The sequence below is a fragment of the Astatotilapia calliptera genome, chromosome 7 (genome assembly GCF_900246225.1).
Source record: "Astatotilapia calliptera chromosome 7, fAstCal1.2, whole genome shotgun sequence".
NCBI lineage: Eukaryota > Metazoa > Chordata > Actinopteri > Cichliformes > Cichlidae > Astatotilapia > Astatotilapia calliptera.
In genome coordinates this window covers 28,410,332-28,534,851 of record NC_039308.1, presented here as the reverse complement: position 1 = coordinate 28,534,851, position 124,520 = coordinate 28,410,332, and the positions used below count along the sequence as shown (strand labels likewise).

The 124,520-nt window shown below is 39.5% G+C and overlaps 1 protein-coding gene across 3 annotated transcripts; it reads right to left on the bottom strand.

The window, feature by feature from the left end:
• Nucleotides 1-2,871: 2,871 nt before the first annotated feature.
• On the bottom strand, nucleotides 2,872-63,598 carry epha5 (EPH receptor A5). 3 transcript variants are annotated; one of them, XM_026174210.1, is made up of 20 exons: nucleotides 63,325-63,598; nucleotides 58,436-58,500; nucleotides 49,758-50,478; nucleotides 32,987-33,142; nucleotides 32,532-32,870; nucleotides 24,000-24,124; nucleotides 22,884-22,973; nucleotides 22,637-22,706; nucleotides 22,380-22,482; nucleotides 18,746-18,813; nucleotides 18,021-18,146; nucleotides 17,218-17,403; nucleotides 15,823-15,884; nucleotides 12,349-12,416; nucleotides 12,112-12,253; nucleotides 10,727-10,876; nucleotides 8,206-8,399; nucleotides 7,060-7,224; nucleotides 5,914-5,930; nucleotides 5,464-5,542 (listed from the first exon to the last, which is right to left on the bottom strand). In XM_026174210.1, the coding sequence occupies exons 1-20, from the start codon at nucleotides 63,422-63,424 to the stop codon at nucleotides 5,526-5,528; spliced, it is 2,964 nt and encodes a 987-aa protein (XP_026029995.1). In that variant the 5' UTR covers nucleotides 63,425-63,598; the 3' UTR covers nucleotides 5,464-5,525. The 3 variants fall into 3 exon arrangements, with proteins under 3 accessions (XP_026029994.1, XP_026029997.1, XP_026029995.1); XM_026174209.1 differs by lacking the exon at nucleotides 5,914-5,930 and having other exon boundaries at nucleotides 2,872-5,542; XM_026174212.1 differs by lacking the exons at nucleotides 5,464-5,542; nucleotides 5,914-5,930 and adding an exon at nucleotides 2,872-3,898.
• Between the last annotated feature and the right edge of the window lie 60,922 nt (nucleotides 63,599-124,520).

Sequence of the window (124,520 nt, the reverse complement as noted above, 5' to 3'; positions counted from 1 at the left end):
CTCATGTTTTATTGCAAAAATATAGATTTGATAACACACTACAAAAACATCAACACAAACATAATACATGACAGTCTCAAAAACAAACCAATAGCACATCAGTAGCTGAGTATTTTTACTGTGCTTTCAATAAATCACAATGAATTTGTTACTCAGTCGCTTAAAACTGTATGTGTGAACTGATAAAATAATTACATTTGAGCTGGGGACAATTGATTAATCACATACTTGTTTTGTATGTTAACACTTTGTGAAAGCTGCACATCATTTCTAAGATCAAATACGTGATAATCAAATAAATGTACCTATTTTCCACTTCCTGAGAAGTTAAAAACACAAATGCAAGTAGACAGTGCTGTTGGAAACAGTGTTTGTCCCACTGCAAATATGCATTTGAAGAATTGCTTTTTCTCAAAAATGTTACTCAACAGGCAAATGCCGTGGTCTCGAATTACAATTGTAATTTTATTGACCCACATTAGTCTTTAGGAGACATTTTTCCCCCGTCAGTGTGGTTTTCTGTATGGCACAAAATACAAATCCTATGCACGTCATCAGCTGTTGCTAAGATGAAGCTGCCCACTAAAGAAGTGGAATAAGTTCAAGCTTATTCCAAACATCTTTTAAACCAAAAATAAGTTGTACAAAGTCTTTGACTTTATTTGCACAGTTGCTCCAAAGTATAAGAAATGCTGAAACGACTAATCAAAAATAGTAGTAATATTAATATTAATAGTAGTAATGGAAGAATGCTAGAACTGTGGGCCCTGATACAATTCAACTCACTTTCAAGGACTCCTAAACCTATTTTCAGTATGTTCACGTCTGACAACCCCCCCCCAAAAAACGTAATCAGTTAGTGCAACCTTTTGTTGTTGTTACATTCCCATGCATTTGTGTATGCAAAAATTAATTTTGCAAATAATGTCAGGTCACATATTGCTTTTGGGTCTTTCATAGAATCCAGTCAAACTGGTATCTACTGGTTTATCACTCAGAGCCCCAGAGAGCAGCCATTTGGCTTTTCTACCTTTAAGCGGTGCTGTAATTTTGGAATAAACCCCCCAAAAACTCATGTATGAGTGCAACAACTTCTAATGGACATTTCTGCCTGGACCAGTGTGACTAACTTAGATTACATCTTCTCAAACTCAAACAACAAAGATGTTACATAAGACCGGTTGTCTTATGTAATTTGACGCAACAATTTTGTCTCCTGCATAAACACTGCATGGCTGACGGAGTTTCAGCTGACAGTTACTGAAGAGTAAAACCACATAAATCTTTAGTATTTGCTGGTTTGTTGTGCTTTCTTTTTTTTTCTTGGCTAAATGTGAGCAAAAGATAAAGTCATGCTATTGGAAAAAGTGCTGAGAATAAAGTATTTGAATTGATGATTTGATAATCTGAGCAGAGCATATAATTAGCTTGACTGTATATTTACTATGGTTTGCAATGCCAAGAAATCAATACCTGTTCTCACACTTTTGGAATTAACAGTGTTGATGCTAAAAAGCTGTCAAGACTGGCTGAGGCCTTGACATCAAGGATTAGTGCTCTGTTGACTTCTTGTTAAAAAGCCAATAATTCACCTTTATTCTAAAAGATGCCTGTCAAACCCTGTGTTTACATCATGAAAGTGTATTGTTGTGCCATACACTCGAAAATATGGTGCTCTACATCAATGATGCTCATATAACTTTGATTTGTATTACAAATATGATTAATTCTTGTGCTTAACTGTAAAAAAATTATGCCATGGTGACCAATGGGAGTGTGAAGGGAACACAGTAATTTTAATAATTAAATAGTAAATAATAAGGATACACTTGCTGACAGTAACATGTCAGTCACCTATCGATATTTTAGTCAAACAAAGGGCAACAGAATTCTCATAAAGTGCAAATTAAATTAGTTCCAACAAGCATATTATCTGACATTCTTCTTATTGCCTGTAGACGTTGTTGGCAAACATGTATAGAAAGTTGAACAGCTGGGGCATAGCATTTTGGCAGGGGAGTAAATAACGGTGCTCAAAAGATGAGAGGCACTTATAAGGGTGTCGTATTCACTAATTTTTCATGCCCCAAGCATAAATTTTAGTTTGAAAATTCCAGTAAGCTGAAAGGGTGGTTGTAAAAAGCCAATAACATGACAACTAGGGAGGGTCAAAACACTGCGAAACCCAAACTAAAAGCAGTATTCGTGAGACTGAGGAAGCCTTATGACTCGCTGGGTCGTAAATAAAAACTGCCCAACACAACTGCTTTTGCTGTACAGTACATGCCTTATATTTTGCACCATGTTACTGATGCCTTCCCCTGCTGAATGAAATACCTGCACAGCCACAATAATCTACATAGGCATGGATGCCAGTTTTACTGCCAAATGTTGCCTGCTGTTAAATGCTTGACATCACTAAATGCATACAGTTCCCCAATAATATGCAACATAGCAACATAGTTTATCAATGTACAAGCCATAGACTAAAGAGGCTATGCAGATATTTATCTTGTACCAGACTTTCACTCTGTTAGAACACTATGACTTTCAGAAACACATAATAATATAGAATATTAACCTGTGACCATTCCCCACTTTACAATCTTTTATGGAAGCAGTCAAGAAGTTTGATCTTGACAGCAGGTGGAAAAGCTTAAATGCCATTACCTAAGAGGGTCCTTACCACCATTAAGGACTTATCCCTTTTACTCATCTTGAACTCTGTGGGGGGTCTGAGTGTTTCAAAGTGAAAGCATGTTCTTTGAAAAAGTGAAATGCCCCTTTAAAACCTTTACATTCTTCTTGTGTGCTTTTCTATACCTTTCATACAATCAGGTGATAACACCTCTTGAACCCCCCCCCCCCCCCCCCCAAAAAAAAGAAACCCTACTTCTACAATCTCATTGCATTTCCATCTGTATACCCCAACACTAGCAGTACACTAACTGATACAAATATAAGCATGTTATCTGCAGAGAGCACAGATATAATGTGAGAACGTAGCTTCTCTTTAGGTGAACAATGCAGTGAAAAAAGGTCAAGTTTTAGCAATAAAGCACTGAGTAGCAATCTACGTATAACATACCATACCAAAGAGAAGTAAAGCAAGGGCTTGATCATTGACATCATTGTATATGTTTATACCATACAATACACCAGAAATTCATCAGTCCCTGTTCATAATTCTCATCTACTTCTAGTGTCAACAAAGCTTTTCTTGCTGCTCTCATTTAGGGCCACTGAAAAATATTTCTAGGTCTTGCACCAAAAAAAAATGTAAAATGAAACATAATCACCAACAACATAAGATAAATATTTGCTCTTTTGCATACCCTTCTGGGGACCCTTATCTGGGGACAGTTGTGCTGGTTGCCCCCACTCGATAGCGGCCCAGGTCTATGTAGCAGGAATGCCGATTCAGAATATCTGTCACTATTTACTAATGTGTTCTACTCTGAGATGACTGGTCAATATCCAATTGTCCACATGATAGCAGACAGAAGAACAATGCTCCCTGCTTTAAATATATAATACATTATATACATGAAAGACATGTAGGCAAAGCTGCTCAGTAGTCCAAGAGAGAGTATTATTATAAAACACAAACTGTCCACATAACTTTTGCTCTTTTTTCAAACAAGTAGAAATAAATAAACGATTATCAAGTAGATGAATATTGCCTCCTTATTTTCAGCAGTCCTGTTAGAGTGAGGTTTATTGTGGTGTTGCAGACATGCGTGTGAGAGATTCTCCGCGGCATGGTAAACTGAACAGAGTGCTGATGGGTTTCTGCGGTACCTGAAGTTTGTTGGTTCTAAGTGAAGGCTTGATGAAGATCCGAGTGCACTCTTGAGAGAAGGCTGCATTGAAATCCTTGTAGAAGTTCCCTTAAAATCTGAGGAAAATGTTCCATTAGAATACCAGTAAACAGTCTTGTTGGAATCTTTGTGATCCCTTCCATGAGAATCTGAATGGCAGTTCCATTATTACATGAACAAATGTTCCATCAGGATTGAATGAACCTTTGACGAGTGTCAGTTTGTTCCAGTTGTATTCTACTGGAACCACATTTAAACATGAAGTGGAGTTTAATTTGAAAATGCGCGATCGATGAATGGATGTCAAATTAAAAATGTCCAGTTCCAGTGTGGATCCTACCTTAAGGTTATCTGGAATCTGGATGAAAGATTTACTCATAAGCAAATGCTTCTTTTGAATCTCAGCAAAATCTTCTCCTAGACTTTGAAGTGAAGGTTTTTAAGCGATTTCAGTGTTCCATGTGCTGCTTGCCTGCAATCTGAGTGAATATTTCACTAAAATATGTGTGAATTTTTCAGCTAATAGAACAGTTTACAATTAAAATATGCATTGCTTTGTAGTAACTTCACTGTAAGTGAAAGGTCTTACACATAGAGCAAAGCCAGCTGAATAACATACAATCAGTGGCCTCATTCAGAAGCTGGTTTTAAGGACTAGAATGGTTTTATTGCCACATTGTAGCAGTGCTATACATTCATCCAGAAGAACAGCTGTAGAGAGTATATTTAAGTGTAAATCTTCATGTCTTTATTTGTTTGTTTTCACTTCTCTTTTTTAGGCTCTGTAAGAACCATTCTTAAGATCTAGTATTTTAAAACAGTAAAGGTCAAGTATCTATTCTTGTCTTTCATTGCTTTGGAAGATAATTAAGTAAATGACAGTGAATATGAATATGGATGATTAAAATAGATTTTAGCTTCAGTTTTGCACATGAAGATGTGGTAGAAATGGGTAAAAATCAAAACCACAAGCACATCAGCATGTCAAAGCAAATATTGACATTAATTGAAATAATGATAATGGTTCAATATATGGAAATTAATTCAGTGAAACCTGATGGAACGGTAATCTCGATGGAGAAAGTTGCCAAAGAATCAGCAAGTACTTTTTTTGTTCCACGGGGCTCAGCTCACCTGAGACAGGTTGAAAAGGTTCCCTTCGAGCCCAGTGTATAAACTCACATCTGTGATACAGCCAAAAACTTTATGGTTGCTCTCAGAGTTAGATCTGCTGTCTGTGATTTAGGTATCCAAAACAGTGCCAAGAGGATCCCCAGAGTCATATAATTGAATAATTAAAGTAAAACCATTACTTAAGTTCATATTGAGCTCACCATCATCATCCCTCCAAGTAGCACCACTCAGTCCAGTTCAGTTTGGTTTTAGTGCTGCAATATCCAATATTCCCAATGACACCAACGCAAACTCCACACACAGGAACCAACAACATGTGGATCCTCCAGTTTAGATCGGTAGAACACTGGGTATCCTCGTCCACAGAAAGTGCTAAGCCACTCTAGGTCCAGTACATAGTAGGTCCATATATTGTATTTCTGTGTTTGTGTGCGAGTGTACGAGTGTGCATGTGTCTGTATGTTTGTATTTCACATCATATGTTTACAGTAGAGTTGGTGCTGTTCATATGGACCCTCATCTCCTGAATGCTAGTAATAATTTTTTTCTGGTGTCCAGCCAAGTTCACGCCTACTCTTCGCAAATCCCTGAAAAACAGCACACAGAAAACAGGGCACTATATTTAAGCATTCTGCTAACAAATAAGGCAATGCATGAGAAAGTTGTTAAAAATAAGCCTGCATTTTGGATTACTTACATAAATAAATTCATTTTTAATGAATGTGATAACCAGTCTTTTTTGTAAGTTAGAAATTATTGTGTGTTTGGGCTTTTGGATACACACTGACTAAAGAGATTTTGCTGTTAAACCAATTTCTCAATCGTCCTCGAGTTATATATGACATTTTTACCAATGTTCTGTAGTTATATTATCTTTATATGAACTCTTAGTTCAATGAAGAGAAAAAGCATTTTGAAGTATTTGCACAGACTTGCAATCTTGTAATGCAGTGCTTACCAAATTTATTAGACCCCCTGTAATAAAAATGAGAAAACACAAATATTTTAGAAATCTATCAAAAACATGTTTAAAAAAAAGTTTTAGGCAAATAACAAACTGAACTCACATTTTTTTATCCAAATTTGAACCGGCAAACTTTTCTCTGAGAGGTCAGAAATTAACCAAGTCTAAAATTCAAGTGCTGAAAATAAACTTTCCTGTTCAGGAATGCAAGTAAAGAACTGTAATTTGGCTTTACTATAATATGCTTTACACTAAATTTGAAAATGAATGGAAAACAACAATAATTATAGCTTAGCATTAAAAATATAATTTTGATTAAAGAGCTTCTGCATAGAAACATACAAAAATGTGGGTAATTATGAATACCTTTCATTTAGGGCAGCACTGGAATAAAACTTACATTGGGTGATGGTCTAATAAAGTTGTTAAGCACTGTAGATAACCTTCACACCACTTTGTGTGTTCATTAGAGTGTTCATTACATTAAATGGTCTACGGAAAAAACATCTGTGATGCTGTTTAAACCTGGCATTAACATGTCAGCTAAGGACATGAGTGAATAGACCCAGTATACACTGACAATGCATTCAAATCAGATCGCTCAAACAATATGGGATTTGGACTGGGCTCAGTACTGGACCACAGTGTCTTCTGTGTAAGCACAATCTGTAGGTAATTGTTTATGCACTACTGGCGTACTACTCAAGTGTAAACAGACATATATCACCAAGATGTGTTTCAAGCATGTTTGGCATGTTTGACTGGGTTTTTCCTGAAACATGCCAATGAATAGACCTAATCTTGTTTTCTTCTTATAACTTACAACTATAGCAGAATAGGCACATGAAGTGCTTTGCTGCTTCTCACCAGTAAAGAAACAACTGGATACAAATGACAGATATATTAGATTCAATGACAATTGGTCACTGATGTAACTCAAAGATACATTCTAATCCTGTAGATGAACTGACATACTCTGAAGTGTCCACTTGTAAATACCCAGTGGACAGCGATAAAACCCATGTTAATGCCTTACAAATGATTTATATTAAAACCAGGGGGAATGAAACTAAACCTTAAGGTAGACGTCCTATCACCTATGCATTTATATGTATGTGTGCATGTGCATAAGACTCTTACTCTGATGTCATCTGAGCCACTGTTTCCAGTGAAGAGTAACCTCCTTCCATAAACAGTTCAGTGTAACGTCCCATCTTGATGGAGTCAAGCCACTCTCCTACAGTCTGGCTTCGAGTGCTACAGTTCCCTTCTACGCTGGCATGCTCCACTAACAGGTTGGAAACTCTGGAACGTGGGAAAACAGGTAAAGAGAAAGCAAAATGTTTGAACATGAGTCTTCATGAAGCTATTTATGCACCATTACACAACTGCAAATGTTGTCCACTCAAAAGTCTTTGTCATTTGGCTCACTCTTCATGCTTACAAATAAGGCTCTCTCTTATCAAACAGAAATATTTATGCCAACTAACAACATTCTCCACACTATAACTAGAAGAGGCGTGTGGTGTGAGAAAAGGACAAGCATAGCTTGAGTCATTTTAATCTTGACGCCCGTCATATGTCATTGTATGGCTCTTAGATAAGGTGTTGCTTTATTAAATGCGTTCCGGTGTGTGTTTGTGTGTGTGTGTGTGTGTGTGTACAAAAAGAAAGAGGAAAACAAAAGATCTACCATTATTTCATTATCTCCGCAAAGAAAATAACATAATGAAGTGTCTGCATAAATGTCTGCTTCAGAGCAATTATTGCCATTTCATACCATTATGTACTAATGCACTGCACATACATGGAGAGGAAATACTAACTGAATGTTCAAATGTTACGACAATCAAAGGACACCCCACTGACTACATTTCAGACTAATGCTTCATTCTAAGAAAATTAAGCCACTTTATTTCTCTGCTCTTTATTGCTAGTGTGCAGCAGCCAAAGACTACGTTTTAACTATGCTGCTACACAGGACTTCAGTAAGACTCTATTTACATTTTATCTTGAAAGATGAAGTCTATTAGCTTAGAGTGCTGAGCCTAATTTGCTTAAAAATGAATGTGTAAATGAATACACTTCATTTTTAAGAGCCAAGAAGCAGAAGCATCATCAATAAGTGTTTAGAAATGTTTAACAGAAAGCTAACATCATTTCTTAACAAAGACAATAACACCAGCCATTTAGATGATATCATCTGTATGTGTGTGTGTGCTTGTGGAATAAACTATAACTAATATATATTTTAAATGGTGTGCAAAGTACAGTGTTACATCCTACCTGTGTGAGGAGTTGACAAGCTTTTTTAACGAGCTGGGGTTCCGGATGAATTTGTCTAGCAGGCAAACAATCTCATCAAACTTGGGACGGTTGCTGCGTTCTCGCTGCCAGCAGTCCATCATAAGATGGTACAGGGCCTCAGGACAGTCCATAGGACCTGGCAACCTATAGCTTTCCTCCACTGCTTTTATTACCTTCAGATAGAGAGATGAAGAAAGACAGGCAGGTTAGCTTTACAAAAGCAAACAAACAAAAAACAAACCTGTGTATAATGTACAAACAGTTATACTGTAAGAGCAAAAGATAAATTTCAATCATCTATGCGAGTAGCATAGCTAAAGGTTGCTTTAACTTCATGATTATTGTCTGATTGTAGAGTTTAGGAAGCAGTTTCTTCCTCCTCCCCTATCATCATCAGGGGAACAGATGTTGGGGTGACGGATGAATCCCTAGGACTACACATAAACAGCTAACTCGACTTGTACAGGAACACAGATATTGTCTTTAAGAAGGGTCCAGAGTTGCCTGTATCTTCTTAGGAGGCTCAGGTCCTGCAATGCCAAATGCCCATGCTGTCTATGTTTTGTTACTCTAAGGTTGGACATATGACTATATGGCAGTGTGTTGGGGCAGCAGGGTGAAAACAGCTGATGTCAGGTGTCTGAAAGGAGGTTGCTAAAGAAACTGCTCAGCATTATGTACAATCCATCCCACTATACATTCCTCTCTGATTGCTCACCACAGCACACACAGGAAAAGGCTCATTGCCCCAAGGTGCAGGCCTGAGCACTACAGCAGATCCTTTCTACCTGTGGCTATTAGATTATCCAACTCCCATCTGTTTTGATAGTTCAAACACTGAAAATACCCCAAAAAGAGCAAAAAAAGCGAAAAAGAACAACTACACATTAACAACATTAACACTCTATAATACTATAATTTTATACCTTCTCATCTGTTCTTTACAAGATGGAAGGATTAGTATTACTACCATAGTATCACTTGTAATTTATTCTCTGTTATCACTTACTGCGTTTGCTGATGGCATTAATATAATTAACACTGTTCCACTTTGTGCCTATGCGCACTCCTGTACTGCTGCTGATACTTTTATTTGTGTTTATATGTCAAACTTTTGTCTTTGTGTCTTTATTTTTAGTAACTGAGATTTAGTTTGCTGTTTTTATGCTCTCAGTTTCTGTTCTTATTGCACTGAGCATGTAAAAGACACAATAATTTCAAAACACCATAATCAGGTTTGTTCAAAAGATTCTGGTATGCTGTCCCCGAGGAAATAAGACTCCAAAGCGACTATAAAATGAAAATCTATAACATGGATATATATTGAAGTATGCAGAGGGTACATCCTGTTTGGTGTATCCTGCAATATTTTTTTAAAGGCAGAACCATGACACACTTCAGCAAGGCAAGATTACTTTCAAATTGAGTTCTCCTGAGCAAGATCCTGAATTCTGATACTTGCTCTCTACCCGACCTTATACTCAAATATCCATGAAGTTAGCAACCCAACACCAATGGCCTGTGTGAATCCAGCAAAATAACACAACATTAACACAACTTTGTTTATTTCACATGCCTCATAACCCCGTTAATCATTTCTGCAAGTAACAGGATGCAGTACTGAATCACAGAAATGTTTTGGTGGGGGAAATTGAATTGGATGAATAATAAATAAACCTTAGCTCCCTCCGTTAGACCCTGCAGTGGAAAGCAGGCTGCAGTTTTCAGCCTAGTTCTGCCAGTGCAAGACACTACAGGGAATTGATTTGTTGAGTTTATGACAGCCTTTACTTGTGTCAAATTCACACAGAAGACAGATGTGATGGCACTCCAATACGCTTGCATGTATTAAAGCGCATGCATATGTACTCTTGCACTCTAGCATAAGAGAGAAGCACAGCAGCAAATCACTGCGTGCTGAGGGGGTAGAAAAACTGACTGGCAGGGAGGAAAGATCAGAGGAAGGGAATGAGAGACGAAGTGGGGGAAGAAAGAGAGGGCGGACAAGACGCAAAAAAGTGCATTTTGTAGAGACAAAAAAAGGGACAAGAGAAAGAAGTGAGAAGGAAGAGGAGACAGTGGGCAACAGAAGGTGATAGCTGAGAGAAAGAGAGTGTGAGAGCCTGCACTTTCTTGTGCAGATCAGAGAAAATCCAGCATAACGCTTTCAATTAAACATCAAACGTCTTCTCCTCTCCTCTCCTTCTCATCCTCCTCTCCTTCCCCTCTCTAGATTCGAGACAGACAGCCTAACAACCAAAAGGAGGGTGGAGTCTGAAGTAGGAGTTGGAGAGGTCACTGGAGGGCTGTGCGTGCATATGTTGCCTGTGTGAGTGGGTGGGTGGGAAATTGATGCATGTGTGTGGTGATGAATCAAGTACTGCAAGCTCACGCATCACCATCTGATACGACTGCAGTTGTAAAATCCAGCAAATACTACATGCGTTACTCACAAGATTAAAGAAAACTAACTTTTCCTTAAAATGTCTTTAAAACTTACGTCTTGATTGGACATCTCCCAGTAGGGCCTCTCTCCGTATGACATCACTTCCCACATGACAATCCCATAACTCCACACATCGCTAGCCGAGGTGAACTTCCTGTATGCAATTGCTTCTGGAGCCGTCCAGCGAATGGGAATCTTTCCGCCCTGTAATAAAATGCAGTGTTTACCAGATGATCCAAACACATTGAAGCATTTAACGGAACCTGGGGCTTGGAAAATAGAACCTCAAATTTTCGTGTGTTGTGCTGCTTTATTATGAAGAAATCTGATATGTTCACATAAATAAATAGACTCGAGCTACGCTTGTCCAGAGCTACAGCAGTAAATACAGCTGCCGTCATTCAACATTTTCATCTTTTGTGTCATGAGGATGGAAACCAAGAACAGACCTTAATTGAGACACTTCTTCCGCATGTGGTCCAATCCAAATTTCCCCTAATGGATACCAATTTAGGAACACATTCATGATACCAAGTTTCACTTTCTTATACAAATTCCCTATCCTAACTGTCGGGGGCCCTGTGATTCCTCTATTTTTTACTCATCTTCATTATCATGCTTTCATTGCAAAGATAAAAAAAAAAGTTCACAGAAAGACTGCTGAGTTCCACAGGAAAGTGTGTTTTCAGCTGATGAGTAGTGAAATTAGCTTGATGCAGTATTGATGAACACAGCAGCAGGATATCTCAAGCTCTGATTATTTGAAGGGTGTGAATTATGTTATTCTCACTGCTCTGTCAGGGAAGGAGACCCAGACAGTGATAGAGAGAGAGAGCAAGAAGAGATGTAGCCTGGCAGTGAGAGGTGAGTGACAGGATATTTGGCACTAAGGCAGCAAGACTCAGTGCTAATTGAGTGTTGCAGAGACTGAGCTGAGTACTAATTGGACCTCCTCCAGCAGGAAGCAGGCCATCTCTGGCTGACAGAACGCCACTCAGCCTGGGATATACAGCTCAATTTAAGGCCTGCTGCTGTTGTCTGTGTGTGTGTGTGTGTCAGTGTGTGTTAGTTAAAGTGTCTAGGTGTGTATTTAGTGGGAAGACTATTCTGTGTGTCAGTTTTTCACTTAATCCAAAGTTTGATAAGGCAGAGTCATGCTCTGACACAACCCATATTAAATGTAAATAACTTTAAAGACAACAGTGTGCTGCCCTCTTCCCTAACACCCACACCGAGGCAGTCAGGTGATTAATTTATTAGTTGATCAAAAGAAAGTTAAGTGAATGCTACTCGCTTGCATGCACCTTTTAAATATCTTTGCTCTGATATAATATTACAGTCTTATGTAATTTAAATTGAACAGACTTTGGGCAGTTAGCCTGACAAACAACTTTAAGATATGTAATAACCACTGGCTTCAGAAATTTGTGCAGCTTTACCCGCGTGGTATATGCAGCCTCCGGATCATCTTCCAGGACTCGGGATAGACCAAAATCAGACACTTTACACACAAGGTTACTGTTGACCAGGATGTTACGAGCCGCTAGATCACGGTGGACATAGCCCATGTCAGACAGGTATCTACATTTGTCAACACAAAGGGAAGAAGGGTTAAACACAAACACTGCACGTTAATGAGTTCGAAAACACAGTGTGTTTGTTGGTTTTCTTTATACCTCATGCCAGATGCAATCCCACGCAGCATACCAACCAGCTGGATTACAGTAAACTGGCCATCATTTTTCTATGTAGAAAGAAGGGACAAAGGTGGAAAGACAATCTTAATATTTTGCTTTGGTATCTTTATCTAAACAATTGAATATAGTGTAAATAAATCGAGTCTATAATGTATCACATACGATGTACCACATATGTATTAACAAAAAATAACACGAATAGAAATGAAGACATAAACAGATAAACCTTAAAAAATGGGGCCTATAGAGAGTTTATAGAGCTGGCCTTATAAAAGCTGCCAGACAGGACAGGATAGTGTAACTCTATATATGTCTGTGAAGGTTCTCAGTCATCCAGGTCATCGCAGTCTAAGGAGCTTGGAAAGAAAAGCGTCTGGAAGTTGCTTGAAGACGTTTCACCTCTCATCCGAGAAGCTTCTTCAGTTCTAGGGTCAAATGGTGGGGAGTCCCAGATTTAAACCCAGTGGGAGTATCCCCCCAAGAGGGACAACTCTATATATGCACCACATAATAATAATAATAAAACATGTGAACATTTCTGACTTTATTTTGATAGGGACAGTGGGAAGAATGGCAGAAGTAAGCACAGGGGGGGATGACATTTAGCAAATGCTACCCAGGCAGCATCTGCACAAATTATTTACCCATGTTGTATCGAACTTTAGCACTTAACTACTGGTCAACCCTGTATATGTTCTGTTGATTTTAAACCGTGTAAACCTGCAGACCTGGGCCAATTACAAGATAATATAAAGAAAGATGGGAAAAGGCTCCTTTTCAACTTCTCCCCCTGGATTTTGTCAATGGCTGTTATGGTGCCACTGCAGCAAATGTTGGGATTACTTTTTCTGTTTTTCTCTAACACCTACCAACCAACAGCACAGGTTGTGGATCGTGAAGCAGGAAGAAAGATTAAAAGCTGAAATATATTCTCCAGTATTGGTTTGGTTGTAGCCACATAATCACTGATCAATACAGATCTGATTAGCCTATTGTGTCAGCAAGGCAAGTCAGCTTATCTAACCCTAATGCTCTAGTTTTATGTGATAATTATAGAGAATATCCATAAGCACTTTACTCTGAAAATACACTTAATTTACATTTATATATTTCTAGTATTTAGCTCTGGAGCTCACCATTTTCCCTCTATAAGTGTCAGTGATGGTCATCCAATCAACTATGCACTTCAAGTCAGACCTCCTGCTCTATGAAATGACCTAAAGCATTAATATTTCCATGAATCCTGCCCAGAGTTCAGTGTCACCCGGCTGCCTTGAATCACATCATGTTTTATGAAATGACTGTCTCCTGTACAGACGCGTGTCTCCCCAAGTAATTCATCTTTCCCCTTCCTCCCTGCAATGCCCGACTTAACCTTTCTGGTACTCTCCCAATCTGTATAGAAGAATGATGCTAAATCGGTTGTTCAAGATTTGAGAAAAATGAAGCATGCTTTTTGCCAAAGAAATAATTAATTCAAGCAACAGCATTGGATGACAATATTAGCTTAATTACTAAGTGGTAAGGTATTACCACTTAGTAATTAAGCTAATATTGAAAACTGCATACACAGTGATGGCTTTTTCCCTGGTATGGAAGACTCTTTCACTAGATTTCCTCTTAGCTTTTTCCCCTCTCATTGGTAGGCTCTCATTGTTAGTTTAAGCTTTTGCTCCTTCCAATCCAAATGTAAACTATCAACATTCCCCTCATCCACTCTTCACATTTTGACAGCAGACATGCAGCTCACAGTTTCAACAAATAGTTTTTTCTATCCACTCGCAGCAGAACATCCCACTTACATGTGAAATGAGATGTTAAGCCAAAGATGTGAGTTAGCAGCCTCACAGTACATTGTCCATAGCTGTGACAGCTAATCCAGGACCCAGTCCAGCCTCTGGTTTTCAAATAGCTGTGTCATTTATACTGGCCTCAGTACACCAGCCATCCATGTAATTACTTCTAAGGGTTTTCTGTGCTGCACCGTCTGCTGGTGGCCCATCTTCCCTGCTTCCACTTTGCCATTCAGGTTTATTCCCCATGACACACAGGACAGTCATATCAGCAGTTTTCACTCACCACAGCTCTGTAACACACACTTATCTGTATTTTTTGTCTCACAGCATCCCCCTTTTCCATGCAGCCAAAATGAGATCATTCCCTTCAGATGAGATTTCTGATTGTTCCTGTCTGCAATGCCTTTCAAGCAAGTAAACCGACACCTCAAACCAGAAGCATTTTACTTTCCCCTTTCCTCCGTTGTTGTTGTTTTTTTGTTTTTAAAAAAACATTTTAACTCTCTTCAGTGCTGAATCCTGATTGAATCTTATGTATTTCATCTCTTCATTAGCAAGACTCTTGAAGAAATTTATAGTTTTTCTCATGCAGGAATTAGACTTGTCTGCTACCTGAGCGTTGTGCCACTGTAGGCAGTGAACAGACTGTTAAGTGGTCTGAAGAGGGAATATTTATTTCAGCCTGCCTCTTCATTAAATTCCACATTCTATTCGCGATGAAGGCAGTACTTTCATTTACGCAGGAAAGGCATTATTCCAACTCTGAAGGCTTAGTGACTTTATATATTCTGGTGAGGTGATCTGTGTCATAGTAAAGGTGAGAAAGCATTTCAATATTTAAATGTGCCTTAAATCTGCCCCATGCAGATGAACTCAGATTCTCTGATTATTCCCTACTATTTTGTGTTTCTCATCATGTTATCTTCCTTCCTTGACCTTATCAATGCAGCTGGCCTCTCCAATTGTCTAACCAGGGTCTCCTAACTGTCTCTCATTCTGATTTTAAAACCAGCTGACCGTGCTTTTGAGGTTGTTGCACCCAAACTGTGAAACAGACTTCCTCAGTCAGTCAGGTCAGGCGACTCTTATTTGTTTAAAATGACTACTGAAAACTGTGTATAGGTTAGCGTTCCTTTAATTTTACCCTTTAATTTTTTTCCATAATTTGCGACTTTTTGCATGTATGTTGAAATGAAATCCTGACCGTATGCCTGTGTCTGCATGTTTGAACATGTATACTTATCTTCAATTTGTGGCTTTTATTTGAACTGTGAAGCGCTTTTTAACTCTATGTTTTGAAAAGTGCTATACAAAATACATTACTATTAGTAGGAAATATTACTTTCATCGCCTGAACACATCTGTATCTGTTTTCTGCTTAAAAGCTGTTATAAAACCTGCTTTAACTGCCATCTTTCTGTTATGAACCACTGTTGTCTCAATGTGTGCACCACTGTCTGTTTCCAGCATCCTTCAGTCCATTGAGATGTTACAGACAACACTAAAACTGAGATGATATAATTTCTTGTTAATGAAGCTACGAATTCTGCTTAAAAAACTTTTTGGAGATTTTTGGAGAATCAGAGTGGGTTTGTATTTTATCCAGGGTCGTTTTTTAAGTATTTCTTCCCTCAGACCCTTCTCCTGTATAGTTTACCTTGAGAAAAGTGTCCAATGAGCCATTCTCCATGTATTCTGTGATGATCATCACCGGCTTGCCTGAGAAGAAGAAAAAACAAAATCAACAATAAAATACTTCACGTTAATAAGCAAATATTTTGAAATCATAGTTTTGACATAAGATTTTGTTTTTACCATTTATCTAGATAGCAACACAAAATAAAATATCCTCTAATGATCTAATTCCAAAGTTTATATTATATACAAACAAAACAAAAAAATAGAATAAGGACATATCATGTGTGCCAATTTTTGCTTGAAATATGGCTTACTTCTCAGTTAAAATAATCAATTCTTTATCTGACTTTGTGCATGCAATTTTCCAAAATTTTAACTGAGATGTAAACATTTGTACGCATGAGAACAACCCTTAACAGCAACTTATACGGTGGCCCTGAGAGGCCAAACGGACTGCAGAAAACACCAGCAATAAGAAAAACACTGCAAAAGCACACAAAACACAATGGAAATAGAAAAAATGAAAACGGAAACTGGAAAAAAGAAAACACAAATAGAAAAAAACAAAAACAGAAATAGGAAAAAACTGATTTCCAAAAGCGCAAGGGAAGTGTTTCTGGGGAGACAATAATCTGATGGACCAGGTGCAGGAACCAAAATATGCTAAGAATTGTGCTGGGAGACACTTAAAAGAAGTGGAGGATCTATCGGTTTTGTGAGGAAAGAAAAGATGAGAGGTAAGTGTGTTAGCCTAACTATTAGCCTAAAAATCCATCATTAGTATTATATGAATCATGAGATTAAAACACACACTCTGTCTCCCCAGAAACACTTCCCTTGTGCTTTTGGAAATCTGTTTTCTCCTATTTCCATTTTCGTTTTTCCTTTTCTGTTTTTTTCCCCTATCTCCATTGTGTTTTGTGTGCTTTTGCATCATTTTTCTTATTGCTGGTGTTTTCTTAAGTTGCCTGTTTGGCTTCTCGGGGCCACCATAAACTTAGCAGCTAGATCAACACTCAGTTATGCAAAAAAGAAGAAGAAAGAAATATGTTAATCTTCATGAAGGTAAAACAGATTATAGGGTTGAAATTGAATTGTCAGCTTTCCAGTTGCTTTCAAAAGTTAATATATTAGATACTGTTGAACTTGACAAGCAGACTATGACATTAACTAAGTGTAAGTCAGAAAAAAAGTTGAAAAGGAAAACCTGTTAAACTACAGGACTGATTAAGTACAGCATGCAAGTTTAAAATGACATAGCAAGGCTTAAGATTCCTATATATCTACACCAAACAACTGCTGTGAGTTTTACTTACATTGTGACATCCAATATGTGCTAGATCCTACAGGATGCAGTTTCACACAAAACACAGTGTATTAAACTTAAATAGTGATACACATGCTGATAACTCACTCTTAGTAACCACACCCTCCAGACGGATGATGTTTGGGTGGTTAAACTGGCCCATGATTGACGCCTCCCAAAGAAAGTCACGTCTTTGCTGCTCTGTGTAGCCTGCTTTCAAGGTCTTAATGGCAACCTGGATCTCTCGTTTCCCGGGCAGCCTCAGCGGTCCACTGCACACTTCACCAAATTCCCCTGAGGGAAAAAAAGGTAGACATTAAGAGTGGCATCAACATTTCAGTTAAACCTGACCTGTAAAAACTATTATGAAATGGCAAATCAACCTTGAAGATACAGATAGATTTTCTTTAAGTAAAGCTGAAATTTTGTGCCTGACACACTGTGTTCGTACAGCTTATATTCTTTACTTTAAGGGGCCAATCTTGAAATTGGCTAAAGCGCTTGAAGCTAATAAATGTGGTCAGTCAAAATTTTTGTCAGTGGAAACATTATTTATGTCTGTGCACAATGTTGCTTTTAAGCACACTCTTAACTTATGCAAGCTTATGCAATTATGAATGTGACAGGTTTATGAAGGTTGTAGAAAATACGATACACTGCAGTAGTGTTAATGAGAAAATGTTTCAACACTACAGAAGGCAGAATTAGGCTCGAGTCATTATGCTATTAGTCTATGTGTTTTAATAAGGCATTTTGTGACGTTAAGCTGTTTCAGGGCACCGATTAAACAGGTTTACCTTTGTGGTTCTGAATTAAGGATAACACAGACAGGCTTAAACTGATGCTCCAAATATGAAACAGTGGATCTCCAAGGTGTACACACACAGATGCAGACATTATTTTTTACCCACCAGCACCAATGATCCTTTCAATGGAGATGTATGAAACGTCAATCTCCTGGGCAAATTCATGCACTGCCTGGTTGGGATCTTCATAGGTGAGGGGATCGATATAAGTACGCACCCCTGGAAATTTTACTGCAGAAGCACACACAGAGCAACATTATTATTTGAGTACAATAGATTCATACGCCTAAAAAAAAGATACATGTATTAATTAGTGCCATTAATTATTCCCAGAAGACAACCATCTTTTCATCCATCCTGCAAATTTGGCATGCAGATAATAAACGCTAATTTTAAACATTTTATTTCACAGTCCAAATCAATATAACACTATCCCACATGGTATTATTTTCCTGACTACTCTGGAGTTGATATACCAATCACAGTTGGCTTTGATTCCATACCAAAAGATGGATAGAGGGTGTCATGCCAAAAATGTGGACAAATATATTAAGCTGTCACAATCTATAAGTCATCATAGCTCTATGTGTTGTCTGCCAACTGTGTGTTTGCTGGTAGCTATGAGCCTGGTTTGTGGCAGTGCCATTCAGTGAATAGCTACTCTAGCAAAACACTGTCAACTGTACTTATAGTACGCACATGCCAAAGGAGATAGCATGACCAGACATGACCGCTGTGTGAACCCTGTACTGTACATGTACTGTAAACTTTGGATGAACTTAAGCCCACATACATAGACACATACAGAACGAGTCTGGGCTTTAACCTACTGTGGCCATTGTGGAAGTGCATCTTTTCCTCTTCGGGATCTTGCTTTGCTTTGCTATAGCCACAGCGCCTAAGGAAGAAGTGATCCAAAAACATTAGTGTCAGTGTCATGTCAAAGTGCTGTTAAATACACACATGTAAAGTCAGCGACTAAGCAATGTTGTCAAATGATACTTGTCTCAATGACACATACACTGAGGGGGAATAACTAAATCTGATGATATTTCTCAGAATGGGACTTTTATTTTGAAATAGCGCAAGTATTTTAACATTTATCACCGTCTCCAAGGTAGACTGAATGAATTCCGGCATTAATGCAGTTTGAGATGAAGGCAGTAAAAAAGAAATGATCCCTGTGGTTTCCTCTCAAAGTGATATCATTTGGCAACTATTTCCTAGTACAAACTAGTACAAAAACACAGGAAAATATACTTTTTGAATAGTGATCTCACAAAATAGCCCAAGGAAAGAAAAGCAAACCCTGCCACCTCCCCCAAGAATCTAAGTGCAAAATAAGCTTTATATTTTCTCACTGAATCTGCTAACCCATCTTTTAAGGTTTTCAAAAATATTGCTGAAAAGAAAAGATGTCAGCAAAGGAATGCAGTTTCCACAAAATATCAATAACCAAGAAAGCCCTTCTCGACATATCAACTCTGACTTTTGCAACAGGAAAAAGAGATCTGTCACTTTTTAAGAAAGGCCAGACTGAAAACAGAACTTTTGAAGCCGCAAGGCTTATGTTTATGTCTATATCATATTCTTTTCCATTATGTCTGTGTAAACCTGGTGGATTAAACCGACATTCATTTGTATGTTTGTGTGTTTGTGCTTAAAACGCTTCTATAAGTCAATATTTTTACAACTGGCATCAGAGATAATCACAGATAACCCAGATTAAACATGTGTAATGAATTTAAACTTGATCCTATATGCAAACACAAAAACACACCACGCAACGAACAGATACAGAGTAACTAATTAAAATATCTGCAATGTAAATTTACTGTTTTATTTTAGTCATTTGTCAAACAAGTATTTTTGATGGTAGAATTTTTCCTATCTTTTAGTTCTTGAAGACAGATGAAGACACGCACACACACACAGCGGGGCCATGTCCAAGTCTTTCCCATCGGACCTCTCTGTAGGGTAACCAGGCTTGGCTAGAGGGGTTTGTATGGGCAGCTGGAGAGGGTTGACTCTGTGTGTCTGTATTTGTGCGTGTGCGTGTTTTGTGTGTCTGCCTGGAGGGTGTTTAGTTTGCTGGATTTGTTGAGTCAAGGGGTTTGAGCATGCCCTCCAACTTCATGCATGTGTTTGCGTGTGTGCGTACATGTGTGTTAACCCATGCATACACCAGTGCGTATGTGCTAGGCTCCACACATGTGTTCTGTGCACGCGTGTGTAGTCTGGAGAGTCATGTATGAGTGGGTGTGTGGGAGATGCATTGGTGGGAGGGGGTTGTGGTGCTTGTGCCCTAAATCCATCGTTGGAAAATTTGGCATTCTTCCATCTCTCCTCCCCCACACACAAAACCCCGGAATGATCCGCAATCCTCATCTCTGTTCGGCTAAACCAGAAATCAACTCTGTATCGTTCTGATTTGTTTCTGAATTCTTTCCAACATCATAATTTTATGTTCAACATTAAATACAGTTTTTTAAAATTGTGCATTTACCAAACCTAAACTGTTTAAATGATGACCTAATAGTGAAGGAGAGAAGAAAATTTCGTAAATGAAGCAACAATATGCATCTGGGAGAAAAACGAACATGTATTTTCATTCTTAGAAAACCTCAAAATATAGTAGAGAAACTGAAATGTGAGCTTTGACTTAACTACCCCGAAGAAACAGAGGAATACACGAGTTCTAATGATTTTTTACTCTGGCTTTGACTATTTTCTCTACTGTCTATTATCACTCCGTCTGCAGTTTTGTGTCTGCACGTGGGGAACATTCTTTCATAATTAAAAAAATTTGACTTTACTGATAAAGTGAAGGTCATATGCACATGGGGGCATGCGAATGTGACAGACTTGTAGACTGAAAAATGGTAAATGCTTATGAGCAAGGTTGTGCTACCAGATGTGAGGAAAATCCACTTGACTGATATGAATCCAGCCTGTAGTTATAACCTAAAAAGCAACCCTTAATCCTGACCTATCACAAAAGTCTTACTTCAAGCTATGTGTCTAATCCCATAATGCTGCTCAACCACAGAGAAATATCTGGGACAGAAACGAGATTTACTCAGCATAAGGTCAGAAATGGATAAAGTGATGAGGGACCATTACTGAACTAACGTACAATATTGTACATAAAATAAACAGAGAAGAATATGCACTATTATCTGCTTTATTTTTTTTTTTTTTAAATAAGGAGAAAATAAGAAAAAATTGTCTTTGACCTCTTGGACCTCTTTTTTTCTTCTTCCATTGAACATTTCAAATTCTTAAACTGCACTTTCATAGTCCAGTAACAACAAACTTAACTTCAGCATTAAACTTCTCCATCTAGGGGTTAGCGCAGTGGAACATCTGCCTACATTTGACCCAATCCCATAAGCTTCCTGTACCATTCCAACCCTTTGCATGTCCTTCTTCACTAGATCCATCAAATCTCTCTGTGGTCTTCCTTTTCCCCCTGCTTGGGAGCTCCATATTCAGCATCCTTCGCCTAATATCCACTATCCTTCCTCCTCACGTTCAGGCGATCTCAGCCTTGCTTCTCTAACTTTGTCTCCAAACTGCTCAATCTAAGCTGTCCCTTAAAATTAAAATGAAATGAAAGATCATACCTATGCTTCTTCATGAAAGAAGCAAAAATGTGAATGAAACATACAATCCAACTGGCATCTGGAGAAAATGTCCTAGAAAATGTCCAAGCCTCATCTTCTGAACCCAACTCAGGGCTCAAACACATGAAAACATGCATAATGTATGTAAACATACTTATTTATTCCTGATATCACAATTAATTACTGACATGTGACTTTCCCGTCTAATCAACAACAGCTGGTAATAAGTTAACACCATGCCAGATAATTTTAGGCTCGAGTGTCAAAAATATCACACTTTCATGCTGATAAACAGTTTGATTGCCTTCTCACATTTTATTCAACAATGTTTGAGCCACTCCAAAAAAGTTTTACTAATGCCACTGACAGGAGCCAACACCGTCAAAAACAACAGCACTTGCCACCAGAAAAGTTCAGGATATCCTCAACAACTCAACACAATATCCCTGTCATCAGACAACAGCGAGCTTCGCTGACTCATCAACTGCTGTCGGACTCCTATCCCTAAATTTTACAGCCACCTCAAGTCCAGAGCTGTTTGTCCTACAGTGACCACCGTAATTAGGATTATGCAGGTAAATTGGGAAGAAAACAGAACTCCGTTGACTGCAATCTACTGACATCTACTGGTTAGATTTTACAGACCGTAACTTTAATTCAATATTTCCAGTAACAGGAACATTATTAAAAGTAACACAGTAGCACTCTCATGCTAATATTTTGTATTTGTTTTTATTGCCATGTGCATGTGCGTGTATATTGGTGATATACACGCACATGCACATGGATATACTTTTATATCATATTTTCTTTTGCAGGTATATAGGTTATGCCTTACCGCCCACTGAGCAGGAATCCAGCAACCACTGCCAGCAGGACCAGAGCCAGTGTGATGGCCACCGCTACTATCGAAGCTTGAGCACGCTCACTAGTAGCAGTTACTGCCAAAGACAAGACATGGGATTACACACAGTACACAAACACAAAACCACACCTGGCATCTGTTGTTGATACAGCCCCAGAACACAGGTGGGAGTTGTGTACAAGTTAAACTTCATTGTATTGTCATTCGCTCCTTCTCTTTGGTGTACTCACAGTAAGGGCTGGTCTGGAATTCAAAGCGCCGGCTAAATGCACCATAGCCTGCTGAGGTCCTGGCTCGTACCTGTAATGCATCATATCATTCATGCACCATACTTCAATTTAATTCATTTGGATTTGCTTGATCTTAGGCAATACTGACAAACTATTTTGTCATTGCTACATATTTAAATATTTTTTCCTTCCCTTTTGTCATCCAGTTCCATTATCATTCTCTTAATTTGTGAAACCCATTTCTGACCTGGAAGATGTAAGCTGAAGAGGGCTTCAGGCCTTCCACCACCATTTCAGTATCCTTGGATTTTATTATTGTGTAACTGGAGTCCTGTTCCTTTAGTTGAAGAAAGAGAATGTTAGCTTAATTTATTCATGTGTTCTACTAACATTTTTGTACTTTTGATTGTCAAAAATGTGTTGCCCCAATAATTGTATTGCCAAATTGTATGCATATAGCTTATTGCTGCTTTCTCTCCGCAGCTACCTGTGGTATATGCGAGCATGAGTGTGTCTAAATGCCTGTGTGTAGGGATCACTTTTCCAACTGTAACCACATCAGGTTTTAACTCAGCTAAATGCTGCCTCCATTAGCCAGATGCCATTAGCTCACCACTGACCACAAACCCTACCCTGCTCTCCAATGTACCTTTATTGTGACCTTAGAAAAGAAGACATCAGAGGATTACAGGCAGAAAAGAGGAAGGGCACAGGAACAATGATCTGCACAGAAGCATCAAATTGCTGTCCCTACTTAAGTCCAACTTAACAAAAAAGGGGGGAAAAAAAGCTATTATGCTGTTACAAAGACTTTTGAAGTCAAAGTTTTCTCACTGGACCCGGCTTAAAACACAATTTCAGTAAGATACACACATCTGTAGCTGTAACAAATTAGGTGTGTTATACAGGGCAAAGGGGAAGTGCTGCTAGAGGTTGTTCAAGCATGGTCAGTTTCTTATATATATATATATATATATATATATATATATATATATATACTCTTAAAAAAGGCCATATACAACCAGTGTCACTAGCTATGTACTTTGAAAATGACATTTATCAACAGAAATGTTTATATGATGTGTGTGTGTCTGTGGACTAAAGTCAATATGATATCTATTGTACAACTAAAAGCAAAAGCTTGAACAAGAATAGCCCTACAAATGAGTTTTCTGTTGTATAGTACATTTAATTTCATAGTACATATTGTTCAAAACTGTATACATTAAAACACTAAACTGGAAAACCAGTGCTTTTAAAACTGAAACCTCTACTGTACGAGAGGTTCAGGGAGGTACTAGGAAAACACAGCTGGCCCAAGGGCAGTAGACAAAGGTACACAGCTTTGTGAAAAGATTTTTACCTTTTCAAAATACTTGATCTCATACTCTAGGATGATGCCGTTGGGACGATCAGGCTCTGCCCAAGAAAGGGCAATGCTGCTCTTCCCTGTATGACCTTTCCTCACCACACTCACAGGGGACGGTGCTGCAGAAACAAAGATTCAAAGAAAATAGTACGGTTTGAAGTATCAACATAAATAGCACAATCCAGCAGTTAAATATGATGCAACCCATTGCACTTCTCACTGCATTTCACATTATTAAAACTAAATAACACAGGCATAAAACTCTAATAAACCGTGGCACAAAGGCACGTGGCAAAGTGTGCCAATGTTGTAAAATCTGCTGGATCCCATCAGCATTCACAAGACATCATTCTTTTGAGGACACCTCATCCATTGATGTTTACATGCACATAACTAATTGTCATGCATGCTGTGATTGCTGTAAATCATGAAAAATTTAACTGTAGATTAAAAAACCTAAAGAGGGTTTTAAATTTGGCGACAATAGGAAGAGGTTTTTCATGTAACAACTTACACAGTAACGGATATCTATCTTTGCTGTTTGGTGATTTCTTTCAAAGACATAATTTGCCATGTTTTTTCTTATGAGTTTCATGTTTGGAATTTAGGCTCCTCTCTGAGGTTGTTTGCTTTTGTCTGTCAAGCTCCAGCTCAAAATATGTTATTTTTGGTTACCAAGCAGCTCTGCCTCAGAAGCATGTTTGCAATTTGGCAACAAGGTGCACCTGTGTCTAATTAAACCATCCCTTTATGTCTTGCTGCTGGCTGAGCATGTGCTGCCAGAGAAGCATATGAATTCAACTGTTTAAGTCTTCACATTTGAGTGTCTAGTGTACCAAATTTGGCACACATTAAAGGTTACGAAATACACTGTAAAACTCTTCTAATGTAGAATCAACACAAACAACAAAATAACGACATAAATGTGTCACTTTTATGCACAAGATATTTGTGTATTTCGTTCTTTTCTTTGTATTTCTTTAAAGCTTATATTTTCATTTATGTCTTTTTTCTGTCATTTATCCTTTCAGTTTTGAAGTGAGCTTTGTTCTGCAAGTTTACATCAATTGCAAAGCCATCCTGGTGTAACCTGATCTATTGGTTCATCTCTCAGAGGGACAATTGGAGAGTCTCTGACACATAAAGAGCTTTTAACTAGGCAAAATGCTCCCTCAGGCAACATCCCTATAGCCTGTGTGTGTGTGAATGTTGATGCGCGTGGATGTGCATGTGAATGTGTGGCTACTGCAAATGCTAAACACCGTTTAGGTTTCAATGGCCTCAGCAGAAGTCCACAGAGAATAAATCATCGCTACAAACACAGTAACTGTATCTTGAGTGGATGGTTGCACAGAAGTGTTATCTGGAATATCTTAAAAGCCTGAAACCAGAGACCGAAACTCACACACATACACACACTCAATGCTTAAATGGTATAAAGCCTGGATTCAATGATGAGAGAGAGGGTTTATTTTCCCAGCAGCTTTATGGGTAACAATACACCAAAATCTAAGTTTACACCCTCCAAAAATGGATGCAGTTTTCCATTCTATATTTAATCAAATGTTTTGAAAAGGATTTGTAAAGAGGGTACAGCCTTTTACCAAAGCTAGTGATTTTTAGGGTTATATAAATCATTCTTAGATTTGAAGTAGGGATTTTGTCTCAAAATTGTCATCAAAAATGTTGTCAAACATTATTTTTCACAAAGAAACAATAAGGACACTAATTATAGAGGTTACGTTCCTTTAATGCCTTTAAAATCTTTATTTATCATCATAATCCATCCATCCTTCCATTTTCTTCCACTTATCTGTGGCAGGGTCGTGGTGGAAGCAGCCTCAGCAGAGAAGCCCAGACCTCCCTCTCTTTAGCCACCTCCTCCAGCTTGTCTGGGGGAACACCAAGACGTTCCCAGGCCAGCTGAGAGATATAATCTCTCCAGCATTTCCTGGGTCTGCCCCGGGGCCTACTCCCAGCGGGACATGCCTGGAACACCATACCCAGGAGGCATCTAGGAGACATCCTTGTCAGAAACCCGTTCCTCCCAATCACGCCACTCCAGGTCTCACTGTCATTGCCCACATGAGCTTTGAAGTCTCCCAATAAGGCGACAGAGTCCACAGGGGGAGTACCCTCAAGTACCCCACCGAGGGACTCCAAGATGGCTGGGTACTCTGTATTGTCCTTTGGCACATAAGTGGCTCATCCGGGTGGTGAGCCTACAAGAGGGTGGACCCATGTCTCTTTTTCGGGTTGTGCCTCGCCGCGCCCCATGGACTAAGGCCCAGGCACCAGGCACTCACCGTTGGGCACCCTTAATGGACCTGGCTCCAGGGCTCCAGGGCAGGCCTCGGTAACCCTATCCCAGCCAGGGTGAACTGTTTCCTAGATCTTTCAATCATAGGGATTTTTGAATGACTCTTTTTCTGGTCCCTCACCCAGGACTAATTTCCCATGGGAGAGCCTACCAGGGGATGAAAGCCCCTTGTCAACATAGCCCCTGAGATTACTGGGACACACAAATGCCTCCACCACGACAAGGTTGCAAACTCGTAATTCTTAAAAAATAATTTTTCTGTCAATTTAGACAAACTAAAACTGTTGACTTTTTCTAGACTATAATCCAAACTATAGCCATTCCTATTTTAGTTAGTTGGAAGTATGTGCAAGCTACTTTACATGCTTTCACTGAGCTGTTGCTTTACTTAATGCAAAGTCGGTTTACATTTGAAGCACACATAAAAACAGGAAATGTTGGTCTGCGGCAAACACAGCGATTAAACACTTTTTGGCTCACTTGGTTCTGTCTCTTCCTTATCACCAAATACAGATATATACAATATCTGTATATACCAAAATAGCACTCACACTCAAACAAGTGCTTTAAAACCCAGATTTTCAATCGAGACAGAAGGAGAGGTAATAGAAGAGAGAGACGGGGAGGAGGAGGGAATGCAAGAGGCAAAAAAAAGTGAAAAATGAAAGACGAGGAGGAGACATGTTGAAAGAGTGTAGACGGGACCCAGCAACACTTTTATTTTAACAACAGGGGTAAACAGTGTAATGACACTTCTAGCTTTAAACACTTCCACTGCGTGTTATAACTGCTAATGAGCACGTACAGTATGCCAATGAAAACGCAAATGAAGATGAACTCCTGGTGTTTATGCCTGGTGGCTGGTAATGCTCTATTTGCTATCCGTCTGATACTTTTTTTTTCTACAAAGAGTGAGTTTAGAAAAGGTAAAACCCATTCACTGGAGGAATACAGCTATCCAATGTAACAAATAAAAGCAACATTATCACAGTGCTAAACATAAATCTCCCAGACCACTATCTGTCTGCACATCACCAAAATCAATACCGGCTTTCAACGATCTCGTTTTTATCTTATAACTACCCTCTCGGAATGACTGATAGATAGATTGAGACAGAATGAATTGGAGATAGGGGACAGAGATGTCTTCACTAGGGTTGCAAAGTACAAAAACTGCTATCATCTATTTTGCGAGGAACTTTAAAACTTTAATCTGCCTTTTCTTTTGATGCAATACATTCGATTAGTGGCTTTGCACCAATCCAGCATCTTGCCACAATCCACTTCCCTATCAGCACATCAATATTGACAAAAAAATATAATAGCTGGAATATTTAAATTGTGGCTTGGAGATTTAATGCTGTGACCATAAACTGCTCCAATTTGGTGTATTTACAGAATTTGCATTTGTACCATTCCCATCACTCTCCCTTTATTTTATAACATTTATTTATTGTTGCTGGATTAATTAGGATATAAATGGGTTTTTTTTTAAATTAGAGGAAGTAAATGAAAATTAATGCACAAACAACTGAGCTATTGGTGCCTTTCTATATTTTGACAATACACACCACACTTATAAGATTCAGTTTCCTAAGTTATATGTTAGAAGGCTTTTTGTTCCTTTTAAACCACTAAATCCTTGAGTTAACCTTCACGACCTTGGTGGATGTTAGCCAATTTGAATGGATTGTTAAAATAAACACACTCTACAACCCTACAAATCTTTTATCTAAATTCATTTAGTACTTTTTGAGCTATCATGTATACAGACAGAAAGAATGCAATGCTACCAACAATATAACCTCTTTGCTAAGATAGTGTTGGGATTGTTGGGAGCCACAATGTTGGGTGAAGTAATACTATGTTATACCTGTCAAACAGTGTGATCTATGGCATTAATCATAGTTTCAACTAAAGAAATAGAAACAAATGATGTGTTTTTGCAACAAAGTGTTCGGAACAAAGTGATTAAAGATACAATTTAAAGTTATGTGTAGAGAAAACGCACTGGCTCATACCTTGAGTTGGGTGTCTTTTGATAATTGAATGACTCATAGGTCAGTGTAAGTGGCTTACAAACAAAAACGATATTCATATGAAAATAGTCATGCACAAGGACTGAATGGGAAGTCTGTCTCCCTGTTAGAAACATCTAAAGAAATGAAAGGTGGTTCAAGACTTTTGCACAGTATTGCACGCTCCACATCAAAGTAAAATAAATAGCTGCAGTGGCAGGCAGCACATTTTTACCACACGCAAGCTAATGTATCATGGTACATTTGATTAATAGCCAATAGCAGAAAAAACGTATTTGGGAGCATTTACTGTGCAAGTGGCACTCAATGTGCCTACAGCAGGAACAAATAACCTGAAATAAGATATTTTAAAACAGACAGAGCTATCCTAATAAAACAAAGCTGTAAAACTTGTGCTTATTAAATAAAAAAAGAAACTATTTAGATTTCAAAGCTTCCTTTTTGAGTGTGTAGAAAGAGCAATATGCTAATTGTTTCCACTCAAACATTCATCAATGTCTGAGCAAATACAGAGCTTAAAATGTAACATATGGGAAACAATCACTGGGTTGCAGGGAAACTTGTATGAGCATTTTGGTGGCTTACTTTTCTTTTCAAAATTAATTTCTACCTCATAAAGGCAGGTGCTAGCAAGCCACCTTATCAAATTTATATACCAGTGTGTCAAGGAACATCAAAGCAGTGAAAAATATGTGGGCTTCCATGCTCCAACAGTGCTCTTTGTATTTTTGAATGTATACAAGCAGTTAATGTCCAGACTCTCACTATTGTCTCTTTACTTCCGTCCTCTGCTTATCTTTCCTGCTGTTACAGCTTTTTGCTGTAACCTTTTCTTTCCTTATCACAAGCATCCTATCATTTTCCCTCCACATTTTGCCCCCTCTGCCCTGTTGTTCTCTCGTTCTCTGTCATACATTTCTCCCGTTTTTCACCTCTCCTGATCTCCTCTTCCCAACAACCAACACTTTATTATTCAGCAGGGTTTCGCAGGGACACTGTGAAATCACCTATTTCACGGATAACTTATCGTGTGTGACACTTTTCACACATCAAACAGCAGATCCTCTGACTCTATCTCTCTCCCTGCCTAAGCCTTAGCAGTAGTTTTGTCTCAGTACCTTGTTTTTACTGTCAGAGAGCAGAAGCACACTCTAGACCAGTCACATACGAGCACAACAAAAATGCAGGTGGTTAAACTGCTGATTGAGGTTTTCACTTAGTAATTACATCTGTCACTAAAGAGCAGATGGATCAGAACATTTTAAATCAGTCATTACAATTACTGCCTCAGGATTATTGTGAAAATGATTGTTCCAAATAATGTTAGTCACTTGATACACAGCCTTCCAGTAGTTGAAGTGCTCACTTTGTTGGTTTTGTGAGTCGCATTACACAAACAGCGGTTGGTGCACACTGCTACAAAGAGCTAGGAGCTGTATTCAAAAAACATCCTTGGGCTAAAAGGATCTCTTATTCCTAGGGGTGGACTTACTTCTAACTTTAGTACTCTTAAGTTCATTTGTTGTGAAATGATTCACAAATAATTTTGGTTTTAAAAGCAGATGCAACATCTAGAAGATGTTAGAAAGTTTTCACTCCTAAGTCAATATAATCTACATAAAATCAGCCAAAGCAGCTGCAGGCAACATTCACTGCTGTTATTATTTTACACAAGTACAATGACATAGCACAATTACACAAGTGGCTGTGTCATTATCATGACATTGAAAAACGTTGTAAATGAATCCAAAATGCAATATTTAAAGCACAGTTTCACAGTGTTTAGCATCATACACTGTATTACATAAACAAAGATGGCTTTCTAAGTGGATTCTTACCTAAAACTAAAATTCTTTCACTAACACAGACCTGTTACTTGTCAATCAAAAGACAAAAGTTCTCTCTTTATTTTTTTTAATATTTTTGCTTCCAAGCAGAGTTCTTCCTTTCTTGTAATGTTTATTGTAGTGTAGTAGTTCCCTAGGCTTTCTGAAGGTCTTTGGACACTCATCAGAAATGGTCTTATTCTTAAGGATAGAAAACAGGGGGAAAAGGCTGCGGTATGCCAAATTACACAAGAATTGGACTGAAATGCAGTGGCAACAGGTCTGATTGTATGAAATCTTTGGTTCACGTCTTTGTCTAAGATGTAAGGAGGTCAGGGGGGAAATATAAAAGTGAATGGGGTTGAATTTCAGCCAGGACATTAAAAAGAAAAACTGCCTTGCCTTTTGCCTAATATATTGTATTTCTATGTATGTTTACACATGCTTCAATAATTTGTTGCACCGTTTTTCTTTTTTTCCCTAGAAAAATATTAAATGAAGATTGGGTTATAACCTTTGCACAGTTAATGGTATACGTGAGTCTTGGTGACATCTATAGCATTAGGGCCATCTCTCTTTACTAGCCTACTAGTTTCCTCATTTTTTTATTTTTCCCAGCACCTTTAAATACTACTTCAAATGGAAAACCCTACACATGCTGGGAAAGCACAAGTTCACGCTTGAGCCACCTTTCAGAATAGGATGTTGCTATGTTGGCTAATGAATCTAGATAATAATTAGCTGAATAATAACACTGGAAAGAGGTGTTATATCTACTATTTTCTACTTTCTACTATTTTTTTTTACACAGAGTAAGGCATTTAGAGTGCATTTCAGATGGCACGGCCAGGTTGTACATTCATGCTTGTTTATATTTGTACTAATTAGAACTGTTAACCACCAAGCTGCTCTCAGTATGCTCACACGATTCTGTTTTCAAGGTAATGTTAAAAAAACACCCTCACTTACAGTAGCATGTACCAGATACAAGCCAAAGTACAGCAGACTTTATTGGTCTGTGACTCTGTCAGCCATGTGTAATCTAACGTAATCCCTAATCTCCACTTGGTCCAGTGACTGCCTAACTTTAATCCAGCTACAACTGAAATAAACTGCATTTGAGTTGTGTAGTCTGGTGTAATCCACTCAGTGTGCTGACAGCCACAGTGACAACACATTTAGAGGACTGCCAGTAGTCTTGACTGTTAGACAGCCATCTGCCTCGCTCTTTTTCCTGTCCTCCTAAACACAAACTGTACCTTCCTGATTACTTGTACAGCTCCTCCCATTGATACTACTAATAATAACTGCTATTCTTTGGCTGCCAGTAAACCATCTGTTTGGATGGAACAAACACATTCTTTCGACATAGCTTTTTTTCCCCCTCTTGCCTTTTCTCCTGACAGAAGCCTTGGGGAAGAGAGTAGTAATTTTGCATTTTTCTCATTGCATTATGCTTTGCGCTACCCATTTCATTACAAGCAAATAAAACTAAAACTAACAAAAGCACATAACTCTTAACCCATAAAAAATAGGTTCCCAGTGGAGTGTGAATCCTAATCTTCATTTAAAAGGAAGCTAACAAAGCATCCAGTATTTACAGCTATGTGAAGTAGCTGGACTCTTTCATTATCCAATATGTGTTTGGCCACTTTAGTGGTTTTCATTTGGTGCTTAAACTGACTTCATGGTTACAAAGATCTGCTAAGCTGCTCTGGCATCACATATAATGCATACTCCCAAAAATGATGAATGCTGAACATCACACCAGCCTAGGTTTTGTTTTTTTGTTCACACTTGAGCAAACATAGCCCTCACCAACCTAAAATTCAAATGTAAACTTGTATGGCATCAGCATGATCCATCACTGTTGATAGACATGCAGAATAACACCTGCTGCCACGCACGACAGCCCACACACATAACAGAGCTTTCATTATGCCACAGATTCCTGTGAATCTCATTGATGCGCCTAATTGAGGGGACCAAGCTGCTTTTTCGATGACATAGCTGGATGCAAAAACAAAAAAAAAAAGGCTGTCCACTGTGTCATGTTCTCTCCTTCGCTGCAGGGATAATGCATAAGTGAAAATTAATACAGCAACAGATTTGTTGGACAAATACTGTGATAATTTGATCATCTGGTGTCTTTGTTATCAAACCCAGATTGTCATGCGATGAATCTAGCATGCCAGTTGGTCTGTGGCATTTTAAATAAGCGTGGAGAAGAAGCAGTTATGACAAAACATTTGACTTTTGCTGGAGAATTCAGGATAAGTTCAAATGGAGGAGTGGACAGGTATGGTGAATGTGATGATGAGTCAAATCTGGCGGAACATACCTGCCTGATTGGTTGTCACATTAAGTGACACATACTGCTTTGCATGGCCTTTGGCTAGGTCTGACACTCCGTTGACGGCTTCCAATAAGAAGCTGTAGTTGGTGTGTGATTGCAGGTCAGCCACCATCACTGAGGTGTTCGACAGGCCAGTGCGGCGTGGCAGAAAACGTACATTGGGACCGCACTCTTCCAAGCCCCTTCCGTCTGGCAGGACCTGTCTACAGATGACGTTATATCGCACATCCTTCCTGCCACCTGTATCCATAGGAATGGACCACTCCAAGAAGACGCTGGTCTCGTTGACATTAGAAATAGCATTACGAGGAGCAGATGGAGGGCCTGAGGGAGATGAAAAGGGCTTAGAAGAAGATACAGCTAGAAATACAAAGAAGCATTTGGATAAACAAAAGCCTTGAAAGTGAGCATGAGCAAATATAAAGGGGTTATATCCTCACGTGTGCACGCCATATTAGAAGGGTCAGAGTCTAGCTTAAAGTATCCGTCTTCACAGCTGCAAGCAGTGGCTCCCATCTGTCTGGCCACACTGTGAGGTGGACATTTACTACAGGCCAAAGACTCCAGCAGCGAGCGGTAAAACCCCACTTTGCAGACTGAAAGACAGGGAGGAGAGAGGATGTTTGGGGGTGGATAGGGAGATGATAAAAGTGGACATATAAATAGAAAGGAGAAAAGGGGTCACAGAGAGAGGTACAAATACAAAAAAAAGTGGGGGAGAAAAAGACATGGTTATTTCTTTTGAAAAAAAAGGAGGTCAGCATCACACTGGTAGGAAATTTTCCCTGGGTGGTTGCGGTTGTTTTGAGGTTCCTCATCAGAGATATACAGCAGTTTCATAGTTGAAATTAAAAGAAGCATTTGGCACACTTATATTGTTTCTTTTGAAGTCTGATTTCTTCTTATACAGTGGGGCAAAAAAGTATTTAGTCAGCCACCGATTGTGCAAGTTCCCCCACTTAAAACGATGACAGAGGTCAGTAATTTGCACCAGAGGTACACTTCAACTGTGAGAGACAGAATGTGAAAAAAAAAATCCATGAATCCACATGGTAGGATTTGTAAAGAATTTATTGGTAAATCAGGGTGGAAAATAAGTATTTGGTCAATAACAAAAATACAACTCAATACTTTGTAACATAACCTTTGTTGGAGGTCAAACGTTTACTATAGGTCTTTACCAGGTTTGCACACACAGTAGCTGGTATTTTGGCCCATTCCTCCATGCAGATCTTCTCGAGAGCAGTGATGTTTTGGGGCTGTCGCCGAGCAACATGGACTTTCAACTCCCGCCACAGATTTTCAATGGGGTTGAGGTCTGGAGACTGGCTAGGTCACTCCAGGACTTTCAAATGCTTCTTACGGAGCCACTCCTTTGTTGCCCGGGCGGTGTGCTTTGGATCATTGTCATGTTGGAAGACCCAGCCTCGTTTCATCTTCAAAGTTCTCACTGATGGAAGGAGGTTTTGGCTCAAAATCTCACGATACATGGCCCCATTCATTCTGTCCTTAACACGGATCAGTCGTCCTGTCCCCTTGGCAGAAAAACAGCCCCATAGCATGATGTTTCCACCCCCATGCTTCACAGTAGGTATGGTGTTCTTGGGATGCAACTCAGTATTCTTCGTCCTCCAAACACGACGAGTTGAGTTTATACCAAAAAGTTCTACTTTGGTTTCATCTGACCACATGACATTCTCCCAATCCTCTGCTGTATCATCCATGTGCTCTCTGGCAAACTTCAGACGGTCATGGACATGCACTGGCTTCAGCAGCGGAACACGTCTGGCACTGCGGGATTTGATTCCCTGCCGTTGTAGTGTGTTACTGATGGTGACCTTTGTTACTTTGGTCCCAGCTCTCTGCAGGTCATTCACCAGGTCCCCCCGTGTGGTTCTGGGATCTTTGCTCACCGTTCTCATGATCATTTTGACCCCACGGGATGAGATCTTGCGTGGAGCCCCAGATCGAGGGAGATTATCAGTGGTCTTGTATGTCTTCCATTTTCTGATGATTGCTCCCACAGTTGATTTTTTCACACCAAGCTGCTTGCCTATTGTAGATTCACTCTTCCCAGTCTGGTGCAGGTCTACAATACTTTTCCTGGTGTCCTTCGAAAGCTCTTTGGTCTTGGCCATGGCGGAGTTTGGAGTCTGACTGTTTGAGGCTGTGGACAGGTGTCTTTTATACAGATGATGAGTTCAAACAGGGGCCATTCATACAGGTAACGAGTGGGGGACAGAAAAGCTTCTTACAGAAGACGTTACAGGTCTGTGAGGGCAAGAGACTTTCCTTGTTTGAGGTGACCAAATACTTATTTTCCACCCTAATTTACGAATAAATTCTTTGCAAATCCTACCATGTGGATTCATGGATTTTTTTTTCACATTCTGTCTCTCACAGTTGAAGTGTACCTCTGGTGCAAATTACTGACCTCTGTCATCATTTTAAGTGGGGGAACTTGCACAATCGGTGGCTGACTAAATACTTTTTTGCCCCACTGTATCTCTCCGGGGCTTATTTCTTTTAGTCAACCTGTATAACCTTGCTTTTCATGTTTCACTGTTTAATCAAAAAGTTTTCCTCATTGAAGGATTTCCCTTCTTGTATTATCTTCAGTTCAATGATTTATAACCAGCACCTGATTAAGTTTGGACTTGCATCTGCTTCCCAATATCGGTGCCATATGTGCAGCATTTACAAACAAATACGACAAGGCAAACAGGCAAAATTTACTTTCCTCCCACACAAACACACACACAGACAGATCTCAGGCTGATCTAAGTGGGGCAGGTAGACGGGATGCTGATGCACTGTGAATGTTAAATGGTACTCATACATCAACAGTCTCACAAACCAGCTTAACGAGTTGGCTGTTGTCATCCAGATAAGTTCTGATAAGTGGAGTTCTATAAGTTATTGCAAAGTCAGTGGCATATTTCTATATCACTAAGCAGGACAAGGGGGAGAATTGAGGAAAAAAAGACTTGTCCTCTAAATTTAGGAGCTGGTGTTTCCCCAGTTATTGTGAAGCCCACTCAGATCACAGCTATTATTAAGAACTACATAATTAAACCTCAGGTAGGAGGACAGGAGGACAAAAACTAGGAAACGGAAACAATACGTGATGGTTAAAAACAGAGATAAGGTGAGAAAAGGAAATGATAGGAGGAGAAAAGCCAAGCTTACAAGGATGAGACAAGGAGAAAGAAGAGAAGAAAGGACGAGACAAAGGAAGACTGGTGGGATGGTTTGTGTGTATGTCTGTGTGTGTGTGTGTGTGTGTGTGTGTGTGTGTGTGTGTGTGTGTGTGTTTCAGTCGTTAGGCAGCAGTGGCTCTGATTCACCTTGACGGAACCTTGGTCTGTTGTCATGGAACATTAGGCCTGAAAAATTCTCCCTCTGCCCTGGATCACTCTAAGTCTCACCTTTGCTTTGCGCACACACACACACACACACACACACACACACACACACACACACACACACACACACACACACACACACACACACACGCACACGCACACATACACACACACACACGGAAACAGGCCTTTTATAAAATCTGTTTGGCATTTCGAATGCCTCACATACTGTAATTATAAGTTGGGGCTCAAGATAATGTTTTTGACACATTTATGAAGCTGGCGAAGCTTCAGGACAGGATTACATCTGGTGACATTCTCTATGCTTAACTGCCTTTGTATGGCTTGTTTCATTCAGGTGTTTAAGAAAGTTATTCCATGAGCTACATTTTTGTGTATTTTTGTTTCATGAAGCATTTTAATGTTTCAGCTTCTGTACTGATGGTTACTCCCTTACTTAATGTGCTTTGTTAGGCCAATGATGTACTACCCTCAACATGGGTGTGCGAGCCAGGGCAGTAGGACACACCTAATCTTTTTGTGAGCCTGTTACCACACACACACCTACACACTTGTGGTTGCATATAGATTTATTGCCATTGTCTGGTCTCTAGCTCTCCTTGGTTTCATCCTCCAAACCCCCATGGTCAAATCAATAAAAATGGGATGGCAGCTCATTTCACATACATAGACAAGCATATTTGTGCCCAAACAGTGAAGTAGAGTGTTGGAGAGTAGAGTCAAAGCAGAAAATAAATAAATGAAAAAAAAGAAAAGAAAAACTTCTTTAATAATTTCTGATACTACATTCAGGTATAATGCCAAGATGATGGATTATCTTTATTTATTTTTCATCTCTTTTTGATTTGGTAAGCTCTCATCATCAGGCGTGCGTGTCTGTAACTTTGTGTGCGTGTATGTGGCGCTCCCCAAAGATCACCTGTCAGTCAAACAGTATGGTGTGGGCACAGTGTGGTACTATGATGGCTCCCTACTTGGATTTCCTGTTCAACTCGTTTTGACATTCTGGATGGTTTTTTCTTTCTTTCTTCTTAATTTGTCTGTTGGCCACCGTTGTGGCCAGCTGTCACTCAAGAGAATACACACATATATGATCTCTAATTGTTGGGAAATAGTTAAACCACTCTACCATAATGAAAATCAAATAAATCATTGTTACTTTGACATTTACTGCTTATGCAAAATAAATCTATTTGTTAGCTGAAAAATAGATATATTTTTCCTATTCCACGTTTGATAGACTGATAGACTTTTGCTCCCAGTGTGGCGTCAAAGGCGAGATGATGCGCTCTGATTAAATTAAATTAATGTATGGAAATGTCTTTCCCCTGGAAGTTGTAAATGATTATGAAAATGATATAAACATTTGCAATTAAAATGTGCAAACTGGCATGAAAAAAAATCCATTGGATGCCACTTTAATAAAAGTCAATTCTAGTTGACTAATCACTACTTGTTAAGGTATTTATTATCATTAATTCTACTTCATTTCCATTTCCATTTAGGATAAATAGATTACCCATGCTCTACATGCAAATGAACAAAGAACATGCAGAGAAATTAAGTCTATAGATGCGTTTTTTGAATTGTATGAGTACAGCTGACAACATATATCATGACTACATATCAATATCACTCTCTTCACTTAATTATGTGTTAAAGGATTTGAATGCAAAGGTTTGTGAAGGTCAGAGAAGCAAACTGGAGGTTGGAAATAGGATTAAGTGCTTAAAAAGCCACAGAGAGTAAATTTAAGAACACAGTCTAGAATCTGAGAGCAAGAAACAGCTGAGGGGCAGCCTTAAGATCCACAGTACAACTGTCTAGATAGGACTGCATAACATGCAAGCGGTCTACATTAACTTTACATGGCAGCTTGATTACTAAAGGTTTATTAAAAAATAAGTGCTATTTTTAAGTGATTTTTTTTTCACTTCATTTATTTTACATTGCATTTACTGTCTGTTTTTGACCAACTCACCTTTTGTATTTCCACAACAATAGCGAGGGACATGCAGGCAGCTGGATTCGGATGAGGTGCTTTAATTCTTTAACCATCTTAAATGCGCAAATAACCGAAAACACATATGTATACACACTAACAGACACACTTCCTGCAGTGAGATTAGTTATGGTCATGCCTGGCTGACTGAAATAGCTCATTCCTCATTGTGAATGCAACCTGAATAGACGGCGTTGGTGGTATTAATGTACGTGTGTACGAGTATGTGTTGCCCTTGGGCAAGCTGTCTTTCTGATGCCACGCAGCTCTTAATGCACAGAACAAAGGGTAATAGGTAATTAATATGCAATACACACTAATGTGCATTTGTGTGTGTTTGACTGTAAGGTTAATACGTAATTAATATGCATCATACACTGGCATCCCAGGCAATTAAGGATCCAGCGGTATCCGTTGATGCTTCTTAACGAACGTCCTCTTTAATTGGAAACATTTCACTGTAAACATGTTGATTTATATGACTGTCTGTCGTTTGGTGGGATTAGAGCGAGTAAGCGATTAAGGCAGAGAGAAGGAGACGTACTGAGATAAGGACTAAAATGAAAGAGAATTTAAAGTTAAGGACCACATACTGTGTCTGAACACTGGATTTAAATTCATTTATATGGGCTTAGAAAACTGTATGGATGCAAATATATTAAAAAAAAGATCTCTTATGTATAATTACATAGTATGTTAATGGATTATTACTGATCATACCAATGCATCAGATTGCTGGAGAACACTGCATACCGGACTATACAGTAAATTGTATATGTAGCTGTTGTAGTTGTTTTTACTGCAGTTATGTTGCACCACTGAACCACCAAACAGCCATAAAAAGATGAAATGAGGATGGAAACACAAATGGCTCACACCATTCTGTGACAACCACTTACGTTTCCATCTTTCCCGTCACTCTTCCAACAGCACACACAGTCAGCAGGACTGACCAAAAAGTAAACTTTGACTGAAGAAATCCAAATACTCACGAGGCTGAATTTCAATGCACTGCCTATATTGTTAGCAGATACTATTGTGAACTAATAAACCAGCTGAGGAAACACAGTAAATATCCTGTTCCTGTGTTTGTCCCACAGCAAACTACTGGCCTAACAATCATAAACACGTGTTTCAGGGTGTGCATGCATGAGATGTTTCATACCTTTATTATTTTTGTATTGCTGTGTTTGTGTGCCTCTGCTTGTGTGCATGTGCCAATGCATGCTCATATTTGTGCATGTTTCTATGTGAACACAAACAAAGAAGGATGATAATACCGTAATAATACACAATCGAGTGAATGGGGTTTTCCTTTCTGTTGGTTGACAGAGGAGGCCATTGTTCACAACTCATTTATTCTCACAATCAGACCACGAGCAGAAACCCAAAGGTCAAGCATCCAGGTCACAATAGCTTTCGAACCAAACCCAATGTATTGGCTCAGTAAGTGTCTAGAGAAAAAGAGTAAATATAAGAAATGTGTGATAAATCATAATATGCTGACTGGATGTCTTGGGAAAACAATTTAACTAGCCATAAAACATACTATAGTGCCCTTTCACCATTTAGCTGACATTAATTTACTTCCAAATATTAGACTCCATCAATGGACCAACAAGCATGAAGAAAAATTGCACAGATCCACAAACTAGGTGTACAAAGGTCGGGATCTCAGTTGTACAACCATGCTCTTGCAAAAAGGGGATAGGACAGTGATATGTGATGTGTATAAAATTAGGTTGTGAATTTCTTATGACTTTTAATTCACAAATTTGCATGTATGGTATAATCCACCTGACTCAACACAAAAAATAGCATGCCTGCATTGCATCATTGCTGTAGAGCTATGATGGTTTTATAAAACGGGTGAAACTCATCACCTTTCTTAAATGCATTATGGGTAATATAGTGCCAAAATGATCAGTACTAAGCTTCCACTGGCTCGGACTCTGGAGATGGCCAGGCTTTCATGGAAAGAACCTTGCTGCTGAATGAAGCATTTTATGAATATTTCAGCAACTGCAGGAATGCGTGCGTGTGTTTCTGCGTGTCTGTGTGGGTGCATGAGCGTTTGCTCTTCCATCTTTGTGAGGACAAATGGCTGGCCCATTTTCTTCAAAGAGATTTTCTTTTAGGGGTATTGTCTGAGTGAGGATGATGCATTTGTCTGTTAGTGTAACAAATGGGATTATGCAACTTGCTATGCTGGTTATGGCTCGGGTCAGAGGTATGGTAATGACAATGAGTCAATTAAGGTCTTCACAAGTATAGATAAAACCATGTGGGTGTGTATGCATGTTAACAGGGGCAAGGGTAAAAGAGAGGAAGCTCTTCTGGGAAAGTCAGTTTACCCAACAAGCACTCAGGAAGCACTTTAGTTGTCATGACAGCATCACCACGTGGAGATGATGGGGGGAAGGGGGTGGGGAGAAAGCTGGAGAGAGAGCATGATGCAGGAGGAAAGAGTTCAATGAAAGAAGCCATTAGCAGATTCCAGTTGAGCAGGATCTAAAAGGAATAATGGTGGCTCTTTCCTTGATGAATCTAGTCAATTCATAGTTTAGGGGATGATGGTTTCCTGCCACTTGATATTTGCACTCTTTATCTTTGACTGTGATGAGGGATGGCAGAACATTTCTGTATGGGAATCTGAATACTCTAAACTCATATGACATGAATTAAAAAGACATAGATACAGGCTGGAAAGTATCTTACTTGAACTACTGGATGTTTTGGGTCCAGTGAATTCTGATCTAGTTATCAAAAATGGACAACAGAAGTTAAGAAAAATGTTGTCTGTCATCAGAATCTGGTGTAAACAACATGAAAGCACCTAAGTAAGGCCAATCCTACCATCAATGTATAAAGGGTTCTAGCTGGTGGTGGTGGATGGTGTAATGATGTGCAGGATCTTTCCTGGTTAAACTTTGGACCTGTTAGTACCAACTGAGTACAGCCTAAACGAGTATTGTTGATGACCACGTCCATCTGGTTATTACCAGTGTACTCATCTTCTGATGGCTGTTTCCAGAAGAATAACGTGCCGTGTCACAAACCTCAAATAATCTCAAACTGTCTTGAACTTGAAAATGAGTTCACTATAGTGAAATGACCTCCACGGTCACCAGATCTTAATTAAGGATACAGCAGTGATTCATATAATTGATGTGCACCAATAAATATGCATCAGCTGCATGATGCTATCATGCCAATATAGACCAAAATCTCTGAAGGATATTTCAAGCATTTGCTTGAATTTCTGTTATGAAAAATTAAGGTAGTTTTGATGCAATAGCGGGACCAACTTAGTACAAGCAATGTGTTGCTAGTAGCATTCCCTCTTCTCCTGTAGTTTTTTTTTTCTTATAATCTTACCATTAAGAGAAAAAAAGTACTACTTGAAATGGCATGGGAGATGAAAGAAAATGTTCTCCTCTCCTTTTAGGATGTAGGTCTATGCATTACAGGGAGCGCAGAATTATTAGGCAAATGAGTATTTTGTCCACATCATCCTCTTCATGCATGTTGTCTTACTCCAAGCTGTATAGGCTCGAAAGCCTACTACCAGTTAAGCATATTAGGTGATGTGCATCTCTGTAATGAGAAGGGGTGTGGTCTAATGACATCAACACCCTATATCAGGTGTGCATAATTATTAGGCAACTTCCTTTCCTTTGGCAAAATGGGTCAAAAGAAGGACTTGACAGGCTCAGAAAAGTCAAAAATAGTGAGATATCTTGCAGAGGGATGCAGCAGTCTCAAAATTGCAAAGCTTCTGAAGCGTGATCATCGAACAATCAAGCGTTTCATTCAAAATAGTCAACAAGAAGCGTGTGGAAAAACCAAGGCGCAAAATAACTGCCCATGAACTGAGAAAAGTCAAGCGTGCAGCTGCCAAGATGCCACTTGCCACCAGTTTGGCCATATTTCAGAGCTGCAACATCACTGGAGTGCCCAAAAGCACAAGGTGTGCAATACTCAGAGACATGGCCAAGGTAAGAAAGGCTGAAAGACGACCACCACTGAACAAGACACACAAGCTGAAACGTCAAGACTGGGCCAAGAAATATCTCAAGACTGATTTTTCTAAGGTTTTCTGGACTGATGAAATGAGAGTGAGTCTTGATGGGCCAGATGGATGGGCCCGTGGCTGGATTGGTAAAGGGCAGAGAGCTCCAGTCCGACTCAGACGCCAGCAAGGTGGAGGTGGAGTACTGGTTTGGGCTGGTATCATCAAAGATGAGCTTGTGGGGCCTTTTCGGGTTGAGGATGGAGTCAAGCTCAACTCCCAGTCCTACTGCCAGTTTCTGGAAGACACCTTCTTCAAGCAGTGGTACAGGAAGAAGTCTGCATCCTTCAAGAAAAACATGATTTTCATGCAGGACAATGCTCCATCACACGCGTCCAAGTACTCCACAGCGTGGCTGGCAAGAAAGGGTATAAAAGAAGAAAAACTAATGACATGGCCACCTTGTTCACCTGATCTGAACCCCATTGAGAACCTGTGGTCCATCATCAAATGTGAGATTTACAAGGAGGGAAAACAGTACACTTCTCTGAACAGTGTCTGGGAGGCTGTGGTTGCTGCTGCACGCAATGTTGATGGTGAACAGATCAAAACACTGACAGAATCCATGGATGGCAGGCTTTTGAGTGTCCTTGCAAAGAAAGGTGGCTATATTGGTCACTGATTTGTTTTTGTTTTGTTTTTGAATGTCAGAAATGTATATTTGTGAATGTGGAGATGTTATATTGGTTTCACTGGTAAAAATAAATAATTGAAATTGGTATATATTTGTTTTTTGTTAAGTTGCCTAATAATTATGCACAGTAATAGTCACCTGCACACACAGATATCCCCCTAAAATAGCTAAAACTAAAAACAAACTAAAAACTACTTCCAAAAACATTCAGCTTTGATATTAATGAGTTTTTTGGGTTCATTGAGAACATGGTTGTTGTTCAATAATAAAATTATTCCTCAAAAATACAACTTGCCTAATAATTCTGCACTCCCTGTATATAGTGGAAAAAATGTAATGTACTGAACAATTTTGAAAATACACAGAAAAAAATAAAACACTCAGAGTATTCATGTCACACTCAGATCCTTATCGGCACATGATGGTAATTCTACTAAAATGACAGATGCTTCATGATCATGTGTGTATCTCTGTGTTATGCAAGAGACTGTAATACCCTTGTCACCACAGCATCAACCACAAGCCTCACACTGTAAGTGTGAGCTGCTTGTTCACTATCCCCATAAATCCCTAGAGGGAGAAGGCAGAAAGCTTCTTCACATTACTACGCCAGTGAGACTGTTTTTGATGGCAGCATCACGACTGTGGCCAGATCAAGTTTGACATATGCTGCAGTGACGTCTGACAGGCAGGCAAACACAGAGGAACATCAGGGGAGCCATGGCACTGAAACAAAGAATCGTCAAGGGAAATCCAACTCTACCCCTGACACTTAGACAACTATCTCCAAACAAAATATTAAAAAATGTTGAGATGTATCCTGAAGATGCAATATCCTTCCAGTCACAACCAGGTTTTTTTTCTTTATTACAAGTAATTCTGTTAATTAAGGATACCAGTAGTCACACTTGTTTTAATTTGCATCCCGTATCTGCTGTCTTTCTCCTCATCCCCTCCCCCGACATCCCTTTCTCTTTCCCCCAACATTGCTGCCCGTATTGTACCTCTAAGTCTTTCTTCTTTTGTCATGTGAAATCAGTGTAGCCCAAATCCAAACATCACAAAGGCTCAATCCTGCTTCAGTCCACCTTTTTCCCCTCATTCTGAATCCAAAGCATTTAGCTCTTTTTTTTTCAACATCCAACATCCTGGTCATCCTGAATTCCCTTTTCTCCACATTGAATCTAGCCCTTATTCTATCACTGCACGCTTCTTTCAATATTTATTGCATCATTCCACTTCATCATTTTACTCTCACATATACCATTATTCCATTATTTACTTTCAATGCAGCCAACATTCCAGTCAATCTCTAATCATTGCAGCTGTAGATGAATTTCTTCCTATATGAATTTCACTCCAAAAACAATTTATTCAAATATATTTCAGGCCTTATTCCACCATTTCAACATCTCTCATCAACAATTCAATCATGATTGTGTTTTCAAGTATGTGTCCACCATATTGGTGACTGGACTTTTGATCATCTTTCTTGGCTTTCTGTACAAGCTAAATTATACTATGGCTTACTTGTATTTTTAAAGAAAACAATACTGTTAAACACACCACACTTTTTTTGTGCTCAGTTGCAGTATCCAGATGAAATTCATAATCATGCCACACGATTCTCAACCAACCACAATTTAGTAATTCCTCGTGTTAAAAGTAACTTTTTGAAAAACTCTGTTATATTCAGAGCATCGTTTCAGTGGAATAAGTTGCCTGAGGCAATAAGAGAATTGGCTTCAATTCATAATTTTAAAAATCACCTAAAAGCCTATTTAGGCAGTTTTTAATGTATTTGTAAAAATTGTAGAGGGTAATATCACTTGTAATGGAAATTGTGTATTTTGTTTGAGTGTTTTGTTTTGGTTTTCTGCTTTTATATAATTTTTAATATTCACATGTTTACATTTCAGTATTGTAAAACTTTACTGTAGATCTAATTGTTGTAACATTTTATTTGGAGATATTTGATGGCTTGGGCCCCAGGAAGACTAGCAACCACTGTTGTGGAAGCTAATGGGGTTCCTTATAAATAAACAAATAAACAAATCTTATATAAGACTGACAGATCAATAAGTTATGCCAACATATCTACATATTTAGGTTGAGGCCGTCCAATTAGCCTCTGCAGGCCTTTGCTCTGATAGTGGTTTAGCATGGAGGCTTCTCAAACTGTTCTGATGATGTCAAACTTTCTTGGGACTTGTTCTGAAAAATAAATTCAGTTTCCATTGCCATTTCAATATGGTAATGCAGCAAGACAAGGCCATTAATGCACCAATTTAAACATTTGTTTATGTAACGTTTTCAATGTTAAACATTGTTAATGCACATCAAAAATATTTTGCTACATTGTATATTCCAATAGCCAACCGGCTCAAATGTGAGAATTTAATGCCTCCTCTTTTTTGTATGGTTACTCTCATATAAAATAGTATCTTTTGTAAACAAGACCGCAGACTCTAAGGTTGTGTAACTTTTTTGTAATTTTTGTTTTCTGACATTTTGTAGACTAAATAATTTAAATATAAATTGGGTTTATTCTTAACCCATCTGAGGGCTGAGTTGATGTAAAAAAGGAAAATGTTAATTTTACTAACCCGATTTGTGTGACATGTCCTGACAAAGCTAATATATTTGCCTTTCTATTTAGCTCTTATTTAGTTAACCCTTAATTCAAGCATTCTTCCAGTGTTTCTTTCTATTCTCTCTAGTATTCAATCAAACAGGCCTCATTTCAAAGACTAAGTCAGTCTACACCCTCTTCCTTCTTTTCTCTCTCTTCATCCATCTGCCATTTCTATCCACAGTTATCCATTCTCTATCCCCATCACCCCTGGAACAACACTCATCCATCTCTTTGTCTCCATGCCCTCACACCCTGTGGTGAGAAATCTCCAATTTATCTTGTGTCCCCTTGTTTTGCCTTCACTTCTCTCTGTACTCTTCTCATCACTCTGTCTATCCATCAAACCATCTACCCATGGATGTGCTGCCCTCCTCCCTTCAGTCCTATTAGGCTTACAAAGCTGCAGGATAGCAGCAAAAAGGCTGAATGTACATTCATATTTATTATGATATACCATATGTATGAGTATCTGACAAAATTTGTTCTTTTACAAGACATTTATTTATAGAGTGTATACATATATATATATATGTATTTATATGTATTTTTCATTTTTTTGTGCAGAAGCAAAACAAAAAAACTGGATTTTATGATGCACGATGATGCATAATTTAATGATATTAAGTGTGCTGTCAAACGTAGCACAAAGTTGGACAGTAGCAGAATGGAACAATAAATAAACTGCAACAAATCCAGCAGTGCATGGCCACACAGTTGCTGCTCCACAGGGATGATGCACCATTTTCATAAATCCCTAAGAGCTCAGATTCTCCTTTACATGCTACAATTGTTTGGTGACTGAGTTATTTCCACAAATAGAGATGAACTTTTGAGAGAAAAGTATATGTGTGGGTGCTGTGTGTATGTATCTCCCAGATGCAGAGTAAAGACAGTTGTGTGATGTGTTGATAGTGAAAGAGGCAGATCTTTTAAACTGAGGAAAAAAGTGAGGGAAGAGTCAAAGACAGCTGCAAGAGCAGGAGAGTGCAAATGCACTGGATAGCAGAACCTGAAAAAGAAAAAAGTAGGATGGAGAAACAATGAATGATAGGCAGTCAAAGAAGAAAAAGAAGCAGACATATGAAGGGTTTAAGAAATGCAAGAGCAAAATGACCAGGTAATGGACAAACCAAGGTACAGAGAAAGACACACACCAAAGGAGTGAGAAAAAAATGGACGTGTGAATGAGATAGAGCAAGAGAGGTGAGAAAGATAAAGACAAAAAGGAGGATGAAGAGCTGTCCATAATGAGTTTTGTCCTACATTCACAAAGGCAACATTAAATCATGCTCTACTAAGCAGCACACACACTGCCAATACAGCCAGGGTTTACACATCTTCTCACTCACTGTAGTGTCCTCTGACCTTCAATCCATTGATTCACTGTCTACACATAAAATGTAGTTTTTACCAATGAGGCATCTCTCTTTAAAAAGTGCTATTCGTTTTTAATAGCACATATCCACTGAAAGAGCATACAATTAAAATTAAGGTTCTAAAAATCCAGCTCAACAGATCTGTACGACAACCATTTCTTAGCTAGAAACTACTCCTGTGCTGTCCATAAAAAGACACCAAATATGACTTCTAGCAGTATGGAGTCCAGGAATTCTTTCAGTGTCTGAAAAACAGAAATCAACACTTTACACTCCAATGTGACTGACTGAAATACACATGAAAAAGTGTTTACTAAGGCAGAGAACACATATGGTTACAAACCTGCTACTGAGGAAACCCTGCCATGTTTCTCTCTGTAGACATTTTCAAAGGGTACGTGTCACTCTAACAGTTTCATCTGTATACAAAACTGTAAAGACGAAAAACATCCCCCTGTAGCCTAATTAATAGTGAGGAATCTTTTCTACTCACTTCACTTCAGCTTGCTGTAAATATGGACTACAATTTGCGAAAAAAAAGAGATAAATGATATTACTGCGAGCTCCCGAGATTTGTTTTTATTCCAGAAGGTTTAACTAATGGCAAAAATTTGCATATCACACAACTTCATCTCCTAAGAATTCAGAACACTCCTTGGAGCTTGGAAAGACACCATGAAAACCAGGTAAACCCTGTAACTTTGTTCTGGCACAAGAAGGCAGAAAGAAAGAGCCCGTGGAAGCAGTTAGCTGCAAGACAAGGCAGGGTCAGATTTTATTACAGTGACATCAAAATAACACCTCACAACCCTTTACAAAAGTGCACAAAGGGAGTGCTGCTTTTTGACTGTTCTCTTTATAGCTCAGTCTACACCACCGAAGTACCGTTTTAATCTTTTGTGCTGTCCAGGCAAGCTTCATGCATTTGCAAATCCCTTTGCAGTTATATGCTTGCCAAGCCATTTTGGGTGGAAACCTTTTGGAATTCATAGATTTCTTTCTTTCTTTCTTTCTTTTTTTTGTATTTTAATACTCTGTAATGATGTCACTGTCCTGTTACTTTAAAAAAGTCATCAAAAAAGTTTTCCTTTGTTTTGCATTTTGTTTTACTTGCAGAATGATGAATGTGAATATGCATAGCATGTAGAGAAAGTGCACAAGGCTACAGAAGTTTGGGAGCTTCCCTCCAGCATAAGGTGCAGCAAAGTACTTTGATGACAAACCCTTTGTAGCCAGGCCTCGTACCAGAGACCTCACAAGACAAAAAAAGTACAAGCTCATGTTTGGTGAGGGCCCGTTTAGCCCAAGGCTTATAATGTTTCTTTCTTAGTTTAGCATGTTAGCATGCTAATATTTGCCTATAGACGGTACTAAGGAATCAAGACTACACCACTCAGCAGATCCTGAGTCAAGTCTTCACATCATTATTTAACAATCCATCAAGTTTTTAGAACCGACTTGAATGCCAACAGCAGCATTGTTAGCATGCAAAAACACAGCTGCAGTCTGTTTAATAAACTAAAAGCGTTAGCGTGACCAACAACGAAAACAGAAGTAAATGTGCAAGTAGGTGTTAAAAAATTTAAGTCCTTGAGTCAAGCATCAAAACATGTAAAATATGTTAACGAGGCACAAGAAGTCACAAAAAGTCTGCGTCATTTTTCAGCGAAACTGCTGTACTTACAGTGTACAGTAATTTTGAATATTCTCCAGGCTTCAGCTGACACAAGTGGTCAAATCAAAAGTTATCAAATGGCAGAAGTCTGTAAAGCATAATTAGCTGTGTATAATTAGGTGGCAAGCTAATGAGTGGTAATCACAGTACTGTAGAGCCATTCTTTTATCTTTTGCATGTGCATTCCAGTCAGTATTCATGCAGTAGTACACAGCAGTATAGCTTCAAAGATGATCCTTTTATTTTAATAATACTGAGACAGTAATTGGTTCTTAATATTCATGATCACAAAAATGCTGTTCTGGAACTTTTTTTTTTTTTTTTTGCCTTCTCAGCCTGTAACCGTAACAGTAGTCTGGCTGTCTGTACAGTCTGTGGGAGAATGACTTCAGGCAGGCCAGTGGTCTACTGACAGCTATTTCCTAATGATCTCCCCACAGATATTTCATATCTGACAAAGTGAAGCTACTGTAGAGCTACTGTAGAGATGGTTCACTTTTTTACCATTTGATTATTGAGAACTAATCAAAGCTTAGTTCTCTTTTGGTTCTGAAAGAAAAAAAAACCCTACTATTAGACCTCTTTCACATATTGTCATCTGCCAATCACCCTCCTTTAACATTCAATCCAGTTTCCACATGCACATATCTAAATCAGAAAAGCTAAAGAATAAAACTTCCACATCAGTAGCTCACAAACAAATCATGTATTTAATCACTAGAGACTGGTACTTACTTGGGAGAAGACTGTGTGAAAATAAAAAGCACAAAGAGTGACCAAATCACACATTTCACTTTACTGTATCACATAGCGTCGTGCCATTGTAACGAATGTTCTCTGAAATTTCTTCTTCTTAAAGTCCACCATGCCGTTCAAAGCTACTCTCAGTTGCATAAGTGGAGTTTAGCGTGCAAATAATTGAGTAATTTAAAGGCAGCGTAGGGGAAGACTGAAGAGGTTGAAAGGAGAGAAAAATACATAGACCCTAGGTACCCATGGAAATAGCAGTTAAGGTCAGTGGTGGGAATGTTTGGGCACGAGCTGGAGCAGAACAGTATGAGAGCAGCAAAGTGCTGCAGGCCACAGGGGAATACCCTCCACTAAGCTAGAAAGAAACACTCACAGACTCACGCAGCAACAGCGTAAGAAGCACTCTTGCTAAAAGAATAAACAGATCCATGCACACACTCAAGCACACTATACTAAAAATAAACATGTGCATGGATATGAAAATACACACAGGATGAAGACAGCAACCAAAACAAACAAACATGTATGTGCACCCACAGCCCTAAAAAGGTAACAAAATAATGTGATGACTAGACAGATTAAGAAACTGGATCTTTAACTTCAATTAATCATCTTAAAAGCTGCTGATTTATTCAAAATGATCTTATTAGCTCAATTTCACAACAAACTTTACCCTCTCACCTTGACAAGATCCGTTGATTTCCTCAAATCCCGGCTGGCAAACACACTTCCCAATGGGCACCAGCCACTCTCCCTCTGTGCTGCAATGCATCCTGGGAGGCTCGTATAAAGGCAGGGAGTTATTGACACAGCGGCCCACTACCTCTACCAGCTGTGAGGCTTCTGAGCCTGGGATTGTGTCAGGGAACTCAGCCAAGCTCTTCACCAAGAATGGGCAGCGTTTGTAGAAAACCCTCACTGAGACTAAAGCAATGCAGGCCCCTAAATCCTGAAATGCCAAGTAGAAGCCTTTCCGGGTCAGAGGACCTAAATCGCGGACTTCAGTGTTAAGCTTCATCACACGATCCCCAAGGTCCAGCTCAGTGAAGCTCTCATCAGCTGCTATGGTATCAATTTTGATGTACCTGCTCTCCTTCATTGCCCTGTCTTCCTCTTCTGTCATCCCGGTACCATCTCTCATCTCTCCTTCCTCCATCTCTTCTTCGTCCCCATCTGTTTCATAGTAATACATATTAAAAGTCTCCTTGCAGGTCCCGACACCCCCTGGCAGGCTGTTGCAGTCTCTCAGGGTGAACTTGAGCTCAATAAATACCCGCTGGGCACCCTCAGTCAGGATCCAGTTGGTGTGGAGCCAGTTGTTCTGGTTTTGCTCCATCACACGGCATACTTGGTAGGTGTGGATGGGAGCATAGTTCTCGTCTACTTCCCCAATCTCCTCCCACTGAAAAAGAAAAAAAAAAACCAAAATATTAGTGGAAAGACCTTGTTCCTTTCAAATGATTAAATGCTTAATATTCCCATGCACATCCTGCATTCAAAACATCACTAAAGTCAATTTTACAACATGCTTAAAGTACAGAAAAATGTTTTGATGAAATGGCTTTAAATTTGTTATATACAAGAATATTTAGTAGCTAATGCATCAATGTGTGAATATTACTTTACTATGGTCACTGCTTGAACCTCCAAAGAGTCACAACATCAATTTAATAGGTGTGTGGGGATAATCGTATTTTAAAACTCAAATTTATATCGGTAGTTTTTAGCATTCTGATTTTTTAAATTAATCCATTAACAGTTACCAACAGTCAGCCCAACTACAGTTTAGTCTTAAACTTAATATTAATATTAATAATGTACCATCTTATTCTAAAAATGTAAGAGTGTAACACACAGTACAATATTACCAAAATGTATAAAGTATAAAACACATTTTTTTTTCAAAACCATAAGTCATCCTTAGTAACACACTTACAGTATTACATCATAACATTTTCAGTCTACTAGGACAAACTTGTCTAATTAAGCATGCTTATAATTCTACATATAACAATGAAGTAAACAGTAAATTCTAGTATGTTGCCTGTATTGTTTAAAAATGTGAAATTATACTCATACAGAGAATCTGACACCGTGGTAATACTTTAAGAATGAGCAACAGAAATGCTTTTCTGAAAGGATTAACGCTGGTGTGGAAATTTTAACGGTGTGTTTGTGTGTGTGTGCATGCATGTTAGTGTGTGTGTGTCAAGGTATAGATAGCAAAATAATCCTCATCACTTCCACCTCATTTCCTCCTACTGCAATAGAGAGAAAGGAATGAGATCGTGTTAAAGGGTACATATGCATTTACCATGAGTGAGGGGTGGCGTTCTTGTCAGCAAAAAAAAAAAAAAGAGGATTTAACCTGCACCTGTGTGTTCATCTGTAGCACCATATCTCTAAAGGAGAATGTGTGTGTCTGTGTGAATCCATTTCTGCATGTGCATATATGCAAATTACCTTGTCAGCATTCAAGTGTGTGTGAGCATATGCATCCATGCATGTGTGCGTGTGTCAGACAGCAGCATTAATTCCCTCTGCAGGTCTCGTGGGAGATGGCTATTATCTGCATCACTAGCCCTCTCTCATGACTAATATAGGCGCTTCATCATGTCACTGTAATATGGCCAGAGGGACCAGACTATGATCTGGTGTTATGGCTTAATAGCCCATATTAATCAATCCTTGCTGATCCATTGTATACAACCCTCTGTCTTTATCTTTTCGCTCTCTTCTCCCTGTCTCGTTCTCCAGCTGTCTTTTTTTTTTTTACACTTTCCCTGATTAAGTGTGTCTCTTTTGTTTTGTCTCTTTTGTTTTCTGATTGTAATTATTCAGTTTCAGAATCATTTGATAATGGATGCAGACATTTAAGTATTTATAGATATTGTGTGCACACGCAGTGTGTTAATAGTCTCGCACCTTTATCTTTGTAACAAGCAATTTCACTTTTAGTCTTCCTGAAATTGTTGGAAAGCGAATCATCTTATGCGATTTACTAAAACGCTGTTTGAGGATTTAAACTTTGTTCCTGAGTTCGGCTTAGACCTAGGTCTTGATTGGTGGTTTGAGTGTATTATGCTAATGAGGGTCTTCACATATATGGAGTGCAAACTATTCAAAGATATCTGTTTTTAATTGTGTGCCAGTCCCCATCTCCACCAGACCTCAGCCCAGTCAGTCCCAGTACAGACATTAAGCCTCTTACTTGTTAGATCGCACAGATCCACAAGCCTGCTCTGAGATTTACACAGCTTAACACATACACACACACACACAGAGCCACACAGCGTCATTATTGGTATCCCAGCGGGGAGTTGAACAGACGACCTCCTCTCACTCTGCCTTGAACAAATTGGTTCGGCATGTGTGCTTGGAAGTGGTGTTGCCATTGTTGCAATTGGGAGTCCTCCCACTTTGTAGCTCAACTGTATTTATAGAGTTTAATTACTAATGTAAATAGGATATGATACTTGAGCTAACACTTTAAAGTGAATAATCAAACAATTATTTAGCATAACCCATTTACAAGCAAACAGCCACTAAAATGAGTAACAAAATGTTACCAAGGTTCATCCTTTGGCTTTCCAAAAAATGCCGCTGATGTAGAAACAGACTGCTCTAAGACTTTTTAGTTGCACCTACTGGAGGAACACACTTTGATCTGTGCACAGAACAGCACAGCAGTAAGGTTGCAGTTGCAGAACCACATTCATAATGTGAGGGAATGTATTGAAACAGTCAGTCTAAAAGTTAATCACACAATAAACTCACCTAATGCTAGATCTATTTCAACTTTACTTTCTTCCTTCTCAATCACTCCAGAAATAACCTCTCGATTCAGTGCATAGACCTAACTTTGTGTGCAGACTGCCTCTTCATGATGTGAAAGGGGAATGATTTTCTATCCCCACCGACAGTAAACTAGTGGATTTACCAGGTCATGTTTTTCAGAAGACTTAGACAATATCCTAGTACCTCAGAAACAACTGTGACCAATTACATCAATCAGGACAACTTTATGTTACATTGGTTTTCAATCTATTTTCACAAAGCTAATGGTAAGCTAACAACAATATATTTTGTCAAGCAGCAGGGTTTTGAGAAGCACATATATGTCATTACTTTGTCACACTAAAGCACAACTATCTGCATGACTTGGAATTTTTTTTGCCAATTTGGAAAAGCTGCTATTCCTGTAGGAGTGCAAATGGTCCCAACACTCAGTCTAAAGAGATTAAGATCTCTTTCATTTGTGTGTCATTTCATCTCCACTTTGCTCCAAACTAAAAAAAAAACCAACTCCCCTATAGGCATCCTTCTAGCTCCTCATTAGTGTGTGTGTTTAGTTTTGGGGGTTTTTGGACTGTTATATGTGTATTTTTGTGTGTCACATCTAGTCTGAAGACCCCCTGTGGTTGTGCTGAGTGCCTTTCCGGCTGCAAGTCTACAACGCTGTAACCAACTTATTATTATCACCCATTACTGCTGACCATCATGACACTGTAATAGAACTGGCCCTTTTTCTTCTTAACACTACCAGTGCCACTACTCCCCACACACACACACACACACACACACACACACACACACACACACACACACACACACACACACACACACACACACACACACACACACACACACACACCTCTTTCCATCTATGGCCTCCTCTCTCATTCCCCTGATTTATTTTTTTTCACCCATGTCTATCATCGTTTTCCCTTTGTGTCCTTTATTCTTACTTTAATTATACAATCTTAAAGTCTAACAAAGTGAATGCAGGTTGCCTTCTTCCTCCTCTGACTTCTCATCTTCCAATATTTCCCTGATTTCAGTTAACCTCTCTAATTTTTTCAAACTACTTTGTCTTTCTTGCAACACTGCAACACTTATTTGGCTTCCCCATTCACTTCAACTTGTCCGCTTTCTTTTCTTTCTAACTCACCTTGTCTTCCTTTCATCTTTCTACTGTAACTGGAAAGAAAATCAGCTAAATAGTATATAATCTGCTGCACAAAACAAGCCTGCTGTAAGCTGTCATTGGGATATCATTTAGCATCTGTGCTCAGCCACAGTTCTTGAAGTCTGTTCGGTACTTTTGGCGTTAGCCTGTCTTTATCTTCGGTCAATTGAGCACAGTGAATCAGTGGATACAGCTGATGAAAAAGAGCTCTCTAACTGGCTGTTCAGCCAAGGGAATCAGTGATTACATCAATTTAGTCTGGTTTTGCTTTTTTTAAATTTCACCTCATAAATGAAACTGTATGGTAGAGTTGAATGACTCTCTGATTACCTAATCAGTGAGCAGTTAAACGTAAAAGATTAATTGTACAGTGTGTTGTTAGAAACTGAAAAGTTCTGAATCATGAACTTCAGAGTGCCAAGTACTGAAGCTGTTTATAATTTCATAAGACTGCAAAACACATAAACAAATGAAGTATTTTGTCACTATAACAAGCCAATTATAAAAGGTATCAGTAATTTTGGGTGTAATAAATATACTTAAATAGCAGTTAATTATGTCGAGGATACCACAAATATCTTGGCCAGTTTCTCTAATTATTATGTGCCAAAGTTACAGTCCTATTCAAAAGTCTGAAACCACCCCTCCTGCCTTTATATTTTGCTTCCAAGGAGTCTGAGGTTCTTGTAATTTTTTTAAAGTGGTCTTGAGCAATTGTTCTCCAGGCTTTCTGAAAGTTTTTATTTGGAAAATGGATACCTTTTCACACATTTTCAGTCCAGTTCTTGTATTTAACCACTGTCAGAGATTTTTTTTTGTTGTTGGTTTTTTTTAGCCACTTAAATCTCACCTATGAATCATTCAGGCAAAAAAGGTCCCTATCTGGAGGAATAGACCAGTGTTTTGTCCACACATAACAGATCATTTAGCAAAGAATTAACTTTAAATTCTACCTTTAGACACTTTCTTACAAGCACCCTGTTGCAAAAACACACAAATTTCTAATTTATTTAGTTAAAGCTATGAAAAATGTCAACAATAACACAGTCTGACAGGCATAAAATAGTAACAGTAAAACAAGAACTAGAGGAAACAACAGCAGATGAACAGTATTTGAAAGTCCTTAAGAAATATGGAACAAGGCCCTTCCCGGGGGTGGCTGTAGAGAAGCCATTCTTAAGGAAGGGAAACAGGGAGAAATGGTTGAAGAATGCTAAATTACAAAGGAACTGGGCTGAATTACGTAGAAATGGGTCTGATGGAGTGATGAATCCAAATTATAAAAAAATGACTCAAATCACAGTCAACACGTAAGAACGAGGTCAGAAGAGAGGTACAACAGTGAGTGTCTAACATGGTGGAAGCTCTGTCATAGTTTGAGGCTGCATTTCTGCCAGCGGTGTTGGAGATCTTGTCAAAATTGTGTGGAATTATTAACAAAGAAATATCAATACTATCTGGAAAGCATGAGAGGACTTTTAAAATGTCCTTCAAGAACCCAGAAGAACTATTCTTGCAGACTACTTAAAGAAATTACAAGGGAACTTGCCTGAGGCTGTATTGAAGAATAAAGGTGGTCATACTAAATATTGACTTTCCAGCTCATTAGAATTGTACAAACTCTGCTTTTGCATTATATATAATGCATGTATGTTTGCACATTTCAATAAAACCCTGCACACACTCCCCATTTTCCTAGCAAAACATAAAGAATTGGTGGCCCAAGATATTTGAACAGCACTGTGCGTGGTGGTCTTTTTTTATGTAGAGCACATAACTAGAATTTATTATATGACCCTAAACATCTAAACATAATTAATTAAACATAAAAGTCATATCCAAACTATCAGTAAATGCTCCTCCACTGGCAATAGGGAGATATACAGTTGATATCAACATTGAAAAAAAGTTCAAATGTTGATGAATCAAAACTCCTCCATGTTTAGCCTCAATTACGACAGCATTTCTTGCTCAGTCTTTTCATGTGCAAACAATTGTCAGTCTCTGGTGCTGAAAAATGAAACCAAATAGTGCAGTTTCTTCACTGGCCAGATGAGGCTTGGCCTCAAGTCAATCCTAATAGAACTTAGGGTAAAATAAGCAGAAAAAAGTAGCATGTTTACAGCCTGTTTTAAAAAGCTGTTTTGGTCTTTCCCCCATTCACATGAACACACAACACCACAACAAGTTCAATAATTGCCTTATCATCCGCTCTCTACCTATGATTACATCCCAGTGAAAATAAAGCTACTATATTTTACCTTTTAGATTTCCAATTTCCAATTGCTATTGTCCTTATTTCGGGAACTTTCTCCTCTATCAAAAATAGTTTAAGATGAAAGCATTCTGTTCTCGAGATCAAAGAAATACTGGTTTCACATGCTTCTCATGCATATCTTCATCTGGAAAAATCCCATTTTATCGTTCTATATATCCAGTTCTCCCTACTTCTCTTTCCATATTGCCAGAATAAAGATCCAAGTCTCAATAAACAAAAATAACTCTGGGTACCAGCCAGCGAGGCCTGGTGATTTTTTTTCCACTTAGACTTCCAAATTAGATTAGAAACAGCAACTTCCAGAGGTCTTTTTAAACTTCGGTTAATGTTGAGCTTGTGTATAGAGAAAAGATGTGGATAAAGAAGCGAAGAAACAACAACTCTAAACAACAAAGTTCAAGGAACTCATCGTAAACACAAACCAGCTTTTAGAAACAGGATTTTATAACACAGTATTCATGATTTTCCACTCCAAGTATCCAATTTCAAGCTACCATGTAAATCACTAGAGTGTTTCACTCTCCTACTTCAAGACATTTATCTGTTACAGTAATTATGCTGTGTTTGGTGTTACTGCATTCTCTGAAATCTGTCCAAGTTTTTTAAGGTCATCCATCACATTTTAAGACACATTTAAAGCTCTTATTTTAATCCCTTTTGTTTAAATTCAAGTTTAAAAAACTGTCAAATCTTTACTTTAAAAAAAAACAATGCCAAAGGAAGCAAAGAGAAGAGTAAGAGTCAAAGGCAAGTAGAGGACAAGAATAAGAAGAAATTGGAGATGAGGAGTCTTGCACATGTTCAGGGACATGGAAGAATGGAAGTAAAGGCAATGATGGGGATGAAGGGAAGAGGAGAAAACCAGGAATAAATCAAGCCATCTGGAACATGAGACTTAAAAAAAAATCATTAAATAAATAACTTTCGTGCCTTTTCAAGTACTTATTTAGCCAAAATTTGAAGTGTGAAAGTGTGTGCTTGTGTGAAAAAAAGTCCAAGACTGCAAATAGTGTGCTGTTGTACCAACACTGAACACGTTATAATGGCCAACTGGGAAATAAAGACATGTTTGGTGTGTCTTTGTTAGACAACCCCCCAAAACGAGTCGTCTTAAAAAGCAGCTGAATATAAACATAACAACTAATTAAGACATCGTTAAGGGATCCTTGGATTGTCTAATGAAGTCCTTTATTTCCTCTCTCCATCTCCCCTAAACGTAGTTATTTATGCAGCTGTACTGTTAAAAACCCGCACGCCATAATGAAATCTTCATTAATATGATTGCACATACGGCTGCTTTTGTCAGCACTATCTTTCCCATCTACATACCGCCACAGAGTGGGCTGTGATTTGAATACTCAAAGCTAAGAAAATGCTATGGTCAGCACTATTGGTACGGTGTGTATAGCTGCATCTTTTCAGAGAAGATTTGCCAGTAGGAGATTTTTAATGTGGATCAAATCGATGCACAAAACATTTCTGTTTAAATAAGCCACGGCACTGTAAACCCCCAGATGTTCCACACTTCCATTTTTCACGTAAGTATGACAGACTCAGTTGTAGCTTAATGTCTGATGTTCTAAGGTAGTATTGAAAATCGAAAAGACATTAATCATTTTTAAAGCACCATTTTTCCTCATTAAAATACACTATATAATACCATGAAATAACAATTTAGTAAGTCTAGTAAGTCATTCTCTAATTAGCCTTCACCTTGGGAATACTTGGAAATGGAAAGTCAACTCCTGGCTTGAGAATAAAATATTCCATGGTGACTTTCGATATATTATTCATGAATTCAATTTACCCTGATAATGAACTGAAAGTTCTTGGAAATAAAATGATCTTTCACCTTGATAAAACAAAAGAATAACTTACAGTATGCTTCAGTGTAAACTATAATTATAAGTGTCTTTTGATTTACACACAAATGAGTTTACTTTCCTAATGGGTAAGAAAAAAAAAGATCACTAATCATGAATCAAAAACATCATAATTGTTAACAGCTGACTGCAGCATCTGTAAAAATGGAGATTTAGTATTTGTCTAATCTCACCCACACTTTTATAAATCAACACCTTTTCGATACATCTTAGAAAGAGGTATACTCACCCCATTCTTAGGGTAGGCCACCCATCCCAGGTCTCCCATCACAGAGCGGGAATCCAGCAGGTTCACTGTTGAAGGTTGGGAATACAAAGAATTGTTAGTAAAGATGAGCAACAAGCTGATTCATTAGAAATGCAAAAGGAAGAAGAAATATAAATCCTCACTTTGTTTACCCCTCCCTTATTATACCAAGTCACCAAGATAAAATGATTTACACATATTCAGCTAATGAAGGCCAGGGCTTGCTGCATCACAAAGCCTGATTGGTGAATAGACTCAACTGGATGTGCTAAGAACTGATGACACCTTAGTCACAAAGAAATGCTTAAGAAAATAGAAGCCAGACATTATACCTATTACAGATTCATTCATCAGAGCAAATATTTGCCCAAGTCAAAGGATTTCTATCCACATTCATTTGTCAAAAATAATTCCACATATAAAATCTATTGAATTAGAATGTGTGCGTGAATGAGAATGTGGGATCTTGCTAACCAAAAACTCCCACACAACTTTGTACGCACAATTCAGTGTCTGCAACACAACTCAAACTCAAACTAATCCATTAAAAAAAAGGAAAACCTCCCTGCTCAGCTTCCCGGCTGAAAGCTGTCAAGTGCAATTACTTGATCACTTCAAATCCTTAAAGTGTGTTTCCATCAACTCTTGTGCAAGACTGGTAACAGCGGAATCTTGCAAGTTGCGTGTGTGCCTTCACATGCTTCTTCCGCATCAAATGCACAACAGGTCTTGACAAAAGAGCCTCTCGTGAAGGCAATTGTCATCTCAGTTTTTTGACATATTTGGAGGCACTAAACAATATTCTCTTTAGTGGCTTGTTAGTTTTATCTCAGCAAAAGCACATGTCAACATCTGGAAAATATTAGATGTTTACTGAACCTAAGCTCTCATTACAAACATACTGGATATGGCTGAGATAGGCAGATGTTAACACCCAGGTGCAGAATCTGACTAAATCATTGTGGCCACATGACTGGGCGAGAACAAAGCAGGTTAACACGTAGTATATTAATGATGTGACACAGTTTACAACACCGTATGCTGTCATAAACTGAGCTCATATTCTGTTAAAGCAGAGTTCAGTTTTCTTTATCTCCTCTACGATAACATTTAGCTTGTTCTTTGTTTGATACAATGTGTACTCAAACAATAAAAGAAAAGTCCAACCAAGTGACCCATAGACAAGCTTTTATACTTGAAGCAGATTAAGAGATAGACATTAGAAAATATTGCTAACTGAAGCAAACATTATCTGTATCTACCTACAACAGCAGACAAAGGGGATACTTCTCCTTGCCGCGTCTCTCTACCTGTTTTTATGACTAAGTAGTTCATGTCTAAATTGAAGCCTTTATTCTATTTTGGTTAAGCTCTGTCACATGTTTAACTTCATAAGAAATCTTTTTGCATCTATGTTGTAAACATGAAATCTGATGATGAACAACAAAAAATAAGACTGGAAGTGAAAAACAGAAATTGCATTTGAGTCTAGCAGGGGACTGATGGACACACTATGCATTAGGAGACATTTTTCTTTAACCCATCACAGCTTAGCCAGGTTGGTAAAAACAAATCTTTAAGACTTAACCTCCTAAAAATCTTGGATAAGGTAAAACTTCTGCTGTTCTTTAAAACAGGTTTTCACATGTAACATTTACACAAACCAACCATTAATGTATGTAAAAAAAAAAAAATATCAGCCAACTATCCAAAAACACAATTTCAGAAACATTGGTGACTTTCTGACCAGCTGTTGAGTGTAACATTTACAGTTACATGTGCTGTCATAAAACAACCAAACTACACATGAACCCTGCCCTAATGTAAACAAAATGATAGGCATCCATAAATAATCTGCATCACAAGGTGTACTGGTGTATGCAGCGTTGCTCAATATCTCAGACACAGACGTTCTGCAACCCCGAGCACCACACAAACACACAGACGTAGACACACCTCCTGTCTTACTGTCTTCACTGTTCTACAGAGAATAATAAAAGATGTCCTTAGGAGGCGATTAGACAACTAATTAGGCCATAAAGAAGAGATAAGTGATACTGAACTAGATCATAAGGGATATGTTACCTCTTTCCCTCTCTTGTTCTCTCTAAGGATTAAACCACCTAACAAGTTAGAGCTCGGCTATGACAATGATCTATAGCACTTATTATTAAAAGTCATCTCAGCTAAATGAATGTAGTGATTTAAAGACTTGAGTGACATTACTTCAAGGATACATATTTTAAATCCTTTGAAGGATGTGGATTTTTAACATTGGAAATACTGATAAAATTCTCCTCAAGTTAAGTGTTGTTGCTGTTAGACAAAGGACATTTATTTTCAGTTACACTGAAACTATGCAGTTTTACTCCTTGACCTAAGTTATCTTTAACAGTCTCGTGTGTAACCATATCTTACCTGTTACTTTTACCTGCACATATGAAATGCGCAATTTTAATTAATGCAGTCCCCTCATCTTTTTTTCTTTTTTCGCTGTGTGTACCTTGTGATGTTTGATTTTGACAATTTACGTGTTAGCTCAGAGTTCTCTGGGATTAATGGTCTGTTTTCTCCTCCCACACAGAGAGAGGCAGACAAATATTCTTTCTTTCAAGCCATTTGGTGTAATTACTCCAGATTCACCATTTCCATTTGATCAATGCCACAGCCAACAAAAAGTAAAGTGAAAGCTTTTAAAATCCGTTTAGGGTCCCAAAACCCCATATCTTCCTCGTGTCACACATCATGATTAATCAAACACAGTAATAATGTAACAGATGTGAGGCTCTGGGATGTACTCTGAATTTCATTAGTTTTTTAAAAATGAGCTGATTAGTTTCAAGAGACGGAATTTTCAATATGGTAATGTGTGCACAACTTCCTTTTTATTTATTTTAATTTTTGAACAATTGTATCCTGATTTAGTAAGTAAGTCATTTAAATGTACTTAGTGAGACTGGCGAATAAGTGAAAACCAAACATTTACATGAGGTTAGTAGCATGCTGTCAGATAAGAACTTCCTCTTTTTCAAAACAAAACCTGAGATGGGCAAGTGGCCAAAATACCCAAATATTTTTCAAATTTGTCTACACAAGCAAAAAATAAATTCCTTAATTGTATTTTTTTTTTAACTAATTACAATTAATTAGTCAAATGAGAGAAGAGGCTAGTTTAATTATGGGCTTCACTCACCTCTCCAATTATGCATGCAGTGCTATGGTGATTATCCTTTGCAATGCAAATATCTGTCAAATGAATCTAACGTTGGTTTTAAATGGTTAACCTCTGGTAAATGGTTCTTGACTGGCTGGGTGTTGAACAGCTTCATTTCTGGTGTTTGGTTAAGTAAAAGTTTAATATCTTTTCTCTGCAAATTAGAATGAGATGAACAGGTTTTAACTTGATAGTTGAAGACAACAAAGAAAACAAATGTCTGCGTATATGCCAGATGTGAAAGATCAAATGCTGGCATGTTTTTTTATTTCCCCTTCACTCACTTCATTGACTCCATCCTGAAGCTTGGCTTTAAAAAGGCTTTGGCTTAAAAAAGGGGGGTATTCAAGTATTTTGACAGCAGGTTTTGATACTAATGACGAATAAATGTAGGTGTATTTTAACCACATGCATATTTTCATTATTTAATGAAACAGTGCACCTTATCACATTAAGGATATATTCATAAATTGAACACGAAACATCATGATTTCCTGGATTCAATAAAAAAGAAAGAAAAGAAAGAAAGATATAATATAAACAATCTTTGTGAACTTTTCATGTGCTGGCCAATGACGCCCTGCTAAACGCTCCAGGACCCCTCAGTGTCCTGTGGCCAAATATTGAGAACTTTGGTGAATATAAACTTTTACCAAATAAATCTGCCATGTGGAGAATATGCTGCTTGATGAATGTGCTCTCTTTCCCGGATAATGCTGTCTAATAGCTCCAAACAATGGTATTCATCTGGAGCTATTAAAATGCTGCTCATGCAGACAATGGCGTGGGAACAGTATTTGGCAGACTATTTTACACTTCTTACTCAGTTTTTTGTGCCTACATTGTCAAATATTTATCCTTATTTTATGCCACTTTACAGTTGCCCACTTTTCACATTTAGTAGGACAGTGTAGGTGTGCATTTGTTCAGATGATAAGAATATTGCAGGTATTTTGCAATATACTGTGGAACTGAGGAAATTTATGAGCGGTCACAGATTAATCTGACATGATAAGTGCTGAAAGAACCAAACATGAACAAACCTATAAAGGAACAAGGCAAGCCCAAACTAAATGAGTTTTCAGGGAAATTAAGTTATTGTCACACCTAAACGTCAGCATTTTAATAAGTGGGAAGCCAAGCGGTCAATTTAATTTTAGAGTCGTTTTACAGTAACTACCGAGAGAGAAAATAAATAAATACAAAAATAAAAATGTGAATTTGCATTCTTCGTCCAGTCTATGGTGAGCACCTTACACGCTAAAGACAAAAATGCTAAAGAGTGATACGGAGATTTTTGCAGCGCACTGTGCGTCTGTTGGCGCTGCCATGTCCTCAGAGGAATGGTTATCAGAAAGAGACATGTTCTGTCCAAAGGTCTTTTTTTATTCGACCCTTTACAGTTTGGGAACACAGAGTCATTGCACACACGGGGCACACAGCTGTCATAAAGATAATCTGTTTTTATTAATATTATATACGACCTCTTTCTGCCGTCAAACGGCTCCAGAAACGAATAGACCAGCCAAGGAGTCTGAGACCGATGGTCTGGGCACCAGCTGTGGTACGAGCAGACCTTTAACCGCTTTTCGGCGCCCGTTAAAGCCTAACCAAACAGCGCTGTCAGTAACCCTAAATCCTTCCTGTTTTAGTTTACCTTCGTTTGCGGGAATGCACCACGCTCCAAGAAATGCCAGGCTCCAAATCCATGTCCATGTCACCAACCGAATGCCACAACTCCACCAACGAGATTGCATGGCGCATCCAAAAAAACCCAAAACCAGCAACAAGATTTTTTTCTTAAACAACAGCAGTTTCGGTCAGAACAGAAGGGGAAAGCGTAGTGAAACCATCTGTCGCGTTATGAGTCCGCTCAGAAAGATGGGGATCATGTTATGCGGCGGCAAGAAGGAGGCAATGAGGAGCCGAGTGCGCTCTGGTTTTGGGAAGGCGGGCAGCGCGTCGGGAGGCGGAGTGAAGCTCAGTCTCTCCAATCACAGACCCTCCACAGGTGAACCCCACTGCCGCTGAACTCATTTCTCCAATAATCGATTACCCCTCACTCATTACCTCTGTTGACCGTAAAAGCATTACTTACCGTTCGTATTAAGTTGCCCTCTCCTGCTCTGCGTTTCTGCACGATTGAGACTTGCTACAAAATTGGATTTGTAAAGAACAGAGCGCAGGTACTTTGAGGTGTTTTTTAAAAAGAAAAAAAAAACATATCCCCGTTGTTTCAGTCCAGCTGCATTGCTTTCAGTTATGTGGGTTATCAGTGCTTGTATTCAGTTTTTGACAACATGTTTATAACGCAACAACTGCCGTTTTAACTACTGAGAGAATGTTTAAAGACGCATTATTTGACTGCTGCTGCAGCAGTGTTTGCTTTATAATCTTTCAGTAGTTCTTGGTGTATCACGTCAGGGAACAACAGACTGTAAAAGCAAAAGCAACCCTTATTTAGTAGGATAATTTACTGGTAATACAGTTATTGTAGTATTAACATCTTCTGTAGTATTGAACAGGATGTGGATTTCCAATAAATATTGCCTCTGGGCAGCATTTCCAGCCCCTGTGTCTCATATAATCACTGTGGTTTGTGGACTTTATAGATCATTTTCAGGCTACAGACAGCTGACAATGATGGTCTGTCTCGCTCTGTGGTAGCCCTGTGTTAGACCAGTGACTGCTTCTAGTCCTGTGATAGCTGGGATAGGATCCTCCACACTCGTTGACTCTGGATTGGATCGGCGGAAGAAAATATTTTTAACACTATATTTTTTTTCATGCTTGGCATGCAACACAGTTCTTGACAAAGAGCTATACATCTATGTTGTATCCATCAATGTTGAGGGTTCTTTAACTGATGGTTTCTCACCCCTGTCTTCTTCTTATTTCTTCTGTGTTCTGCAACGCTTGTAGCAGTAAAAAAAAAATTAATTAAATATTTTTTTAAAAAAGAAGAAAGAAACTACTTTGTAACCCTGATTTTTAATAGAAATATACAACTTAGTTTTACATAAACCTAAAGTATGAGTCTACAGGTATACTAATTGTGTAATCACTGATTATCCCATCTAGATGAAGACTTCTTTCTTAAGAGGTTTAATTCAAGGCTTTCAGTTTACTTTTATCTTTTATCTTATCTTTTAATGTCAATTCAGTGTACTAAGACAAACTGGAACAGTCTCCAAATACTTTTTTCATTTTTCATAATATTTTTTATTGAGTTTATTTGCTCCAACTAAAAACACACAAACAAAAAAAGTGCACCATCAGCCATCTCGGTACAATTGTCTTGCTTTCCAGTTAAATGTGCTTTGGTGTATTTGAGTTTTAGTTTCTTATAATCTGTGTTGTAAGATTATAATTCCTCAAACTGCCTAAAATCAGTTCATAATTTTTGAATGTGAGACTTTAAGAAGTTGTATGTTGATTCTGTGATGTGAGCTTTCCTTTCCTTTGTGACCATCTTCTACATTTTCTCTGTTACCTTTATCCATTTAGACCAATTAATGCCGTATCTCTTTGTATTTTTATCTCTGTTACTTATTTGTGTTTTCTGTATGTGTTTTGCTTTTCACTTTTTCTTCCTCTCTCTCGTTCTCTGTGGTGAAATTACATTCTTTAATCACTAAGCAATTCGTGGTGTTATTCACATGTGTTACCCTGCTGACACCTCCTACATTCCTTGTGTATGCACACAGATCTACGCATATATAACACATGGATAGACACAGGTATTGATTTCTCTCTCACCCCAACTTGGAAACACATCAAGATACTCAGTGACCTCGCTGATAGGCGCACAGGGCCCCACGTTTTGTTTTTGCTACAGAAATTGAACAACCTCGGATTTTAAATATTGCATCCTTTTAAATATGTGAAAAAATTGTTTGCCAAGCACAAATGCAACTGTAGGTGTAATTCCAAGGTGGTAGTGTATTGTAGACGTGTAGGGGTCTGATCAGCAGTGACAGCGGGTGTGGAGGTGGTTCTGGGATGCCAGAAACTGTTGTTGTCTCCTAGAGGTGTCGGTTTAATTCTATAAAAGGTCTGCGGAGGAAAGTGTAAGAAAAATTCACCCCGCAAGGAGCCTTACCATCAGATGAATCTTCTCATTTTTGTTGGTTGAGAATGCATTTTTGTTGTTCTACGCCTGTTTGGTAAATGGGTGGAAAGAGTGAGGTTTCACTTTTAGATATTTTTAGGTCAGCAATAATGGAGTTACATAAAAGCAAGGATGGACAGGTGGAATTCCCTAAAATAGACGATGCAGGAAGTGGTAGGCATTCTCCAGATGTATCAGTTTTAGGATACAACAGCTGCACTCAGACTAAGATCCTCAAACAAGATTAGATTAGCCATGAAAATAATAATAATAAAAAAAAGAATTTGTATATATTTTTTTTCTTTTGGGGAATGCAGCATTCATTCCAACATTTATGTTTTGTGGGTCTCTACTAGCTCTGTCCTTTTAGTTGCTAAATACACCACTAAGTTCACCATCCATTTGTTGACTCTGTGTGTCTTCCATTTCGTGCCAGACAGGCAGTGTACAGTTCATCAGAGCTGTTTTGCGGCCTGTGACAGGCTGGGCTCTGCATGGCAGAGTAATAACTCTCTATGTGACTCTGAGTATCTGTGCTTTTCCTATTAGCAAATGTATGTATGGCCAGTTAAAGATATAGAAAAAGACAATACTGCTTCACAACAAATTGCAGATATTGTCCTTTTGATGTCTTGTGAAGTTTTCTTTAATAACAGTATGGCCAGTAAGTTCAAATTACACATATTAGTAAATACACATGCTAAAATAAATAAATAAATAGGCATGCCATTCATCTGAAAACCACAACCATTTCCCATTTTGTTCATTGGTGGCAGAATGTCTTTTTTATCACTACATGGTAGAGCACCATGAAGCATTTTCCAAAACCAGTGGCTTGGTGCAATCAGATGTGATGGTACCTTGGGGGCTGAATAGTCAGCTGGGATTTTGTGTCTGCTCACTCATGACAGTAGGGGAGGGAAAGGGAAAGCAAGGTCAGAGAGGGTCAGTGCAACACACACACACACACACACACTGTAAATACTGTAGAGGTTTGCCTGTCTCCTCCGCTCTCTCTCTCTCGCACACACACACACACACACACACACACACACACACACACACACACACACACACACACACACACACACACACACACATTTGTTGCAGTGAGCGTCTTGTTGGCACAGTGCACATTAAACACCTTTGTTGCAAGCCTAGGGAGTCGAGACTGGCCTGGCCTTCCAGCTGAGAAGATCTCACTTTACAACTAAATAGCTGACTCTAGCATGTCTTCTTTTTTGTACATATTTACTGCTGGACCATTTGACATAATATTTCTAGTATTTACAGTAATCCGGTTGGAAGGAATCTAAGCTTTTCAACCTTTTAAGCTGTCCGTATGTAACCAAATGCCTTTTACCCATATGAACATGCAGTCCTATAATTGCAGTGATTTCTTTTATTCTCGCCATATTACTAATATGAAGAACATATAATGTTGATGTGTTTTTCCCAGGGTGTAACCATAAAAAAATAAGTTTATAAATGCATGCACGTTATATACAAACATGACATTACTGTGTATTTTAACCCCAACACAAAGATTCATGCACACACATACAGTATTATCACCCAGTTCCCCAAATAATCAGCTTTTGGACTTGACCAGCTGGCCCCTTGTTGAAGGGAACTCTGGGATTTTTCAGAATACCATGACATTAAATAGTGAAACACTACAACACATTTGGCTTTAAAGGGATATTTCAACTTTATTACAGTATTCCTTCTAGAACATTCCCACCATGATTTGTAGAAACTGTAAGAGAATAGAAATGTTTCTGTTTAGGGCTCAAGAAGAGAATGATGAACATTTTTACTTTTCACAACAGCAAGAGTATTTCTAGTTACTATCATGAATTTTGGCTGCCTTTTTTGGCAAAGTTCCAGAGGCCTTCTGTTGTGCATGCTGGCACACTCGAGCACCTACCATGAAAAAGAGGCACCATCATGTTAACAGCTAAACTTTGTCTTTCCCAACTGCAGAAGGGTACACTGCTAAGCAAGCTGAAAATAGACAGGTTTTCTTTGCATTAGCTGGCTCAACAAAGTAGTAAGTAAGTAAATTAGATCCCAAAGTTATAGTTACAATGGTGAATCCGCAATTTATTTGTTAACCAAGGTATTTTTTTATGTTATTGTCCTCTGCACAATATGGACTGATCAACCTCTGAGGAATTGGTCACAGGGCTGGAAAAAAAATGTTGTAAATTTGGAAGTTGGTTTTCTGTTGCTTCTGAGAAGTGGTTAGCAATGTTTTATAGCAAGAATGTCCTGGGTTTGAGTCCAGCTTGGGCTGTTCTGTGTGGAGTTTGATGTTTTCCCTGTGTCTGCTCGGGTTCAGTCTGAAAACTCTGGATACTCTCATAGTCCAAAAACATACACGTTAGTTTAACCGGTAATTCTAAATTGGCCATATGTGTGAATGCAAGTGTGAATGGTTGTTTGTGTCTCTGTGTTAGCCCTGCAATAGCCTGGTGGCTTGCCTACAATCTGAAGTTGGATCAGTTGTTAAGAAAATGGCTAGATTTACTTCTACAACTTAACTAATATGTATCAGTTTTCTAATGTGGAACATCAGCACAGTGCAGACCAATCAGAAATATTTATTCTGTTCATCTACTGAATGCATGTTAATTCCCCTGTCAAACACACATTTGCACTGCTGTAATTGTATTACTTCCATTTACGGCCTCACAAATGTACAACTCAACAGGCTTGCAAATATAATTTTCTAAAGTTGGCACGTTTTACTGTTGAATTAATTTTAAAACTGAAAATAACCTCCACCTGAACAGGTGAGGTACAACATACATTACTGCTGGAGTCATGTGAAAAGAGAATATTCTGGCTTTAGTCTCACCATAGCTCCCTAACCCATTAATCTTTTTTCATATTACACCCCCAGGTCTGCTACAGGTTCCATAGAGGAAGAGACCTGTCCTAACTGATGCACTGGTAGCTCCAACGGGTTGCTCAGGTTGACTGTTCATTCAGGAGAGGACAAACAATCTGGGAGATAGTGTCAACATCATTAGTTGTTCAACTCTCACGGTAAACCTCCTTGCTGTCAGGTAAGAAAAAGAAGCTGACAACATCATCATGACTCTGTAGAAAGAGCGGGCAGGTCTGACAGATGTTTCCTTATGGCACCGTGCTGTCTAAAAGACAGTTAAGTATCCAACTGTCAAGCGACCTTCAAGCACCACAAATGGACTCCAGTGTAGGGAGGAATAAGGAATAACAGAGCTTCTTCTTTCTGCACTTTTGATGCAAATAAAACAACCTACATTGCCTTTCATAGTTTACTAACTGCTTGAGTAGTTATCTGCCCTCAAACAAAGTTATACATTTCAAATTCTCTGGCCTCTCTTTGACCCCGAAACATGGAGCTCTTGTTTGGGCTTATAAAGAAGGAAAGCGCACAAAAAATGTACACACACACACTCACACTGACATGCACATACGCACACATACACAACCCCCTGGGCATCGTTAAGCCCTGCTTAGCAGCTCAGTGAGGCTGGCAGGCAGGGCTGCTGATATTCTCCCTCTATTTTGGCTGCTCCCCTCTGCATGCTGCTCCAAATCCTACTGCTCTCTTTTCACACTTTTTATCTCCTAACTCAGGACCTACAGAATATATACTTTATATTAAAAAGTGTATGTAGAGGCTGAGGAAGAACTTATTCCTAGTGAAGACTGAAGAGAAAAAAGGGCTCAAGGATTTACTGTAAGATGAGCTGTTGCATAAACACTAAATAAAGACAGTACTTTGATTTATGGTCTTGGTATTGGTGTAAGTCTTACAATGCAGTAAGACTAAAAGTGAAACACCCGTATTGCCGAAAAAGCACAGGAGACAGAAGGAGGTGGGAGCTACGGCATTGTCCTCCAAACTACCAGGGCTAATGCACAGGAGGAAATTAGCAACCAGCCACACTTTGAGAAATACTTTCACAGCATTCTCTCTGGTGAGGTTTTTACTATTGTTCTTACTCTTCTTGAGCTAATCTGAAGGCCACATTAAGTTTTGAGGTCTGCACTGACTTTGCAGGCACACAGTGAGCCTCAGCATCCACTGACCCCGCTCTGTGATGGCCTACCACTTGGTGGCTGAGTAGTTGTCATTCCCAGTCGCTTCCAGAGCAAATGCAAAGCAAGAGTGGTCAGGCCGTAGTGCGGGTGAGTCCTTCTGGCTGCATACAGGGAACGAATGCTGGGAGAAGTGGCCAGATGCATAATGTGGTATGAATATAAAACATGTGCATTATGTAATACATACAAGTTATTGTGTACCACGTTCCATAAAGCAGTCAGAAGCAGTAGATGGTAAAAGATTTCATTGTGAAGGTTCCTTTTGTTGTTTGTTTGTTTCTTCATTTGTTTTTACCCTTAAATTTTGGGAGGCTTCAGTTCACCTCAACTTCATGCAGTCTAAGTCACAGGACACAGTGTCTTTGTTCTGATTATACAAAAATCAGCTTGGAGGATACATGAGGGTGCTTCAGAATTCAGATTATTTTAAAAATCAGAGCTACCATTTTGAAGTTACATAACACAACCCCCACTCCCTCACCCCTCAGTATTTTGATATATTTTTACTATGGCTTTTCTCCATTTCCCAGAGGCACACCCAGCTCCCCTATCCTCTTTTATCTATTTCATCCTTTTTGTCTTTTCCAGTCTACCCCCTCTTTCCCTCTCTTTTCAGTCAGTCTTACCCCACATCAGTCCATGTACTTTTCTGTCACTTTGCTTTCCTCTCCCACAGCTTTTTCTCCAATACATCCTATGTTATACTCTTACTCTCTTTCTCTTTACTTTGTTCTGGTGGTAAACTTTCTCACTTGTTTTCCCTTCCTACACTTCATTGTCATATCACCACACTTCAAACGTGGTCCTCCAAAGATTCTATTAAAAAACATAACCATAAGCAATGTCTCGAAACCTCTGTGTTTCTGTAATCAGTTAAGAATTTAGAATTATGAAAGCAAGACCAAAGATATAGAAATTCAATTACTTCTGAAAGAAACGGGAAATGTAAAAAGTAAATGACTTCTAAATCGCACCCCATTGTTTGAGCTTTGCATAGACATGTAGCCTTCAGAAGTATAGATGATGTAGGCTCACACACACACACACACACACACACACACACACACACACACACACACACACACACACACACACACACACACACACACACACACACAGAATTCAGGGTAATCCAATCAATTGTAAGTCCAGCTCAGTGGCGTTAACAAAAGGCTGCCGTCTCTCTTTCATTTTATGTCCATCTCTTATCTCTGTTCCTTTTGCACATTTCCACCAAAATACAATGTACACAATTTATCAGCTGCTACCTGAGGGTCAGATTTTCTGATATAGAAACACACAGAAAATCTTGCCCACTAACAGAATCATGTGCGATCATATATTTGAACATTATATCAGTGACAAAACGTGTGTTCATGACTGAATGCTGCTGTTTAAACAATATGAAGTCAGAGGCGCTAGCATTACAGTACCCATAGGACAAGTTCTTTCTTTCTCTCTTTTAATTTGCTGTTAGCTTTTAGGCATGTAGAAGTATCCAGGCATGTCTGAGAGGGAATAAGCTGCATTCAGGCAAACATTAATGTAATGCATTGGCGTGAATGCAACCTTTAAATCACAGGCAGGAAGCAGTGCACGGAACAGGAAGTGCTGCCCCGGATATCAGTTATCCATTATCCAGACATCCACTGTTTTCATCAGAAGCCCCAAAGCTTTAACTGTTATGCCCACAGGCTGCGTTTTCAGACAATTGCCACTGGGTTCCCATACTGCAGTATTAATAGCATTGATCCATCTACGGAACAACAATAAGACAACAAAAATGTGTTCAGCAAACCTCTTATACGTACGTATATTACGTATATTCCCATATCCTATCATGGGTGTGTTTTATGTTTATATTGTACAAACTTAAAAATAACTAATGCCAGTTTTAAAAACTTGAGTAGATTAAAGATTAATTGTGAATGAATTTCTGAAAATGATTCAGTTGAATTTTATTTCATTTATGCAGCGCCAAATCATAACAACAGTCACCTCAAGGTGCTTTATATTGTAAGGTAGACCCTACAATAATACAAAACACTAAAAAAAAACCCCAAAAAAATGATGCTGCTTCTTTTCTTTTGCCATACCAGACAGATGAAATAGTGCAGTGTGGAAGTGATAGCGAACAGAAAGCAACAAATCACTCTCAAATGAGCTTCAAAAGGGTAAATGAGAATACAGAGAGTCGCCTCTTGAAATTGCATCACAGCGTTACACTGGAATAGGGGTGGAAATTGTGTCGACCCTAATTTTATGTTTCCATTATTGCTTATTGGGGGCGTAGCCCATGAATACCTTTGACCACAGAAGAATCAATTGACCTGGGAAAGAATGCTGACTGTTCTCTTCCCCACGACAACAGAAACCAGATGTCAGCAGGTGTTAGTGGGGTTATGTCCAATATGGAAGGGGATTATGGCAACACCATCAATACAGCACGTGCCATGGTCCTGGTTTCCTGACTTGTTTTTCAATGACTAATTATTAATTTGAATTTTGGGTAACTACATTGACACAGGCCTTAAATAAGAGCACAGTTAAATGGAACTGCAGAGATTGCTATTAGCATTTTCATTAATTATGAATAATATCTGCATTAATAGCAGATTCATTCCGACCCTCTAACCAGAAGTTAATATTCTAACAATTGGTAATGGGAAACATTTATGGCTTTGCTCCAGCTAGTGTCAGTCACATGTGGGATTGGATCACAAAGGTTCACTAGAATATTCACATTTGTACTGCTTCCGTTCTACTACCACCAACTAAGACAGAAACAAGTATCAACCCCTTGGTTACACATGTACACGTAATGTTAAATCTGAATGTTTCAGGAATGAGCCCCTATAGAGCAGAAATAAACTTGCTGGCATGTGTAGATGCATATAAATGAGGTAACATGAAAGACGTTCCCTGGAGAATTACCATATATTACTCCTGCTTTCCTGTTACATTTAATAAATGAAATAAATATTATACATGTAGACTTAAATATCTATATTTGATATATATGGTCTAGACTCTTGAAAATGGCTGTTGAATTAAAATGTCTTTAATATAACCTAAACAGCTGGTAAGATTTATATATATATATATATATAAAAAAAACATAAACGAAGCACAAAACGATAAAAAGAAAAGAAAAAACTGAATCAACCAAACAGAAAAAAATTACTGATTACCAATAAACTTCAAAAGCCTGTTTAATGCCTATTTCCCCCACCCCCCCTTTTTTTTTTTTTTAACTGACGCATATGAGCATTAAATACACTACACAAAATATACATTTTTTTTACCAGCAGAAATGGGGTTAGAGCCAGAGCTCTTCAGTGACTGTGGTGTCTTGCAGTTAATAATAACACTGTATTTTGCATTTGTACGTATATGAATAAAATGCTTTTACAACAAATCTTTCTGAGAAGAAGTAACCCATGAAATTTTCTTTAAAATACAAATTTGACAAGGTATGTGGTTGTGCTATTCAGACTAGAGACTCCCCCCTAGTGCAACTGACTACAATTTGTCACACTTTGGGATTTTACTATGGTCTTATATCCAGGGTGTCCCTCATTTTCACAAGGGACCAATATTTTTCCATACTTTGCAGAAATGATTCTTTGTGCGTCTATGCAGTATAAAATGCTAGTAATTAAGGGCACTATAGCCAGGTCAGGGGCAATCTTTCTCAGCAGAATCACTTCCTACCTTGCTATTAAAAAAGAAAAAGAAAAGAAAAAGAAAAAAAATCTTTTGTCTTACAGTTTTGCATGTTTTAGCCAACCTTGCATTGCTAGAAATAAGAAAGAAGGAGAATGGCTGTATTTTATTCCCGTTGACTGCACGTTATTTCATAAAATGATGTTAAAATATCTGTTCTTTAAAAAAGGAAAATAAAATATAGATGGATGGGTTCAGTGTATCACCAGATAACTTCTTTGAGAAGCATGATTAAAGCATTTGCTCTTCATATCTGTGGATAAAGCAGAGGTACAATGTCACTTTAAAGGAGGACATATATACTCCGCTGGTGTTGCTCTCTGATGCCTGCATACACAGATGGTTTTGTGAATATGCTGCCTGCCAGGAAAGAGCTGGCACAGCTGGTAGACACTGCAGAGGTTCTCTAAATAACATCTTGTAGATGGGCTCACTTGATCTTCATAGTGTAACGATGCAAAAATAAATCAGTTTTGGTTAATAGCTCGTTTATTACCCTCAAATTTACATCCTTTGGCAAGGACTGGCTTTATAATGAATCCAGTAGTTGAACAAACTGTTAGGGATCAAAAAAAGTTATTTCAGAAGCCAAAATCTGGCAGCATTTTTCATATTAAACTTAATACGTATTACATATAAAGTGAGAGTTATTACAGTATCCTCTAAGGTGAAAACACTAAATGTCTATTGTGTTGAATGTCTGGTTTATTGACCATGCCAAGGATTCCTGAAGGTCAACACCATAAGAAATCTCATGGTTGATGTTGTCTGTGCCATGGTCATAACACATTACAGTACTCATATTTTATGTGAAGAGCAAGAATTTGGGAGGCAAAACACATTTTTTATTTAAAAAGCTGACATTACATTGCTAGCTTGTTTCATCAGGCCTCATGATTTACCTGTCAGGGGAGCAATTGCACAGCTGGCAACACTACAGTGGAGCTGGGAGACCAGCTTGCAGACAGACATATAGGATAGCAATAAAAAGAGACGTAAAAAAAGACCTGATGGCTTTATGTGTTTTTCATGTACTGCAGGCACTGTGGCCAAAAAAATGCTGAAGCGACAGATTTCTGATTGTACACTGATAAAACCTTATAAATGTCAATGGTTTTTGAAGCAGACAATCGCAAATTGATAAGACTCATAATATGGTAATTTTTTTTGAAATATATACAATTTGAAAATAATTAAAATATATTAAAAATAACATCATATAAAAAAATTGAAGAACGGAAAAAAAAATTAAAGTTGTCTCCTCCTTCCACAAAGTGATGGAGTACTTGTTCTAAAAAAACTGTATAATGCACAATAGAATCAAGTTTTAACACACTTTTTGCAAATCTTTAGGGACCTGTGCCTGATATCCAGCTAATACTTACATAAAAGAAGTGACTTATAAGCTTGTTTTTCCAATCCTTTCCCCCAGAATAAATCATAAAAACATCACAATCCACAATACTTAAAACTATTTACACTGCAGTTATTTCTTATTCCCTAATTCTAGTGTATCGCCTGGTAAGTTTTTGAAGGTAAATATAATTACATCATAATTTGAGCGAAAATACACAAATTCCAAAGTGCTAGCTTTTTAATTTGAAGTCCTCTTATTGCATAAAAGAATCTCATAAAGATCAGTATTCAAATTTCCATTAGACATCATAAAGGCAGTATCTTTGCTTTATATCCACAGTTCTTTGGAACGCCAGTTTAAAAAAGTCTGCTTTCTGTAGTCCAGTGCCTGTTTACAAAGTATATATGCATTTTATTGGCTGGGAAAGTACTGCATTAGATGAGTTGAGACTTTAACTGTAACATAATGAATATCACGTCATTTACTGCTTGAATTTCTTATGTTTTCCTCTCTCACATACAGCATACACAACTAGTAAACATGAGGAGAGGGAAATTGGAACTTCAAAGAAGTATAGGCTAGAAAGAAAGACAGCAGAACCTCCTTCTGTGGCACAAAGCACCCCTGGTAGTTGCCTCATCTACTTAGTTCCAGCACTATGACAGCTCTGTTAGATATTTCTGTGTGGGAAGGTGTTTATGTATATTTTGGTTTATTTCAGTGAATAGTTATGGGCAGTTATGGGAATAGAGGACTGACTCTTGTAGAGAATCAGTTCCCAGTAGTCAAATTCTGAGGCATCGATCTGCCTGAGTATCAATACCGCTTATGGATTCTACTTGCACTTCAGCTACAATCAGCTGATTTCAGTTAGTGTGTCAGAGTAGGGCAACAGCAGAGCAGTCTACAGCGTGGATATGGACATATTTTTTATTCCACAAAAGGACGGTGCAGCATTATTCTGCTAACACAGCTTAGGCTCTTTGCAAGCATGTGTGCAGACGGCATGCAAATGCTAAGCTAGCCAAGAATCCATACTAATATCAAAGCTGAGGGAATGCTAATCCTAGCACGGCAGCTAGATCCTGAACTTCAACAGGTAACACAAAACTAATGTAAAGAGTAGTATAATTAATTACTTTTTCCTGAGAGTAATTAAATAACAGAATTGAACTGATAAGAAATTGAATTGATATGTGATATCGATAATGGAACTGGAATCACTAAATTCTTACTAATTCCCAACCCTATGTACATGTATAGCTACATGTATATACAGCAGGTTCCCTTAAATGCCATTTACAGTCTGGTAGCTAAATGCTGTTTATCCTGGTGAGGCAGCTCTCGTTCACCATTTGGGGGGAAGAGGCTTTTAACCAGTGGTACACAGACAGGCCCTGTTCCTAACAACACACATTTTAAACTCTGCAAACCCTCCATTCCTAAAAAGAGGTGAAGGAAAGAAAAAAAGATAAGGGGAGGAAATCACTAGGAAAATTCAACAATGGAGAAAGAGAGATGTAACAACTTAAAAAACAAAGACAAAAATAAATAAACATATAAGAAGACAGAAAGGGGTGGGGGAAGTGCAAGAGAACACAATTTCGGTTTTGTGATTCATTTCAAGAGAAAGAAGACATAAAAGAATCATACAGCAAAGTAGTGCAAAGTAGCAAGGAGGGGGGAAGTCACTGGGTTGGTGACAGCTTTATTAAGGCTTTTGTGACTCTGCCAGTGGTAATATCTACACAAACTCACACAGAAGCACAGACTGCCAGACAGGGAATACTAGTGCAGATGAAGTGTGATGTCAGTTGACCCCAATACAAACAAAGACCCACCAGTGTCAAATACATTCACGCGCACACACTCACACACAAACACACACTCACACACACACACCCTTGGGGCACTTGGCAGAGCCTGAGCTTCAAACTGGAAACAGCCTGATACAAGAAACGACTAATTACAATTAGCACGCTTAGACACACAGATACATTTACATGCACTCATTGACATATGCATAATACCCATGCCGCTTTCAAAGACACATACAGAGACAGACAGGTATTTCCAATAACTAAGCAATCATTTGAAATGCTACATGGCATTTTCTTACAGGGGCTGTCAACCTACCGCCTCACAGTGTTAAAAAAAGAAGAGACCGAGACATTAAAGACGGAGGAAACAAGCAGACAATGCCACAAGTTAAACTTAAACCTGTCAAATAAATGAGTTCTAAATTATTACTGTGTGTGCATTGCTGTAGACATAAAGTGAGAACAATGTGAGAATCTTTTCTAGTCTTATGAGGAAGACAGAAGAGTATATGATTATTTCTACATCTTTTTGTGGTTTTTTTTTTTCAGTTTGAAAAAATCACGTTGACTCTAAAGATCTATTAGCTGCTTGCTACCGACTGGACAAATCACACCCCAGCAACACCAAAATGTGTTTTTGCTATTTATTTATAGCTGCAGAATAAGATTCTGTGGTAAAAACAAGCGAGTCAACTCTTCTGGAGCTTTAAATATTATATTGTGATTTGCCATATTCTCTTTTTCCTTTCTGCAGAAAATCAATACCAGTGTGTCATTTCTCTGAGGTATGGATAAAAGGGGGGTTCTGACTGGGATTTTCTATTTTTCTGGAATTGTAATTTACAACATTCATTCCATGAATCCTTTAACTCTCGAACAACCTAATAATGCACTGTATTTACTATCAGCTTGTAAATATATTTGCAAATTAGTTTACACAAAAGTGATCAAGGTTCTGTAAATACCTTCTGTTGACATGGGATGTGGCATTAAAAGTGTTCCCTCAAGTTGAAGACATGGCCTGGTTTTGGAAGTCAGCCAATATCATCTAACGCATCGTTAAATTAATCTAAGTGAACTTTGGTATTATTAGATGTTGGCCACAGAAAGTGTAATGGACAATGCAATTTTTAAATCCAGGTGAGCTCACTATTTGTCTATCTGTCTTTTTTCTTAACACCTTAAAGCCTGAAGTATAAAATAACTGTCAGAAACATATATGTATATATATTTTAAATATATATATTAACCATCTGACAAATTTGTTTAAAAAAAATTTAATTTGCAACATATTAGCTACATCTGGCTTTGCCTAAAAGCTAGATGTAGCAATTTTTAGCCTAAATTGCCTAAAAATGTTTTGTGCAATTTAATTAGGATTTTTGGGGAAAACAATCCCACTAATGATGTAGAAGTCTCAAAAACTGTATATATCAAATATATCAGACAGACAGCAATTAATTGTTCTACCTAAAAGAAATAAGTCTCTGATAGTTTTGCATCATTTTGACCTACTAAAATTTTAGGGGCATATTCTTTTTTCTTTGCATATAATGAGAAATTACAAAATACAATGACAAAACCCAACACTTCCATTAAGTGATACTATTGATCTTTAAAGGTGGCACTGTCTCACACTATTGATTTCAGATGGGTGTGTTCCTATCCAAGGCCTTCTAAAGTTTCTGCTGAGTGCTTATCCAGGGGTTTTAGGTGAAGTGAAAAAGAAATATTACTTCTTAAATAACATACTTAAGAAATCAAGTTGGAATATATTTTGCTTCTGACCTTGGGTGACCCCGCTTTCCAATGATCTGCGACGCAAGATGACCCTTTCTACCTCTCTTATAGATGAACTGTGAATTAGAGTAAATTACTTTTTTTATAAATGGTAAGTATACATATCCAAGTAAATGACACACCAACGGGCATTACATCACTCCTGCCAGACCTTTTTTTTGACTTTCAATAAAATCACTGCTTTTTACTTCAGATTGGAGCGTATCAAAATATGTAACTGCTTTCAGTACTCTACATGCTTAAAGATTACTTCACTGCCTTTAAGGGTATTGATTGTAATTTTTCTTTTTTTGCAATGTGTTGATGGCCTTACAGATTTACTTTGCGTGTAACATACACTGTAATATGAGAGACAAAGTACATCACTGTATTAAAGAGAAACAACAGTGATCAAATATATGAATGAGTATTTGTTTATTCTCACATAGACATACTAGGTTAGTATTGGGGAAAAAACATAACATTATTAACATACATTGACACAGGTAGAAAACTGACATACAGTGCTGTGAAAATGTATTTGCCCTCTTCCCGATTTTTTTGTTATTTGACAAACCTGTTGAATCAAGAAATCGCTTAACCCTTGTGTGGTGTTCGTATTTTTGTTACTCAGCCAGTGTTCATGGGTCTGGTGGACCCGCTAGAGTTTTGGCTTTCCAAATTAACACTATCAAACAATTTTATGTTAAATTACTCAACAGATGTTTACTTCATCCCAATTACAAGACATATGAACAGCAAACATGGTTAATTTTTTCCCTTTACCTTTGTTAGATCACATTTATGAATTAATGTGCTTCTCGTTTTTCTTTTATATAAAATGTTATAAATAAATCAGTTATAATCAAGTGGAGTGAGTGGAAAGACACAACACATTTACACGTGAAAAAATAATTAATTGTTTAATTTTTCTTTTGAAAGAAACTGAACACGGGTCTCACAGACCCGAACACCATACAAGGGTTAAATAGAAACTTTCTGACAAAGTGAAGTAGGCTAGTAGGATATCAGAAAGAAACACATCATGCCACATGCTAAAGACACTCAATAACAGATGCAAAATAAAGCCATTGACATCTAAGGCTTTGGGCCTGCAGTGAACCACAGTGAGAACCATTATCCACAAATGGAAAAATGGAAAACGGAACAGTGGTGGATCTTCCCTGGAGGGGCCAGCCTATCAAAATTACTCCAAAATTGACTGATGACTCATCCACGAAGTCACAAAAGAACCCAGAACAACATCTAAGTTAATATAAGATTTAACAATAAGAAGGATGTTTAAAAAAACTGTGTACTTATTTATTATTTTTTTATTGGCCACATGGAGGCAGCAATAAAAACGGTGCATTTGTTTTGTAAATAAAGAAGGACTATCTAAATAACACCCGCAGAAGACTACAAATTAAAAAATTAATACATTAGACATCAAATAAAATAAAAAATTAAATATAATAAAAAGTGCCTGGAATGCTTTCCAAGATAGGTACCAAGTGGTAAAATTTGCATGTAGAAGGACTTTAATCATAGATAACTCAGTTTACCAGTGTTTGAAAGATAATAAGGATTTGAAACACAGATTTTAGCTGGCTCAAAAACACGTCATAATGGTGTTTCCTATAGTTTTCTAAACTCATTTTGAAAACATATTCTAGCATGTCTGTCTGTGTAAATTTCTAAAGTCAGTTGTTTTGCTAATCACTGTGCAACCTTCTGCTTTATAAAGCAGAAAGTTGCACAGTGATTAGCTCTCCGTGTGTGTGTGTGTGTGTGTGTGTGTGTGTGTGTGTGTGTGTGTGTGTGTGTGTGTCTGTGTATGCTACCATGGTGGTATGTCATTGCCACAATTTAGCATTCTGTTCCTTTTTCCTCAGCTCCTCTAGGAATTCTCAAGTGACACATGACCGAGCCTCCAGTATAGTAAAAATGCTCTGCAATGCGTCCGTCAGTTTGCTTAGTCGTGCTGTGGTTCCCCCACCACCACCTCAGTGCATTCTTCTTGTAGGTTCTGAACAAGAATACTATTCCTGGTGTGCTTCCACCCAACAAGCAAAGATGCACACACACTGTCACAGCTGCTCTGTCTCAGTCTAAAAAGTCATTGGAATTCAGATCATGCATGTACTTTGGGGTCGTGACTTTCTGCTGTGTACATGGCTCAGAGCTATATAGCAGGGGAAAAAGTGCACACTCTCTGTGATCTCCCTCTCTCTCTGTTTTTGCCTGTCATCCGTCTCTTCCTCAAACACACATACACACACAGGGCTGTTTGAATTCTGATCTTTTTTTGCTCCTAATACCAGACCAAAGCGAAGTGGGCTAAACTTTCGTCTCGTTCTTCAATCAGATAATTACACCTGTCTCTTTCTTCATTTACGTCTCTCATCTTCCTCTTTCTTGGAGATTCAGACAGCACTGACCACAAGTGGAAGATTGAACTGTTTTACGTCAGATGTGTTAGAGAAGCTTTGCTAGCAAAGCTTTCTAAAGACGAAAATTAAATGCAACTGCATTAAGGAGAATTTCTCCTGAGCAACCTATTGTCAAGTTAAGAATAATAATGGAGTTTTCATGACTATTAGATCACAAGATGGCTTCTCCTTGGTATAGATTCTGTGGAGAAAAATCCACAGGAAATCCATTTGTCTCACCACCACAGCAGTTAAGCTCAAACAAATGTATTGCCCCTTTGCTTTGGTAAAACGAAGCACCAATGATAAACTTCTCTTTTTACTCTAGGCTCCACCCCCCCTTTGCCTGATAAAGATGTCTGTCACATCAGCTAGACGCAACCTCCTCCCCTCTTTTAAGCTCTCTTCCTCCCCCCCCCCCCCCCCTCATCCCTATCTCTCTGTTGCTCTTCTTCTCCTGTATTTCAATCTTCCAAATTCCATCTTTTTCTTTCTCTGTGGTGAACTGGAACAGGCTATGCGGCATGTTTCCCCACATTTCTGTAAACCCAGATCCTGTTGCCTCTCTTCTTCTCTCTCACCTCCTCATCCTGACACCCTCTGTCTTCATCCTTTTCGTCACCCTCTTTCTCACTCAGCCCTCTCATCCTTCCCCTCCTCCTCTACCCATTTCCCCCCTCTTTGCCTGTATCTCACTCTGTCCTAGTTTCCACAGCCTGCGTTATGAATTATGTGCAACTAGCTTGCCTCATGAAAGAATCATCTTGGCCAATGAATAATAGATGTTGAGGAGAATAGAAGTGTAGGTTACAAACTGTGTTTACCCTCACTGCCTCATCTACTGCCTTATTAATTTCATCGTAGTTAAACAACTGGATAACTGACTCCTTTTTTAGATGACTTGTTAATGCTAGTTAAGAACAGGAACCCACTATGCACTCAAATCTGCTATAGATGGTAGGGCTAGTATACTGGGTCACTGCTTCACACATCTTTGATTTCATCATATAAAGGACTGACTGATTCAGTTGAGTTTATATTCCATTTAATGCTGTGATTCCCAGTGTTCCGAGTACCAGTTGCAGAGTTAAGTATTATATCAGACAAACCTGTGTTTACTCATTTTCTCCTTCCCTAAAATATTGGCTGAATGTCTCAGTGTATATCCGTATGAGGAGTGAGTGAGAGTGAGAAGTCTAAATTTCTTCATGCACATTCATAGTAATGGGACAGAAATATTTGACAGTTTTGAAAAAACATAATTATAAAATTATAACATTTATGACAGGGGAACTAAAATGTTCATTCAAGGTAAGGAAAAGATTTTAGTCATGGCTGATAACTACCATTAAAATGGTTATGGTGCATGGCACGAAACCTGTACTGCATGGCATTCCCACTATTACTGCATATTTCAGTATTCAAACTCAAAGAAGGTAGAAATACACTAAAAAAATAAATAAAAGGTTTACACTCTAATTAATTTTTAAAAACAAAATATTAGTACAATAAAACGAGACAAGACAGGATCTCTACATCCTCTAGCACAGCAGTCCCCAACCCCCGGGCCTCGGACCGGTACCGGTCCGAGGCCCGGGGGTTTATAACGTGTGTTATAAATAAATCTTCTTTTTTTTGGTACCTGTACTAGTTTTATTTTGTTGTATTTATCCGCGACACCTTAAAGGCCGGTCCGTGAAAATATTGTCGGGCATAAACCGGTCCGTGGTGCAAAAAAGGTTGGAGACCGCTGCTCTAGCAGACCATTACATGGGGAAACCTTTTGAATACAAGTGTGCTGATCCACACAGGTGTGCACACGGGTGTTCACTGTTCATAGACATAAACTACACCTTTCTTGGCTGCTATTTCCAAGCACATTGTGCGCTGTCGGTCCTGCTTGCTACACAACAACATTCAATATTTAGTATTTACTGCTGTTTACACTTAGCTAGATTAACGTGATGGTGTTGTGTTTAGTATGTTGCTCAGTTTTTTTTTGCTTGTTTTCTCTTCTTTTTCTCTCAACAGGTGATCCAGGAGATTTTTTCCCCTCTTCTTTCTCTTTTTAAGTGCCTTTTCTCACTGTCCCTCTTCCCTTCTGTTTTTCTTTTCCTTCATCTTGCTTTCTCCCTTTCCTATCCCTCAGTAATGTCTGTTCCGTCTGTAACAACTGAAAATAAAATAAAATAAATAATAACAACAAAGGTTGATCAAATGGACCTATACGGCAAGGCCATGATGATCCATTTGGCAAAGCAAATCCATTGGGTATCCTTGTTGGTCTTCACACAACAATTCTGACGGCTAAAGAACGAGAAAAAAAAACAAAAAAAACAAAAAAAAACAATAAAACAAGACAGCTTAAAATTACCTAATTATGTTAGTGAAGTAAAAGTCAGAGAACCGGTAGGGTCAATAGGATTCTGACTTCAGGGATTTACACAGTTTCATCCCAAGAAACATTTCAGTCCACATAGTAATAGGTATAGAATGAATGAATGAATGAATTGCCCAGCTAACACTGTGATCCCCACTGTTCATCACTATCGTGGATGAAAAGGTGAACATTTACTGCAGACTTGTCAGAATGAAAGATATAGTCTTCTGTATGTGGACTTAGACTAGGCTGACACCATTACGTTCCATCTCACTAGGTATCAAAGGCACACAGAGACTCAATCTCAACGCATTCCCATGCCTTCCCCCAACCCGCTCCCTCTCCGTTTGCACACTTGTATGGAGAGTCTGCTACATTAAGTGCTATTCCAGACCAACTAGTGTTAAGTGTTGAGAGCATTATAAAGTCCTCCAACAGAGAGTCTGCAGGCCTAATGACCACAATTTTCAAAAGTGCAGTGGTTATATATGTCTAAAACAGAACAAAATGCTACACATAGTAACACTTCATAATAATGGCACATTGTTAGCTCATTAAAGTTTATTTGCTAAATTTCTTTTAATATTGACAATAACGACTCAGTTATGTTTACTAAGTGTTTAGTAGATTTTTTTAAGTTATCTCTCAGCATAATTTTGATTCTTTACAAAGTTGTAGCTGATATTCATGAGAATTATTTTAAATTGGCAATGTACAAATAGGCAAGTAAGCAGATCAACAGTATGAACCTCTAGCCAGTGGTTTGTGTGCTGCTTCTATTTCTGTTTGGCTTCTTCACTTATAGCTTACTTTTGGTTTTGCAGATGTTTTTATGGCCTAGTCACACTAGAGAAAAAACAGGATGGCAACCTCCTTGTGACTGAGGAAAATTAGTAGTTGAGCAGTGATTGCATTTAGTTTTTCTTGGAAGTAGTTGTGGCATCTAACCTGCCAACAGTACTTTTCCAGATGTTGCTCACTCAATCTGCGAGTTACCGCTTTTGACCACAAGGCGATTGCACAGGTGGCCTACTATAAGGCAACTTTATAAGGATCATCATTCCAAGCAGATAGTGTGTATGTGCTAACTTGACTCTATTCAGTCATAAACTGATAAAAGACTGATGGCACTTACTGTTGTTTAACCACCGGCGTGAAAACACCAATGCTGCTTTGAAGATATGAAATGACTGGCAATGAAAGGCAATGAGTCTGCAAGTTTATTGCATGGTTGCAATAATTTTGGCAATATTATGGTCTCCAGGCCACTGTATTGCTGAATGTTTGAAGTTTGGCAATACAGCTGTGACAAAACTATATGACTGAAACACTAAAGTCCTCTCCCTTATAAAAAGAAAGTGAATTAGAGCTGGACTTCACACACACCACAAGACATTTTTGGCAAGCTAGCTTCTTGTTGTGGTAGCGCTCCCTGGTCTCTCTGGGTTGTGGGTGAATGGCTACATTTCTCTTAAAAATATTTTCTAGAACAAACACCACCATGGCAGGTAAGTGTGCATTCAAAATTTTACTCAATGATCTCCCCAATACTCAGAGCATGTTACAATCTAAAGAGTCCCACCATAAACACTACCAGGTAGGAACCAAAATTACCTTTCATAAGGAGTTATAATAAATAACTTAAATGTTACACATACATTTTAAAGTGCAGTAAATAATAATGAATTAAATATATAATGCAAAGTCACAAAATAATATTGTACAGCCTAATATGCAACATAAGTTCATTTCCAGTCTACATAAATTAAATGATACAAAATTGAAGGGCAGTAACTAAAGTTACACTAAGATAACAAGCTATCATTAGAAGTCGTTAGTTAAATAAGGAAAAGGCACAAAACGTTGCCATAGATATAAGACCTGCACAGTTGGATATGCAATTAGACAATTAGGCTCCCTGTGCACAGAACATTACCTTGTGAGCGTTTATGAAAATTAAAAGATGTGATGGCAGACATCATGTATTCGTTCTTGTTTATTCAATATGTTGGTTATTCTATCACACACTTGTCATACATATGCTCAACAATGATGCATGTATCCTGTGTACAATCTGAGACTGTCTGGCAAGTAAGCAAGGAGAAAGGGAGCCAGGGGTAGAGAGAGTTGTGTGGTAATTATAGATCAAGAGGATGGTAATTCTACTGAGTCTCTATCCCTATAGATTGGGGGTGGGGGTGAAAAAGGAAAGACAGTAGAGAGGAGAAAGAGGGAGACTCAAGGGGAGTGAAGGAGCGGAGAGAGAGAGCACAGACTTTGGGAGAGAAGTGAAAGGGAGGAGAAACAGAAAAGTAGATCAGCGGGAAGAACCAAAGTGCAAAAAGGAAGGGCGAACAGGAGTGGTAGGAAGTAGAAAGAGGGGAGGTGAGAACAATGATCATATAATCATTTAAGGATATTTTCTTCTTTTTTTAACATTTGCACTTTTCTACCTGTCAGTTATTTGGCTTTTCATTCTGTGACGACACCATTTGATGTGACATAACTAAAAATATCAATGTATGAACTCATTATCCACCAGAGTGAAGGGCACACATAAGTTCAACCACTGCGGGTACTCTGACCTTCTATAGGGCCTGTAATAAATTGGCCTATGTTTTTTTTGTCTTTTGGTTGTTTGTCTTACACACATACTGACTCAAGCTTCAACCAAAAGGATTAAGGACAATTTCAGACCCATTGCCAAAAGATCCTACATTCTAGCCTTTGCTTGTATTATCCATGTCTGCCATAACCTTATTACAAATAATATATCTTGGGTTCATCAGTGGCAAAGTATTTTCTTAAACAATACTGACCAAAAAAAAGAAGAGATAAATCTTACTAACCTTATCCCAGATGAAACCAGGGTCATACTGTATGGTATATAAGTCTTCCTATCATAGTCCCTTGACATGCAGCCTAACTTTGTAGGGAATAATATCAGACAACACAGCAAAGCCTTATTATAGCAGATTGGACAGAATCAGACAGCCACACATACTGTAGATATCTGGGATCATGAAAGCAGCTATGTGTTGTATGGGTTGTCATTACATTGTCAAACAAGGTGAGAGAATGTGTATAAAAATGTTAAGCTGTCCATCTGTTTGGGCCCTTTGAGGTGTGACATGGTGGCTGTGACACACTTTGCAAGATAACAAGACAGGGTAGAAATTGTCATACCCAGCTCTCAGTTATGCTCCTGACACATGAGTGCTGTTGATCATGCCATTATCAAGTTAATATTATGCAGCCAGACTGTTGCATAAGGGCGGCGTGAAAATTTAATCAATGATCAGTCTATTCCACCTAACTCATGTCAGTGTGTAATTTACATCTCTCTGTTGTAGGTGGTAAGAAATAGTTTTAACTTTCAGTTAGTTTTGATTAAAATTCTGCTTGTTTGCTTTGACATTTTTGGACTATTTAAAAAAAACATTTGTTTTACTCAAATTTTTTAAGCTGTTAAAAGTTATAATGTGTCTTAATAGCAACACTGAAGGCATTAATTTGCTGTTTATGTAACAAAGTGCTCAGAGATAATAGTTTCATCATAAACAGATTTCCCTTAGATTGTTTCACAATTATATGCACGCTCTTTGGTTCTGTCCACCAGTTCAGAAGTTTTGGCGCGAGATATGTGAAGACTTATCAAAGTGTCTGAAATGTAACATTCCAATTTCCCCTTTAGTGTGTTTGTTGGGCAGCTTAGATTATGTCACTACAGAAAAGAATATCGCCCATATGGTTTTCACTGCCCTATGCATAGCCAAGAAAACAGTCCTCATGAACTGGAAAAATAAAAATAATCTTGATTCCAGTCAATATAGAAATTATCTATTAGATTACATTAGTCTTGATACAGCCTCTGCCACCACATCAATTGCTCTGGGCTCCTTTGATCAGCTCCATCACCTAGTGGGGGTGGGGGGTCATAGTTTGGTCCTACCTTCGCTGTTGTGATTGGTGTGGGGGTAGGGACAGGCTTGGGGCGTCAGGGGATTCCCCAGAAGCGTCTTCCTTGGAGGGCTCAACCCGGGGTTGCGGTCATGGCCTGTTAAGGGCTCTGTTGGCTCTTAGGTGACGGTTTCCTCGTGGCTGCGTGCAGCGGGGCTAGGGGAGGGTCTGTGCTGACGGACGTGGGTTACTGACCTGGGAGCCTGGCTGTCTCTGGGTGTGTCCAGGGCAGGCGGGGTTCTGGGGGTGCTCCGTCTCTGGGCTGGGGCCCTGGCTGGGCCTCGGGGGCTTGGGTCCTGGTTGGTGTGTTGCCGGGGTTGTGGGCGGGTGGGTGTATGGGGCCCCAGTCCTGGCGCAGGGTGCCGCCGGTGCATCAAGCCACCTGGGGGGCTCTTCTACTGGTGGGGGAGGTTGTTACATCTTGCAGGAGCTCTCTTCTCTTCAGGAACTCACTCTGCAGGAGGGGGAGATACAGGAGAGGTGGAGGAAGATCTCAGCCTGGGCGTCTATTGTCTTGTGCAGTTTGGAAGATGAGTGGATGACGGGGTGGGTGCAGTTTTCTCTGTGGTGGGGTTGGGTGGACTCTCCCGGGCTCTGTGGGGCCGGGCGGCACTGCTGTACTGGGTCCTGGTCGGGAGGGGCCTGGGCCCCCTTTTCCCTGGCAGGTTGCAGGGTATGGGGGTGCCTACTGGGGTCAGCGCGGGAGCTGGCCCCAGGGAGGGGTCACTTGCCCCTCCCTTCCTTCCCTCCCCATCTCCAGCTTCCTCCCCCTTCCCGCTCCACCACAATCACCCACACATGCAGGGCCTTGGGGTAAAGATGTGTCACCAAGGTGCAGGGGAGGCATCCCCCCCCCCCCCCCTCTGTCCCCTTCTGGCTGTCTCTGCCTCAATTTTATCCCACAACTTAGACATTCACATTACTCACAATCTCATAACACATACATATAGGATCTTGGGGGTGGGGGTGGACACCTCACCCCTGGTGTCGTTGCCCACCTCTCAATTTTAAATACACGTAGACATTGAGGGCTATCAGGAGGGGCTATGCGCTTACCTGCTGCTCTCTGGCAGGTAGCTCCATGCCCTCCTGGGTTTTAAAGGCACCTTAGAACACACATGCATCAACATTACATAAGAGCGGGCGGAGGGAGGTTTGGAGTCTTCACACACCCCCGTTCTCTGTGGGGCCTCCCTGCTGCTGCCGAGTCGGGGCGGTCTGCTTCTCCCCACCCCAGGGAAAAGGGTAACACCACCTGGGTCTGGGTGCAGTTTCCCCCTCCAGGGGCAAGGGTACATAGACCCGGGGCTTAGAGTACGCTTGGGGAGTGTGAATGTATGTACAGTGTCTCTTTATGTCTGTCTCCACGTTGGGTGAGTGCTGAGTAATTGCATATGAGAGCATGAGGGTGGGAATGGATGTTTGTATCTGTGTGTGCCTGTACAGGGAGTGCAGAATTATTAGGCAAATGAGTATTTTGTCCACATCATCCTCTTCATGCATGTTGTCTTACTCCAAGCTGTATAGGCTCGAAAGCCTACTACCAATTAAGCATATTAGGTGATGTGCATCTCTGTAATGAGAAGGGGTGTGGTCTAATGACATCAACACCCTATATCAGGTGTGCATAATTATTAGGCAACATCCTTTCCTTTGGCAAAATGGGTCAAAAGAAGGACTTGACAGGCTCAGGAAAGTCAAAAATAGTGAGATATCTTGCAGAGGGATGCAGCAGTCTCAAAATTGCAAAGCTTCTGAAACGTGATCATCGAACAATCAAGCGTTTCATTCAAAATACAGGGAGTGCAGAATTATTAGGCAAGTTGTATTTTTGAGGAATAATTTTATTATTGAACAACAACCATGTTCTCAATGAACCCAAAAAACTCATTAATATCAAAGCTGAATGTTTTTGGAAGTAGTTTTTAGTTTGTTTTTAGTTTTAGCTATTTTAGGGGGATATCTGTGTGTGCAGGTGACTATTACTGTGCATAATTATTAGGCAACTTAACAAAAAACAAATATATACCCATTTCAATTATTTATTTTTACCAGTGACACCAATATAACATCTCCACATTCACAAATATACATTTCTGACATTCAAAAACAAAACAAAAACAAATCAGCGACCAATATAGCCACCTTTCTTTGCAAGGACACTCAAAAGCCTGCCATCCATGGATTCTGTCAGTGTTTTGATCTGTTCACCATCAACATTGCATGCAGCAACCACAGCCTCCCAGACACTGTTCAGAGAGGTGTACTGTTTTCCCTCCTTGTAAATCTTACATTTGATGATGGACCACAGGTTCTCAATGGGGTTCAGATCAGGTGAACAAGGAGGCCATGTCATTAGTTTTTCTTCTTTTATGCCCTTTCTTGTCAGCCACGCTGTGGAGTACTTGGACGCGTGTGATGGAGCATTGTCCTGCATGAAAATCATGTTTTTCTTGAAGGATGCAGACTTCTTCCTGTACTACTGCTTGAAGAAGGTGTCTTCTAGAAACTGGCAGTAGGACTGGGAGTTGAGCTTGACTCCATCCTCAACCCGAAAAGGCCCCACAAGCTCATCTTTGATGATACTAGCCCAAACCAGTACTCCACCTCCACCTTGCTGGCGTCTGAGTCGGACTGGAGCTCTCTGCCCTTTACCAATCCAGCCACGGGTCCATCCATCTGGCCCATCAAGACTCACTCTCATTTCATCAGTCCAGAAAACCTTAGAAAAATCAGTCTTGAGATATTTCTTGGCCCAGTCTTGACGTTTCAGCTTGTGTGTCTTGTTAAGTGGTGGTCGTCTTTCAGCCTTTCTTACCTTGGCCATGTCTCTGAGTATTGCACACCTTGTGCTTTTGGGCACTCCAGTGATGTTGCAGCTCTGAAATATGGGCAAACTGGTGGCAAGTGGCATCTTGGCAGCTGCACGCTTGACTTTTCTCAGTTCATGGGCAGTTATTTTGCGCCTTGGTTTTTCCACACGCTTCTTGCGACCCTGTTGACTACAGGGAGTGCAGAATTATTATTATCTCTGCGACCTGCTGGAGCGGGGGGGCAAGGAGGAGTTGGCCGTCCGACTGCGGTCTGGAGTGTGGGGCCTCCCTACTGCTGCGGAGTCGGGGCGGTCTGCCTCTCCCCACCGCAGGGAAAAGGGTAACACCACCTGGGTCTGGGTGCAGTTCCCCCCTCCAGGGGCAAGGGTACCTAGACCCAGTTCGTAGAGTACGCTTGGGGAGTGTGATCGTGTGTACAGCGTCTCTTTATGTCTTTCTCCACGTTGGTTGAGTGTGGAGTAAGTGCATATGAGAGCATGAGGGCGGGAATGAATGTTTGTATCTGTGTGTGCCTGTATGTCTGTGTCTATATGTCAGGTTGGGTATCAGACGCCACCTCTCTGGGGACATCTCAGGCTCTCCAAGGTTTGGAGGCCTATCTCCACCCACCACCACTTCCCCTGCCAGTGGCGGACTCCCTCAGGTGTCGGTGCGTTGGTGGCTCTTTGTGTCTGGGGGTGGGCGTCCGGGCTCACTCCTTGGCGGCCGCTTATCGGGGCCTGGAGCCTGGGGCTCACTCGGGCCACTTCGGAGGTGGGGTGCCCCTGGCTTCTGCTCTGCGGCTGCTGAGTGAGCCCTCATTTGGGACTCTCCTCAGCTCTTACTGGGACAGTGGCGCGGCTGCCCCTCTGTTGGTCTTCCTTGGTCTCTTGTGTTCTGGGGGCCTCTGGATGTCTGGAGTTTTGATCTCCTCCATACCTGCTTCATACCCTGGAGGACGGGGCTGTGGCTCCCCACACTCCCTAGCAGATCGTTACATGGAGAAACCTTTGGAATGCAAGCATGCTGATCCACACAGGTATGCACACGGGTATTCACAGACGCGGACTACAGCTTTCTTGGCTGCTGCCTCAAAGCACATTGTGCGCTGTCTATCTTGCGTGCTGCACAATATCGTTTATTATTTAGTATCTACTGATATCTATGACTAGCTAGTTTATTGTGATGGTGCCGTTTTTTTTATTATGTTGCTCTTTGTTGTTTGCTTTCTCTTCTGTTTTTTTTTTCTCCATACAGGTGACCCAGGTGTTTTTTTTTTGTTTTTTTTTTTTCTTTCTTCCCCCCCTTCTCACCGTCTCTTCTCCCCTTTGGTTTTCTTTCTCTCCCTCTCTTTCTTTCATTCTTTCTCCCTGTCCTATCCCCCAGTCATGTCTGTCCCATCTTTTAAAAAACCAAAATAAAACAAATACATAATTATTAATAAAGGTCAACCAAATGGACCAATATGGCAAGGCCATGATGATCCACTTGGTAAAGTAAATCCACTTGGCATCTTTGTTGGCCTTCAGACAACAATTCTGATGGCTAAAGATACAAACGGGACAGGCAAAAAAAAAAGAAAAGATTGTTTCGCTTTTATCTTGAATTTTGGCAAGAGCTTGTTCAAAACCTACTGGTTTCAGCTAACTCACTGAAATTTGATTGCTAATGGATCCAAGAAATTTCTGTAGAAATCATTTTAGGTTACTTGTAGGATGATGAACTTGTGCATCTCCTTGTACAAAACAGAAAAGAACAGAGGAAGGAAGATAATAGTAAAAAGTGAAAGCCAGGCAAGAACAGAGTGCACCAGAAAAAACATGAAAGAGTTGAATGTCAGACATAAACAATCAGAAGTGGAAAAAACCCAGTAAAAAGAAAAGGGGAAAGGCTCGGGTGTAGAATGGCAGAAAGAAGAATGATCAGCGATATGGGGTTAGCTACAGTGACACAGATTGAAAATGCAATAGAGAGAAGAATGGATAGAGAAGGTAGTAAATGAGAGATGAAATAGCAGAAAATACAGTGAAAGCAATCATGGGCAGGCTAGAGTCTGCCTGCTCTCTTGTTTCTTTAGGCTGAGATATCTCAATATTGACACAGCTACGTGTACACAGAACAGTCTCCTTGGATGGAGTCAGGAAGATATACCGCAGCTTGCATCCACACTTTAAAGCTCGAACACCTCATTGATGTTTTTATCCCTCCAAGGATCGACATCAGGACAAAGCCTGAAGTCTCACTCTTCTTCAAACCGAATATTAAAACTCTTTCTTATGTGGCCTGAATATGAAAATCAGATCAGATACCTGGCCTCTACCTCACCTCCTTAGAAGCAACTAGCAACAACTCTGTCCTTTCTATTAAGATCTAATTTTCCACCTCATCTGCAATGTTAAAGATTGAGCATATGTCTAAAGGAGAGATTCTAATATATATAGTAAAGTTCACCTTTGATGTATTTGGAAGTAAGAGTTTTGTTTAACTGTTACAGTTTTACTCAATATATTAATGTAAGTTGTATTCAGTGTATTATGCTACAGTATTTAAAGTGTATTTGAAGAAATTTGTTTTGAATAATTTTGGCAAAAGGGATGTAATGTGTAGTATAATCACGGTACATAAAAAAGTGGTAAGGAAGGTTAATAAGAACTTTGTACATAATGGGGGAATAAGAAGTGCAATAATCGTACATGATGAAGATTAAAATAATCTGGAAACTGTAAATACACTGATACACAGCCAAATGCTTGTTGAATTGTTTCTACCAGCAATTGATTTTCTTTTACTCTCTGCTCTCCTCACCTCTCCTCATTTCTCCCCTTTGACTGGTCAAAGCATCACCTCTAATCCAATGGCTTCATTAAATGATAAAGAATGGCTTTAATGAGCTCCCTTGTCCATTCAGAGGAAGAAATAAAGAAAGAAAGACAGACAGAAAGAAAAGAGAAGGGAAGAGAAGGTACGAAGGAATGTGGCTGTTATTAAAAACTTGACCAATAATAACTTTAAGGAGCAAAAAGTTTAGTGTCTTATTAAATCTTACATGTAGCTGGACAACTGTTCCTCACAAAAGCCTGCATGCACGACATGACGTCAGTCCACGCTTCATGACACTCCAGCCAGACCATTAAATACCTCAATAGTCTGGATCCGAAGTGATAACACCTTCATTAATACAAATCCAGTTCTCTTTGTCAATACTAATTAGCAAAGTTTGACAGAATTGTTACAGGACAAAGAGCCACAAACTTGAGTAAGGCAAAGTATTTCTGTGCTTCAAAGTTTGTTGTGTTGGGTGTGTTATTTACAAATCAGTTTAAACTCAGAGATACTTTGAAGTCAAAATCAAATTCACAGTTTTTCTAATACATAAAAAATTGACTTGAAGCCTTAAATTCTCCTTCAGATCGCAGTCATGCATGTGAAGTGTGAGCCGTTAAAGTTTCCTTTAAATAGGTCTGAGAAAGACAGATTGTAAGTTTAAGGTGTAAAATAAATATCGCACATGGGTTCTGACTTGGCCGTGGGTTCTAAGCAAACACAATCAACTGTGCGGACCGTGTTCTTCTGTATTTGTATTTGAAATTCATTGATGCTTGTGCAGTAAGTATGTTTAATGTGTATACCAGTAGAGTAATCAGCCCAGCAGTATTTGTATTTATAAAGAAAACCTCTCATCTTCTCCTGGACTTCTCACCATTGCCATATCCTTGAGTATGTTATGGTCTGCTTGAGTCCCTGTGATGTAAATTTCATCATCACAGGGTGGGTGAGAGGCTAGTATTTGGTCCTTAAAAAAGAACTACTGTGGTGTCTTCAGCAGTGTACATCTGTAAGCAAATGTAATCCCAGCATTGGAGATTCATGCAGCAGGACCTCTGAGACAGTCTATCTTGTGAAAATGAACAGAATTAGGAGCTCCGCTTAGTCGGGGGCATTGTTCTTTGACAGGATCACATATGTTTGCATCCATCCAACCATCAATTTTCTTAACTTCTTATCTAATTTAGAGTCCCAGCAGAAGCTGGAGCCTGTTTTTGTTGACATGGGGCAAGAGGTGGGGTACACCCTGGACAGGTCACCAGAGCAGTCCTAATCACTGCAAGTCACTGAAAACAATGATCCCTTTAACAATTTGATAACACTTATATTAGGAAAACTTTGCTCACATAATCAAGCGTGAACTTGATGCACTAAATTTCCCACACCAACCCTCATTCCCATGTGAAAAAAGAAAAACGCTCCCTCCTCCTAGCCATACCTCTACCTCATTCCTCCCCTTTTGTCTTCCTTGCTTGGGAGTGATGCAAAGGTCTTAAGAGATCAGGGCAGGATATAAAAGAAGAAACGTTGCTCATTAATTAAAGCTACCCAAATCGGATTGAATAATAATGGACAGTGAATACAGAGGGCCGCTTGATTCACCGGATGACAGAGCAGCTGGCCTGAGGTAACTCCCGTGGCCGCCATGTTTGCGTGCAAACTTCCACTTAGTGTTGATGTTCACAGCAGTGTAAACGCACAGGCTAAGGCATGCCTCGGTGTGTGTACAGTCGTCGGGTTAGCGTTAGTGTTTGTTAGATTGTGTGTATGGCGGAGTTCATATTTTATTGACGTAAACTCCTTAGAGGGCGGCTAAAGCTGGCACTGTGTGTGCCTACAGAGAGCTGTGTGTTTTGGCTGAGGGGAACTGTAGCAATCACACACAGATAAAAACATCACAATACAGAGAGCAAGGATACCTCAACGCAGTAACTGAGGGGGATAAGAGAGCATGGAAGCTGTGGTGAGGGTGCACCAACGCACATGCACACACACGTAGACACACCAAATCTGGCTCTGCAGACTTATGTGCGGATACAATTTTACAGGCTCTTGTTATAAAAAGATGGGCGTTTGCATTAAGTACACACACACATAAGAACAAAGATGCAAACACACATGCAGTTACCCATAGGGAAGAGCGTCTTTTCTTCAAAGAGATGCAAGCACACAGTCAGTTTTTATGTAGCATGGACACAATAAAAAACTTTCACACTCATACATTCTGCATGAGGTTTATCTGACTTTAATAAATCCTCGGTCGCATGCATGGGAAGTTACATAAATCTCTCTTCTCCTCTCCTTACTGCACTGCATGCTGGGAATGTGAGTGAGTGCATGAAGGTTGTTGGTGAGTGTGTGGAGCTGATGACTTGGGACATCTGGACTGCATGTTTTTTCTGACTTTCATTCTTTACACCTGCTTCTTGATGAACTGTAAATTGTAATCAGAGTGGTACTTATTAGCAGAGATGGGCAGTAACGCGTTACTGTAATCTGATTACTTTTTTCAAGTAACGATTAAAGTAAGGGATTACTATTGCAAAAACGGTAATTAGATTACCGTTACTTTCCCGTAGGAACGCTGCGTTACTGCGTTACTAAAACCGTGATTTTTTTGCGAGAATGTCTCATGACAATGACGTTAGCAAGTGCGACGTTGTTTGATTCCATAAAAAGTGACAAAAACATTAGTGTCCGTTGTGTGTGGGAAGAAAACTTCTTTGTACAGCGAAAAAAAAAACCCTAAACAAGCACCGAGTGCGCTACGACGTAATGAGAAATTCACAGAGAAACTCACGGATTCTTCCACTGACCGCTGCGGCACACCTGCACCAGGGTAAACCTCCGCCTACCCTACTCCTGCTTTACAGGTGAAAATAGAGCAAAAGGACCGCTAGTCTTTGATGTTATTTCTTTTCTGCTGTGTTTTACTTGCATCTATTTGAAAGGCTGAGTGTAAAAACAAAAAATATTTTATTTCATGTGCTGGAATGTGCAGAAAATAGGTTTAAATGTTAAACTAATTTCTTCAAGTCAGAGAATGTTGCATATAATTAAATTTTTGCTTGATGCATAAAGTTAAAAGATTAAAACTGATAAAACAAGTTTTAAAAAGAGACTTTTCCATTTGATTACATTTTGTATGATGGATTATGTAGAAAAAGTAGAATTGGGCTGAAAGCTCTATCGCTTTATCACCTATTCAGATTGTAAATCGTGTTTTTAAAAAGTAACTAAGTAATTAATTACTTTTGAAAATAAGTAATCAGTAAAGTAACAGGATTACTTTTTTGGGGAAGTAATCAGTAATTAGTTACTGATTACTTTTTTCAAGTAACTTGACCAACACTGCTTATTAGTGTCCCTTCTACTCAGCTGAGCACTCAAGCGTACTGTCCTGCAAGTGTCATTTACCCAATCACATATTCACACACACATTCGTGACCGTGAAAACATTTCAATAAGGAGAGGCCATTTGGTAGAACTGAACATGATTTATTCAGATACAGAATTCAATTAAGTTATTTGGCTATTAGGCTTAGGTGACCCATCATAGCAGAACAGGATCCTAGCAGGAGTTAGAACAGTATCCTCTGGAGCCTAGACATTGGTGTTGATGATGCTGACAGTGATGAGCACTGAAATTTAAATCGTGCAGAATAGAGGCTGATTGGCTCCCAGAAGGCAGGCAAGAAAATGATTGGACTAGAGTAATGAAGTAATGAAGTATTTATATAGAGTTTGAAAGCATGGAAAAGAGGGAGTGAATAGACTAAAAGCCAGGAAAGCAGCCAGATGATTTCAGGTCTGCCTTATTGAACTGGGGGTGTCTTTCATAGTTAAATACAAAAATACAACACTATTTATGCAAGCTTGAGTAGTATGACATGTTTTGAATTTGGTGTTCAAATTGGGGGGGCGGCTTACTGAGCTTAAGCCCGAGTCATTTTATGAGAAGCCCGGAGTTGTTTGGAGTGCAATTTTTTTCATAGTTAGATGCCTGACTGACAACTGTATAAAACAAAAACTACACACAATATTCGAAGCACATAGCGTACAGTCGTAAATTCCTCCTAATTTTGGTATGATCCGAGCTCAGGCACTAGGCCACTGAGCACAGCACTTACACATGTGAGCGAGGGGGGAGAAGCTGCTGCCTGCGAGTTTGCTGTAGGAGAAGCGGAGCCAGGCAGACAGAGGAGAGCTTAAGTTTGACCAGGTACCAAAGCAAATCATTGGTACTGTACAAATAATGTAAACATGATGGTGTATCGCAAAAGATTGATATCAAACTGATCACTTGACCCATATTACGTTACTTGCTCTTGGAGTGAATCAACAAATGGCGAAATGAAAAAACAAGCAACAATGCTGTTTTTTTTTTTTTAGACACTCTTAGCTTACATATGTGTTTATTTCATATTTTCAGTTGTTACCCTCCATGGCTAAACAAAGCCCTCTAAATCGGTTTCAGTAATGTACTGATATACAACAATGGACATAAGGAGCTTCTTTCAAAGAAAAAACTCAGGGAGATGTTATTTTATATATTATTCTTTGTATGTTGTTCAGTATATTTCTATGCAAAACAAGAGGAATTTCAACACACAGCAGTATATTCACAGTTGAATATTTACATACACTTTAGGGAAAAAACATAAAAACATTTTTTTTTCGGTTAAACATCAATTTAGAGTAAACTTGTTTTGTTTTAGATAAATAAATATTGAAATATCTTTTGAATTAGTTAAATGTCAGAATAAAGAGAGACAGAGCTGTCTATTTTTTATCACTTTCATCAAATTTAGGAGTACATATAAACTTAGTTTATTGTTAATTAATAAGAAAACGACGATTCCATTCTGATAGGTTAGTAGAGTCCATGTGAGTAAATTGGTGGCACACCTTGTGTTGATAGGAGTTATGGGGGTAGTTCAGCTTCACCACTAGGGGGCTGTCTAACCAAATTGTGATATATACTGTGTCGTAGAAGCAGCGGCAGGTTATGTTTACGTACATGGATGTGAGCCACGTTAAAATAAAGAAGCTTGCTAACTACTACGGATGTTTTATTGAAAATACGACATGGTACCAGGAGTGGGGTAGTAAAGCAGGTCATCATGGACAGTGTTAAGCCACCAGATGCCGTCAACTGGAACGGAAATGTGGACTGTGAGTGGCGAACTTTTAAACAGCGGTTTATGCTATACCTGCAAGCTGTCGGCCTAGATAGTAAGCCTGATACACGGAAGATTGCACTGCTTCTTACCGTAGCAGGTCCACAAGCGGTGGAAGTATATAACACGTTTGTGTTCGCAACTGCAGAAGACAAAGAAAAGTTTGACGAAGTAGTGAGAAAGTTTGATGAACACTGTTCGCCCAAAAAGAATGAAACATTTGAGAGGTACGTCTTTCGGTCACATATACAACAACCTTCAGAGAGTTTTGATACGTTTCTGACTGACCTCAAGTTAAAGGCAAGAACATGCAATTTTGGACAGCTGCAAGAATCTATGATAAGATATCAGATCGTATTTGGAATAAAAGATATAAAGATAAGAGAGAGGCTTCTGAGAGAGGCGGATCTGACTTTAGCAAGTGCTGTGAAAGTATGTCATGCCAGCGAGCTCGCCATACAACATGCAAAAACCTTCAGCAGGTCGCCGAGGGAAACAGACACGGAAAGCACAGCTGTAGCTGCAGTTAATACACGGCAGGCAGGGCGCACGTACAAAAAAGAACAGAAAGAATCAAAAGACACTTTCTTGTGCAAAAGATGTGGCACAAAACATGGAAGGAAACAATGCCCAGCTTATGGTAAAATATGCAAAAAATGCAATGGACAAAACCATTTTGCCAAGCAATGTTTTTCAAAGAATAAACAAAAAGAAAGAGTACACACAGTAGAAGAAACTGCTCTCAGTGACACGTTTTTTGTGGGAATGGTAATGCAGCAAGATACACCCATGGACCAACCTGCAGTCAGTACAGTGAAGCAGGACAAATGGACAGAGATGTTACCAGTGAACGGAGCCCTGGTAACTTTCAAACTGGACACAGGAGCCAAGGCTAATCTGGTGAATGAGCTGGATGTGAAAGCGATGAAAACGAAACCACACATATTCCAAAATAACAGTTTACTCCAAGCATATAATGGAGAACCAATCAAAACCAAAGGTAAATGCAGGCTCCGGGTACAAGTAAAAGGAAAATATCACAGTCTGATGTTTATCATTGTGCCAGAGGGACATGAATCTCTGTTGGGAGATAAAGCATGTGAGAGACTCGGCCTAGTCAGACGGGTATACAGTATAAACAGCTCTGAGCCCAAAAGTGTGAAAGAAATCGTGGATCTGTACCCAGACATATTCAAGGGGTTTGGAGTCTTACCCTTCACCTACAAGATAAAGCTGAAAGAAGGAGCTCAGCCTGTGGTTCATGCACCTCGACGTGTTCCAGCTGCTCTTAAAGACAAGCTTAAAGAGGAACTAGAGCGGATGGAGGCACTGGAAGTCATAAGAAAAGTTGAAGAACCTACTGAATGGGTTAACTCCATGGTGTGCATTAAAAAACCAACCGGCGCTCTTAGAGTCTGCATGGATCCGAAAGACTTAAATGCTAACATACAAAGAGAGCATTACCAGATACCTACAAGAGAAGAAATAACAAGTGAAATGGCTGGTGCAAAATTTTTTAGCAAACTAGATGCGTCCCAAGGATTTTGGCAACTCAAGCTTCATGAGGACAGTACAAAATACTGCACGTTCAACACGCCATTTGGGCGTTACTGCTTCTTGAGAATGCCTTTTGGAATTTCTTCAGCTCCTGAGATATTCCACAGGACCATGGAGCATATGATCGAGGGAATCGAGGGAGTCAGAGTTTATATGGACGACATCATTTTGTGGGGATCCACACTACAGCAGCACAATGAGAGACTAGTAAAGGTTTTGGAAAGGGTGAAACGTTATGGACTTAAACTGAACAGAGTAAAATGTCAGTTTGGCGTGGGTGACATTACCTTTCTCGGTGACAAGCTGACAGCCGAAGGCATCGAGCCGGACAAGGAAAAGCTACGAGCTATACTGGAAATGCCACGTCCTGAAGATAAAAAAGGTGTGTTGAGAATCCTGGGAATGGTTAACTTTATTGGAAAATTCATCCCAAGCCTGGCGGCCAAAACAGTGCACCTGAGACAGCTTCTACACAATAGCTGCGAGTTCAGATGGAATGAAGAACTGGAAAACGAGTGGCAACAACTGAAAAAGACACTTACAACAGAGCCAGTTTTGGCGTATTTTGATCCAAAAAGAAAAACAAAAGTGTCAACAGATGCATCGAAGGCCGGGATCGGCGCAGTGTTGTTGCAGGCTTATGGAGACCACTGGAGGCCAGTGGCATATGCCTCAAGAGCAATGACAGAGACAGAATCTCACTACGCCCAAATAGAAAAAGAGACATTGGGGCTTGTTTTTGGATTTGAAAAGTTCCACACCTATGTCTATGGTTTGCCAACATTTGTGGCAGAGACTGACCACAAGCCATTGATAGCCATAATCAAGAAAAACTTAAGTGAAATGTCTCCACGCATTCAAAGATTGATGATGAAACTACAGCGCTATGATTTCAACTTGATCTACACACCAGGTAAACACATTGTGTTAGCAGATGCACTCTCTAGGGCCACAACCCCAAACAAAGAGCAAAGCTCCACAGAGATGGATGTAAATATACATGTAAACCTGGTAGCAGAGTCACTTCCTGTGTCAGACAGAAAATCACATCAGATCAAGGCTGAAACACAAAAGGACTCTAGTCTGCAAAGAGTTATAACACTGTTGAATGGGAAATGGCCAAGAGGTGAATGCAAAACATACTACAACCAGCTGGCTGGGGTCTTCACTAAGATCTTCAACACTTCACTGTCCCAGTCCTGCATCCCGCCGTGCCTAAAGTCAGCCACAATTGTCCCACTGCCAAAGCGTACTAACATTAGCAGCCTCAACGACTACCGACCAGTTGCTCTAACACCTGTTATAATGAAGTGCTTTGAGAAACTGGTCCGACGTCACATCATGTCCTGCCTGCCACCCACACTCGACCCGCTCCAGTTTGCATACAGAGCTAACAGATCAACTGAAGATGCCATTGCTACAACGCTCCACACCACCATCTCTCACCTGGAAGTGCAGGGCCGTTACGCCAGGCTGCTCTTTGTTGACTTTAGCTCTGCTTTCAATACGATACTCCCGGACAGACTAATAGATAAACTGCTGGAAATTGGACTTCCTTCCACCACCTGCCGCTGGATCAGAGACTTCCTCTCAGACCGTGTACAGAGAGTTAGAGTGGGGCCTCATCTTTCCTCAGCCCTCAGCCTCAACACCGGCTCTCCACAAGGCTGTGTACTGAGTCCCCTACTGTACACTCTGTGCACACATGACTGTGTTAGTTCCCACCCAGACAACACAGTCATCAAGTTTGCAGATGATACCACTGTGGTGGGGCTCATCTCAGGGGGAGATGAGACTGCATACAGAGCTGAAGTTCAGAGGCTGTCAGATTGGTGTGCAGACAACAACCTGGACCTCAATACCACCAAAACAAAAGAACTGGTAGTTGACTTCAGAAGGAGGAAGTCCGAGCTGCAGCCTGTCAGCATCAACGGGGAGTGCGTGGAAAGGGTCTCCAGTTTCAGTTTCTGGGTGTGCACATAGACACAGACCTCCAATGGAGCTCTAACACCTCTGCGGTCTTAAAGAAGGCCCAACAGCGTCTCCACTTTCTGAGAATCCTCAGAAAAATGGACCTGAAGAAGGAGCTGCTGACCGTCTTCTACCGCTGCTCCATTGAAAGTGTGCTGACATATTGCATCGGTGTGTGGTTCTCCAGCTGCACCACAGCACACAGAAAGGCACTCCAGAGGGTCATCAACATGGCCCAAAAAATCATTAGACATCCTCTTCCCTCCCTGAAGGACCTGTACAGCACTCGCTGTCTCAAGAGGGCACGCAGCATCCTACGGGACTGCACACACCCAGGACACCGGGTGTTTAAGCTGCTGCCGTCTGGCAGGAGGTTCAGGCTGCTGAGGTCCCGAACAAATAGACTCAAGGACAGCTTTTACAACAGGGCAATAGCCCTGATCAATGCAAATAGCTGACCTGACTGGATACCTCCCTGGACTTTTTTAGGGGGGAGGTAACAATGTTTAAAACGATAACAATAATATTTATATTTATAACAAGGTGCAATAATAATTAATGTGCAATAATAACAGTGTGCAATACACATACACTTATTCTTCTTTTTTATACTAAGTTAATATACTGTGTTGTGTTGTTTGTTACGTTGTGATGTGTCATATCGTGTCGTGTTGTGTTATATGTAGTGCCGACGTAGGACAGTTTTTCCAATTCCATTGTACTACTGTACTATGTATGACTGTGCAATGACAATAAAGAGTTATCTTATCTTATCTTATCTTATCTTAACATAAGAGCAGAACTAAGTGTTGTGAATGGACTTCTGCTAAGACAAAACAGAGTAGTAATTCCACACTCACTGAGAGGAGACATCCTGAAAAGACTGCATGAGGGACATCTAGGCATAGAGAAATGCAAACGGAGAGCCAGAACAGCAGTCTATTGGCCAGGTATAAATGCAGACATTGAGCAAATGGTTTCCACTTGTGATACGTGTATCAAACACCAGGCAAAACAACCAAAAGAGCCTCTGACCATAACAGACATACCGGAGGAACCATGGCAGAAAGTCGGAACAGACATTTTCCACCTAGGAGGAAAAAACTACCTGCTGGTTATTGATTACTTGTCAAACTATCCAGAGATGGCATTATTGTCCAACATGTCAGCTACTTGTGTCATAACGCACATGAAATCAATATTTGCTAGACATGGGATACCACAGATTGTTCATAGTGACAATGGACCTTGCTATAGTTGTAGAGAATTCCAACTATTTGCTCAGGAATATGACTTTAAACATGTGACCTCAAGCCTCCTGCATCCACAGTCCAATGGGAAAGCAGAGAAAGGTGTGCACATTGTGAAACAGTTACTAAAGAAAGCACAAGATGGTAAGGCAGATCCTTATTTGGCACTACTGAGCTACAGAGCATCACCACTGGAGCATGGCAAGTCACCAGCAGAAATATTAATGGGAAGAAAACTACGGACCACTCTTCCTTACACAACAACCAGGAAACATAAACAAGTGAGAGACAAAATGAAACAGTTGCAGAAGAGACAAAAGGTCAACTTTGACAAGTCCTCAAAAAGTCTAAAACCACTCGCACCCAATGAAGCAGTCAGAGTGGAAGATGCAAACATCTGGGAAAAGAGAGCAACTGTACTGGAGGAGGTAAACCCAAGATCGTACAATGTGAAAACTGAAGATGGACTGATATTAAGGAGAAATCGGAGGAGTTTACTGTACACTCAAAAGACAATGGGACCATCGGAAGAACAGTGTGATGACAACAACACACCACCTGAACCAACAACACCCGTGAAGGACAGTGTGGAGCAAAGAGACCAGTCACCCATTGTCAGAAGATCAGCACGCTCTATCAAGCCACCTGATAGACTAAACCTTTAAGCATATATATATATGTATATGTTGGTGTATACATATATAGCTAGATATATATGCATATATCAAAAAGGAACTTTCTGCATTATTGTGTGTTCCGTAGTTTACACTGTCACAAGTGTTTGTGATGTTATTCAAGCTATGCAATGTTAGGTATGTTTCCATAGTGTTGTTCAGCAGATAACATCTAAAGAAAAGGGGATGTGTTGATAGGAGTTATGGGGGTAGTTCAGCTTCACCACCAGGGGGCTGTCTAACCAAATTGTGATATATACTGTGTCGTAGAAGCAGCGGCAGGTTATGTTTACGTACATGGATGTGAGCCACGTTAAAATAAAGAAGCTTGCTAACTACTACGGATGTTTTATTGAAAACACGACACACCTGTGGATGCATATAAGGCAAAACACAGAGCCTGTTTCTTTGACATGGGAAAATCATGAGATATCAATCAAAACACCAGTAAAAGAACTGTGGAGCTCCATAAGTGTGGCTCAATTTTGAATACAATTTGGGTGCAATTTGCAATTAAGAAATACAGAGTTTCTCTCTTTACTCTTAAATTTAACAAATATGTTTTTTATATTTATCAATCTAAAAAAAAAATAAACATTTAGTCTGATTTGATGTTATAATTAAAAAAGTGTATCTGTTTTTATCTGAAGAGTGTGTAAATATCTGGTTTCAACTGTATATTTGATGATGTTGACATTTAGGTTCCCTGATATCCACCATCATTGCAGAAAATGGTCTCACATTATAGACAGTATATACATGTAAATGTCTCTTAAAGGAGTTTGATGGCTGCCAGGCAAGACAGATTTTATGTCAGTTAAGCATACAATAATAGTTTAGTTAATGCAGCAATATTATCCATTGGTTTATTTAGCTAACTGGCCCATGGCTTTTTTCTTCTTTTTTTTTTTTTGCTCTGACTTCTGGAGTCATTGAAGACTAAGTACAAGAGACAAGACAATCTAGCTTGATCATCATTGGTTGTACACAAAACACAGATTATAACATTTTACCACGTGAACACACGAAATAACTCGAAATAACTGCTGCTGATTGTCTGGGGTTAATCGACTTCCTGCACAATTTTAAAACAAATTCTGAATTCTTTATAAGCATTTGTATGAGCTTTATCTTATACTGTAGACTGCTTGATTTCTGAAACCTTAACTCTGAGCTGCACAAGGGAAGAGACTATAATGGACAACTTGTTTTTTATCTGGGACATTATTGATCTGTCCAAACTCCAGGAGAAAAAGCATTTGATAGAGTGATCATTGTTCAGAACATTTGAAGACTTTGTTTTAGAAAAGCTTTTATTTCTTGGATTAATGTGTTGTATTCACGTGCCACTGTTTGGCTAAAGGTGGGGGAGGACTTAGCTGACCGGTTCCTGTTCAGAGAGGTTGCCCTCTATCTGGGATGCTGTATGCTTTGGGCATTAAACCCCTCCTAAACCAGCTCAGTCAAGGTCTCATAGGATTGACCTTTGCAGGAGAAGTACAAAGCAAAGTAAGCTTGTCAGCTTGTGAGAACAACCAATATACCAACTACCTTTAACGAAATGGAGAAGGGATGAAATGTGTCTTGCTCGGAATTTATGATTATCATTTCAAGAGAAAAAAAATATATTTTGGAACTCATTATTTATTGTGTTTTTATGTTCATACAGCAGTCTGATGTTTTTGCTACAGGAGTATTTTTCCTTCAGTATAGGGCTTTGGAGTTGACGTCACGGCGCAATGCATTATGGGAGCGCAGCGCCATTTTCGGGGTCTACGAATCAAAACAAACACACTGTGTTGGAACGAAGACGACAAGAAAGATGCTTAAAAGCAGCTCAAAAGAGAATGAACTGTATAGAGACCGATTGCGTCCAGAGGCGAAGCAGCGGTACTTGCAGAAAATAACGTGCATTGGAAATGTGGACCCGTATGAAATAGGGCCGTGGAGTAGAAACCCTGAAGACCAACCGCTATTGATGTAGCCTGACATATTTTCGTACCTTGTCTGTGGAGTCAGCGCGTACAAGTCATCATTCAAACAAAGGTAAGTCAGCTTCAGTACTGCGTGTGAAATGCGTTTGATTTCCCTGCAAACATTCAGATTAGTGCAGCATAAATTCATTCATGAGGGGAAATTACAGTGAGAACATGTGGAGGCTGTTAGGTGGATAACATAGTGAGTTCAGTGCATTGATGTGACATTGTCCTGAAGAATTTAGTTATTCTTTATGGTTAAAGAAATTGCACTAATTTATTCATATTTATTATAAATAATCCTAATTATGCATCTTGCTTCCATGTTTGTATCCTGTGTGACTAAAAATACATTTTATTTTACTTTTATACATTGATTAATGACCTGCAGAATCTCCTTATCATATTAAGTGATTCATAATTGTCACTTTATGCTTTCTCCATCTTGAAAGTGATTACATCCTTGCATCCTTGCGTGTTTAATTTTACTTTTCCTTTATTTTTTCACGAGCAGCACTTGTCTCCTTGTGTACGACCGACAAACCTTACTGGACATAAAAGACGGTCCTTTCTTATAACTTTCCGGAGTTCAAGTTTTGCAACACGGACGCTCCATTTGCAGACCCCCCATTCATCTCACCTGAGACGCCTTTGTTCTCTGGCCCTGGAGGCCGCAAACGCCGACGCAGAGGGAGAAGATCTGGCGTTCTGGTTCGACTGAGACGGCGCACTTACAGACCACCGTTACCCAGTTTATTACTGGCTAATATGCAGTCTCTGGAGAACAAGCTGTGCGAGCTTCGGGCACAGATCTCATTCCAGCGAGAGATGCGGGACTGCTGCGTGATCTGCCTCACAGAAACCTGGCTATCGGACAAAGTACCGGACTCCGCAATACAACTGCCGGGGTTCTCTGTGCACCGCGCGGACAGGTTACAGGATCTTACTGGGAAAAGCAGAGGCGGTGGTGTGTGTTTCATGATCAACAACAGCTGGTGTGATTATGCGAACGTGCACCCGGTCAAATCCTTCTGCTCACCGGACCTGGAGTACCTGATGATTAAGTGCCGGCCATTCTGGCTACTGAGGGAATTTACAGCAGTGATTATTACGGCTGTTTACATTCCCCCACAAGCCGACACTGACCGTGCACTCAGGGAACTGTACAGCGCGATCAGCAGCGAGGAAACCGCACACTCAGAGGCAGCGTTTATCACAGCCTGTCACGGTTTGCGGGGCAAGCTGTGTGGATTTGTAGTGAGGATCCAAAAGGCGGCAGCTCTGGTGCAGGTGAGTGTTTATTTACAGCAGTGGGTACAAACAGCAACAGGGTGTGAACATGAAACCGAAACCTAAACTGGGTAAACTAACACACAAACCAGGAATGACGGTGCAGGGAGGTCCGGGGAAATACATGCAGGGAGACCGAGGGGAAACAACACAGACGAACCAGCAACAACTATGACAGAAGACACAACTTAAATACACTCAGAGAACACAGGGGGATTACATACAGGTGGGGACACAGCTGGGAGTAATTAACATGACGAGACTCGGGAGGCAAACTGAAAACACTCACATAAGACACAGACCTTCACAATAAAACAGGAACTTACACATGAAAGGACACAAACTAAGAAACGCGGACTAGATACAGGAACACACGGGCAGAACAGAGTAAACACAACCAGAGGAAGAACAGAACCAAAATCGCGAAGAGAAAACACAAAACGCTGGGTCAAAGGACCCAGGATCATGACACAGCCGGAGACTTTAATAAGGGAAACCTGAAGAAAGTCTCACCAAAACTCCATTAACACATCCTTTTCAACACACGTGGAAACCGGCTACTCGACCACTGTTACACCTCTTTCCGGGATACGTACAAAGCCCTCCCCCGCACCCCATTCGGCCAATCAGATCACTGCTCCATCCTGCTCCTGCCCGCCTACAGGCAGAAGCTGAAACAGGAAGCTCCAACCCGGAGGGCGGTGCACTGTTGGACGGACCAATCGGAGTCTGCGCTGCGGGACTGTTTTGATCACGCGGACTGGGAAATGTTTCACGTGGCCGCCAGAGACATTGATGAATACACAGACTCAGTCTGTGGATTTATCAGGAAATGCGTGGAAGATGTCGTCCCATCCAGAACAGTTAAATCCTTCCCAAATCAAAAACCCTGGATTAACGGAGATGTTCGCGCGGCACGGAACACCGCCTTTGCCTCCGCGAACACATCGGACTACAAACACGCACATTACCAACTCCGGAAGACGATCAAAGCAGCCAAACGTGAGTACAGGGACAGGGTGGAGCAACAGTTTGACAACCCTCGGAGTATGTGGCAGGGACTAAACACGATCACAGACTTTAGAGGGAAAACCAGCACACCGCAGACCACGGCCTCTCTATGTGAGGATCTAAACGTATTCTACGCTAGATTCGACACAGCGAACACCATGAGACCGGACAGTGTGCGCACCGCGGATGACGTCAGTGCGCACACTGTGTCTGAGGAGGATGTGCGGAAGTGCTTCAGGAAGGTGAACGCACGCAAAGCTACTGGTCCGGACGGGATTCCCGGCCGCGTCCTCAGGTCATGCGCGGCTCAGCTGGCTGGAGTGTTCACGCACATCTTCAACCTTTCCCTCTCTCTGTCTGTAGTCCCAGCCTGCTTCAAAATGGCCACCATCGTCCCTGTACCCAAATCCTCCACCATCTCCTCATTGAACGACTGGCGACCTGTAGCCCTGACCCCCATCGTAAGCAAATGCTTCGAGAAGCTGGTCAGGGACTTCATCTGCTCTGCACTACCCGACTCACTGGACCCTCTACAGTTTGCATACCGCCACAACAGGTCCACTGATGATGCCATAGCCCTGACACTACACACTGCCCTGTCACACCTGGAGAAGAGAGACACGTATGTGAGGATGCTGTTTGTAGATTACAGCTCAGCATTCAATACCATCGTTCCCTCGAAGCTGGACAGGAAACTGCAGGATCTAGGACTGAGCAGCTCCCTCTGCAGCTGGATCCTTAGCTTCCTGTCTGACAGACGCCAGGTGGTCAGACTGGGCAGCATCACCTCATCCCCCATCACACTGAACACTGGTGCTCCACAGGGGTGTGTACTGAGCCCTCTCCTGTACTCACTCTACACCTACGACTGCACAGCCACTAACAGCTCCAACATCATTGTGAAGTTTGCGGACGACACTACAGTGGTGGGTCTTATCACCAACGGTGATGAGACGGCTTACAGGGAGGAGGTCAGCGCCCTGACCCACTGGTGTCAAGACAACCATCTCACCCTCAACGTCGCAAAGACAAAGGAGTTGATAGTGGACTTCCGGAGGTGCAGAGAAGTACACACCCCCATCACCATCAGCGGCGCTGCTGTGGAGAGAGTGAGCAGCTTCCGGTTCCTTGGAGTACATCTGGCTGAGGATCTTACGTGGTCAGTACACACAAACAAAACAGTGAAGAAGGCGCAGCAGCGCCTCTTCTTTCTCAGGAGACTGAAAAGATTCGGCATGAGCCCCCGCATCCTCAGGACCTTCTATCACTGTGCCATTGAGAGCATCCTCACTGGATGCATCACCACCTGGTATGGCAACAGCACCGCCTACAACTGCAAAGCTCTCCAGCGAGTAGTGCGGTGCTCTGAACGGATAATTGGAGGTGAGCTTCCCTCCCTCCAAGACATCTACAGGAAGCGCTGCCTGAGGAAAGCGGGGAGGATCATCAAGGACTCCAGTCACCCCAGCCATAAACTGTTCAGACTGCTTCCATCAGGAAGGAGGTTCTGCAGCATCCGGTCCCGTACCAGCAGACTGAGAGACAGCTTTTTCCATCAGGCCATCAGACTGCTGAACACGTCATAGACACCTCAGCTTCACTACTGGAACTTCAACATTATGCACTCCACACTGTATATAAATGCCACTTGTTTTGCACATATTCAACTCTGTATATTTTATATATTTTATTATTATTATTATTATTTTTTTTTTTTATTTATTTTTTTTTTACTATTTAATTTGTAAAAATGTGTATACACACACACACACACACACACACACACACACACACGTAGGAAAATATTTAGTATACACATCCAGAAATGCATACACTATTATATATTGTACATATATTTATTAGTTTCAGGTTGGCCATTCTTGTATTTTGCTCGTTTGTGTTGTTGTGTTTGCACATCTCTGTTGCTTGTGGGGCTCGCACACAAGAATTCCACTCGCATGTGCTGTGCCAGTGTGCCTGCACATGTGATGTGACAATAAAAGTGATTTGATTTGATTTGATTTGATTACATACTTTAGGTTCATTTTCGGCAGGCAGGTTTCTGACAGAGAACAGGCAGATTTAGAATATAACATGCAGAGTTCTATAGATGGATACATAAAAAAATGAAAAATTACATGTATGTGCTAACTTTCTAAACACTTTGTTACATTTATGATAAAGTAGATAAAACACATTTACGTTAGCCATGGCTCATAGTTCTTGTCTTTAAATGAACTTTGTCTGTGTGTGTTTCAGGTACTGCACTCTCAAAGACTGAATGAACCAGCATTGCAGCCATGGGTCACTGTGAGCATCACAGGGAAGGTTGAAGCCGCCCACCGCACCTGTATGGCCAGAGTCGCGGAGACCTGCACCCATGTACTGTACCTGCTCTTCTGTTTAATGTAGGAGCAACAGTGTTGATCCGTGGCACAAGGACTGTTACAGATAAACCTGTATACTGGGTTTTGCTGGGTAATATGACCAAGATACAGCCAGAGGTTGGCCATAAGATAGACTTCTCCTCTTCAGCTGCCCAAAAAAAGGCTCTTGATCAAAACATAAACAGACCATCCGTATTGACAGGTAAAAGGAGCCATCCTCAAAACAGAAAAATCCCACCTGCTACTGTGGAGGAGTTGTCACTGCTATTGGATACTTTGCTGGAACACAGTAAAGCTGTGGGTTGTGGGAATGACCCATAATGTTTTATCTAGGGGTCTAGATTTATGCCTGTAGTGCACTGCCGTGTAAATAATTTGCATTTACTGAATATGTACTGACTGAGTACCACGTTTCAAAAGTTGAATAAAGAAACAAACTAATTTTTGCCTCTTTTTTTTTATTAAAACCACTTTATAGAACATCACATCAGTTACAGTGTAGAATCCATGTCATTTATAGTTTATAAAGGACAAAATGTTTACACAAAATCATGAGTGTTTACATGACATCACCCACTACTAACATTACTTTATTTACTGTATCTTTTGAAAAAATACAGCAATTTTAACAGCACAATACTTAAGAATATTTAACAGGAGCAGGTTTCATTTTCCCTGGTTTTATTATCACACTGTTCACCAAAACTCAGCAAACCTTCACCGTCTTATCCAGAAGGGTCACCTCTTCACCCTTACATGGAAGAAGTAATCTGATTGGCATGGTGGTATGTTTGAAGCAGGTCCCTTGTGTAGCGCTGGAACCCAGTCATGATGTTTCATCCATTTCATTGGCTGGTTTGCTGCAATAATGCCAAATAATTAGCAACTCTATAAATAGAAGGTAGTTCTGCAAAATCACTCAGTAGGATGTTTGTTCTAATTTGCTATGACCTCAGAGCGCATAGAAAATAAAACTAATAGGCTATAAAGAGTGATATGAACATATTTAGAACTTACCGGAATGAAAATGTCTGGAGCACCAACAGATATTTGGAGATGGAAGAGAACAGGATATCAGCTCGTCTCACAGCTGCTATCCAGGCTAGACGCCTTCATTTGGTAACATCCGATACACGAGCTGCCTCATGTTGCTTCCAGGTTGGGAAAGAATGAAAAGATAAACCATTTTCAACCTTATTCTCTTGCCGGTCGTGTGATCGAACACTGCAGCCGACCACACAGCAAATACGAACCATGGCTGTTGTGTGTGCCTTCGCTCCCTTTTCACTTGCGCTAGACCCCCAAAATGGCGGATCGGGCCAAAATCCTTTCCACGCCCACCCCCGTGACATCACGCTCCAAAGCCCTATCGCCATAACCATGGTCCTGAGCCTGGCCCAGTGTTTTCAGTTGCAGTTTTGTAGTCTTAGTTAAGAGTATCCTTAGTTTTGTATTTTTCTTTAACTGTTTTTAAAGATTTATGATAGTGGTTTTTAACTTTTGAATTGTCTTCTCAGTCTGTTTCCCCAGTCATGTCTCGGTCTGTCTGGTCCCTTTGTACTTTATTTATGTAGTCAGTCGTGTCTCTGTTAATTCTCCCTTTGTGTTTGTCAAGTCTGTGGTCGTGTCCAAATTCATGGGCTGCATCCTCCTGAGGCCGCATTTGTAGACCAATTACGTCACAGCGACGCGCCGAAGGCTGTCCAAATTTGTAGACTCCTCCGAATGCAGCCGACAAATGCGTCCTCCTTTTCCCCGAATTTGAAGGATGGGTCGGGTGTGTCCTTCGTGGCCCACCATATCCCAGAATTCATAGCGTGGCCCAGCCAAACGACAGTTTCCAACAATGGCGGCCGCTACTAAGTTTTAAAATTACTCATACTAATCTTTCTGTGTCACAAAATAAACTTTTAACATATTTTCAGGCGAGAAAGTAGCTGTGTAAACATCAAATATCTGCTCGGTTTATCAAGATATCGCATATTTGCAAAAGTGCTTCGACGTTTTCGGAGACGTCTGCTACCCACCAGCTCAATAGCTAGCCGGGAGCTTGAGGGTCACTGATGCGGCCGAGGACGGCACAACTCCCGGCACATCATTTTCAGATCACCGCGGACTTTCGCTACTCGGGTTAAACGTAATATATAAGTCACTTAGACAACCTAAAAATGTTATTGTTGGGCTTTTTTCAGTGTTTTGTTTGTTCGTGAGTAAAGTTACTCGGCCAAAAGTTTGGCTGAGATTAAAGTTATTAGATTAGATAAAATAAAACTTTATTAATCCCCCGCGTGGGTTCCTCCTTGGTTTTTACACAGCTGACTAAACGTCAAATAGAAAACTGATTAAACAGAAGTGTGAGACGGTCGAGCATTTATACCAGTGTCCTGTTATATTTTAGATAGCAAGGAGCAGACGGCTGAGTTTATTAAACTCCACCGAGACAACGGTGACGCTAATCAGAAGGCTAGACCGTCCAATTTCCCCAGCCGTTTACTTCCGGCCTACCCGACCTTCTGAGGACCCGGCCCACGTAGACTGCAAAGGCCGGGTCCTCAGGAGGATGCAGCCCATGAATTTGGACAAGACCTATGTGTCTCAGTCTTTATCTCTTTGTTGGTTTCCTGTTTTATTTTGATAGTCTCTTGTCTCATCTGCATTGTGTTTTATTTTGCTTCCCTTTGTGTTATTAAGTGATCAAAATGATATGCGAAAAGATGAGTGAAAAGATCTTTAGCAGATTAAATATTAGCTAAGATTACACATATATTTCACAGATGGGTATCTGGAGTTTACAGGCCAAATCCTTTCCATTTACAGAGATTTCTCAAAGATGTATCCGTCAAAGATCCTGTGAGCATTCTTCTGGATATTGTCTGTATTTGTGATAAATACAGTACAAATGTATCACTACCTCATATAGTCCTGCATTTTAGTGCTTTTATTTCAGTGGTGGATGGTGAATGTGTAGAGTTGGTGGTAGGCCAAACTCCAGTGGTACAGAGAGAAAGTTAGAGCAAACAGACAGTTTTCAGACATTGTATCACAAGATGATCAATAATGTTACTTGTTAAAGTAGATCAGCAAGGTTTTAAACATGTTTCGCAGACTCAAACTCTGTACAAAAAGTCAAAAGATGGTAGGTTATAAGCACCTTGGCAAATAGAAAGGATTTTGGTTACAAAAATGACCAAACCGAGATGGAATTAAGCAAGCGATCGTAGCTAAACAGATAAAAACTATAAACATAGACATATTATTCCTACAAGAAACACACAGCTCTCATAATTATGCTGTTGACTTGGAAAAGGCTTGGAAAGGATTTATTTTTATTTAAAGTTTTTGTACAAACCTCAGGGCAGGTGTGGCTATCATCTTCTCATCTAATTCCAATCCCCAACTAATAAAAGTAGCTGGGGACTGGAATTGGATCACTGACTTATAGTTAACAAAAATTAAACAGTTGAGGAAACCCACCTACTTTCTTTTACCAATTTGTCTTCTGTCATAGCAGAAAATAACCTTACTTATAAAATTTAACCCACATATTAAAGAACAGACATGGGTCAAAGTCACAGAAAGTAATGGAAAGACAGCCAGATTAGACACAATTTAAGAAAGACCAATAAGGAATAGAACACAGGTAGTAGAAAGATAAGATTATTGCTTGACAATAAGACCAACAGTAGGAAAGGAAGCTTTAAAGGGATCTTTAATTAAAGAGATAGACAGAGCATCTTCTATTAACAACATAGTTCCAGCTATATATGGGTTTAAGTTAGAAAACAAGTCATAATTTGGTGACACACCCGAAGCTTCCTGATAGCCATAACAACTAATCTAGCACAGTGAAGGAGACCATACAGATCTACAGTGAATGTGAAAATTTTACTTTAATTAGTTATCATATTGGATGAACCAGCCAACTTGAATGGATCTCAGAAGCCTTCCATAGAGTCACTCCTTTTTTTGAGCAGATGTCTGTTGGTGTCCAGCAGCTTATTGTCACCGTCCAGCGGGATTCAAAGGACTTCCTGCAGAGTTCTACAAATGATTTTGATCTGTGTAAGAAAAAGACTTGCATGAGACTCACTGGGCTCTGGGACAATATCACTGAGCTGCACAAGGGCAGTTTTGTCACTACTTCCAAAAAAGGGGAGATCTTAGCTTGCTTAAAAACTGGACACCAGTGTTTCCCTTCTGAGCAAATGAAACAAAATCATTGTAAAATTTCTCTCAAATAGACAGAAAGGATAGAAAGAAATGTTTTGTTATCAATTACAATTAGACCTATTAAATCTGGGAAATGCAAAAACGGACAATTTGCAATATCTGGCTGCCTTGAAATTCTGGTATTGCTTCATGGTTGCACTAAACCTCCAAATGCATTGGTGCAGGACAAAAATAAGAAACTGGTTGACAATTTGGGGACCCTTACCATTAAATTAAATCTGCAGTACTGTTTTCAAAGTGATTGAAATTTGTAGTTGCATCACAGCTTTTTGTCTTTGGACTGCTCAGCATTTCCTGTACCACAACCCACAGATTTGGTCTGAAACAGCTTCTGTGCTGTGGGCAGTGTTGGTCAAATTACTTTAAAAAAGTAATCAGTAACTAATTACTGAAACAGTAATCCTGTTACTTTACTGATTACTTATTTTCAAAAGTAATTAGTTACTTCGTTACTTTAAAAAACATGATTTACAACCTGAATAGGTAATAAAGCAATAGATCTTTCAGCCCAGTTCTATTTTTCTGCATAATCCATCATATAAAATGTAATCAAATGAAAAAGTCTCTTTTTGAAACTTCTTTTATTAGTTTTAGTCTTTTAACTTTACGCATGAAGCAAACATTAAATTATATGCAACATTCTCTGACTGGAAGAAATTTGTTTAACATTTAAACCTATTTTCTGCACATTCCAGCATATAAAATAAAATAGTTTTTTGTGTTTACACTCACTCTTTCAAATAAATGCAAGTAAAACACAGCAGAAAATAAATAAAATCAAAGACTCAGCAGTCCTGTTGCTCTAGTTTCACCTGTATAGCACGAGTGGGGCAGGCGGAGGTTTGCCCTGGTGCAGGTGTGCCGCAGTAGTCAGTGGAAGAATCTGTGCGTTTCACATTCCCGTGGCAGTATACTGTCGGTGCTTGCTCGGATGTTCAGGGGGTTTTTCGCTGTAAAAACGAAGTTTTCTTCCCACGCAGTGAACAGCGGACAGTAATGTTTTTGTCACTTTTTACAGAATCAAACTCAAAGTAAGGTCAGTACTTCCACGCTTTAAACGCTGCACGGTCATACTTTCTCCTGCACTCGATATATTATCCATTGTTGATCTGCACACAGCTGTTATCACGAACGTCGCACTCGCTTACATCATTGTCATGAGACACTCGCAAAAAAATCACGGTTTTAGTAACGCAGTAACACAACGTGCTTACGGGAAAGTAACAGTAATCTAATTACCTTTTTTGCAATAGTAATCCCTTACTTTACTCATTACTTGAAAAAAGTAATCTGATTACAGTAACGCATTACTTGTAACGTGTTACTGCCCATCTCTGGTTGTGGGATCAAAAAAATTGACGGTATGGCTGGCATTCCCGGTGTCTTTTGGTGAGCATTAACTGTAAGTTCTACAGAAACTCAGCCACTGGTTTGGACTTGTGATGTGTCGGTTGCGAACGAAATGGCTCTTAGAGCCGGGTCTTTGACGTGAACGACGCGAGCCGTGGGGGTTTTTTTTTTTTCTTTCTCTCACCCTCCCTCTCGCACTTTTTTCCCCGCTTCACTCTGCACGTGAGCCTTGTGCTTGCGCTGGGAAGAGGGGGAGGACGGTAGTTACAGTCGCAGTAGCACAGGAACAGAGCCGGAGGGAGAGACAGAGAAAGCGAGCCAGGGACAGCAACGTCACATTAGAAAGGTATAGTAATCATCCACAACTATTTTCAGTTGCGGATGATAAAGGATTCAGAAAATTTATTCATGCGGGCCCATATGACAGAGAATGTGCATCTTCTTTTTGTTTTCATATTTGAATTTATATTTAATTGTGTTGTGGTTTGCAGTGTTTTGTGTTGTTTCACTTTAAATTTGTTTAAAAGGAAAAAGCTGAAAATTTAAATAGTTAAAAGTTGAAATGTGAATAGCTGGTTTTTGTATTATATGATTTATTTATTACATTTTATGTGGAGTGAATAAATAAAAGTATATTTACGGTGGCTCCTAGAGACAAAGCACGTAAAAACTCCAAAGCACGTACAAACTCCAAAATACGTAAAAACTCCAAAACACGTATAAAAGACAACAGAAGTGCTCCAGGATGCTAGGCCCAGTGTTGAGCTTTTGCTACCTAGTGGCTACACAAGCCAGGAAGTACCAACGACTGGATTTGGTGTGTGGTAGTAACAGGTAAATGAACATTTTTTTAAAATTATTTGACTATAAATGAATGCTTGTGTATAAATACACAAACAATACACATATGCTTTCAATTGTGTAATTTAAGTGATCTAGGTAGCTCTGTTTTGGAAGTTCAGTTAACGCTAGAAATGTGTTTTGGAGTTGGTACGTGCTTTGTCTCTAGGGGCCACCGTATATATTTATATATAAACATATATAAATAAAGCCACTTTTTTTTACATTAGTAATTCCTTTTGTGCATAATTTTATATTGTTGTTAATAATAAATTAATTAAAGCTTAAGAGCTGGAAATCCCATCACTAGTTTGTTCTGAAAGGTTCTATTGTAGTGTTTACTGGCAGGTATAGGGTGAGGTCATGAAAATGTACAACAGTGTTAAGTTGTATGTTATAGCATATTTAAGTTTTTCTCCCTGCAACTGTAAATAAACTGTTTCATTAAAAGATTGGTCAAAGGTCTCCTCTACTCTCCTCTAACATCTGTGATAGCAGCTGGGTGCGAATTCGTTCTGGAATAGCTGCCTAATATAATCACAGCTAATAGCATTATACTTCACACTATTTACATACTCACTGAATAAATTTCATCGTTGCCATCAGAGCTATGAACCCTCCCACACCTGCATTTGCTGCCTTCTTCCCTTTATCTGTAATTCACATCTTCATTCGCACATTCTACTTCCTGCCGTCTTTATTACCACTTTCACCATTTTGCTTTTTATCTGTTTAAAATAAAAAAAATTAACAAAAATCTAGACTTTTTAGATTATAGCCTATGATCTAATATGGACCGTAATGGAGCAAGGGACACGTACAGTGATGAGAGATCTTTGCAGTGTTCTGTTCTAAAGCAGTCATCAGCAATATGAAGCCAGCAGGTAACCAGGTTATAGAAAAGAAGATACATGGCACCTTGTACGTGCTGGTGTGTATATGAGTCCACACGTGTCCTTGTCATGGTAAGGACCCAAAAGCATGGCTATTATTGATGAGCAAAAGGCACAGGCAGGCACGTATGACTTCGCTGGTTTCAGCTGAAACAATTTCTGTGTTTCAAACCATTTTCCAGGGTTTTTAGTTCACCATTTATGAGTTTTCTCACAATACTCAAAAGATCAATTAAGGTTGGTTTATTATTTTGTTAGATAAGTTGGAAAAAAATAAAGTTAAACAAAGAAACAAGTAAATAGAGGAACAAGGTAAAATGAGGTAAAAACCAAAAGAGAAAGAGGAGCGAAACCCCCAACAATCCCTCTCTGAGCAAGCACTAGGCGACAGTGGGGAGGAGCAGTCCTGTTCAGTATTGCCAACTTAGCGACTTTGTCGCTATATTTAGCGAGTTTTCAGACCCGCTAAAAAAAGACGTGAAAGCGCGTATCTCTTTTACTCTCAACAAGCAGCGGGTGCTGTAACGCAGTTAGTTCTTCTTTTACTCTTTTACTCTTATGCTGTTTTGTGGATCACAAGGTTTAAAACTACTTATAAACACACACACACAAAGTAACTCCACCAGAGTGCCTATTTCGGGTCACTTGCCGGTCCAAGCCCGGGTAAAGGAGCAGGGTTGGAATTGTGACATTAAAAAAAACAATAATTGCTAAAAGAAATTTAATTTGTAGTTCTAAATAAACTCTAAATGCATTTAAAACTTTTTTTACTCACTTTATGTCTCTTCCACGATGTTATTTCTCTCTCCAACAACATAGGTTACAATTAGATTAGCATGACCAATTATGCAAATTAGGCGATGACGTCATTTAGCGACTTCTAGCGACTTTTAGGAAAGCCAATAGCGATTTTCCTTACTGAGGAGTTGGCAACACTGGTCCTGTTTAACTCCTTTAAACAGGCAGAAACTAGTGATGGGTCGTTCGCGAACGAAATGGCTCTTAGAGCCGGCTCTTTGACGTGAACGACGCGAGCCGGCTCCTTATCGCGAGCCGTCACGTGGCCTCTCTCTCGCACTTTTTTTCCGCTTCACTCTGCACGCGAGCCTTGTGCTTTACGCTGGGCAGAGGGGGGAGGGGCGGTAGTTACACTCAGTAGCACAGGAACAGAGCCAGAGAGAGAGAAAGAGAGGCAGGGACAACAACATTAGAAAGGTATAGTAATCATCCACAACTATTTTCGGTTGCAGATGATAAAGGATTGAGAAAGTTTATTCATGCAGGTCCATATGACAGAGAATATGCATGTTCTTTTAGTTTTCATATTATAATTTATATTAAATTGTGTTGTGGTTTGCAGTGTTTTGTGTTCTTTTCACTTTAAATTTGTGAAAGGAAAAAGCTGAAAATTTAAATAGTTAAAACTTGAAATGTGAATAGTTGATTTTTGTATTATATGATTTATTTATTACATTTTATGTGGAGTGAATAAATAAAAGTATATTTACGGTGGCCCCTAGAGACAAAGCACATACAAACTTCAAATCACGTACGAACTCTGAAGCATGTACAAACTCCAAAACACGTACAAACTCCAAAACACGTACAAACTCCAAAAACACGTAAAAACACGTACAAACTCCGAAGCACGTAAAAACTCAGAAGCATTTAAAAACTCAGAAGCACATAAAAACTCAAAACACGTACAAAAGACAACAGAAGTGCTCCAGGATGCTGGGCGCAGTGTTGAGCCTTTGTTATCTTGTGGCTACACAAGCCAGCAAGTACCAACGACCGGATTTGGTGTGTGGTAATAACAGGTAAATGAACTTTTTTTTAAATTATTTGAATATATATATGAGTGCCTGTGTATAAATATACAAACAATACACACATGCTTTCAATTGTGTAATTTAAGTGATCTAGTAGCTCTGCTTTGGAAGTTCAGTTCATGCTAGAAATGTGTTTTGGAGTTTGTACGTGTTTTGTCTCTAGGGGCCACCGCATATATTTATATATAAACATATATAAATAAAACCACTTGTTTTTACGTTAGTAATTCCTTTTGTGCATAATTTTATATTATTGTTAATAATAAATTAATTAAAGCAACAAAACAACCTGAAGAGCCGGTTCGGAGCCGAAAGAGCCGGCTCTTTTTAGTGAGCCGAACCGAAAGAGCCGGATCTCTAAAAAGAGCCGGAAATCCCATCACTAGCAGAAACCTCTGGCAGAACCAGGCTCAGGAGGGGGCGGTCAACTGCCGGGACTGGTTGGGGGGTGAACAGAGGGGGAGGAAGACGAGGCTACATCAGGTAAGGAAGCAGCAGTGTTCTTCCTCCGGAGCAAGTGGAAGCATTTTTTCTTCTTTTTCATATGAGCGCTTTATTCTCCAGGATGAGGATTTTCAACTCATCGATTGTTTCTGCGTTTTGCTTCTCAAGTTTCTCGCATCGTTGTTCCACTTCTTCTAATGTTGCTCGTTTTTCTTCAAGCTTTTCTTTCAGTTCTTTGGATGTTGCCTCCTGTGTTAGCTTTGCATTGTGCAGGTCTGCATTACTCTGTTGTACTTCTTTGTGCATGTCTTCTAACTGCTGATTTCTTCTCTGGATTTCTTGGAGCGTACACTGCAGGTCTTCATGTATTTTGTCTTGTTGTTACTTTTGCGCCTGCATTTCAGTATGTTCGTGCTTCAAGTTGTTGAAGGACAATAATATCCCCTTAATGACCTCTGAGTTGTTTCTCGCCATTAGATTGATCCTTTTCTCCATCTGTGAGCATCGTTTTTCCAGTTTTTCCTTTTCTCCTTTTCTCCTTCCAGTTTAGTTGTTTTGTTCTTCAAGTCATTACAAAATTCTTGCAGTTTCAGATTTTTACTATAAAAAAGTTCTGGAGAACAGGTTCTTCTTCTTTCAGTCTTTCTTGCTGTTCCTCTTTCTCTTGAAGAAGGTCTTGATTTTTGCGCACTGTTTAATCCAACCTTATTTTCAGCATTTTGTATTTTTCCTCCATGCTTTTGACACTGCATGTCTCTTTGCTTGATATCCTGTTTTTCCTTCTGTTGGAGGATCTCTTTAGTTTTTTCCACAGCTTCATCAAGTTTTCTTTGGAGGACTCGATTCTTTTGTTCCATGTACAGGGAGTGCAGAATTATTAGGCAAGTTGTATTTTTGAGGAATAATTTTATTATTGAACAACAACCATGTTCTCAATGAAGCCAAAAAACTCATTAATATCAAAGCTGAATGTTTTTGGAAGTAGTTTTTAGTTTGTTTTTAGTTTTAGCTATTTTAAGGGAATATCTGTGTGTGCAGGTGACTATTACTGTGCATTAGTGGTGTGCGGATCGATACTGAAATATCGATTCTTCCGATACCAGCAATTTATGTTCTAGAATCGATTCTCATATTATAATATCGATATTTTAGTACTCTGGGGTAAATTTGTAGTTTTTCCATTAAAATGAACGCAGTGGAAAGAAACTATACCATTCGGATCGTCTAATTTGGAAGGAACTACTTCCTCTTACGCCTTTCATAGTCATATGTGAAATACGGCTGTATAAATGTGTCACAGCCCCTGGCCTGCACACTCACAACAATGGCTGAGTCATGTGTGGACGCGTTTTACCTCCACAAACAGCCCAGACGCAGGTTTGTGATATATGTGGCAAGACAGTGAGGTGTTGTGGCAACACCACTGACCTCGTCAAACACCTCGGAGTAAATCACATCACAGAATATGATGAGCTTATGTTGAGGCGAACTGAAGAGGAGGACAGGGACACAGACGTCTCTCGCAGAGTCCTTTAGTGCTGCAGGCAGGCAACATGCTCAAATAGCGCACAACTTCAGTTTTTTTTTTTTTTTTCTATATGATTATTCTGTATTATTAAGCAATAAAAACAAGTTGTCTGATGTCCTCTAATCATTATGAAGCAATATGGTTATGTTATTATTACAATTACATCATAAAATTATATATTGTATTATGAAATGCAATGAAACATTAAGTTTTTGTACAGAGTATCGGTATCGGATCAGTATCGCCTGTTCAGAGAGGTGTACTGTTTTCCCTCCTTGTAAATCTCACATTTGATGATGGACCACAGGTTCTCAATGGGGTTCAGATCAGGTGAACCAGTCTTGAGATATTTCTTGGCCCAGTCTTGACGTTTCAGCTTGTGTGTCTTGTTCAGTGGTGGTCGTCTTTCAGCCTTTCTTACCTTGGCCATGTCTCTGAGTATTGCACACCTTGTGCTTTTGGGCACTCCAGTGATGTTGCAGCTCTGAAATATGGCCAAACTTGTGGCAAGTGGCATCTTGGCAGCTGCACGCTTGACTTTTCTCAGTTCATGGGCAGTTATTTTGCGCCTTGGTTTTTCCACACGCTTCTTGCGACCCTGTTGACTATTTTGAATGAAACGCTTGATTGTTCGATGATCACGCTTCAGAAGCTTTACAATTTTGAGACTGCTGCATCCCTCTGCAAGATATCTCACTATTTTTGACTTTTCTGAGCCTGTCAAGTCCTTCTTTTGACCCATTTTGCCAAAGGAAAGGGCGTTGCCTAATAATTATGCACACCTGATATAGGGTGTTGATGTAATTAGACCACACCCCTTCTCATTACAGAGATGCACATCACCTAATATGCTTAATTGGTAGTAGGCTTTCGAGCCTATACAGCTTGGAGTAAGACAACATGCATGAAGAGGATGATGTGGACAAAATACTCATTTGCCTAATAATTCTGCACTCCCTGTATTGGAGATCCCATTGGATCTTTCAATAGTAGCTTTCCTGTCTTGAAGCTGGTCGGACATTTCTTTTAGTTCAGCGCTCTTTTGCTTGTTTTCTTTAATCAGGAACACAATCTGCTCTCGGGCTTGACCAAACTTTATTCCCCAGCTCTCATTAATAATTTTAATGTCAGGCTGGTGTTGCGGTCTTTCTTCCAGGTGTTTATTTTGGTTTTCGATTTGTCTGCACTTCTCCTCCAGTTGAAGTTTCTTGTCTTCAGTTTGTTTAATTTTGTTCTGGAGATGATAGTTTCCTTCCTACTTTCCTGTAATGCCTTTTGGAGGGATAAGATGCCATTTGGGAAAATTGGCCAGCCACGCCAGGAAGGAGAGGTGGCATAATCTTTTTGTCTTTGTTCGGGTTGTCTTGGATACATGTTGGAGTTTGTATACGATGACTCTGAAAAGGTTTCCAAATGTTTCTCTGGTGAACGTTTGAAGGTTGCGAACACAACTGCTGCGAAGAAACGAATTAAAAATTGCTGCTTCTCACTCCTCTTTATGCAAAAACTTAAAAGGATTTAAGATTCTAAAGGTGTCCTTATGACATCATCACTGCGTAAGCCAATGAGATCACATTACATTTTGAAATGAGGATATATATTTTTTTTAACTGTTTTCAAATTTAACTTACTATTTTACCAGTTGGTTAGTCCACCCCCCCACCCCATTTAGTCGACTAAGAAATTAATTCCACTAACATCCCTAATGTTATGTTGGTTTTGCAATAACAAACAACTGGAAAGAAGACTTGTTTTTTTCTACATAATAGAGCTATAATACATGTTTTTTAAATTATCCTAATTTTATGAAAGGGAGCATTATTTGAAGAATATGTATATAATAAAAAGATATCTATATTTAGCTAAAGGGCATAACAAAGAGGGTAAAGAAAACAACCTTTTTTGCTTGATTTAATGAAAAAAAATAACTCCAAGCAAACTAGTGACAAAGATACTTTGGCAGGTTGTCATATTGTAGAACTATATAAAATAGAGATGCACCAGGTGGAAGCTGTGGCTGAATATAGTATTCAAGAAGTAGGAATGTAATATCTAAAAGGTCTGTGCTCATCTGAGCTTCACAACTAACTGAATTAAATGTACAGTCGAGGCATGCAGTATGCTCACCACTTTTATGTGTTCAGTATGTGGATCAGAGTGAATGTGGATAGACAAAACATATAATGACTTGTGAAGGCAAAACAGGAAAAATGTTTTTGGTACATTTAAGTTAAGCACCAAAGGCATGACATTCTCATAATAAATCAGATAAAATACTGCAAATAATTATTTCTGCATTTGTGTGATTGAAATGAATTAAAAATGTGTATGCAGTGACACCATTTGAAAGATTTGGCCTAAATAATTTTGGAGTGAATGAGCCTAAACATGATGACCTAACTATCCGGTTGTTCAGTGATGACGCGACGAATCCTACTTCCGGGTCTAAAGTAGTCTGCGTTTAATATGGCTTTTGTGTTGTTAACATGTTTAATGTTATGTATTTTCTTCTATTTGATCTCAAAAAGCTCCTAAAACAGTCAGTGATCACTGTTGACCTCCCTCGGCTTTTATTACCGCTAATCATTTATTTAAGCTCAGTTTTTAAAACCTTAGGATGTAACTACAGCCCAGCCCATGCAGCAGTATATGAATGACTAACCTCGTATTGTGGATGGATTATCTCAGTTGTTCTCCTGGCTGAAGTTTGGTCCTTTTACAGCATCCTGCCATGCGATTACATTTGTTCCTGACCACCGAGAACACTCACGGTAACTTTTATCGAGTGGAAAAAAAAGTTAGCTTGTTTATATTATGCTAACGTAGCTGTGTCGCTAGCGGTCACGCAGCACATCATTATATACCAGCTAGCCCAACTTCAGTAACCCTACAAACGTTACTGCTGTTTAGTTTTCTGTCTTCATTTATGCTGGAAGTAATAACAGAGCTGTACGTTTTAATTTGTTTCCAAAACCCCGCAGTCAGGACATGCTATATTGTATTTAGATAGAAGCTAGCGAGCTAACTCCCTGCTAACTTCTAACTCCGTTAAATGTCATAAATTCCGTTTTCATGGATGCCTGGATGTTAAACTCAATTGTTACACCTGGTAGAGCAGAACGCCGATCATTTTATTAA

Bases quoted from the DNA above. Each gene is read 5' to 3' on its own strand.
- epha5 (XM_026174209.1), bottom strand. From the start codon at position 63,424: ATGCAATCTCGTTGGTGGAGTTGTGGCATTCGGTTGGTGACATGGACA. The intron at 8,400-10,726 runs GTAAGTTTTAAA...CTCTATCTGAAG, and splicing joins GGGAGATGTCCAATCAAGAC to GTAATAAAAGCAGTGGAGGA. The intron at 7,225-8,205 runs GTAGGATGTAAC...CCCACGTTCCAG, and splicing joins CTTGTCAACTCCTCACACAG to AGTTTCCAACCTGTTAGTGG.